The sequence below is a fragment of the Adiantum capillus-veneris genome, chromosome 28 (genome assembly GCF_014529385.1).
Source record: "Adiantum capillus-veneris isolate H3 chromosome 28, ASM1452938v2, whole genome shotgun sequence".
NCBI classification, from domain to species: Eukaryota; Viridiplantae; Streptophyta; class Polypodiopsida; order Polypodiales; family Pteridaceae; genus Adiantum; species Adiantum capillus-veneris.
In genome coordinates, this window is record NC_140958.1 from 8,527,795 (window position 1) to 8,671,973 (window position 144,179).

Sequence of the window (144,179 nt, forward strand, 5' to 3'; positions counted from 1 at the left end):
ACTATCCTAAATTTGACCAAATTTCACCAGTGCATCTAGGATTACTATAGGCACAAGGATATAGTGTAACAGATGACTTCTGGCAAAAAGGGACATGGATCGCGATCCATGTTGGGAGGAATTTTGAAATTCCAACTAGGGGAAGTTGTTCCTGGACATATGGAGATGTTACCGTGCAATTTTCTCTGGATTTAGGGTTGGAGGTACATGGATCACGATCCATGTTGGACAACATTTTGAAGTTCTGATGATACCATCTGGTAGGGTTCATCTAGATGGTGCCTTGGTCCAAACATTTTGGGATTTGGATCAATGGTTTGACACTTGGGCTAAATTTTGAAAATCTTTTGTAGACTTAGAGAATTTTGGAATTTTGAAGTGGATTTTGGAATTCAAATGGCTTGAAACTTCATGGCTTGACTTTGTTGAATATACTCGATCAGATGGCATGAGTTTTTCTTTGATTGGGCAAAAAGGTACATGGATTGCGATCCATGTTAGGATGAATTTGATATAGTTTTTTTTGTGCATATGTTCCTATAGGTCTTCCTAGTACACTGGTGAATTTTTTTCAGATTTGGACATGTTTTTCCTTAGTTTGCCCCATTTTCTAGTTTATGGCCATGTTTTTTCCGTCTTGACCATATCCGTTTCTTGGAACCATTTATGGACACATGCTGACGTTTGTTCAATAGGTGGGGCCATTAAATTATCCTCCAATTGGATCGCATTGGTGATGACTGCTTCCCAAGTGGTGATACCTCTAATGACTAGGCCATTGTAGATATCCTCATGTCGCAATCCCCTGATGAATCTATCAAGCAATTGGTTATTATTGAAGCGCTCATTCGGATTACAACAAGAATTCAAATGCTTCAAGCGACTGATAAAGTCTCTCATGGACTCTCCTTCCTCTCGTTGGGATTTTTGGAGCTGAGATGCTACACCCCAAAGCACTCCCTCTAGTATGTATTCCTTCAAGAACAATCCCCTAAAAGTAGGGTAAATCGTTTTTTCTTCCACCCTTACGGTTCTATACCAATCCCCAGCCTTTCCACTTAAGGTCAGGCTTAAAGTATTACTCTTATGTAGATCATTGTGTTCTCCTAAGGAATCCCATATTTGTTCAAACACTTCGATATGATTTCTTACATCCCCATCTCCACTAAATTTTCGTGTGAGCTTGGCTATTTGTACTGCCTTACTTCTAGGCTCTCTATCAGACGTGTTACGCATATTCTCAGCAATAGATTGACCGATAGCTTGAGAAAATGTTGCCAAGTCACCTAAGTGAGTAGGCACCGTGGGTGAAGGCGCTCCAGAGACTACATGTGGAGTAGGTATTGGCATTGGGCTTGGCGCATAGGAAGCCCTTGGTTTCCAAGTTTGGTACGGTGTTGTGCCATGTGGCTGCCCAAAGTTTATATGTGTGGCCCTAGGCATAGCAAACGCCGGATGTGACATGCTAATGCTAGCCGATATTGAAATAAGAGCTTGGATGTTGTGGTTGTGGAGCATAGGTTGTTGAAACAATGGAAGGGGTAGGAGTTACATGAGTACGAGGACCCATAGGTGTATGTGATTGGTACACAATTGTAGGTGCTGTTGTAGGCATTGAGCTACCATGTAGTGGTGCTTTACTAACAAAAGAGGTCCATGGCATGTTTCTTGGCATGTCCATCATTGGGGTAGGCATGGTAGCCGTGGTTTCATCAAGGGAAAGATGAGCTAGACTTGAAAAGGTAAAGCTATCACTTGTGGGCTCGGATTGCACTGAGACCCCTGTTGAAACAACATATGGAGGATCCATCGGACTTACCAAGGGAGTCTCCATTTGAGATAAGGTTGGTTGTTTAGACTTTCCTATATCCAAGAATCTCATGAGACCCGTTGAAGGCATGTGGATCCCCTTGTTCTGGCTCTCTAGCTCAATAACCCTATGGATGACCTCACAAACTCTTTGTTGTTGATCCTTTACACTAGTGGCACCCGTTGTGGATTGTAGGACATCTAACCAACCCACGTGATAGGTGTGACCTGTGTATAGGTCTGTTAAAGTCTCCATTTGTAGTTCATACTCCCAGTTTTTGTTTAGGAACGCTCCATTCTAGGATTGAGGTGCTAGGGGTGTCCTTTAAACTAGATGCAATGGGGCTCTCTATGGGTTGACCCTTAGTGGTTGCTAATTTAGGAGCACTCAATTGCTTGCCTGACATGGATGTTGACATAGGGGCTTTCGCTTTTAACTCTCTCCTTTGCTCTACCCTACGTAAGCTCTCGATTTCCTTTTCCCTAGCCGCAATGATATATTGCTGAACCTCTTGCAGTTCGGCAAGGCTTCTACCATGAGGTAATATAACCTGGAAGGGGAATAGCTCTGAAGAGTCAGGAGGTGCAGTGAATGGAGTATTCATGTGCACACTCTCCTAGAGCTTTAGGTCTATATTGGTCACGAATGGCAATTTTACTTCCCCACCCCCCTCATTTACATAGTTAGCTCCATGTTTGGAGCGAGTGGCTCTACTAAAGGTTTCCTTTAAGCGGCTAAGCACGCTCGGCCCGGACCGTGGACCCATGGCATGCATGTCTTGGCTTGAGATATCAGGATTAGGCATTGGATAACCTTCCATGACGTTGTAGTCAGAGGAAGAGTCACTAGATGCAATAGGTGGGTCCTGAGTGGTACTGCCTTGGGTTCCTGCTGAGGGCCTAGAGCCTAAGGTAGAGGAATAACGAGTGCCCTCATAAAATGGAGACACTCTGTATGTGCTTGTTTTCTAGAACATGACCAGAGCGTAGGTGCATGTGACCTCAACGCTCTAGAGGTATTGGTGAGTGCCCATGAAGGCCGCTCACATAGTTTTTTAGGTGGTTTTACAACCCAGATTTTTGTTATTTTTGGTCCCTTTTTTTAACCAAGCCACGAAATATGGTGTGTGATAGCTCAAAATGAGCGTCTCGGCTAGAAAGACGTGCTGTGCTTTACAGCCCCTGATTCGGTTATGTACAACCCTCGGAATCTTAAAACTTATCTTTTCCTAGATGGGGAGAAGGCTAGATTTAGTAAGTCCAAAGGGTGAGTGTGAAGGGGATGGTGGAGGACTTGAGGAACTTGTCCCACATGCCCTCCCTTCACTTGAGGTCCTAGTATTTATATATAAAGTGGTGTGTATAGTATATCATAAGATTGAGGACTAAGGCCAGGGCCTGGGCCTGGGGAACGATCCCGATCCCTTCGTTTCAAGATAAGTTTTTTTAAAAATTTTTGTTTTGAGTTTTCTTTTTGGTCCCAAATATCCCGGGCGCTTTTTTATTTTTTTAATGATTTTTTTTCAAAAAAAAACTTTTTGAGGATAATGTGGCCGCGTGGACGTCGAGCTTGTAAAGTGTGAGTCAAGGAGAGAAGAGTGGAATTATCCCACATGCTGTGGAGCAAGGCTGTACAGCTACTTAAAGCTCATTTCATGAATGAATAAACACAACTCTATTTTGCACTACATGCTTGTCTATGGTGAGCCTGTGCTAAGCTAAGTCAATACTCAAGATTGTGTTTATGGGTCCAAGCTAATTCTATCTTGGAACCTAATTCACTTGAGTGATAATCTTGCTTACGCACATGCTTGCACTATGTTTCCCTTTCATCCACCCTAGCTAGCATGATCCAATTCCTAACAATTGGTATCAGAGCTTTAGGTTATGCTAGCTGGATTTGTCATTATGCATTAGTGTGTGTTAATTATTAGCATCTCCATTAGATTGATTAGTATTTCATAATTATTGTTATGACCCATTGACATTTTCATAACTAGTTGCATCTCTCACTAATTAAGCACTAATCTAGCTATGTGTGGGCATGTCCTTGGCACACCCAAGAGGCCACTACCCTTCATGGCTAGGTAGGCTTGATTAGGAGAGTGTAGGTGCATTAATCATTAAAAATCTTGCATATTTTCTTTATCTGTTTGTGCTTCCACTTATACAAGTACCGATTGATCACCCCAATGATCAATTAGTGACTTGATTGATTGGTCACATCATTTAACAATCGTCTCTCTTTAAATTTGTGCGTATATAGTGTCGATTTTTGCTACTTTTTCATTTGCAATTATTCACCGCACTTTCATTATCAACCTACATCATTTTCATTATCTTGAAGTAATCCTCAAGAGCTCTCTATAGAGCCCCTAAGCACTCCAATCCAACATCGAAAGCATCACCGATTAATTTGCTATATTTAGGTGTGTGTGTGTGTGTGTGTGTGTGTGTGTGTGTGTGTGTATGGAGCCTGCTAGCTTGAGTTTAAGACTCTATTTTTAGGAGCTCTCTCTTCACAAGCAAAGCTCGTGGGCTTGTTGGCTAGCTAATGTTGGATATGCTATATTCGGAATGTGAGGCTGAGGGGTCAAATCGTATCCCTGCTTTGGCAACTCGGGCGGACGTGAAGCAGCAAATGCAATAGGCTTTTTTAGGAAGTCGGGTCCGCAAGGGTCTGTTCCTGTCGCATTTTTTTTGCCCGCACCTGCCCGGAAAGCTGCCCTGCTGCCCGCGCCTGCCCCAACTGCCCGGACCTACCCGCCTTCCCCATGTTTCCCAAACTTGACCCCGCTCGTCTAGCCAGCCCGTTGACACAAGCACTGGCTCACACGGCCCGGAGCACCACAAGGGGAGGTTCCTATAAGGCCTTGCAAAAGGTCCTCCTTTGGAGCCCTTTCCCACCTGTAGTAGCAGAAAAGGAGATGCTTGGTAGCATTTTTTAAAGCTAAATCATCAAAGTTCTATTGAACCTACCCTACCTCCCTTCAAGAGAGATTCAAAAGGATTTCCAAAGCATTCAAAGGCGGTTTAAGAAAACTATCAAACTTCATCAAGCTTCAAGACGGGACTTCCAAGCAATCAAAGAATACATTTGTTTTTCCTTGTGAAGAGGAGCTTCACAAAGGGATTTCTCTCTCTCCCTCTCTCTCTTAACTTGCAATGAAATGAACCCAACCGAGCACAACTTCAAATATTTTTTTTCAAATTCTTGTGCACCGTGTAAGAGGTAGACATTGGCTAGGAGAGTCTCCTAAGCTAAGACCCCTCTATTAGCACAAATGGGGCACAAGGGAATAGAAAAATTCAACGGGGAAGGGTTTCGCACCTGGCAAACAAAATTAAGAGGATATCTTATGAAAAAATGTTTATGGTCTGTCCATCAGCACTGCCTTAGAGCAACAAGCCGAACCCGATGGAGTGCACACTAGGGCATCTACACTCATAGCAAGTGCACAGAATTTGGCCAAAGATGAACAAGCGTTAGGAATCATCATGACCTCCTTGCATGACAATTATGTGCATTTCATAGACGAATGGATGCATGCACATGATGCCTGGCATGCTTTAGAAAGCAATTTTGGAGCCAGGGCCAAAAGAAGGAAAGTTAGTCTCAAAAGACAACTTTACAAGATCACCATGATTGAAGGGGAGGACATTGCTAGCCTAGTAAATAGGCTTAAGAGAATTGTCACGTAGCTCACTTACATCCAGGTCGAAGTACCAGAAGACGACAAAATGGCCATACTATTAAGTACACTTCCACCTTCTTATGACCACTTAGTCACAATCTTGAAGAAAAAGAACCGGCTCCACCTTTTCAAGATGTCATCAACTCAGTCCAAGCAGAAGAAAGAGAGCAAAGAGGTTCATTAACTCCATCAGGAGGGGCCTTTGTCACAACATCCTCAAGGGGAAGATATTCGCCATCGACATCATCAACCGGAAGAAAGTGTTATGAATGTGAAAGAATGGGACACGTAGCGAAAGACTACTACACAAACAATCCTTGCAACAAATGTGGTAAGAAGGGACACCCACCTTCTCGATGCTACTCAAATGGAGGTAGTAGTAGTGGAGAAAGCAGTAGTAGTAGAAGCAACGAAGGCAAGAGACCTAAGAAAGGATCAGCTCACATGGTAGAAGACGAAGAAGACAAAGGAGAGACCAAACTTGTCTTTTATGAAGACGTTCTTTGAAGATGCATCCTCTCTACTTGTAGGGGAGGACTTTTATTTTCATGTGTGGATATTATCATCCTTTGTGGATTTTGTCAGCCTGTGTGGATTTTACCATCTTGTGTGGATACCAACTTATCATCCTGTGTGGATCATGCATCTTTAGTATTTTGTCATAGTCCAAACCTCAAGGGGAGGATTGTAAAGTGTGAGCTTTGTCCTAAAGTGTGAGTCAAGGAGAGAAGAGTGGAATTATCCCACATGCTGTGGAGCAAGGCTGTACAGCTACTTAAAGCTCATTTCATGAATGAATAAACACAACTCTATTTTGCACTACATGCTTGTCTATGGTGAGCCTATGCTAAGCTAAGTCAATACTCAAGATTGTGTTTATGAGTCCAAGGTAATTCTATCTTGGAACCTGATTCACTTGAGTGATAATCTTGCTTACACACACGCTTGCACTATGTTTCCCTTTCATCCACCCTAGCTAGCATGATCCAATTCCTCACAAAGCTCCCACGCACACACAACAGCTCTTGCGAGCTCTTTCTAACCTCTTTTCAACTAACATAGCTAATTACACCTAATTAATGCTAACTACCTCTGCTAACACACTGTCAAACACAATACTCTGCACACTCACTAACAGTCAACTCTACTGCTCACTGTCTACGCTACTTCTCCCTGTCTACATTCACTAACAGACCTACTAATACTTGCTCCTGATAGATCTTGCAAAAATAATAAAAATAGTACAATGCAACACTAACATAGCTTAAAGCCTCTTAACAGAAACTGACAAAAACCTGCTAATTTGCCGTTTACAGGTCACTTAACAATAGCTAACAAAACACTGCAAAAAACAAAAAACAGATGGAAGAAAGGCTTCCAGAGGTGGCAAAGAGTGCTCCTCAAGCTTAATGCAAGGCATTCCCTGGCAACGATGCCAAAAATGTACGCTTTTATGTACGTGTCAAAACTAAGAACTTGCTTGTGCACTATGTGCGAGCCTCGGAATTATGCAAACACATAACTGGAAGATCCTAGCAAGCTCAAAGGGGTAGGGGTGTGTCAGTCTCACCGCTCAATGCTTTTGTAGTGAAGGATCCTGTGCTGCAAAGAAGAAGGAGCTGCTGTCGATGCCGCGCTCAACCGCCTCACCGTCGCCGATGCCGTTGTAGTGCTCGATCACACACACACACCCACTCTCTCTCTCTCTCTCTCTCTCTCTCTCTCTCTCTCTCTCTCTCTCTCTCTCAAGCACACGCGCACGCGCGCGCGCACACACACACACACACACACACACACACACACACACACACACACACACACACACACACACACACACACCTATGAGCACACGAAGGAGAAGGAGACAAAGATGGAGCAAGTGCACTTCTTAGCTTACACCTCAGAGAATGAGGATTTTTAGGTCAAATGGACCTTTTATAAGAGTTTATCCCATTCACACATGGGCACCCACAATGGTCGGTCGTTGCAAAACTATTGTAAAAATAAGATAAGTGGTACACGTCTTATCGGCAATCTCCTACACACCTGTTGGACCGACAAGCCCGGTCCATGACTCAATCAATTAGATAATATGAATCCATGGAAGGTGATAGGGTGTCCATGAGGGTTAATACGGACTCTTCTTGATGCTTTGTCAGATTCTTACCAGACTTTTGCTAGTACTTGGAGCCTTATTGACCTAAGGAAATCCAGAAGCTGTCAAGTTTGATGCATTATGCACATTGCTATTGCAAGAGTCACTTTCCAAAAAAAATAGGGTCAACAACATGCAATTGAACATGCCTTTATTGCTGCTCAAAGAAAAGGTGGTAACAACAATGTAGCCACTTCTCCAGGTTCTTTTGCGAGTGGTAAATCACCTGTTCCTTTTTGCTCATAAAAATTTGTTTGGGAATTCTAGTGAAAAGGGAAAAACAAAGATGCATTGCCATTATAGTAAAGCTAATGATCACTTGATCAAGCAATGTCCTAAGTTGAAGGCAAAAGAGGCTAAGAAGAAAGAGGCTCGTTCCACTACAATTGTAGCTATTGTTGAGTCTTATGTGAAAGGTGATTGTGATGCTGATGTTGACGTAGAATGGGCTTTTAGTGCAGAGTGCACTTATAATCCTTTTGTCCATGATGTATGTATGTCAGCTACTACAGATTATCATGTGTGGTACTTTGACAGTGGTGCTACAAAGCACATTACCTCTCATCGTGACTTGTTTGCCTCTCTTGAGGATGTCCCTCATGGGAATTCAGTCACTTGTGCCAACAATGCCTCTTATCTGATCAAGGGAGTTGGAAAGATTGTGCTAACTGCTGCGAATGGCAGTTCTTTCACACTTGTTGATGCATTGTATGTACCTAGGATCAAGAAGAATATATTTTTTTGTATTTGCACTTGCTACAATTGTATTGTTGTGAAATTTGTGGATGCCGGATGTACATCTCATGATCTCAATTTTGGTGATGAGGTTGTTGCATCAGGCCTTTCATGTCGTGGGCTGCATAAGCTCACTTTGTATGACAAGTGTGGGCAGAATTTTGCAGATGCAATTGTGGATTCTAAGGCTATTTCAGATGCAAAACTTTGGCATGCACGTTTTGGGCATCTGAATTTTTCCAGTTTGTTGTGCTTGTTTGCAAAAATCTGATATGGTTGCTTCTTTGCCACCTCTTGAAGCACCTATCAAACATGTTTGTGAAGGATCTATTTTGGGTAAGATGGAGCATTCAAAGTTTCCAAAGGATGGTTCAGTTAGGGCTATATGCAGGTTGTAGCTTGTGCACTTTTGATATTTGTGGGCCCATGAAAACTCCATCGTTGGGCAATTACCTTTACTTCATGACTTTCATTGATGATTACTCTAGGCATGCATGGGTGTATCCGGTTAAGGAGAAGTTCAAAGTGTATATGTGCTTCAAACAATTTCTGGCTATGTACTATGGGCACCCTCCGTTCAGATCAAGGGGGGGAGTATATGTCTCATGAATTTAATGCATTTATGGCTAGTCGTGGGATAAAAAACCAATGTATAGTGCCGTATACGTCTCAACAAAATGGAGTTTTTGAGAGGAAAAATAGGTCAGTTACGGAAATGGCACGATGTATGGTCAACATTCAAGCTTTGCCGCATTTGTTTCGGCTTGAGTCCATCATGTGTGCCACTTACGTACTTAACAGGTGTCCTACACAAGCTTTGCATTCTATGACTCCTTATAAAGCTTGGCATGATAGAAAGACTTCTATTGAGCACATGCGCGTTTTTGGTTGTTTGGCTTATGCTTTGGTTCCACAAACGCAACACAGAAAATTGGGTGAGAAGGTTGTCAAATGCATTTTTGTTGGTTAGAATGCCGAAAGCAAAGGTTACAGAGTGTATCATTTGCAAACAAAGGGTATCTTGGTCTCATGAGATGTTGTGGTTGTGGAAGATTCTGTTCTGTAACGTAATCTCGATGTTCTATCATTAAAGGACAAGAAGATAAAGTGTGCAAATGTAAGAAAGCTTCGTATGGATTGAAACAATCTCCTCGTTCTTGGTATGAGAAGACTGACACTCATTTGTTCAAATGAGGCTTTCATGAAAGCACATTGTATGTAAAGCATGAGGGTGATGTACTTCTCATTGTCATCCTCTATGTGGATGATTTGTTGATCACTGGACCAAATGAGAGACATATTGATGAATTTAAGGCTGATTTGAATGCTCCTTTCAAGTTGAAATATTTGGGGTTGTTGCATCATTACTTGGATATATAGTTTAAGCGGCATGATGGTGGTATTACCTTGCATAAGAAAAGTTACATGAGACATTGCTATGTAAGTTTGGACTTGAGGATTGCAAACCTATCGCCACTCCCATGGAAACAGGTTTGAAATTGAGTTTTCTTGATGTTGGTGATCCTATCATTGTCACTCTTTACCAAACTGGTGTTGGTTGCCTAATTTATGTATGCAATACGAGGCCGGATATTTAGTTTGCAATATCATAGGTCAAAAAATTCATGCATAGCCCAAGGTCTAAGCATTGGTAGGATTTTTTTGCTACTTGATTGGCACTTTATCCCAAGGGGGAATTTTTGCCAGATTTACATGCTTTTTTGGACTCAAATTGGCATGATTGTTTTTACACACGAGTATCCACAAGTGGTTTTTGTTTTATGCTCGAAAGTTCATGCATATTATGGTTGAGCAAGAAGCAATATATTGTGGTGACTTCTGGTTGTGAGGTTGAGTATAGGCAAGTCTTCACAGCTATGATTGAGTGAGTATGGCTCAGATGTCTTATGGCTGATTTGGGTGTTGGACAAAACACTGTCAACACTATCTACACTGACAGTCAGAGTGCATGGGCAGTTTGCGAGAAACACAAATTTTAATGCTCGCACACAGCACATTGAGGTGCGTTACTAACACAGGACAACCTTTTAGATCTTTTCACAAAGGCATTGTCACTTGAGAATTTTGAATCTTTCCGCAAATCTAATGGCTTACTTCCCTTTGTGGAATGATCATGTCCTTAGCGCATGGCACTTCCCTATTGTCATAAATATCCACCTATCCCAATTGATTTTCTTGTATTGATTTGATCATTTAATATGGGGAGATAAATGGGAACAAGAGTTAGGATATAAATATGTGATGCTAGACCCATTCTTAGCAGGAGACCAAGAGGAGAGATAAGCTCATCTCAATAAGGGTCCAAATGGGGAGAGGTCTACCAAAGGAGAAATGTGCACCTAATGGAGCTTTAAAAGACCTTAGGTTAAGCTTCATTAAAGCCTCCAAAGGTGAATGATAAAAAGTCCTTAGGCCTAGAACCTTTAGATAAGACTTTTGCCAACTTTAGGTGCTTGAGCCCAAAAGTCAACAACTAGTGTTGCAAAGGAGGGGGCGAGCCTTACATGTAGGAGTATGAGAGAGAGCACCCTCCCCCCCCCCCCCCCCCCCCCCCCCCCCCCCCAAGAGTCACTCTTCCACATGAGGCATAAAGGACACATGTCAGGCCCCTAGCCAAGTTGCCTCCAATTAAGATTAAATCCTATTAGATGGCTTATGGAAAGGACAAATGAGAATTAAGCTTAAACTTTATGGAAAATCCCATAACAAGGACCAATAAGAATACAAGAAGTCTACCAAGAGGTCCAATGGGAATTGAGCAACCCATGTGCAAGCTTAATTCCTATTGGCTAGTTGACCTAGAGAGCCAATAAGAATTTAGCTTCAATTATCTAATAAATCAAGACCTCTCTCAAAAGGGGAAGGGAGCACACTTGTCTAAATGATAGTCCCCTTGCTTGATATGACCAAGGCCTTTCATTGGCTAACCCTAGACTTGGGCCAATGAACTTGCATCTAGTGCATTCTAGCTAGGTTGACCCATCTCTCTCCCTTTATCTCATTCTTGCAACCCACGATCCCACACACACATACACTCATTGTGTGTTAATCAAGAAGTGATCTCCTTCTCCAAGCTTGAGAGGTGGAGAGACTACACAACACCTCTTGGCTATGGAACACAAATTCAAGCAATAGTCAAGCTTCAAAGAAATGTCATCTTCTACTCAAATCTCCATTACTATGCTAAGCTATGCTCTAAGAGTGATGATATGTGAGGAGAATACTTCTTTCTCGTATGTTACATCTTCTTCCTCTTCACCTTCCTCACTCCCTACCAGCTCTCTTCACCTTGAAGGTGTTTGAGGTCTTGGGATTGAGGCAAGGAACAAGTTTATGCTATTGCAAGTAAGTTTAATTGATGTTTTGGGCATAATAATGGTGCATGAAGCTTTCCATCTTCATGGCACCAACAAGGTCTTAAGGAACACAAAAAATGTAATGTACCAAGTCTCTCTTTATGGGAGAACATATAATACAAAAGCCTTTTGGAGGGGGGACCAACTTCATGTAAATCCAGTCCTCAAGTGTTGTCAATTTCTCTAATTATCTCTCTTTTACAAGTATTGTTCATGCTAAGCTAACTAGGTGTAATGTTTTTATTACTATCTTTAATCAAGAACTTCCTCTCTACCTTCATTTGTAATTATCTGAATGAAATGCTCACTATTGTCATTCTAATTCCATTACAATCAATCTTATTAGCCTATTCTGCTATGTTGGTATCAAGGCTATTGGGTTCTCTCTTTCTTGGTCAAGATGAGAGGTCCTTAAGCTTATTATGAAAGGTTTTTAAGTTACCAAAGAATAAGTTAGCATACACATAAATTTTGTTAGCATGGCTGACAATAATAAAGAGAGTAGAATGAATATTGATAAATTTGATTTTGCACATGAAGGTGCTACTAATGATGCCTTTATGCTTGTGAATTATCTTGTCACCGGGATACAACAAGCCATGAATATTGATGACTTTGATTTTGCACATGAAGGTGCTACTAATGATGCCCCTATGCTTGTGAATTATCTTGTCACCAGGATACAACAAGCCATGGAAAATCCTGCTCTATAAGGTGAGATACAAAGCTTTATTGGTATGTGTACATACTATAGATGCTTCAAAGAGAAATTCTTGCTAATAGCAAGACCATTACATGACTTAACGAAAAGGAATGTTAGGTATACATGGACTGCAAAAGAGAAAGATGCCTTTGACAAGCTCAAAGATAAGATTATCTCTCAACCTGTGCTTACACCTCTTAAAGCCATTTGAGGTCCAACGTGATGCTTGTGGCAATTGCCTTGGAGCAATTTTGCTTCAAGAAGGGAATGCCATAGTATACAAGAGTTGAAGATTTAACTCGGATGAGTGAGTATTGGGCATATATGAAAAGGAGATACTGACTGATCTCTCGATTGTTCTACATGCCCTAGACTCATGAAAGCACTAACTTTTGGGGATTCTATTCATCCTAAGCATGGACCACCAAAGCGTCCAATATTTCATGATGCAAACCAAGCTCTCTGAAAAACAAATGAGGTGGGAAAATTTTCTTTCGCAATTTAATTTTCATATTGCTCACATTGCTGGCAAGCACAATCAAGGGGCCACCGATACACTATCATGATGGCCAAGAGCAAATGTGGCAATCTATAGCAACTCACAATGATCTATCTTTCATGATAGATGAGTATACTAATGATCCCAATTTCAAGGATGTCATTTCAGCCCTTGCCTTAGGGAAGAAAGAGGAACCATTCACCTTGCAGGATGGTTATCTCCTCTATGGCAATGTGCTATTATGTGTAATGTGTTACTATCTCGCTTTGTGAGAAAGTAATGTATGAATCCCATTGTTAACCCTCACGGCTCACAGACACCATATCACCTACGATGGACGTTGTATTATTCACTTGGTAGAGCTAGGTACCGGGCTTGTCGGTCCAATAGGAAAAGGGTAAGAGTGATCGCGCGCCGATGAGAGGTGCACTCTAACTGGAACATTCAAGGGATTAGTTGGCTAAGCATGGGCGCCCAAGTGTGAATGGGGTGAGCTCATATAAAAGTCAACTAAACCTAAAATTCATTCATTCTTTCATTTGTGCAATTGAAGAGTGCTCTTGCTCCATCTCCATCTTCTTCTTCTTCATCTCCTTGTGTGTGTGTGTATGCGAGAGAGAGAGAGAGAGAGAGAGAGAGAGAGAGAGAGAGCATTGCGACAACGGCACGGCGGCGGTGAAGCGGTTGAGCATGGCGTAGTGGCGTCTCCTTCTTCTTCGCGGCGAGGAATCCTCCATGAAGCAAGCGTAGAGCGGTGAGTGACACACCATCGTCATCTTTGAGCTTACTAGTTTAGGCTTGTTGTGTGCTTGGAGCCATTTGTGGCTCGCACGCGGTGTATCGACAAGTTCCTTGCATTACACGTGCAACATAAGCGCACATTTTTGGCGCCGTTTCCGGGGAATGCCATACACTAAGCTTGAATGGCACTCTGTGCTTCTTTTGTGGTGCAATTTCAATTGTAGGAAAGGTAAGGAAGGAGGGTGTGTGTGTTGAGAAGAGGGATTTGGTGTTATACTGTGTGTTTTTTTTGTTAATGGAGTTTTCAAAGAGACTGTGTTTATTCTCTGTGTATTAAGGTTGTTAGTTTTCTTTGTTAATGGAGTTTTCAAAGGTACTGTGTTTATTCTCTGTGGACTAAGGTTGTTAGTTTTCTGTGTACAGTAAGTAGGAAGTAGATCTGTGAGAGTTAATAGAGTGTGTTAGTGTGTAACAGTAGGTGTATTAGCTAGAAGTAGGTAGATAGAGTGTGTGTGTGCTCTCGCGCAGGCCTCAGCGACCTTATCCTTTAAAAAAAAAAAAAAAAAGTTAGGATCGGGATCGGGAATATCTCCCAGACCCAAGCCCAAGCTCACGCTCAGGCCTAGGCCTCAGTCGCCTTTTAAAAAAACGAATTTAGCTTCACACATAGCTAAAAATTGATTTTTTGAGGACCAACGGAACTTCAGATGCCCGAAAATTGTGCTGTAAAGCACACATCAACCCTCTAAGTGATACGCTCGTTTCGAGCTATCACACACTTGAATAAAAGAACCGATCATTAAAAACATTAAAAATATTAAAAAAAAATAAAAGAGTGAAAACGACGCCTAACAAAGGTAAGCGGTTAACCTTCGAGGTTATTCGCCGATGCTTGTAGGTTGTCAAAGGCACATGCATCTGCGCTCTGGTCGTGTGCCAGAGACGGAGTAACTATAGAGAATTTTGACTTACACGAGTTCTCAATATCCACCTACTTTAGGTTTCGGGCCCTCGGCGGGGACCCAAGGTAGTACAAACCAAGACCCGAACATAGCGGCTAGTGACTCTTCCTCTGACTACGACGTCATGGAGGGTTTTCCAATGCCTAATCCCAATAGCTCAAGCCAAGACATGCATGCCATGGGTCCGCGGTCCGGGCCGAGCGTGCTTAGCCGCCTGAAGGAAACCTTTAGTAGAGCCACTCGCTCTGAACATGGAGCTAATGAAGTAAATGAGGGAGGTGGGGAAGTAAATTCTCCATTCGTGACCAACATAAATCCTATGTCCTTAGAAAATGTGCATGTGAATACTTCATTCACTGCACCTCCTGACTCTTCAGAGTTATTTCCCTCCGAGGTCATATTACCCGATGGTAGAAGCCTTGCTGAAGTGCAAGAGGTTGAGCGATATATCCTTGCAGCAAGGAAAAAGGAAATCGAGAGCTTACGCAAGGCGGATCAACGAAGAGAGTTAACAGCGAAAGCCGCTATGTCAATATCCTTGCTAAGAGAGCAATCGAGTGCTCCTGACTTAGCAACCGCTAAGGGCCAACCCCTAGAAAGCAACATTGCACCTAGCAACTCAATCCTAGATGGAGTGTTCTTAAATGAGAACAGGGAGTACGAACTACAAACGGAAACTCTGACCGACCTATACACAGGTCACACCTATCACGTGGGTTGGTTAGATGTCCTACAATCCACAATGGGTGCTACTAGTGTGGAGGATCAACAACAAAGAGTTTGTGACGTCATCCTTAGGGTCATTGAGTTAGAGAGACACAACAAAGGGATCAACATGCCTTCAACGGGTCTCATGAGATTTTTAGATACAAGAAAGGCTAAACAACAGACCTTATCGCAAATGGAGACTCCCTCAGTAAGTCTGATGGATCCTCCATATGTTGTTTCTCCAGGGGTCTCAGTGCAATATGAGCTCACAAGTGATAGCTTCACCTTTCCAAGTCTAGCTCATCTTTCCCTTGATGACACCCGGCTACCATGCCTACCCCAATGATGGGCATGCCGAGAAACACGCCATGGACCTCATTTGTTAGTAAAGCACCGCTACATGGTAGCTCAATGCCTGCAACAGTACCTACAAGTGTGTACCAATTGTATACACCCATGGGTCCTCGTACTCATGTAGTCCCTACCCCTCCCATTGTTTCAACTACTTATGCTCCACAACCACAACACCCAAGTTCTTATTTCCATGGGACTATACCGGCTAGCATTAGCATGTCACATCCGACGTCTGCTATGCCTAGGGCCACTCATATGAACTTTAGGCCACGACATGGCACAACATTGTACCCAATGCGGAACCCAAGGGCTTCCTATGCGCCAAGCCTAATGCCAATACCTACTCCACATGTAGTCTCTGGAGCACCTCCACCCACGGTGCCTGCTCACGTGACTTGGCAACATTTGCTCAAGCTATCGGTCGATCTATTGGTGAGAATATGCGTAATGCACATGATAGAGAGCCTAGAAGTAAGGCAGTACAAATAGCCAAGCTCACACAAAAATTTAGTGGAGATGGGGATGTGAGAAAGCATATCGAAGTGTTTGAACAAATATGCGATTCTCTAGGAGAACACAATGACCTACATAAGAGCAATGCTTTAAGCCTAACCTTAAGTGGAAAGGCTGGGGATTGGTATGGAACCCTAAGGGTGGAAGAAAAAACGATTTACCCTACTCTTAGGAGACTTTTCTTAAAGGAATACATACGAGAGGGAGTGCTTTGGGGTGTAGCCTCTCAGCTCCAGAAAGCCCAACGAGAGGAAGGAGAGTCATTGAGAGACTTTATTAGTCGCTTGAAGCATTTGAATTCTCGATGTAATCCAAATGAGCGCTTCAACAATAAACAATTGCTTGATAGATTCATTAGGGGGTTACGACATGAGGATATCTACAATGGCTTAGTCATTAGAGGTATCACCACTTGGGAAGCAGTCACCACCAATGAGATCCAATCGGAGGATAATTTAATAATTCAAGGAGAAAGAGTGTCTGTTGAGCCTAAATCTATTAGCTCGCAAGCATCAGGGCATCATCCAATGACCCTAAAGCCTATTTCTAAGGAGCCAAAGATATCTGAGATGACTTTAGAAGATCTCACCAAGGCTATTCAAGAGAGTCTTAGAGACAATCGTGCTCCGCAAAACAATCATATGTATCCAAGAAGGGATCAACAATGGTGCTCAGTATGCTATGGACCGCATAGTACCAGTGAATCCTACTTTTAGAGTAAAATTCAATGGGAATTGCAATGCATGTGGAAGGTATGGTCATCAAGCTAAGGATTGCATAGTATTTAAGCGCGCGATGGCCAATAGACGAACGTTAGCATGGATAAACACACCTTGAGGGCCTGCATTGATGCAGGCCCCACCTCTTGAACAAACAGCACAACACATGGTCCCTAGGGCCCAAAATGTTGTTCAAACAACACCTTTACCACCTCCAGTGCTAGGACCGCAACTACCACATCCGAGAATCACTTCTGTGAATCAAGTGGGTTGTGAGTCATCTATTTCTGGTTTGGAAGGCTGCGAGGAAGATATAGATCCTAATATTGCCTATGGGCTGGATGTCCTTAAAGAAAGTCCACAATACTAAATGGAGGACTATTGGGGACAAGTCAAACCTGTATATCAAGTATCTGCTCTTGCGGCAAGAGGCCAAAATATCAATTACACTGCTAAGAGACCACCTCTTCAATGCTATGAGTGTGGAGGTCCACATCTTGTAGCCGAGTGTCCTATTAGGCAACAAAAGAACGCCACACTAATGCAAACCAATCAAGCGAGCACGTCTACAATGCCAATACTCATGTGTAATCGATGTGGCATAGATCATTTGATTGCCCAATGTCCAAATAATCCAAATGCACCGAAGATCACGCCATTAAATTTGATTGAAGTTACCGAGGAGCCATCACAAAGCACACCTGTGGTACCCAGTAAACGTACTCACACGATCGATGCTCCAAAAACAAAATTATATTCTTGAGGAAAGAGACACCGCATCAATTGCCCAATCTCAGAAAAAGAAGAAAACACGAAGAAAGAGATCGCAAAAAGCAGTGAAGTCAAACCCCAGTTCAAAGACAAACATAGGGACTGGTGATGACCCCGTATATGAACGACGCTGAAGAAGATTTTGATTCAGGTGAAACCATGGAGACCAAAACGACCACTCACATAGAAACCAACAGGGAAGATCTTCATGAGCCACAATGGCCAGGATCCAAAAAGAAGATAGGAACTTACCCAAACCCTACAGAGGATATTGAGCGAGTCAAGCAATTAAGGAGTTTGGCAGAAGATACCCAAAGAAATCTAGAACCAACACCTAGAAAGATCCAGATTACAGACACCGTGTTCCCTACGCAGCAACAACCTCACCAAGTCCATAGACCCTTGGACATACCTAGTGTCATCCAAGAGGAAAGTGACTTAAAGTCATGGAAAAGCGGGCGTACTCACTTCTTGATGGAAAGAATGTTTACAGAGGGACTACCGGATCCTATCAAAGAAATGGAGATCCCATCTTCCCCACGTCAAGGGACTCAAGGCCAAAAGGTGCCGTTAAACATTGCGAAATTGATGGATTTCATGTCTTCAGAAGTTAGAACCACCATCATGTCCAAACTATATAAAGACCCCGAGCTAGTCTCAGGTCTTCGAGCCTTCCTCAATGGAGAACTGAAGTTTGGGCTACCACAATTTGCACAGATGGATGGAGCTGGGGAGATGCCAATAGAGGAGGAACACTTAAATCCACAACCCAACCTAGATGAGAACCTTGTTATAGAAATACCTGTTAACAAGTTGGGACAATACTTTGAGGGTGATGAATCTAATGCGACTATACCAATCACTACTAATGGATTAAATGTGAAGGGAATCCTTGATGGTGGCATTGGGGTTAGCATTGTGACTAAAAATTGTTGGGAAAGTATGGGAATACCTCACCTTGTGACCACAACCATAGTAGTGAAGATGGCCAATGGGTCTATTGTTAAACCTATTGGGATGCTAGAAGATCTCAAGATCAAGGTGTTTGGACATAAAATAAGGGTTACCTTCATTGTTATGGATTTCTCCAAACACACTATGGCATCGGAGATGATCTTAGGACGTCCTTTCATGAGGGAAGCAAAAATGGTGCATGACTGGTCTAAAAACCATGTCTACTTGCAGTTCCAAGATTCTGTCATTCGAGTGGATCTTGTAACTGGTCGAGCATAGCCCCTAGGAAACAGGTTTATAATTGATCATAGATGTGACACCACAGTTCACTCGGCCCCATTGAAGTATTGTTACACATGTAACGCGGACACTGATGTTGGGGAAGATTCTCCTTATATGAACGTACTACCTGGAATGACTGAGTCAGACAATGTGGATTGGGTCCACCTAGCAGCAACCATAGACACTTGGGGAAATAGGGGGACAACCTGGGTAACACCTAAGGGGGATGAAATGCCCGTACCCTTAAATATGCTACAAGCAATGCATAAGCTTCTGACAAGACTCATCCTATTATAACGAACAAAACATACAAGTGGGTCCCTAAAGCTTCTTTAGCGACCATAACTAGTGCTAAAAAACAAAAGCTTTGTAAGAAACGTTCCACTCGCTCCAAGAAATGTAAGAAAACGTGGCATTGGATTCCTAAACGACTATTGGAAGCCCAAGGCTACTATCAAGGAAATGATCAAATCTGGGTGCCAAAATGTAGATTGTGTTCTTACCTATCAGCTGACCCATGTGAACTCAATCATGTAGCTCCAAAACAAATCGACAATCACGGAAAGAAAAAAATCGTTGAATGCTACACACCCACTCTAGAGCTAGTTTGGGTACCGAAGAAAGAACGATTTCTCCACCTAGCTCAGGAAGGGGGGAGTCCCATGAAGCTTTTAGCTCCTCATGTAATGCATCCATAGAGGTAAAAGCTTCTCCACATCCTCGACCTACAATAGTGGACCTCCATGAAACTACAAAGGAATCCACGCCTCCCAGTGTTCAAGAATCACCTGATGAACCACTTCAAGTTCGATCCTAGGAGAGTACCTTACCACCCTTGCAACTTGACAAGGCGCCTAAGGTAAGAGAAAACTACTGGCAAAAATCCCTACCTATTACCAACTGGAACAATTGGTTTCAAAAGGTGACAAGCTCATTTCAAACGGTATGATCTACCTAAGGAGGGGGGGGGGGGGGGTGTTTGCTGACAGTCACATTATTCACTTGCTTCCCTCTCAACCTTCCTCCCTGACCTCTCAATCTCCCAATCTTAGGGAGTGTACATATAAAGCCTTATACTCACAAAAAACAAAAAAATAAAGAGCAAGAGCAATTAGCAAACGAGTAAGCACAATAAAGTCAAAACATTGACTTAGATCTACACATTCACATCCAGTACACTGAAACAGAAACCTATGTCATCAAACACCTTTGATCCTCATCACTCGAGTGATGGAGGGTAGGTAAAATTAGTACGATAGGAGTATTTTTGTTTTAGAGTTGAGTGATTAGCAAAGTTCCTTTTTCCCACTGATGTGCCTCCTAGAGGTATTGTTTGTGTTTCCTAGTGTGTATAGGAATGTGTTGCTGTGGTTAGGATTTGGATCTTTCTCTCGTTCACACTTCAAATCAAGCGTGACCATCAACACACACAGGTGTTTCTTGTCCATTAACATTGCCCCTTATCTTTTTGCATCCATGTTTGTCTGCTTTGATTGTGATTGGTAGCATAATATCTAGCACATTTTTTTAGTATCAAACATTTAATTCAATGTCATTTTTTGTCATAATCACTTGTCTAGGTTTAAACATCAAGCAAGTCCGACTAAGCTAGTTTGACCAAGTTAGGTGTTAGAGATCTTCTCTTAATACCATGGGGAATGCCTTCCTAATAATCAATGGTTACTTAGGTTCTTAATCCGATTTAGGCAACATTGTGTGAAATGTACTCGGGCTTTCTAGTGGGCTTGACCCTATTGACCTTTAGCTTAAGTATTATAAAGGGAGTTTACTAGTGTGATGAGCCTGGGGAGGTGTAACTGCGTTATATGACCCCCCAAAGTTACAAAATTAAAATGCTGAAAATGAACAAACAAAAAATTAAAGTGCCACAATGTAAAATCTTAAGCTGAAAGAGAAATCTCAGCTTGATTGGGTACTTCACTCACATGTATCGCCTATGGTACTAGAGCCCTAGAGGTTCCCAGTGTGGGTGCTTTTCCTTGAAAAGAAAAAAACCCAAGGCATACAAAATAAGCACACACATCAAAATTGAATCACGGTGAAAAGACTTTGGGGGGTCAAAGAAAAGGAAATAAGTCAGGCGATGATTTCATGAGCAATTCCTTTTATCGTAGCTTAACTACAAGGTCTTCTAGGTATAGTCTCTAGTCAGCCCTCGAACATGAAATACTTGGCTCTCCCGATTAAACAACTTAATTGACCAGAGAAAATTAAGAAGCTTACCCATGGTATTAATAGTCGATCTCTAGTACCTTTTGACCGTTAAATTAGCGATCCCAGACTTGTTTAATTTTTTACCTTTACATCTGTTTATGCATTTGATTATATTGCAATTTAATGTTTATTGCTGACAAATGGTGTAAAATTCTGTTACCAATCACATTGTCTGCCTACAACTGCATATGCTTTTTAATTCTATATGAGAATGCAATTATTGTGTCAATGTTGTTTGATTTTGCAGTAACTGAAGAAGGCTAAGGACATTCATCTCAAATGCTCTTCCACCTAGATGAACGACCTTCAACTCAATCGCTTCCGAGGACGGAATCTACATCAGGAAGGGGGGAATGTTAACCCTCACGGCTCACGGACACCATATCACCTACGATGGACGTTGTATTATTCACTTGGTAGAGTCAGGTACCGGGCTTGTTGGTCCAATAGGAAAAGGGTAAGAGTGATCGCGCGCCGATGAGAGGCGCACTCTAACTGGAACATTCAAGGGATTAGTTGGCTAAGCATGGGCACCCAAGTGTGAATGGGGTGAGCTCATATAAAAGTCAACTAAACCTAAAATTCATTCATTCTCTCATTTGTGCAATTGAAGAGTGCTCTTGCTCCATCTCCATCTTCTTCTTCTTCATCTCCTTGTGTGTGTGTGTATGCGAGAGAGAGAGAGAGAGAGAGAGAGAGAGAGAGAGAGAGAGAGAGAGAGAGAGAGAGAGAGAGAGAGAGAGAGAGAGAGAGAGAGAGAGAGAGCGATCGAGCATTGCGACAACGGCATGGTGGCGGTGAAGCGGTTGAGTGCGGCGTAGCGGCGTCTCCTTCTTCTTCGCGGTGAGGAATCCTCCACAAAGCAAGCTTAGAGCGGTGAGTGACACACCATCGTCATCTTTGAGCTTACTAGTTTATGCTTGTTGTGTGCTTGGAGCCATTTGTGGCTCGCACGCGGTGTATTGGCAAGTTCCTTGCATTGATACGTGCGACATAAGCGCACACCCATGCTCCTCATGGACGGCATAGAGGGATTCAACCTACTCGTTGAGGAGTCGAGACCTACTTCTATTGGCCCACCATGAAAGTTGATGGATGCTATCAATGGAGGAAAACAGTGTGAAGACATCAAAAAATGTGAATGAGGTTTCTAAGAATGAGCTACAATAGTTGTTCACCGTAGAAACCTCTGCTTATCATGAATGATCAAGCATGCTAGGGGGGGTTGGCAAGCTTTGTCAGACATTTTTTGGATTAGCATAGTCACTAAGTCATGCCAAAAAGCTTGCCCACCAGTCTCGTGTATATATGTGTACATAGCCTTGCAAGTCTTGGAAGTGACCATGTAAAAATCCATGTACAAAGGTGTGATTTTTCCAGGCTTGGGTGCTGATGTTTTGGGTTTTTTGAGTCCCCAAGACATGGTTTTTAATGAATATTTTAGCGGTGCTTTATAGCCCGTGAATCAGACTTGTACATTATGAGTTATGAGCATCCAAAGTGGGCGGTCTCAACTTAGAAAGTGATTGCGGGTGCATGCGACAAAGGCAATTGGGCCAACTTGATGATTGGAATTAAAAATACTGAGGTTTGAGAATTCTAGAAGTAGCCAAGGACTTGGGCTCCAAGCCGTGTGTTACGGTGTGGCATTCGGTGACCGGAGCAGCAAGTTATGCTTGGGGGAAGTTTGTTCGAGAAGCTCTCCTGCTTTGGGGAAAGTCTGGAAATTTGTGGGGCACAAGGGATTTGGGAGGATTGAGGAGGAGGTTGCCATGTGGCGGGAGGATTATCCCACATGGGAAGGGAAACGTGGAAAGTGAGGGGTATATAGCCTAAGGGGGGAGTACCCTTTAGGTGTCTCAATTGGAGAGAAGCTTGGCTCTATGGGCTTCATGGGCTCGTGGACTCTAGGGGAGAGTGGGGTTCCTTTTTCCAGCCTGTTCACACTACCTGCCCAGGTGCTTGCCCTCCTTTTTGGTCCTCTGGACAAAGACCCCCCTCCCATGTGCACAAGGTCACCGACTTGGGCTCCAAACTTTACCAAAAGAGGCAAAAAATGAGCCAATTAAAAGGAGACCCAAAAGGCCATGTCGGTTGAGGAGAGAGAACAAGAAAATTTGATTTAAAAAAGGGATAAAAGAGACCCTTTTTAATGGTTTCAAGACCTGCACAACTTCTAGAGAGCTCATTTTTGATCAAGAAAAAGTACACCCCCGATTTCAAACGGCCATAACTCTTTCATCCTTCATGTGTTTTTTGCCTATGGATACTCTACGGACATCTACACGAGACGAGCTTCATCATGATGGCCTTTGTTTCTCCTGATTTTTAGTGTGTTCAATTCTTGAAGGTTTTTTCATAAATCTCTACAAGTGTTTATCATAGGTGTTTTCGGTGGTGTAATAGTTCTTCCTTCCGACGGTGTGATTTGTGCAAGGCTATAGAGGCACTCATTTTTCTTGCCGTTTTCACGCTAACAATGGATGACCAAAGTGAGATAGCTAACCTTACAATTTTAGATCTACTAAAAACCTACGTCACAAAAGTAGACCAACTCTTACAATGGGAGAAGTACTTACCTCTTATAGAGTATGCGTACAATAACACCGTACATACTTCTACAGGGAAGGCACCTTTTGAGGTCATAGAGGGAAGATCTAAAAGTCCCTTGCTACACTTAAAGTACATGGGGAGATCTTCGCCCACTGATGAGTATAGCCGAGATCTACAAGAATCTTTTTGAAAGATTAAAGAGGCTATATCCGTCCCATAGGAAAGGCAAAAGTCTGTTGCTAACAAGCACAAAAGTGACTTAGCTTTTAAGGAAAATGATTGGGTCTTTCTAAAATTCCCCAAGGATTGTTTAAGGCAAACTACAGGCACGAATCATACGGCCCACCAGAAGTATTATGATAAGTTAGCAAAAATATACTACGATCCTTTGAAATTCTTAAGCCAATCAACAAGACTGATTATCAATAAAGTTGTCCAATCATTGGCTCATACACAATGCTTTTCATGTGAGCATACTAGAGTCTTACAAAGGAAAGCCACCAACAGAACCAATAAATGAAGACCCCCCTTATCAACCCGAATCCATCCTTTGACATGAGGAAAGGTACTTAGAGATGGTAAGATTATCCGATTGTATCTTATTAAATTCAAGAATTATCATTTTGAAGATGCTAGACGGATGCAAGGAACACAGATTAAGGATAATATGAACCTTGTCAATGCTTACAATGCTATAGTAGAGTAAGAAAATAAAAATGCATTTCAAATGAACAATGTTTTTGTCTTATAAGACTCTCTCTTTTTCTTTTATTGTGCACAAATTTAACAAGTATGCATTCTTAGGATAATGTTTGTGGCGACGACATCACCCAAACACCAAGTAGAATTTGTCACTCTACTTTGGAAATGTGATATGGGCTAAATAGCAGACATGCTTTTGGAAGCTAAGTCTCTCAGGCACCAAATGGATTAGTCATCCACTATGGAATGATGTTGTAGGGTAGAAAGGGATCCTTTGCCCGCTAGAAAATCATGGACTAATGACTAGGCTTTGCCTTCTCTACCTCATAGTCGAGGATAACTATGATTTCAAGAGAGAGGTAATGTAATAAAATATCCCAAATGATTTTCTCATATTGAACTGATCATTTAATATGGGGAGATAAATGGAAACAAAAGCTAGGATACACATATGTGCTGCTAGACCCATTCTCAACAGGAGACCAAGAGGAGAGATAAGCTCATCTCAATAAGGGTCCAAATGGAGAGAGTTCTACCAAGGAGAAATGCGCACCTAATGGAGCTTTGAAAGACCTTAGGTTAAGATTCATTAAAGCCTCCAAAGGTAAGCGATAAAAAGTCCTTAGGCCTAGAACCTTTAGGTAAGACTTTTGCCAAGTTTAGGTGCTGGAGGTGCTTGAGCCCAAAAGTCAACAACTAGTCCTACAAAGGGGAGGGGGCGAGCCTTACATGTAGGAGTATGAGAGAGAACACACATAGACACCCCAAGTGTCACCCTTCCACATGAGGCATAAAGGACACATATCAGTCCCTAGCCAAGTTGCCCCCAATTAAGCTTAATTCCTATTGGATGGCTTATGGAAAGGACCAATGAGAATTAAGCTTAAACTTTATGGAAAAGCCCATAAAAAGTACCAATAACAATACAACTCCCTTAAATTCCTATTGGGCAATCTACCAAGAGGTCCAATGAGAATTGAGTAACCCATGTGCAAGTTTAATTTCTAATGGCCAGTTGACCTAGAGAGCCAATAAGAATTTAGCTTCAACTATCTAATAAATCAAGCCCCTCTCAAATGGGGAAAGGAGGACACTTGTCTAAATGCTGCACCCCTTGCTTGATATGACCAAGGCCTTTCATTGGCTAACCCTAGACTTGGGCCAATGAGCTTGCATCTAGTGCATTCTAGCTAGGTCAACCCATCTCTCTCTCTCTCTCTCTCTCTCTCTCTCTCTCTCTCTCTCTCTCTCTCTCTCTCATTCTTGCAACGCACGAGCCCACACACACATACACTTATTGTGTGCTAAGCAAGAAGTAATCTCATTCTCCAAGCTTGAGAGGTGGAGAGCCTACACCAACACCTCTTGGCTATGGAATGAAAATCCAAGCAACAGTCAAGCTTCAAAGCATGCTCATCTTCTACTCAAATCTCCATTACTATGATAAGCTATCCTCTAAGAGTGATGATATGTGAGGAGAATACTTATTTCTCGTATGTTACATCTTCTTCCTCTTCACCTTCCTCACTCCCTGCTAGCTCTCTTCACCTTTGATGGTGTTTGAGGTCTTGAGATTGAATCTGGGAACAAGTTTATGCTATATTGCAAGTAAGTTTAATTGTTGTTTTGGGCATAATATTGGTGCATGAAGCTTTCCATATTCATGGCACCAACAAGGTCTTAAGGAATGCAAAGAATGTATTGTACCAAGTCTCTCTTTATGGGAGAACATATGATACAAAAGCCTTTTGGAGGGGGGACTCCCAAGATAACTAGGTGTATTATTTTTATTGCTATCTTTAATCAAGCACTTTGTCTCTACCTTCATTAGAAATTCTCTTAATGAAATGCTCACTATTGTCATTTTAATTCCGCTGCAATCAACGTTAGTAGCCTAATTTTGTTACATTGGTATCAGAGCTATTGGGTTCTCTCTTTCTTGCTTAAGAGGAGAGGTCCTTAAGCTTATTACGAGAGGTTTTTAAGTTACCAAAGAATAAGTTAGCATCCACCTATATTTTGTTAGCATGTGTGCGCGTAATGCAAGGAACTTGCCGATACACCGTGTGCGAGCCACAAATGGCTCCAAGCACACAACAAGCCTAAACTAGTAAGCTCAAAGAAGGCGATGGTGTGTCACTCACCGCTCTACGCTTGCTTCGTGGTGGATTCCTCGTTGTGATGAAGAAGGAGCCGCCGCTTCGCCGCGCTCAACCGCTTCACCGCCGCCGTGATGCCTTCGTAATGCTCGATCCCCCACACACACACTCTCTCTCTCTCTCTCTCATATACACACACACACACAAGGAGGTGAAGAAGAAGAAGATGGAGATGGAGATGGAGCAAGAGCACTCTTCTATTCCACAAATGAGAGAATGAGTGAATTTTAGGTTTAGTTGACTTTTATATGAGCTTGCCCCATTCACACTTGGGCGCCCATGCTTAGCCAACTAATCCCTTGAATGTTCCAGTTAGAGTGCGCCTCTCATCGACGATCACTCTTACCCTTTTCCTATTGGACCGACAAGCTCGGTACCTGACTCTACAAGTAAATAATACAACGTTCGCCGTAGGTAATAGGATGTCCGTGAGCCGTGAGGGTTAACATGCCCCCCTTCCTGATGTAGATTCCGTCCTCGGAAGCTATTGAGTTGAAGCTCGTTCGTCGAGGTGGAAGAGCATTTGAGATGAATGTCCTTAGCCTTCTTCAGTCACTGCAAAATCAAACAACATTGGCACAGTAATTGCATTCTCATAAGCGATTAAAAAGCATATGCAGTTTTAGGCAGACAAATTGATTAGTAACAGAATTTTAAACAATTTGTCAGCAATAAACATTAAATTGCAATATAATCAAATGCATAAATAGATGTAAAGGTAAAAAATTAAACAAGTCATGGGGCGCTAATTTAACGGTCGAAAGGCACTAGAGATCGACTATTAATACCATGGGTAAGCTTCTTAATTTTCTCTGGTCAATTAAGTTGTTTAATTGCGAGAGCCAATTATTTCATGTTCGAGGGCTGACTAGAGGCTATACCTAGAAGACCTTGTAGTTAAGCTACGATAAAAGGAATTTCTCATGAAATCATCGCCTGACTGATTACCTTTTCTTTGAGCCCCCAAAGTCTTTTCACCGTGATTCAATTTTGATGTGTGTGCTTATTTTGTATGCCTTGGGTTTTTTGCTTTTCAAGGAAAAGCGCCCACACTGGGAACCTCTAGGGCTCTAGTACCATAGGCAATACATGTGAGTGAAGTACCAAATCAAGCTGAGATTTCTCTTCCAGCTTAAGATTTTACATTGTGGCACTTTGATTTTTTGTTTGTTCGTTTTCAACATTTTAATTTTGTAACTTTGGGGGGTCATATAACAATGTTACCCTCCCCAGGCTCATCACATTAGTAAACTCCCTTTATAATACTTAAGCTAAAGGTCAATAGGGACAGCCCACTAGAAAGCCCTAGTACATTTCACACAATGCTGCCTAAATCGGATTAAAAACCTAAGTAACCATTAATTATTAGGAAGGCATTCCCCATGGTATTAAGAGAAGATCTCTAACACCTAACTTGGTTAAACTAGCTTAGTCGGACTGCTTGATTTTTAAATCTAGACAAGTGATTATGACAAAAAATTCATTGAATTTAATGTTTGGTACTAAGAAAATGTGTTGAATATTATGCTACCAATCACAATCAAAGCAGACAATCATAGATGCAAAAAAGATAAGGGGCAATGCTAATGGACAAGAAACACCTGTTTGTGTTGATGGTCGCGCTTGATTTGAAAAGTGGATGAGAGAAAAATTCCATGAAGGTCCAAATCCTAACCACCGCAACACGTTCCTGTACACACGAGGAAACACAAAGAATACCTCTAGGAGGCACATTAGTGGGAAAAAGGAACTTTTCTAATCACTCAACTCTAAAACAGAAACACTCCTATCGTAATAATCCTACCTACCCTCCATCACTCCAGTGATGAGGATCAAAGGTGTTTTATGGCATAGGATTCTGTTTTAGTGTACCGGATGCGAATGTGTAGGTCTGGGTCAATGTTTTGACTTTTATTGTGCATACTCGTTTGCTAATTGCTCTTTCTCTTTATTTTTTTTTGTTTTTTGTGAGTATAAGGCTATATATATACATTCCCTAAGATTGGGAGATTGAGAGGTCAGGGAGGAAGGTTGAGAGGGAAGTGAATGAATGATGACTGTCAGCAAACACTCCCTCCTTCCTTGGGTAGATCATACAGTTTGAAATGTGCTCATCACCCTTTGAAACCAATCGTTCTAGTTGGTAATAGGTGAGGATTTTTTCCAGTAGTTTTCTCTTACCCTAGGTGCCTCATCAAGTTGTAAGGGTGGTAAGGTACTCTCCCAAGATCGAACTTGAAGTCGTTCATCAGGTGATTCTTGAACATTGGGAAGTGTGGATTCCTTTGTAGCTTTATGGAGGTACACTATTGTAGGTGGAGGCTGTGGAGAAGCTTTTACCTCTATGGATGCATTATATGAGGAGCTAGAAGCTTCATGGGACTCCCCCCTTCCTGAGCTAGGTGGAACAAATCGTTCTTTCTTTTGTACCCAAACTAGCTATGGAGCGGGTGTGTAGCATTCTGTAATTTTTTTCTTTCCGTGATTGTCAATTTGTTTTGGAGCTACAGGATTGGGCTTACATGGGTCAGGTGACAGGTAAGAATACAATCTACGTTTTGGCACCCAAATTTGATCATTTCCTTGATAGTAGCCTTGGGCTTCCAATAGTTTTTTAGGAATCCAATGCCACGTTTCCTTACATTTTTTGGAGCGAGTGGGAAGTTTCTTACAAGGCTTATGTTTTTTAGCACTAGCTATGGCCGCTAAAGAAGCTTTAGGGACCCACTTGTATGTTTTCTTCGTTATAATAGGATGAGTCTTGTCAGAAGCTATATGCATTGCTTCTAGCATATTTAAGGGTACGGGCATTTCATCCCCCTCAGGTGTTACCCAGGTCATCCCCCTGTTTCCCCAAGTGTCTATGGTTGTTGCTAGGTGGACCCAATCCACATTGTCGGATTTAGTCATCCTAGGTAGAACATCCATATAAGGAGAATCTTCCCCAACATCAGTGTCCGTTTTACACGTATAACAATACTGCAATGGGGCCGAGTGAACTGTGGTGTCAGATCTATGATCAATTATAAACCTGTTTCCTAGAGGATGTGCTCAACCCGTAACAAGATCCACTCGAATGACAGAATCTTGGAACTGCAAGTAGACATGGGTTTTAGACCAGTCATGCACCATTTTTGCTTCCCTCATGAAAGGACGTCCTAAGATCATCTCCGATGCCATAGTGTGTTTGGAGAAATCCATAACAATGAAGGTAACCCTTATTTTATGTCCAAACACCTTGATCTTGAGATCTTCTAGCATCCCAATAGGTTTAACAATAGACCCATTGGCCATCTTCACTACTATGGTTGTGGTCACAAGGTGAGGTATTCCCATACTTTCCCAACAATTTTTAGTCACAATGCTAACCCCAATGCCACCATCAAGGATTCCCTTCACAGTTAATCCCTTAGTAGTGATTGGTATAGTCGCATTAGATTCATCACCCTCAAAGTATTGTCCCAACTTGTTAACAGGTATTTCTATAACAAGGTTCTCATCTAGGTTGGGTTGTGGATTTAAGTGTTCCTCCTCTATTGGCATCTCCCCAGCTCCATCCATCTGTGCAAATTGTGGTAGCCCAAACTTCAGTTCTCCATTGAGGAAGGCTCGAAGACCTGAGACTAGCTCGGGGTCTTTATATAGTTTGGACATGATGGTGGTTCTAACTTCTGAAGACATGAAATCCATCAATTTGGCAATGTTTAATGGAACCTTTTGGCCTTGAGTCCCTTGACGTGGGGAAGATGGGATCTCCATTTCTTTGATAGGATCAGGTAGTCCCTCTGTAAACATTCTTTCCATCAAGAAGTGAGTACGCCCGCTTTCCCATGACTTTAAGTCACTTTCCTCTTGGATGACACTAGGTATGTCCAAGGGTCTATGGACTTGGTGATGTTGTTGTTGCGTAGGGAATACGGTGTCTGTAATCTGGATCTTCCTAGGTGTTGGTTCTAGATCCCTTTGGGTATCTTCTACGAAACTCCTTAATTGCTTGACTCGCTCAATCTCCTCTGTAGGGTTTGGGTAAGTTCCTATCTTCTTTTTGGATCCTTGCCATTGTGGCTCATGAAGATCTTCCTTGTTGGTTTCTATGTTAGTGGTCGTTTTGGTCTCCATGGTTTCACCTGAATCAGAATCTTCTTCAGCGTCGTTCATATATACGGGGTCGTCACCAGTCCCTATGTTGGTCTTTGAACTGGGGTCTGACTTCGCTGCTTTTTGCGATCTCTTTCTTCATGTTTTCTTCTTTTTCTGAGATTGGGCAATTGATGCCGTGTCTCTTTCCTCAAGAATATAATTTTGTTTTTGGAGCATCGATCATGTGAGTACGTTTACTGGTACCACGGGTGCACTTGGTGATGGCTCCTCGGTAACTTCAATCAAGTTTAATGGCGTGATCTTCGGTGCATTTGGATTATTTGGACATTGGGCAATCAAATGATCTATTCCACATCGATTACACATGAGTATCGGCATTGTAGAAGTGCTCGCTTGATTGGTTTGCATTAGTGTGGCGTTCTTTTGTAGCCTAATAGGACACTCGGCTACCCGATGTGGACCTCCACACTCATAGCATTGAAGAGGTGGTCTCTTAGAAGTGTAATTGATATTTTGGCCTCTTGCCGTAAGAGCAGCTACTTGATATACAAGTTTGACTTGTCCCCAATAGTCCTCCATGTAGTATTGTGGACTTTCTTGAAGCACATCCATCGCATAGGCGATATTAGGATCTATAGATTCCTCATACCCTTCCAAACAAGAAATAGATGACTCACAACCCACTTGATTCACAGAAGTGATTCTCGGATGTGGTGGTTGCGGTCCTAGCACTGGGGGTGGTAAGGGTGTTGTTTGAACAACATTTTGGGCCCTAGGGACCATGTGTTGTGCTGTTTGTTCAAGAGGTGGGGCCGACATCAATGCAGGCACTCGAGGTGTATCTATCCATGCTAAGGTTGGTCTATTGGCCATCGCACGCTTAAATACTATGCAGTCCTTAGCCTGATGACCATACCTCCCACAAGCATTGCAATTCCCATTGAATTTTACTCTAAAAGTAGGACATTCACTGGTACTATGCGGTCCATAGCATACTGAGCACCATTGCTGCTCCCTTCTTGGATACATATGATTGTTTTACGGAGCACGATTATCTCTAAGACTCTCTTGAATAGCCTTGGTGAGATCTTCTAAAGTCATCTCAGATATCTTTGGCTCCTTAGCAATAGGCTTTAGGGTCATTGGCTGATGCCCTGATGCTTGCGAGCTAATAGATTTAGGCTCAACAGACACTCTTTCTCCTTGAATCATTAAATTATCCTCCAATTGGATTGCATTGGTGGTGACTGCTTCCCAAGTGGTGATACCTCTAATGACTAGGCCATTGTAGATATCCTCATGCCGTAATCCCCTAATGAATCTATCAAGCAATTGGTTATTGTTGAAGTGCTCATTTGGATTGCAACGAGAATTCAAATGCTTCAAGCGACTTATAAAGTCTCTCACCGACTCTCCTTCCTCTCGTTGGGCTTTCTGGAGCTGAAAGGCTACACCCCAAAGCACTCCCTCTCGTATGTGTTCCTTAAAGAACAGTCTCCGAAGAGTAGGGTAAATCATTTTTTCAAACCCTTAGGGTTCTATACCAATCCCTAGCCTTTCCACTTAAGGTTAGGCTTAAAGCATTGCTCTTATGTAGGTCATTGTGTTCTCCTAGAGAATCGCATATTTGTTCAAACACTTCGATATGCTTTCTCACATCCTTGTCTCCACTTAATTTTTGTGTGAGCTTGGCTATTTGTACTGCCTTACTTCTAGGCTCTCTATCAGGTGTGTTACGCATATTCTCAGCAATAGATCGACCAATAGCTTGAGCAAATGTTGCCAAGTCACCTAAGTGAGCAGGCACCGTGGGTGAAGGTGCTCCAGAGACTACATGTGGAGTAGGTATTGGCATTGGGATTGGCGCATAGGAAGCCCTTGGGTTCCACGTTGGGTACGATGTTGTGCCATGTGGTGGTCCATAGTTCATATGAGTGGCCCTAGGCATAGCAAACGTCGGATGTGACATGCTAATGCTAGACAATATAGTCCCATGGAAATAAGAACTTGTGTATTGTGGTTGTGGAGCATAGGTAGTTGAAACAATGGGAGGGGTAGGGACTACATGAGTACGAGGACCCATGGGTGCATACGATTGGTTTGCACTTGTAGGTACTATTGCAGGCATTGAGCTACCATGTAGCGGTGCTTTACTAACAAATGAGGTCCATGGCGTGTTTCTCGGCATGCCCATCATTGGGGTAGGCATGGTTGCCATGGTGTCATCAAGGGAAAGATGAGCTAGACTTGGAAAAGTAAAGCTATCACTTGTGGGCTCAGATTGCATTGAGACCCCTGGCGAAACAACATATGGGGGATCGATGGGACTCATTGGGGGAGTCTCCATTTGTGATAGAGTGGATTGTTTCCCTTTGCCCGTGTCTAAAAATCGCATAGGACCCGTCGAAGGTATGTTTATTCCTCGATTTTGCCTCTCGGACTGGATAATCCTATGGATGACATTGCAGATCATGTGTTGTTGTTCCTCTAGACTAGTGGCACTAGATGTGGATTGTACAACTTCTAACCAACCCACATGGTATGTGTAGCCCATGTATAGGTTGATCAAGGTCTCTGTGTGTAGGTCATATTCCCAATTTTCATTGAGAAATACCCCATCCAAACTTGGTGTACTAGAGGGTTTCCGTGAGGTGGATGCAATGTTGCTTCCCGTGTTTTGACTTTTAGTCATCACCGCTACCTTAGAGGCGACTTTGGAAGGTGGTAGCTCGGTAGGGCCCTCATTAAATGAGGTAGGTAGAATGTCCACGTGGACACTCTGAGGGAGTGTGGGGTCTACAGGAGATGTGAATGGTGATTCTACTTCCCCACCCCCTTCGTTTACTTCACTAGCGGTAGGTTCAGAGCGCGTAGCTCTACTAAAAGTTTCCATCAAACGGCTAAAAACACTAGTTCCAGGTTGTTGGGCCCAGCTAGGTACGGTTTCATTTGTTCCCCCGGGGCTTTGTGTAAGATGCTCTTCCATAATATTGTAGTCAGAGGAAGAGTCGCTAGCCGCTATATTTGGGTCTTGGGTTGCACTACCTTGGGTCCCCGCCGAGGGCGTAGACCCTAGCGTGGAAGGATAGTGAGTACCCCCGTAAATCGAAGCACTAGCTAGTTGTTCGGAATCTAGCACACGACCAAAGCGTAGATACATGTGCTCTGGGTGCCCTACAAGTGTCGGCAAGTACCCTTAAAGGTTACTTGCTTTGTTTTGTGGGTGTTTTGTACCCCGTTTTCTACTTGATTTTTTCTTGTTTTTGATGTTTTTTAATGTTTGATTTTTTTTTATTAAAGTGTGTGATAGCTCGAAACAAGCGTATCACTTAGAGGGTCACTGTGTGCTTTACAGCACAATTTTCGGGCATCTGACGTTTCGTTGGTTCTCAAAAAATCGATTTATAGCTACGTGTGAAGCTAAAAATTCGTTTTCTTAAAAGGCGACTGAGGCCTAGGCCTGAGTGTGAGCTTGGGTTTGGGTCTGGGAGATATTCCCGATCCCAATCCTATCTTTAAATTTTTTTATTTTTTTAATAAAATTTTTTTAATTTTTTTAAAAAAAGGATAAGGTCGCCGCGGCCTGCGCGAGAGCACACACACACACTCTATCTACCTACTTCTAACTAATATACCTACTCTTACACACTAACACACTCTATTAACTCTCACTAATCTACTTCCTACTTACTGTACACAGAAAACTAACTACCTTAATACACAAAGAATAAACACAGTACCTTTGAAATCTCTATTAACAAAGAAAACTAACTACCTTAATACACAGAGAATAAACACAGAACCTTTGAAACCTCCATTTAACAAAAAACACACACAGTATAACACCAAATCCCTCTTCTCAACACACACACACTCCTTCGCTACCTTTCCTATAATTGAAATTGCACCACGGAGAAGCACAGAGTGCTACTCGAGCTTGATGTATAGCATTCCCCGGCAGCGGCGCCAAAAATGTGCGCGTATGTCGCACGTGTTAATGCAAGGAACTTGCCGATACACCGTGTGCGAGCCACAAATGGCTCCAAGCACACAACAAGCCTAAACTAGTAAGCTCAAAGAAGGCGATGGTGTGTCACTCACTGCTCTACGCCTGCTTCGTGGTGGATTCCTCACTGCGATGAAGAAGGAGCCGCCGCTTCGCCGCGCTCAACCGCTTCGCTGCCGCCGTCATGCCTTCGTAATGCTCGATCGTCCACACACTCTCTCTCTCTCTCTCTCACACACACACACACACACACACACACACACACACACACACACACACACACACACACACACACACACACACACACACACACAAGGAGGTGAAGAAGAAGAAGATGGAGATGGAGATGGAGCAAGAGCACTCTTCTATTGCACAAATGAGAGAATGAGTGAATTTTAGGTTTAGTTGACTTTTATATGAGCTCGCCCCATTCACACTTGGGCGCCCATGCTTAGCCAACTAATCCCTTGAATGTTCCAGTTAGAGTGCGCCTCTCATCGACGATCACTCTTACCCTTTTCCTATTGGACCGACAAGCCCGGTACTTGACTCTACAAGTAAATAATACAGCGTCCGCCATAGGTAATAGGATGTCCGTGAGCCGTGAGGGTTAACAACATGGTTGACAATAATAAAGAGAGTAGAATGAATATTGATGAGTTTGATTTTGCAAATGAAGGTGCTACTAATGATGCCCCTATGCTTGTGAATTATCTTATCACCAGGCTACAACAAGCCATGGTCAACTCTGCTCTACAAGATGAAGCTGTTCAACAACTTTGCACCCATGGGATTCTCCAAATTCCCCAAGAAGAGAGAGTACTTAGGAAGCCTCTTCGAGAGACTCCCAAAAGAAGACTCTCTCCGGTGAGAGAAGAGGAGGAACCCTACAAAAGGGAAAGAAGCGAGTCGCCAAACCCTTCGAAAGATGTGGCTCCATGACGACAACAGCCATGAAGATCTCCAACTCCTTCGAAGAGGAAAAGATCACCGCATAGTCCCTCTCCTCGTAATCCCAAGAAGGAAGAGAGGAATCAAAGGAAGAAAAAGGAGAGAAAGAGGTCACCCTCTTCTCCATCTTCATCACCTCCTTCCTTAGAGAGAAAGATTCACCCTCTTCTTCATCCTCATCATCTTCATCTTCTTCTAATGAAAGTAGCGGCTTATCCCCTAAAGAGACAAAAAGGAGAGGGCATCGAAAGTCTTATGCTGCTTGCCAGCAAGCTCTAGAATTTCACCAAATAATAAGCCTCCTTATGGAGTTTCACAATCTCAACAAGAGGATATCATGAGGCAAGTTCATGGACTGGTAAAAGGGGATGGCGAGGCCTAGCTATTCACCATTTTGTTCGCCAATCCTCTTAGTCCGAAAGAAAGATGGCACATTTTGTATGTGTGTTGACTATAAAGCACTAAATACAATCACTATTAAAAATAGATTTCCCGTGCCATGTGTAGAATATCTACTTGATAAATTACAAGGGTCTACCTACTTCAGTACAATTGACCTTAGAAGTGACTATCATCAGATAAGGGTAGTCAATGAAAACATCGTAAAGACCGCTTTTCGCATGACATTTGGTCTTTATAAATATCTTGTCATGCCTTTTGGCTTGACAAATGCTCCAACCACATTCAAGTTTACTAGAGCATTCTTTGATGATATCATTATCTACTCCAATTCTCTCAAGGAGCGTAAGCAACATCTCCAGGTAATCTTTCAAGTTTTGATTAAAATTTTCATTAATCAAAAGAAAACTTATTTTTTCCTACAAGAGATTCAATACTTAGGTCACATTATCTCTCAAGATGGCATCTGAATGGATCCAACAAAGTTAGAGGTAATAAAAGAATGGCCTAATCCAAGGAATCTACACGAGCTACAAAGATTTATTGGTATGTGTGCATACTATAGATGCTTCATAGAGAAATTATTGCTAATAAGAGGACCATTACATGACTTAACAGAAAATAATGTTAGATATACATAGTGGACTGCAAAAGAACAAGATGGCTTTGACAAGCTCAAAGAGAATCTTATCTCTCAACCGGTGCTTACACTGTCGGATCTCTCAAAGCCATTTGAGGTCCAATGTGATGCTTGTGGTGATTGCCTTAGAGCAGTTTTTCTTCAAGAAGGGAATGCCATAGCATACAAGAGTCGAAGATTTAACTCCGATGAGCAAGTATTGGGCATATACGAAAAGGAGCTACTAGCTGCTCTACATGCCCTAAACTCATGGAAGCACTATCTTATGGGGACTCCATTCATCCTATGCATGGTTTACCAAAGCCTCAAGTATTTCATGATGCAAACCAATCTCTCCAACAAACAAATGAAGTGGGAAAATTTTCTTTTGTAATTTAATTTTCATATTGCTCACATTGCTGGCAAGCACAATCAAGTGACCGTCGATACACTATCTTGACGACCAAGAGAAAATGCGGTATCTATAGCAACTCACAATGATCTATATTTTATAATAGATAAGTATGATAATGATCTCAATTTCAAGGATGTCATTTCAGCCCTTGCCTTAGGGAAGAAAAAGGAACCATTCACCTTGCAGGATGGTTATCTCCTCTATGACAATAGGCTATGTGTTACTAGCTTGCTTCATGAGAAAGTAATGTATAAATCCCATGCTCCTCCTTATGCAAGGTATAGAGGGATTCAAGTTACTCTTCAAGGAGTAGAAACCTACTTCTATTGGCCCACCATGAAAGTATACATACAAGAGTATGTTTCAAAATGCGTGGTATGCCAAAAGACGAAGTATGATAGAGGGAAGCAACCTAAATTGCTCTAGTCATTGCCAATTCCTAATTCACCATGGGAGAGAATATCCATGGATTTTATCTTTGGATTGCCCAAGTCTATCCATGGGAATAAAGGAATATGGACAATAGTGGATAGGTTTAGCAAACAAGCACATTTTATACCTATTATCTATCAAAAAGACTATTAAGGCACACCAAATGGAAACCCTCTTCATATCTCAGATTTTCAAATACCATGGCTTGCCAACATCCATAGTGCCGGATAGAGATCCTAGAAAGACCAGCAATTTATGAAAGGGTCTCTTTGAGAACCTAGGTACAAGGTTGAATTTCTCTTTGGCCTATCACCCACAAATGGATGGCCAAAGTGAGATAGCTAACCTTACAATTTTTGATCTACTAAAAACCTATGTTACAGAAGTAGACCAACATTCACAATGGGAGAAGTGCTTACCTCTTGTAGAGTATGCGTAAAATAACACCGTACATAATTCTACAGGGAAGGCACCTTTTGAGGTCATAGAGGGAAGATCTAAAAGTCCCTTGCTACTTAAAGTACATGAGAAGATCTTTGCCATTGAGGAGTATAGCTGAGATCTACAAGAATCTTTTTGAAAGATTAAAGAGGCTATATCCATATCACAACAAAGGCAAAAGGGTGCATCTAACAAGCACAAAAGACCCTTAGCTTTTAAGGAAAATGATTGGGTCTTGCTAAAATCCCCCAAGGTTCATTTAAGGCAAATTACTATGTCAAAATACAAGCAGTATGGAGAGAATTATGATAAGTTATAAGTCATAAATTTTAATAAAACTTCAAAATGTTTTGCCCAAAAAAAACATAAAATTATTATATCTTTTTGTAAAGAGGATCTTTTTAATGTTTTTAAAAGCCAAGTGTTAGTACTTAGTGTTAGAAAACAACGGAATATTTTTAAGGACTAGTTTCCAAGTCACTTGCAAGTTATAGACCTAATATCACACTTGAGAATTTCCTAATTAAGAGGATAATTTTATTCTTCCAAAGGCCCTCTCATGGAATTGGGCCTATTCTAGTGTAGTTTGACAACTACAAATGACTTTATATGTTGAAACCAACAAACTATGTTTTTTTTTTAGCTGCCTATCTCAATTAAATCTTACTGCTTGAACTCTTATCTTGACTCCTCCACAATAACATTGAAATAAAAGTCTTAGGTACCCGAATTGTGTCCGTACCATGCACACTGACACATTTAATTGACCTACATGGAAAGCGTGAAGTTATTTGAGGTTTTCAATACTTACGTCTCAAGAATTAAAATATCAAGTTTTCTCATGTCTACTTTTGTATATTTGAAATGATCCAATAATTGTTTCTTACCAAAGCACTTTTACTTGCCACCTTGATTCCTCAATGGAGAAAGTAAGCAATGTATCACTTTCTAAAACTCACAAATACATCAAAAACATATTTTTCTTTGTATACAAGGATATGCTTAAATGACTATATTAAACATGTAGAACTTCCCATTATTTTATATTCCCTCAAGGAAATTTTTTTACACATGAAACTTGCAATCATCTGTAGCACAATTGTGGAAAAATCACGTACAATTTTCTACAAGGTCTCTTCATTTTTTCAAGCTTATTAAGTTGATTTCTTCAAAGCATCAATCGAAGTTTTACGGGGGTCCACTTGATGAGAATAGTTCTTGATCATGATGGCTTCTTAAATGCAAGGTTATATTTACTCTTATCATTTGCACAGGACTAGAGGAAACTCTCTCCTTGAGTCTCTCCAATGAAAGACCCTCTCCAATATGTTTGCCTTGAGAGTAAGAAACTACCTTAGTGCTTTGTAGTATTACATTCGCCATATTTGAAGTACATGCATCATACAATGATTTTTTTTTTTTGAATCCCTCGCCTACAAGCTAGCTCCCATGTTTAGCTTGAGAGTAAAAAACTACCTTTGTGCTTTGTATTATGAAGAAACAATGTAACTTGTTGTGTGCACCACCATGATTTTCTTCCAATGAAAAAGGAAAGATCGCTCTTGATATTGTAGAACATTGTCTTTCCCACCATTGAATACAGTGTAAACTGCATTCCAGTTGGCTTGAGATTTCTCAGCCATGAATCCATGGAAATCCGCTTTCTCACACCATGCCAAAAAAGGATTTGTGCTTCCATGTCCTCCTCTTTCATCTCACAAGTTGCAATAGTGAGGAGGTCTTGCATGCTATAAAGTAAGACATTCATACTAGTATTCATATTAATAGTCATTTCTTAAGATATGTAAAATTTGAAGAATATGTTGTTAACTTTATTGAATCTTGGATCATACACATGACATGCCATGGTCACCCAATTTGCCATTCGGTGAGTGTGACCAAATTACACCCAAGCATGCCAAAGATCTCTAGTTCCACTTTGTTGCATCCGATTGACCATATCTAATCCAAAGGCAGGGTCAATCATGGACATTTTGAACACAAAGCACCGCTCCCCTTCCACTCTCTACCCAAGAAACATTCCTCTATGGAAAAAAATCATATGTGCAATCACTTTTTAGCTGCAACAGGGAATCTACACTAAAGCTCTCTTTTGTTGGATCATTTCTTGTTGTTGCCACGGACTCCAAAACCTGTATTATAGAATTTAGTTACTTTGAAATAATATGCACAAACAAGAGCAACAAGTAATCATCCTCACGATTTGTCCTCCACTAAGGGACCCATTGCTTCATCAACATTTAGAAACTATTGCTCACCAAGTACATAACGAGAGCCCTCTTCTTTCGTTATTTCCTTTGCCACACACATTTGTACCTTTCGTGCACATGTATGTCTGTCTACATTGAGGACTTATGCAACCATTTCTTTGGTTTTATCAGTGAGGTTTTTGGATGTACCATCTCTCATTTCATGTTGGTGATTCCCTTGATGTACAATCAATGTGCTCATGCTTTCCTCCCTTGGCATGACATAATATATGAAGCAATCACATATACACATATAAATGGGTGGCTATCCACAATAGTGACAAGGAAGCTTGCCTCCATATCAATCACAAAACTCGTCTATGCAAGGTAAATTGAGCATGCTACCATTGAAATGCGTCGTGTTTTTCCTCCCAAAATTAGTCAATTTTGGACAACTTTCATTAAGACACTTTAGGGAACCTACATAATGTCTTTTGCAACACACTCTAAGAAATGCAATGTTCAAGTTTTTCAGTTTGGTCTAGTGGTGTGGATCATACTTATGTTCCGTACCATCCATTGGATGAACCTTCCCTAAGGTTGGTGGAAACTTAAACACCATGTTACCATTGTATATCTTTGGAATTTTCGTCACTTGTTTGGTTTCCACCATCTTTGAAAGAAGCTTCGACGATGTGTTGGGCTTTGTCATCGAGCTAAAAAAAATATAAAATACTATTTGTTCCCCGTACCTCGATAGAGTTTTGTAATGCTTGCTCCCATAAGGCTGTTCCTTGCTTGGGCTAGTAAGGTACATCCACAAGAGGAGCAACCATGCCACTCGAATTTGAGACTATGCCATCTTTGACCACCATCACAAACTTTGTAGAGAGTGATTGGTCCACAACATAAACTCCTCTCCTAAATGATTGCTTGTTTTCTCTAGTGGCACTATCAGCTCATCACTCCTAACCATGACAATGGCATGTAGAGCACTACGACGCACCATGTTTGTAGATATCTAACCCCAAAAATAATCCTCCCATTGGTAAAGGATTTTTTTTTTTTGTGTTTAAATTGTGTTTAGTAGAGTTAAGACCATTTTATATTAATTCTAAAAGTTATAAATTCTATTTAATAATTTTTTGAAATCCAAAATAAAATATTTAAAGAAAAAATTATATTCCATTATCTGAGAGGGTTCTTTTGGATGCCTAATGTCATTGTTAACCAACATCACAATAAAAAAATTAGCGTTATTGACGGAAAAGAAATTGTTCAATCCACATTAAAAAAAATATCTTACGCGCTAAAAACCAGGAAGAAACCATTACAAAAATAGATATTTTGGCATTACAAAATAAACTATCTAAAGATAGTATGCTATTGGTAGTTGAAGCTCATTCCCAAACCAAGTATCCTTAGTTCACTTGATTTAACACCCTAACGTTTTGCAAGTTTTGCATCCATGGTGGCCAAGACCAAAAGTATGAAGTGGTATATTGCCATCACCGAGTTTATAATTTTGTTCTGGTAAGGTATCCGTCCTCAAGAAGCTTGCCTGCTGTGTATTTAATCGCATTCAATGTAATCAAAAGGTCACTTACTTGGTGACATTGATCGGCATCAAGTTTGGACTCGAGCTCTCCCAAGTATGTAAGCCCATTATCAGCGTAAGTGATGAGACAGACACTTTTTTTCTTAATCTTCTAAGATGTCCTTGCATTATGTGTAGCCTCCTCATTCTCCAAGGTGGCTTTTGCAAAACTGAATGCATTCTTGATTGACGAAGCGGCGGACCGTGATGATGATGATGATGCCATTGTGTGTGTGTGTGTGGGAGAGAGAGAGAGAGAGAGAGAGAGAGAGAGAGAGTTGAGGGAGGAGAGAATTGGGGAAGGAGAGAGGGACAATGAGAGTGAGGAGGAGAAAGGTTATTGAGAGGAAGATGTAGTGTATGAGAAAAAGGAAGGGAGTGATGCTTGGTTTGAGAGAAAAGAACTGCTGAAAATCTTCTATTTATAACTATTTTGTAAGAATCCACTTTTTATTAAACTAATATTATTTAATAAAGCTACATTAAAATTATATCAAAAATACCATCTCTCTGTCTCTCTGTCTCTCTCTCTCTCTCTCTCTTCTCACACACTTTCCTTGTCTTTCTCTACACACACACACACACACACACACACACACACACACACACACTTCCTAACTCTCTCTATGCGCACTCAATCTACACACGCATTCTCTCTCCCTCTACACTCACACACACCCTCTCTCTCTCTACACACACACACACACACACACACACACACACACACACACACACACACACACACACACACACACACTCATCCACGCACTCTCCCTATCTCTCTCTGTGCTCACACTCTCTCCACATGTATTCCCTTCCTCCCTCTCCGACTCTCTCTCTCTCTCTCTACACACACATCCTCTCTCACACATGCACACTCATACTGTCTCTTCCTACACACATACACACACACCCTATCTCTCACTCACTCACTCACTCTCTCTAGCTCTATCTTTATCTCTCTACTCCTGTCTCTTTGGCGCGTGCGCAAGCACGCGCGCACACACACACACACTCACTCTCATTCTCTCTCTCTCTCTCTCTCTCTCTACACACACATCCTCTCTCACACATGCACTCTCATACTATCTCTTCCTACACACATTTACACACACCCTATCTCTCACTCACTCACTCACTCACTCACTCTCTCTAGCTCTATCTTTATCTCTCTACTCCCGCCTCTTTGGCTCGCGCGCGCGCGCGCACACACACACACACACACACACACACACACACACTCTCTCTCTCTACCCCTCCTTTCTCTCTATCACTCTCTACACACATTTTCTTTCTCACACTCTCTCTCTCTCTCTCTATCTCTTTCTCCTCTTTCTCTCTATCCCTCTCACACACACATGCTCTGCCGCCTCACTTTTTATACCCCCCCCCCCCTCTCTCTCTCTCTCTCTCTCTCTCTCTCTCCTCCCCTTTCTCTCTCCTTTTTGGGTCTTGGCCCTATGGCAGAGGCCATGGGACCACCCTCAGGTCGACCATAGTCCACGTGGCCAGCCACATGGACTGTGATGATTCGCGTGGGGGTCCACATGTGCATTATGTAAGACGTGGCATCCTCATAGCCGCCACACGGATCATTGTGGTTCGTGTGGCAGTCCACATGGATTGCGGGTCACTGGATTGCGGGTGACCCGCAATCCATGTGGCCATGCCATGTGGACAATCCTGCAGATGGAGTGTCTGTGGAACTCTCCTCCGTTCACGGGTCCTTCCCAATGGACCATTGGTCCATTGGTCCACTAGGCTAGCCCGTGTGGACTACGGCTAGCCCCGCAATTCATGAGGGCATCCCTCGAGGGGTTCACCTCTTAGACATGTAAATTACCACATGAGTTCAAATGAATGGGTTTTTTAATAACCAAAATTTTAAAATTTTAAAAGGATTAATTTTTTTGATTAATTCTAAAAAAAAACCCATAAGTTCTTGAAAAAAAGGGGATCATTTTAATACCTTAAGCATGCAAGTAAAGTGTTTTCTTTAATACCCTTTGAACGCACGTTATATAAATATTTTCTTAAAGATGCACCCCCGAGAAGCATCCGGCATGGATGGCAGACGATCGTATTCACTTTCTAGCCTACAAGGTCCATGCCCGGCCTGCCCCCCCCCCCCCTTTTCCTTTTTGCCTATAAAAGGAGAGTTCCTCCTTCAGGTCCGCTTTTTCTCACTCTCATTCTCTACATTTCTCTTCAAAGCTAATAGTGTTATTGATCTCCAGAAAGGTTTCACCCTCCTCTTTTCAACCCACCCACCCCCCCCCCCCCCCCCCCCCCCCCCCCCCCCAACTATAAAAGAAGAGTTATTTCAAACACTCTCTTTTCTCTCTAACTTTTATTCTCTCCTCTCACAAGCATTCACTCTTACACTCTGAAGCTCTTACTCTTTAACTATTACCCTCTACCTTTCCCCTCTATTCTCTTCCCTCTATTCTCTTATATTTATCTCTCTCTCTCTCTCTCTCTCTCTACCTTTCTTCCATCCGTCTCTTTTAACCTCTCCACTCACTATCCTTTTTCATACACCCCCCTTCTATATTTTTCTCTCTCATCATATGAATTTTGGCTCTATTTTTTGCACCCCTTTTATTAAAAAATACCAATTCTAATGAGAAACCAATTTAGAGTAGTGGGTCGCCAAAAAAAAATCCCAATTAACACGATTTAAGAAAGCGGTTCTTCTCTTGCGACAATATCCGTGGTTGAAGCGTCCTTGTTGACGGCTACATACGTACCTCCATCAAACGGTGCAGTCACACCGACGTCCATAGAAGCACAAAACATGCGTAATGACCCTCTTAGTGATCTCTTTGGATGTGTAGTTGAAAGCCACATTTCTTCAAGTTGGATTGATGCACATGTTGTGCCATACAAGCACCTGTTGCCTCAAATCCCACTATGTCGTCTTTTGACCAATCTGTCCATTAGAAAGAGCAATGATTGTGTGGTAGAACTCATGACCTCTATAGCCGAAAGAGGTTACAACCCACGATGGCTTGTCCAAATCTTCTCTCAGGCAAGATCTCATATCATTTGATAGGAATGGCTTTATGGGAGTTAGTGATGTCGGCTACATTTGATGACCAAATTGGAGCCATTCATGAGGTCTCTCACATGGAGAAAACAATGTTCATCGTATGGGACGATAATCATTGAAATTGATGCAAAGTGGTTTGAAATCGAAATAACTAGAGCTTATCAACTTTTCTAGAGATAGAGTTGTTCTAAGCCTCAACTATTAGATGGTTAGATTATATGGAATCACATGAGGCAAAGATTTGACTACAGGTTAGACAAATTTAGATAAGTCAAACATGAGACTACTGAAACTTATGACTAGAAGCATGGACTACCAGAACATAGTAATTGGATGAATTCAAATTATAAAGTCACTAAATTATAATACAACGTAGGAACATGATTCGGATTACAACATGATGATATCTGATGGCATCTGAACACAAGCTGACTCAGACTACAAGTCTCTCTATTAACCAGTAATCAACGATACAACAACTAGGAGACTCCCAATGAGATTGACTAGTAGCCCATGGTCAAGCAATCTCGAATGCAATTAGTGGACCCTATTTATAGTTTTCACCATTGGGACTATGACTCTTCTTGCCCGCACAATATGAACTATCGTGTTGCTTGTTGCCACATGAAACTTGCTTCGTAGGAGACTGTTTCCACCATCTACATTGGATGCAAGATGTGCCAAATCCATCACCCACTATTGGCGAGGGACCTTGCTTGAGATTTATAAAAATCCATGTCAATAGCTTCTCCAAATTCAACCCAAGGCCATTTTTTTCCGGCTGCTGTGCTATCACACCCCACTTCATTGCATTTTAAGAACCCCACGACCAATTATTGATTTCATATGACCTTCATACTCATAAACTTTTCTTTTGTACCAGCCAGAGTGAGCAAGCAAGCTAGAGATAAACCTAAACTTCAACTCACTCATTTGGCAAATATATATATGGTATGCCTCCAATCGATCACAAGCAAGGAACCTATGTGGCACAAAGGCTTCTTATGGTCAACATCTTCTCACTAAAAAGGATGAGTGACCTTGCATTGGCAAAGTGTTGAAGGAAAGTATGTATTATATTTATTTGGGGGAGTCACCTACATGTATGAACAAATGTGTTGTAGACTATGTCCCATATCCTCCTAAAGAAATGTGGACGAGCGAATCACAATGTGCATGTGGCTCCACAAGTTGTAAGGTGTTCCCAATTGTTGGATTGTGGAGGGAACAAATGTTGGCCCAAAAGTTACTCTTGGACAAGATAATGAGGCCATGCATAAGGCATGGGTGCCTCATAACTAGGTTGTGGGCCCGTTAGTCCACGAGACTCAAGAGGGGAAGAGAGAGCAGATACACATTATTGATTTTTGACAGACACCCTTGCGTGGGATTTTTAAATTATCATACGTGTTTTTGCATATTATAATGTATTTTTTGTCAAATAGTGCACATTTTAAACTGTGTAAAACGCCCATACTACCCAAATATATCCGACCCTGCATGTAGGTTCAAAAGTTGGGTATTTTGTACATACATATGAACATTAGGACTTCTATAGCCGACAAATATACCACCCCCATGACCATTTGGATGTTGCTTGTACTAATTCAAAGTTTGAGAGCCACAATGGATGTGTCAGTCTCCTTGTTGCGCAAGGTGTATGAGTCCATGTCGCGTCCGTGGGCAAGAATGGAAAGGAGCTTAATGGAAAGCAAAAAGAGCTCTAAGAGTACAAGCCATAAAAGGCCATAAGGGCAACTTTTACAAGATTTGAGTATGGTGTGGATACGCAAATGCATGTGAGAGACATTTCATGCAGTGTTCATGTTGAACATCTCTTTGGCCCTAAAGAGGGTACATAAAAAATCAATGGGGGAGAGGGAAGGTAGTTGCAGAATCAAAAAGGCTGAAAAGGAAATGCAAGGTGTGGCAAAGGTGTTTGCGGACCCACCGCCAAGTTTAGCGGTGCCGCTAAGCTAGCATGCCAAGTTGGCAGGAGCCTCGTGCCTGGCCATGATCTTGTAGCGCCTCTCCCTCTCTCTCTCTCTCTCTCTCCCTCTCTCTCCCTCCCTACCTACGAGTCTGCGCCTCTCCCTTTCTCTCTCTAGACTTGTGCATGGCCTGCTCAGTGCTTATTATTTGCTTGAATCGCAGCCTTTCTTCATCCATGTCTTGTCAGCAAAGCAGGCAGCAGGTCGAAGAAGTACTGCAGCTTTCCTCCTCCTCTCTCTCTCTCTCTCTCTCTCTCTCTCTCTCTCTCTCTCTCTCCGTGTGTGTCTCGATCAGCAGCGGCAGGTACTACCCACTTCTCATCTCTGTCTCTCTCTTCTTTTTCTCCTTGTGGGCACTCAAATCGAGCTTGTAATTTGCTGCGCAGTCATATCAACCGCTCAACCTTTCTCTAAGAAACCATCAGGAATTGCTCGATTAGCTTGACGCACAATCAGTTGATCATCAACGCCCAATTCTACACTGCAAGATATCATCATGCACGACAAGAGATCGGAGCAAGAAAGGGCTAATGATCCAGCTCTTCAACTTCCTGTTGGGAAGGGTAAACCAGCTGAGGGCAAGATGCCCAACACTAATGGGAACCTTTCGACGCAGTCGAATTTGCCTGCGGTCGGCATGAAAACGTCGGCTTCGCTTCGCCATTGTAAGTCTTTCAATTCAAAAGACAGCAATAAGCTGGCACCGAAGTCTCATGAAATTAACAGCAAGATCTCTAGTACTAAGTTTAGTGGAGCTCTATCTAGCTACAATGGAAGCAAGGTAGATGTGACGGTGGAGCAGAATGGTGGCAAATTAGTCACGAAATCCAACGGAAATGGCAAATCGGAGGTCGGCTTGGCCAAACCGAAGCAAATCAGTAGTTTCAAAGCAGACAATGGTCAGCCAGCTCTAAGTAGATCTGATTCTAAAGTGAAGTCCCCTGGTAATGGCAGTTTTAAACACTCTCCTTATCATGTCAATGCTGAATCACAAAAGAAGAGCAGCAGAGAGACTTCCCCCAAGCCCAATATCACTAGTAGGGAGGCTGATTCTATAAGGAGTGCCCCATCAAAGGTGACCCACAAATCCAAAGAGACATCACCAAAGCCTGCTTTTGCCCATATCAAGAATTTGTCCTTGTCGCTTAATGCCGACCTGCAGAGGAAGCTGCCCCCTATCAAGACGTCACGCACCAGCGCGAAGAGCTCCTCCGCCAAGAACACGGCTAACCTCTGTGCTGAATGCAAAGCAGAAGTGGAAGGTGCTGTGTGCTTTATTGGCAATGACGGGCGTGTGTCGGCTTGCACTTCACGGAATGCTGTCCGGCTTTGCAAGAATCTCAAATGTGCAAATAATAATCCTGAGTTTGTGGCCTCTTTGGCTGCTGCCAGTGCAGCCCCCAAGAAATATCTGGTCTCTCGGCGACATTCGCTTCCCCGGCCTACCGTTGCTAATGGCAAGAGTGGTAAAGCCTTCCCAGACAAAATGGATGCACAAGCTATGAATCAAAATGGTACTGCATCTCCAAATGGAGATTTGGCTGCCACATTGCCACAACAGGAAGGGGATGGTGACTATTGCTGTGATTTTGACATGAAAGGGGAACTTGAAGAGGATGTGGTAAGTTTAGAAGACCATAGTGAAGAAGGAGCTGAGATTGATGGCATCGCAACAGCATCACCACAGGGTGGGAGATTGAATGGACATCAGAGAATGAAGAGACGGTCTTTCAATGTGATCGAGACGCAAGCGCCTGCAGAAGTGGTGACTTTGAGGAAGCAATTGATGCAAGAGAGAAAACAAGCAGAGGAGTGGATGCTTGATTATGCAATTGAAGAAGCTCTGCAGAAGCTTGCTCCGTCCAAGGAGTCCAAGGTGAAAGCTTTGGTTGAGGCATTTGAGAGCGTCATCCCACAGAAGGACGCCGATGTCACAGTGCGGGATCATCAACCCGAGGCCCCGAAAACACCCAATTACAAGATGGCCATCAGGGCTTAAGATGTTGCTGATTCTATCTCCATGTTTGGGGCAATACAGTTGATTTATATGATTGCTTTTTGCTTGTATGCAAACGCAGGTGGTGTGCTTGGATTGACTAAGAAGAGGGGGCAATAATGCCTGGTCGTGAAGGGCTGAATTTGCAGGAATATGAGAAAGCCCTTATATAACGATTAATAATCCTATAATGAGTGACTTCAAGCTGTGGCATATAAATACTACAACTCCAATCCATATATCAAGGTCATAATCAATGTTGTCAGACCATCTTGCGCCCCCGTCCACCCCTCTCTCTCTCTCTCTCTCTCTCTCTCTCTCGTTGTGACTATTAGTCAGTAGACCATGCTTTTATTTGGAGAAGAAAACTTTAGTTTCCATTATTATCTCCTTTGGTCATATTTTATACATTTCTCAAGATAATTGCTTACCCTCCAAAGCATCTACACATCTCTTGGAATGGGAGCTTGTCTCCTCAGAGAACTATTTAGTGTTAGAGTTCACAGCTATTGATTATTTAAGTAGCTAAGTTAGTGAGGATTGAAATATTTAAGCAACTAAGTTAGTGAGGATTGAAATAGAGTGCCGGACTGAAATAGAGAACTGAATTGAAATGATGTACTGAAATGAAAAGACACCACTGAAGGATGAGAAATGGTATTTGTAGATTCAGATTAATAGCTCAAGGATAATCAGTACAGTGTACAACAGCCTTAAGCTCAGATGAAGTCTGAGGATTGATTACAGAATTGATTACAGGGGTGAATCTAAAAGCTAAGAGCTCGTAAGCCAAAAAGCCAAAAGCCAAAAAGCCCGGTTACAGTGTAGCGGGTCTTACTTATAGCTCTCAGAGTTACTGTGTGCAATAATTACTGCCAATGTAGTTGTTTCTGCTTCTTGTTGGTTTGTCTTCTAAGGAGCAGTTCCCGCCTGCTGCGACTATCGTCGCCTTCTATATCCTTCCCTCCTTTCTTGAATTTTGGTATAACTCCAAAATTTCATTTTGAAAAAAAAATCCACCGCTTGATTCTGATTTGTTGCTGAGAAAACCCATCTGGTTTTTTGAGTTGGCCGATGTTCCGCATGATAGTATTCTTTTGATATTGCTAGCTTTATGCCATACTTCATGCTTGTTGAGTGCTTGATATCCATATAGTTGTAATTTCAAGTTAAGGAATTCCAATGCCTAACTGGAAAAATCCATCGTCTCATTCTGAGATGGAACTATCCAGTATCCTTCCACTGAACCCGCTTCCTCTTGCCCTTCTTCTTTGTTGGTGCCTCAAAAGTCCCAGTGCCAGCATTGTCCTTCTGGATAAGTCTGTAAATGGCTTCCTGCTCAAGCTGATCCCGCCTTTCTGTGGTGATCTCAAATTCATAAGACGTGAGGGCGTTGTAAGTTTTGGTGTCGGAATCATAGAGACTGCGTTTGCCCTTAGTGAGACGGCAGTCTATGACAATGCGAGGCTGTGTGAATCCATGCCTACGGAAGTGGCTGATTTGTCTTAAGCCTGGCCTCGAAGAGAATCTCCGCCATTTCTTTGTATTGTGGTCCCAGCCCGGGTTTGACAGCAATATCCTTTTCAGGAATCTTGGAGGACTCTATAGTCAGTTGAAGCAACTGAGTGTGATCTTTGTTAATTCCCGAAGCTGAATCTTCCACTGTCCCATACATAAGTTGAACCTTTGCATTTCCTTCTCTAGGTCCATGACAGTGTCCTTTTTGAGGGCATCATTGACCAATGATTGCCACGCTTTACATTCCATAGATGCTCGCTCATACCAATCCTGCACTTCAGTAGTGATGCTGAAATAAGTGAGCCGATCTTTGTATTTTTGGAACATAAGTCGAGCTTTTTCTTTCATTACTGGGTTCAGATGCTTATTCACTTTGATCAATCGAGGATTTTCTTCAGAACCCAGGTTCCATTCTTCAATTTCTTGATCATCTGGAAGCAACAAATTCGGCCCACCTCCTTTCCTTTTAGTTGACTCCTCAGCATAATCCCAGGACGGACCTATTAGTTCTCGATTCTCATTTAGCTGTCCAGTCAATTGAACTGGTCTTTCTCCAGGATTCAGTTTAGTGAACCGATTTGGAAATTGCCTCCTCTTTTTCTCAGCCTGATCCTTGTCGAATAATACTACATTTGAGTCTATTTCAGCCAATGGAAAAATGTTCATTGCTGCAAGCATCCTTTCAATCTTCTTAACTCCATACTTCTGGCAAAGCTCTTCTGGTCGAAGTGCCTTCTTGCAGCTTCTGGTGTTATTTGTCTGGACCTGGATTCTCCTACTGGTTCCCTATATTGTTAGGGTCTGATTGGCATAATCATGAACAACCTACGTTGTCCGCAGCGATGGTCATCCCAGTAGCATACCATATGCTCCTTGAACATCCATTACCAAAAAGCTGGTTTTGAACTTTTCTTTACCCACCCTAATCTGCATATTCTCGATCATACCAGTTTCCTGAACAACTTTATGATCGGCCATTCAAACCTTAAAGGGTGCCGGTTTCAAATATGTGATACCAAGCCTTTGCTGAAGATGTGCCTACAGGATATTCATACCTGCTCCTCCATCCAGTATAACACCGGATAGCGGCTCCCATTGTTTCCTGACCTTATAGTCCACCTGGATTGCCGACACTTGATCATCTCTGACAGGTGCCAATTTAACTACTCTGGCATTAGCTTCATTCTTTCTCCGCTGTCTGATGAATTTTGCTACTTCAGGAAAAGTCTTCCTGATATCTTCTAATTCAACTGTTAATTTTTCTAAATTCGTTCACAGATTTTGACATGAATTTCTTCTCTTTCCTGGTCAAAATTATTATCAAAACTCAAGGAATCAGGATTATCTTCACAGTGCCAATCCTCTGTTCTGGTGACTGTGTTCCCTAGTTCAGTGTTTCCTATTGAGGTCAGATCTGATTTGACCTGCCTTAAATCATCCACTAGTCCTTGCGCTGCAGCAAGCATGGTCTCAGAGATTCCAGATCCCGACTGATCTGGCTGCCTTTTCTTTGAAGACTAGACTAGTATCTTCTGAATAACTCAAGCATCAGAACTCTCTGGCTCCTCTAGTAGCTTCTTAGCTAGATCCTCTGTGATGTTAGCTACCAGTTCTCGCTGCTCTTGACATTCATCGACTACCTTCTCCTTGCCCTTAGCCTTCCAAACTTCTCTCTGCTGAGTCCATTGACTGGTTTCAGGACTCACTGGTTTCACATACTCGTCTGGAATTTCTTCAATAATCACTCCTTTACTGCGAGTGATTGCTCGTACTGGAACTGGTTTTGGGGCTTTCGCCTCAGTAGCCGCAGTACTGGGTGCTTCTAGACACTGTGCTACAAAGTGCCCATATTTCCCACAGGTATAACAGTTAAGGCTTCGGTTTTGGAAATTACCACGACCTTGACCTCGGCCAGTACCCCCTTGGTATCTGCCGCACCCAATACCATTCCCAATGGTACCTGATTTTTCCTCCCGAGGTACACTGGTCGTTTCAACCTTGGCTGGTTCAACGTTTGTAAATGCAACTAGAGATAGATCCTTACCCTTCTTGAAATGATGGATTCGAGTGCCACAGTTGTTCCATAGATGGCCATATGCTTTGCAGTATATGCACTGTGGGCATTCATTGGAAACATGATCTTTGGATTTGCATTTGGAGCACCAAATTTCCATCTTCCTTATCGGTTGTCTGGTTTGGCTGATTTCAGTAATCTGCCTAGCCATTTCGTCAAGTTTCCTGGACCAAGACCCTTTCTTAGCCTTGTCCTTGCTCTTTTTGTGATAACTGCTATCAGAGTTGCTGGAAGTCTCACTAGAATTGGAATCCTCAGTAGTAGAGATGCTACTGCTAGACCTCTGCTTCTTATGGCTTCTCTCCTTCTTGGCGTGCTGCTCGAGCTTGAGAGCTCACTGCACCAGGTCATTGAACTTCTTCGTGGGTGCAGGGACCTCTTTCTCTCTCAGCTTCTTGCTGCAAAACCCATTTAGAAACCATGCCTGCTGTATTTTTTCTGAAGGTGGTTCTTGCAACTGCCTAGTTAACTCCTTGATCTTTTCCACATAGCTTCATACAGACAACTTCCCTTGTCTGATTTTGTCCAACTCATAGAGAATGTCTTCATCACCTCTGTTATCTGAATACTCAAGTATGAAAGCCTTGATCAATTTATTGTAAGACCTGAGCTGGCAAGCTGGATAGTGACAATATCATTTCCTTGCCGCATCCTTCAGTGTTTGAGGAAAATACCCTCCCCACTCATCTTCATGAATATTCTTTAATTCGGTATATTGCTCAAAGGCTTGAATATGGACATCAGGATCATCTTTTTTCCCACCTTTGAACAATGGAAAAGAGATCTTTAATGAAGCAGAGTAATCATGCTTGTCTGAATCATCTCTGGTTCCTCTAGACGTGGTTGCCCGACTTCATCTAGATGACTTTCTGTAATGATCAGTGTCGGCATCCTAGTGGCCTTCTTCTTCAGTTTCAGTCTCAGTCTCTTCCCTGGCCTTCCTGCTTGTAGTGTGACGACTGCCTTTGCTACCCTTGGCCTTAGCTGCCTTGTGTGTGGACCGAGAACATGAAGTCATGGTTTTACGTTCCTCACGCTCAGCCCTTCTCCTCCTTGAGTGACTGAAATGCAGAGAGTCTTTGGCCTCTGCAGCATTACTCTACTCCTCTTGAGACTCAATCTCACTCTTGGGGTCCTTCTTAGTATAACAGACTCTCTTTCTGACGCTTCTGGAATAGGGTTGACTTGTGTGGAATCAGTGCACAACCGGGTTGACGACTTTCGACCACGACTGACTTTGGGTTGCATGTTTGCAGCTAAAAATTCTAACTGAAGAAAGAGCTCGCTGGCTTAAGAGTAATCAACTCTAGCCACCATAAATGGAATGGAATCTCGATTCTTCAGACAGCTATTCCAGTGTTAGAGTTCAGAGCTACTGATTATCTAGGAAGTTCAGTTAGTGAGGACTGAATTAGAGTACTGGACTGAAATAGAGAATTGAACTGAAATGATGTATTAAAATGAAAGACACCACTAGAAGATGGGAAATAGTATTTGTAGATTTAGATGAATAGCTCAAGGATAATCAGTACAATGTACAACAAGCTTAAGCTCAGATGAAGTCTGAGGATTGATTACAGAACTGATTACAGGGGTAAATCTAGAAGCTAAGAGATCCTAAGCCAACAATCCAAAAACCAAAAATCTCGGTTACAGTGTTGTAGGTCCTATTTATAGCTCTCAGAGTTACCACAGTAACTGTGCAGTAATTAGTGCCAGTGTAGCTGTTTCCGCTTCCTGCTGGTCGGCCTTCTAAGGAGCAGTTCCCGCCCGCTGGGACTGTCCTCGCCTTTTACATCTCCTATAAGTCTAACTTTTATATTAGACTAGGGTAACCATCAAGGGATTAAGGATATATAATTAACCATATTATCTCATCCACTTTTTGTCATTGTATGGATATATGAAGAACATAGTTTTTACCTCATTGGGTTCGTAAAATTTTTCCAAGTTTGGCTCAGAGATGTGTATGAAATGATCAAACATTCTCCCATATTTTGACTTTTAGGTGTTAATCTTGGTGAATAGCTAGAAACAATATTAGCGGTTTCTAGATGTTTAGAGAGATAGGGGTATTGAGAGATCTACAGGTAGAGGTCCATGATCATGTCACAACATAGATCCACAGATTACAGATTGTCCGCTTGGACATAGACTGATTATGGCTCATAAAGAGAACTTTAATAATAAAATATTCATAAATGTGCTATCCTGTCATAAAATATAATATCTAACTTTACCAAATGATTTTATCATATTAAACTGGTCATTTAATGTGGGAGAATAACCGGGAACAAGAGTTAGAATAAAGACATGTGCTTCTAGACCTATCTCAACACGGGACCAAAAGGAGAGATGGTTGCATCTCAATAGGGGTCCAAAAGGAGATGGTCTACCAAAGAGCAATGTGCAATAAGTGCTTCTAGACTTACCTCAGCAAGGGACCAAGAGAAGAGATGGTTACATCTCAATAAGGGTTTAAAAGAAGTTAGTCTATCAAAGAGCAATGTGCATCTAATGGAGCTTAAAATACCTTAGGTTAGCTTCATTAAACACCTACAATGGTTAGTGTTATAGTCCTTTGACCTTAAGCAAGCTAGGGCTGAGCTTGAGGTGGGAACCCGACCTAAACTTAAGCAAGCTAGGGATGCGCTTGAGGTGGGAACCCGACCTAAACTTAAGCAAGCTAGGGATGCGCTTGAGGTGGGAACCCGACCAAACTTAAACAAGCTAGGGCTGTGCTTGAGGTGGAAACCCGACCTAAACTTAAACAAGCTAGGGCTGTGCTTGAGGTGGGAACTCCACCTAAGGTGCTTGTCATGCTTGATGACTAAGGTGCTTGAGGTACTTGTCACATTTAATGAGGAAGTTTCTTGAGAAGCTTTCTATGCATGGGGGGTAAGATGCTTGAGTCAAAAAGAGAACCTACACACTTAATGAGTAAGTTGCTTGAGAAACTTCCTATGCATAAAAATCTCAAAGTTAGGGGAATTCTAAAAGAGCACATGGGACACATGTCAAGACTCTCACTAAAGCTTAACCACATGGTGTGCTTGAATGCTATTGGTTGGGTTAAAGAGGGATCCAATGAGCTTCTATTTCCATCTAACAAATATCTAGATATTTTCAAGCTCTCTCTCTCTCTCTAAGAGGTAAGGAGGACACTTGTCAAAAGACTACCCATGTGCTTGACTGCATGCTGCATGTGATTGGCTAAGGGGAGAGGGGTCCAATGAGGTTGTAGCATGTAGAAATTTCGCCCAAAGCAAGGAAGGGGGGTGCTAGGGGGATATACTCCACACACACACACACTCATTTGGGAGGCCATTCTCACTTAGTGAAAGTTGAGGAGCACCACCTCCTTCTCCAAGCTTGTGAGAAGTGAGAGCCTACATCAACACTCTTGGCTATGGAATGCAAATCCAACCAAGAGCCATGCTTCAATGCTTAAGCTTTCCATCTTGTCCATCTTCATTACTATGCTATTGTGTATGCTAGTAAGAAGAGTAATGATAAGTGAGGAACTATTTCTTTCTCCTATGAAATGTTTCTTCTTCCTCTTCCCTATCCTCATTCCCCGCTAGCTCTCTCCACCTTCGAAGGTGTTTGAGGCCTTGGGACTGAGGCTTGGGATAGTTAATGCTTTCTTCAAGTTTATGTTATGCTTGTGATGCATGAAGCTTTCCATCTTCATTGCATCACCTAAGTTACAAGGAACACAAAGATTGTATTGTACCAATCCTCTCTTGATGTGAGGAACTATAATACAAATGCCTATTGGCGGGGGAACCGGCTCCATATGAATCCGGTCCTCAACTATTGTCATGTTCTCTAAGCTCTCTCTCTTGCAAAAGTATTGTTCATGCCAAGTTAACTAGGTACCATGTTTATGTTGCTACCATCAATTAAGTTCACCTGCTATGCTCACAAAGTAATCTCTCAAAAGTGCTTCACCTAATTTCCTAATTCCGCTACTCTCAAAGTTCATAGGCTATTTCCATTACATTGGTATCAGAGCATTAGGTTTCTCGTTTTTTGCTTAAGAAGAGAGGTTCTTAAGTAGCGTATTAATAGTTGATTTTGTTAATTATATTAGGGTAAGTGGGACTGGGATCTATTATTGGTTTTGTTGAGCCCACTATGTGGGATATGGTGCACACCTTGGGAGCTTTGGTCTTAATAATGGAGTCTTTTTAGACTTGCCTACGGCTTTGCCATTATTGAGGTAGGTAAATTTTCTTTTTCAATTTAATTTTCATATTGCTTACATTGTGACAAGCACAATCAAGTGGTTGATGCACTTTCAGGACGACCAAAAGTTAAGGCTGTGTCAATAGCAACTCACAATGATCTATCTTCTATGATAGATGAGTATGCTATTGACCTTGCTTTAAAGACATAATGTCAATAGCAACTCACAATGATCTATCTTCTATGATAAATGAGTATGCTATTGACCCTGATTTAAAGACATAATGTCAGCCCTTGCTTTGGGGAAGAAAGAGGAACCATTCACCTTGCAAGATGGTTATCTTCCAAACGGCAATAGGCTATGTGTTAATCACCCATACAATACGAAAGTCATGTATGAATCCCATATTTCTCCTTATGCGGGGCAAAAGACGGATTCCATAGTCTATTTTTCAAGGAGTAGAAATTTATTTCTATTGGTCTACCATGAAAAGTAAACATATAAGAGTATGTTTCAAAATGTGTGGTATACCAAAAGCTGAAAATTGATCAAGGGAAGCAACTTGGATTGTTTCAGTCGATAGGCTTAACAAGAAAACACACTCTATGCCTGTCAAAAAGACTATTAAGGCACATCAAATGGCAACCCTCTTCAGATCTCAAATTTTCAAGCATCATGTCTTTCCAACATCCATAGTGTCGGACAAAGATCCTAGAATGACTAGTAATTTCTAGAAGGGTCTCTTTTGCAATCTAAGAAGTAGATTAAATTTCTCTTTCGGCCTATCATCCACAAACGGATGACCAAAGTGAAATTACTAATCTAATGATTCTTGAATCTACTAAAAGCCTATGTCATAGAAGTAGATCAATTTTCTCGACGATAGAAGTACCTACCTCTTATAGAGTATGCGTACAATGACATTGTACATACTTCTATGGGGAAAGCACCTTTTGAGGTTAAAGAGGGAAGATCCAAAAGTCCCTTACTACTTCAAGTACATGGGAAGATCTTCTTTTTGCTGATGAATGTAGCTGAGACCTACAAGAATCTTTTCCAAAGATTAAAGGGGTTATATCCATCTCACAGGAAAGGCAAAAAGGGCTGCTGCTAATAAGCACAAAAGAGCCTTCGCCTTTAAGGAAAATGATTGGGTCTTGCTAAAGTTCCTCAAGGCTCATCTGAGGCATACTACGGGCAAGAGTCCTATGGACCACCAAGAATATGATGCTAAACTAGCAAAAAGATATTATGGTCCTTTTTAAATTCTTAAGCTAATCAATGAGATGGCTTATCAATTAAAGTTGCCCAACCATTGGCTCATGCACCATGTTTTCCATGAGAGCCTACGTAAGCCTTACAAAGGAGCTCCATCAAAAGAAGCAATAGTTGTTGCAGACCTCCAAAAATCGAAGATCAAGAAGAAGTACTTCAACCTGAGTCCATCCTATGACATGAAGACAAGGTTATTAAGAAACGGTAAGATTATCTGACGGTATCTTATTAAGTTTAAGAATTATTCTTTTAAAGATGCTAAATGGAAGCAAAGAACCTAGCTTAAGGATAATATGAACCTTGTCAATGCTTACAATGTTGCACTAGAGTAAGCATATGAAAATGCATTTTAAATGAACAATGTTTTTGTCTTATAAGACTAGTTCTCTTTTTATTGTGCACAAATTAAAATAGTATGCATGCTTAGAATCATGTTTGTGGTGACGACGTCTCCCAAACACCAAGTAGAATTTGTCACTCTACTTTGGAAGTATGATATGGACTAAAGAGCAGACATGCTTGCAGCAGCTACGTCTCCCAAGCACCAAATGGATTAGTCATCCATCTTGGAATGATGTCAAATGGTAAAAAGGGATCCTCTACCCGCTAAGTAACATGGACTAATGACTAGGCTTTATCTTCTCTACCTCATAGTCGAGGACGACTATGATTTCAAGAGAGAGATAATGTCATAAAATATAATATCTAACTTTACCAAATGATTTTCTCATATTAAACTGATCATTTAATGTGGGAGAATAACCGGGAACAAGAGTTAGAATAGAGACATAAGCTTCTAGACCTATCTCAACACGGGACCAAAAGGAGAGATGGTTGCATCTCAATAGGGGTCCAAAAGGAGATGGTCTATCAAAGAGCAATTTGCAATAAGTGCTTCTAGACTTACCTCAGCAAGGGACCAAGAGGAGAGATGGTTACATGTCAATAAGGGTTTAAAAGGAGGTAGTCTATCAAAGAGCAATGTGCTTCTAATGGAGCTTAAAATACCTTAGCGTTAGCTTCATTAAACACCTACAATGGTTAGTGTTAAAAGTCCTTTGACCTTAAGCAAGCTAGGGCTGAGCTTGAGGTGGGAACCCGACCTAAACTTAAGCAAGCTAGGGCTGTGCTTGAGGTGGGAACCTTAAGCAAGCTAGAGATGTGCTTGAGATGGGAACCCGGCCTAAACTTAAGCAAGCTAGGGCTGTGCTTAAGGTGGGAAGCCGACCTAAACTTAAAGAAGCTAGGACTATGCTTGAGGTGGGAACCCGACATAAACTTAAACAAGCTAGGGCTATGCTTGAGGTGGGAACTCCACCTAAGGTGCTTGTCATGCTTGATGACTAAGGTACTTGTCACATTTAATGAGGAAGTTGCTTGAGAAGCTTCCTATGCATGGGGGGTAAGATGCTTGAGTCAAAAAGAGAACCTACACACTTAATGAGTAAGTTTCTTGAGAAACTTCCTATGCATAAAAATCTCAAAGTTAGGGGAATTCTAAAAGAGCACATGGGACACATGTCAAGACTCTCACTAAGCTTAAACACATGGTGTGCTTGAATGCTATTGGTTGGGTTAAAGAGGGGTCCAATGAGCTTCTACTTCCATCTAACAAATATCTAGATATTCTCAAGCTCTCTCTCTCTAAGAGGTAAGGAGGACACTTGTCAAAAGACTACCCATGTGCTTGACTGCATGCTGCATGTGATTGGCTAAGGGGAGAGGGGTCCAATGAGGTGATAGCATGTAGAAATTTCGCCCAAAGCAAGGAAGGGGGGTGCTAGGGGAATATACTCCACACACACACACACACTCATTTGGGAGGCCATTCTCACTTGGTGAAAGTTAAGGAACACCACCTCCTTCTCCAAGCTTTTGAGAAGTGAGAGCCTACATCAACACTCTTGGCTATGGAATGCAAATCCAACCAAGAGCCATGCTTCAATGCTTAAGCTTTCCATCTTCTCCATCTTCATTACTATGCTATTATGTATGCTAGCAAGAAGAGTAATGATAAGTGAAGAACTATTTCTTTCTCTTATGGAATGTTTCTTCTTCCTCTTCCCTATCCTCATTCCCCGCTAGCTCTTTCCACCTTCGAAGGTGTTTGAGGCCTTGGGACTGAGGCTTGGGATAGTTAATGCTTTCTTCAAGTTTATGTTATGCTTGTGATGCATGAAGCTTTCCATCTTCATTGCATCACCTAGGTTTCAAGGAACACAAAGATTGTATTGTACCAAGTCTCTCTTGATGGGAGAAACTGTAATACAAATGCCTATTGGAGGGGGGACCGGCTCCATATGAATCCGGTCCTCAACTATTGTCATGTTCTCTAAACTCTCTCTCGTGCAAAAGTATTGTTCATGCCAAGTTAACTAGGTACCATGTTTATGTTGCTACCATCAATTAAGTTCACCTGCTATGCTCACAAAGTAATCTCTCAAAAGTGCTTTACCTAATTTCCTATTTCCGCTACTCTCAAAGTTCATAGGCCATTTTCCATTACATATCCTCTCGCACAGTCCATAGATTTTGCCACTTGTCAGCTGCGTTAAATAAAAATGTATCCATTTTTATTACATACCTCTTTGTTAGAAGGAAATTGTCCTCAATTGCTAAGATAAGAATGTGCAAACCATACTTATTTTTAAAGAAACGGTTAACATCCTATGTAAAAAATATATTATATCAAAAGAAAAATTTATAAACTTAAAAAATTGAATCTATTTATGCATGTCCTTGTCATCCACATACTATATTTTCTAGTATCCCATAAGTAGTATGTGTCAAATACTCATGTATCAGGATATCATTGGTTGGTGAATAATCAATTCTCATGAATTTCAAGTCCAATTCCATACATAGAGTCAACAACCAATCATCATAAGCCATTTCCAAATCCAACTCAAATTCCAAATCCAAAATTATTTTCATTACATACTTGGGTAACAAAATCACACTAAGCGTAGTGGTGGCCAACCACTACAACATGATTTTGTAATTGGTGTTGCCTAAATTGGCAAATCGACACCAATGAGACATGTTGTCTAAATTTTTGAATCTGCACTTGTGCTGTCTAAATTGGCGAATCTGTACTTAGTATTGTTTAAACTAGTTAATCTGATGTTTATTGGTGTGCTGCCTAAATCGATTAATCTACACTCATGATGCCTAAATCGACAGATTTGTATAGTTAACTGGTGCTGCCTAAATCGGTGATCTACACCAATATGAGCATATACACACTACCTAAATCGGTGAATTTGTGTGCCGTGACCAATGGACTAGGTAAGGCATAAAGAGAAAACATCTACTACTTGTTTGAAACCAAATTGGAGTATAGTTGAGTGGCAAAGTACTTACAAAGTATTGCTCAGTAATCCAAAGCACATGAGATTATGTGAGCAGTTGTAGCTTAATATCAAATGATCTCAATAGAATTTTATGTAGTGTAAGTACAAGCCACGAAGTTAGGGATTTTTGATTTCGCAGCTCAACAAGACAATGCAAATAAAAGAGCCCTTTCTTCAAAAGTGTCCAATGGTATTCTTGGTTGTTGCAAAACTGCTTGGGTGTGTCCTATTAAGTACATCTGCAAGGAGAGTAACTTATAAGAAAGTAAATAAAATAAGAATTTATCAAATGGGAATACTAAATTTGGAGATTTTCAGATAGAAAAAGATGTTGTAATAGGTGGTTCATAATGTGGAGATATTAAGATAAAAAAGGAAGTAAAATAGACACTATAATGGTGCATTATATATATTGCATTTGAGCCTATAACTTATGTGTTAATGAGAAACTGCGTTTACTATATCTATATTTAATGCATGAAGCAATGGTATACCTGAAGGTTCTCTGAAGAAAGAGATAATAATCAAACTGATAATCAAGCCATCTAAGTTGAGTCTGTGTATCTGTATTTTTCTCTTTGAATCAAATTAGTAGATATATTTAAGAGCATTTAAAGTGTGTGGCACGGTCTTGTACAAGAGATTACAAGTTAGTCTTGATGTTTGGTTTCTGTAAGATCCCCAATTTTTGGGTCTCTTCTAAAAATAAGAAAAATAGCTTTCAATATCTATTTTATCAAATTTTGACTTAAGCTGCTTGATTGAGAGTATTGGAAGGTTCTAAGTAAAGAGCAAGGTCGTTTCCATATTCTAGTAGGTTAGACAGACGTTTGATGCAGTTTTGAAAAAATCCGCTATTTTTAGTTTTTTCATGCTTTTAGGTGCTTTTTTGCAAAAAGCAAGGTCGGATCCTTAATCTACATGTTCCTGGAAAGCTATGATCCAATTTTGTAAAAATCTGCTTTTTGAGTGCTTTTCACGCTGTTTAAGCTTTTCATGATTTTTAGTGAAAGGCGAGTCCGGTTTCTTATTCCAGTGGATGAGGGGAACCCGTGGTTCAATTTTAGATTTTTTTAAATTTTTTACGCTTTTTTAAGCTTTTCGTGCTTTTTGGCGTTTTTGAAAAGCAATGTGCTTTTTATGATGACCTAAATATAAAAATATTAATTTTAGTCTCCGTCGGATTTAAAAATGATCACCTGGAGCAAAAACGGGACCAGACGGGATTTTTTCGGGAATTATTTTTATAAAACGTGGTACCGTAAGTACGTCGGGGCATTACGAGAAAGTCATAATTGTGTCAGGACTTTAAGGTGCGGCTGAGAGATACCCCTCCCCAGGGGTCTATGCACAAAATATACAATTTACACCTTTATACAATTTCAATATACATCAGAGTTGCGGAAGCATTTGCATAGGGGAGGAGTTCTCAGCACTTGACCAAGCATGGAGTTTAGGCCATGAGCCGGACTGCATCCAGAGGTACCTAGCGACTAGTGCTACCCCTGAATGGGTGTTATGAATGAAAGCGTACTCAAGAAAAAATATAACATCGTGGAGGGTGAATATATGTGTACACCGTGTTGCGGGAAGAGAGAGAGAGAGAGAATATAGTGGAGGGTGAAATAGAGTGCACAGAGATATGAGAATTTGACAACAAAGAATCTTTAAATGCCCATCTAAATGGAACATGCAACCATGTATTAATGCAATGACAAAATCTGGGTATACCATAACATCAAAAAGTTTATGACAAAATAACTAGCAGAGCACCGGACCCTGTGTAGGGATCGACCGGTCCACCCATCCATTTTCGCTCTACTACGGACATAGAGAATTTCACTTCGTCGGAAACGAGCTAGAACACCTCCATCCTACCTGAGCCAGACATAGGTGAGGCCGCTTCACCTCCCTCTATGAACCCGAGCTCTTAAAGGATCCCAAATACCAGCAGGTGGTAGGGTATCAACACCAACCAAACCAGTTTAGGCGCCACGCCTCTTCGATGCCCAGAATCGGGTGTTTAGGCCAAGCCAAGACAAGATCCCCAACGCGTTAGCCGTGTAGGTCATTCAACCCTCGACGCACTAACCGTGTAGATGAGCCTAACAAAAAGAAGAAGAGCTAGGCAACACCCCCGATCCAGAAAAGCCCCAGGTCAGCAACCCTTTAGTCTAAGGCTAAGCCATGTAGGTGATCCTAGTCTTGTAGCGACGTTGCCATGAGAAACATAACACATGAGTTCAATAACAGTAGCACTTCCTAGATGCACAAACAATCCTTTTCCAAACAGTTAGACTGTACAGGGTCTCTACTCTTACACGTCTACCATAAACCATCTTGATAGCTTCAAGATCCAATCAAAAAACCATAAACCATAAACCATAATTCAATCGCATCACACGGTTGAGCTCTCACCCTACTTGGGTGGGGCACGACCAATCCTGCATAACCACTTTAGAACATAACATGGCTGCAAAAATTTTGGCAGCATTTCGGCTACATAACTCAATCCAAAAAAATACCATAAGACACACCAGCTTCCACCATAAAATATCAACGATAATCCATGAGGGAATCTCAACCCCTAACCATAAATCATAATCACACTGAACCAACTCCCACACTTGGAGTTTGATATATCCCCTGCAATTAATTGGAGTCTACACACATGTGACCCTTAAGATGTGATTCTTTTATGCATAAAAAGAGTCCGACCAGCGACTAATCATGATATAAAAAATACAATTTTGACAACATCCAACCATGCAAGTTGATGCATCACATCCGCACTTCACCACTCTAACATGTAGAGCTAGTTTTAACCTAGAAAGGTGGAAAGCAATCATAACCATGCATATGAGGCATCCACATCAATCCATGAGTTCCCATACATCATATGATAACATTCCAACACCATAAACATGATGTGAAACAACTCCGACCTTTAGGTCAACCATAAACCATAACTTCACACATATGCAAAAACAACTTTCTGATATTTTCGGGAGCATGTAAAACATGCAAATGAAAGTGCTTGACCTCAACCCAATGCATCAAGTTCAGTTCCATGATATAGACTATCACTCCATCACATCACTTTGACCATATGGTACTCACACAACAAACGATAACCCCCAAAGAAAGTCACTTTATTCATGTCTGCCTATGCGGTTCAAAATGTTTAAGCGTATACTCTCATGTAAGTTTAAGGCCATCCAATAATTGAAATCAACTCACCAAAACAAACCATAAAACATATCAAAACGGCTCGGTTAACTCACGATGTCATATGGTATCCCCCTTTGATAGCACTCCTACACGTGTAGGTAAAACTCATACTAGAGTGATTAATAACTCGCATTTATCATCAAGTTTTATCAAGCTTTTCAATTGGTTAAGTGGGTCTGCCCATCCGGTGAATCTATATAGTAGTTCTCCAAGGAGCCTGGAGTCAAAATTTTTGGTTGTGTACTGAGCAGCAATCTGTTTTTTGACCATATCCCTTAACTCGTGCATGTTTTTCACATGACACATAAGAGAGAAAATGTTCCAAATGACGTGTTTTATCTATGGTATAAAGGGTTCGGGCTGATTCATAACAGTTTGTGATTTATGACCAAAACAATATTCCTACCGCTTCTATGACGTGAAACGAAAAGCGCTTCTTTATGCACGTGCATGACTATAACGCATCATGTGCATAAATCAGTGTGTAAAACATGATAAAACAATCGTGAGGCAACTTTGTATGTACTTGGTTAATCCATACATACACTCATATACGAAAGAACAATCACCGAGAGAGTGACTACGCAGAAAAAACGAGATAGAGAGAGAGAGATGATGACTATGGAGTTTATGGTTTCTCACCGTAATTTCGAATTGATTTGGGGTTATCGAAAGGCTTCTTGATTTTCCGCAAGAGAGCGGTGATGAGAGCTACGTAGAGGTATCCACCATGAAAACTTCCGGAGAGCGTGTACACCGTGAAACGAGAGAGAAGATAATAAGCAAATAGAGAGAGAGTATCCTTCTTCTTCTTCTTCACGAGAGAGAAATGTTTATGAAGATGGTGATGCAGAGATTGCACCACTTCGTATAATAGATAAGTAATTCTGACATCAAGGCAAGAGAGCTTCCGCTTCTGAGAGTGTATCCATCCTCTCAAAGTGAAAGAAGAGAGGTCTTTATATAGGCTCTCAAAGCCAAAAGCACTAGCTAAGAATAGAGAGGCAAGGAAAGACAAGTTCGCGCTCGTTTGTAGCTTTTCATTTTTTTATTTTTTTATTTTCGTGAGGACACGGATTTCGATGTACGATTTAGAGACTCTAAGAAGAAGCTTGGCTTCCAAGAAAAGAGTTCTAAACTAAGCTCCTCCTCTCTTTTCTAAAAAGACTCTTTCTTTCCTAAAAACAAGCCTTTGCTTTTTGGTGGTCAACTCTCCCACTTACCATTCAATTTTTACATTAAATTTGACCATCCAAACAGTATCTAACCAACTAATAAAAACCGTAGCTAGACTATGCCATACTATAATATCCAACATAATTATGACTTTCCAATACTGTCAACCAAAATTCGACGAAATAGATATTGAAAGTTATTTTTATTATTTTTAAAAGAGACCCAAAAATTGGGGATCTTACAGTGGCATAGTCTAGCTACGGTTTCCATTAGTAAGCCAGATACTGCTCGGATGGTCAATTTTGTTGTAAAAATTGAATGGTAAGTGGGAGAGTTGACCACCAAAATCAAAGGCTTGTTTTTAGCAAAGTTCCTAAAAGCTTGCAGCTATTCTTGACTCAAAAACTAGTGCTAGTTTTCTGCTTGGAGCACACTCCAGCCAGTTGCAGAGCCTATAAATTCACTTGCAAGTCTCAGTTTTCAGTGCCGTCTGTTGTATCTACTACCGCAAGGCTGTACATATCTAATATACGGAGTGGTGTATGCTCTTCATCACCATCTCCATAAGATCTTCTCTCTTGGGAAGAAGAAGAAGAAGAATACTCTCTCTCTACTTGCTTATTATCTTCTCTCTCGTTTCACGGTATACGCGCTCTCAGGAAACTTTCGTGGTAGATACCTCTACGTAGCTCTCATCACCGCTCTCTTGCAGCAAAGCAAGAAGACTTTCAACAGCCCCTAATCGATTCTAAAGTACGGTGAGAAGCTCTAAACTCCATAGCCATCATCTCTCTCTCTCTCTCTCTGTCGTTTTTATGAGTAGTCACCCTCTTGGTGATTGTTTTTTGGCATACAAGTGCATGTATGGATCAACCGAGTACATACGAAGTTGCCCCATGATTATTTCATCATGTTTAACATACCGATTTATGTACATGATGCGTTTATGATCACATGCGTGCATAAAAAGTGCTTTTTGTTTCACGTCATAGAGGCGGTAGGGACACTGTTTTGGTCATAAATTACAAACCGTTATGAATCAATCTGAACCCTATATACCAAAGATAAAACACATAATTTAGAATTCACATGTGTGTGGACTCTGGTTGATTGAAGGGGATGTGTCAAACTCCAAGTGTAGGAGTTGGTTCAATGTAATTATGATTTATGGTTAGGACTGAGATTCCTTCATGGATTATGGTTGAAATTTTGTGATGCAAGCCAGTGTGGCCTATGGTTTTGTTTTTTGCATTTGGTTATGCTGCCAAAATTTTTGCAGCCATGTTACGTTCTAAAGTGGTTATGCAGGATTGGTCGTGCCTCACCCAAGTAGGGTGGAGTGCTCACCCGTGTGATGTGATTGGATTATGGTTTATGGTTTTGGATTTGGATCATGAAGTGATCGAGATGGTTTATGGCAGACGTGTAAGGGTAGAGACCCTGTACAGTCTAACTGTTTGGAAAAGGATTGTTTATGCATATGGAAAGAGCTATTGTGATTGGGCTCATGTGTTATGTTTCTCATGGCAGCGTCGCTACAAGACTAGGATCACCTACATCGCTTAGTCTTAGACTAAAAGGTCGTTGACCTGGGCTTTTCCTGGGACTTTTCTGGATCGGGGGTGTTGCCTAGGTCTTCTTCTTTTTGTTAGGCTCATCCACACGATTAGTGCATCGGGGGTTGAATGACCTACACGGCTAACACGTCAGGGATTTTGCCTTGGATTTGCCTAAACTCCCGGTGCTGAGAATCGAAGAGGCGTGGCACCTAAACTGGTATGGTTAGTATTGATACCCTACCACCTGCTAGTACTTGGGATCCTTTCAGAGCTCAAGTTCATGAAGAGAGGCAAAGCGGCCTCAGCTTATGTCTGGCTCAGGTAGGTTGGAGGTGTTCTGGCTTGCTCCCGGGGCGAAGTGAAATTCTCTCTATCCATAGTAGAGCGGAAGTGGATGGGTGGACTGGTCGATCCCTACATAGGGTCCGGTGCTCTGCTAGTTATTTTGTCATAAACTTTTTGATGTTATGGTATACTCAGATTTTGTCATTGCATTGATACATGGTTGCCTCTTCCATTTAGATGGGCATTTAAATATTCTCTGTTGTCATCTTCTCATGTCTCTATGCACTCTATTTCACCCTCCATTATATTCTCTCTCTCTCTCTCTCTCTCTCTCTCTCTCTCTCTCTCTCTCTCTCTCTCTCTCTCTTCCCGCAACGCGGTGTAGACATATATTCACCCTCCACAATGTTATATTTTTTCTTGACTACACTTTCATTCATAACTCCCATTCAGGGGTAGCACTAGTCGCTAGGTACCTCTGGATGCACTCTGGCTCATGGCCTGAACTCCATGCTTGATCAGGGGCTGAGAACTCCTCCCCTATGTAAATGCTTCGGCAAATCTGATGTATATTGAAAATTGTATAAAAGTGTAAATTGTATATTTTGTGCATAGACCCCTGGGGAGGGGTATCTCTCAATTTTGTAAACAAGCAAAGATACTATCTTAAAATATGACTGCTCTTTGTAAATCACTCGACTATAAATGAGTTAGAAGGAAAATGATGGTCATCATAAAAATCATTGGGTTAAGTTTGGTCAACTATATAGCCTTAAATTTGAGTAAACAGAATGAAGATAATGATTTGTAGCTCTTTAAACGAAAAATAGGAGAAATATAATTAAGAACTAAAAGAAATATAACTAAGTATGAGTTAAATAGGAGAAAAGTAAGAAAATATCCACAAATTTGAAAACACTACAAGACTTAATCCCTATAGGTGTGTTCATACCAATTTATAGTTCATCAATTTTCTAAACAAGTCGTGCAAAATTTATGTAAGGTAGCTTTGTATTAATTAGGAATCACAAAAGTGGTCACAAAAAGTAAGCTTATAGCAGGAGGGTTTGAAAATAGCATTGTCTACTTTTTAAAAGCAAATCAACCAGTCGTGAAATCTTGCTCAAGGGCTCCATGTCTCTGATGGGTGTGGATGCAACAAACTCTGTTCTATTCTCTTTCCTTCTATATCTCTCTCAGTGCTATGGTCCCTCTATATTCATTAGCATTTTCATAGACTCTATGTGTTTTGTTACTTCTTTCATGTTGACTGTCGACTATACTTCCAAGGGGAGGCTCTTTAGGTGGACAAAGTTTTTTTTATAAAAATGATACTATAACATGATTTCCTCCGATTGAATGCAGCAGAATAGGAATAGAAAGAGTACTGACAAGGGAGGTGAAATCTAATGTTGTTCCATTGGTGTTGCCTTGCATGATAAGGTCAGATGAACTTGGGATGTCTGAAGAAAATAATGTTTTTACAATCATTTATGAATTTGATCAAAGCTATCAAAAGGCTGATCCTCGCAAATCAATAACTCCACTAATGAGATTAGCTGACGGCTGAAGCTTTCAAATCCCGCACCAACTACAACATTAGATGGTCTCATTTGTTGATGATGTTGTTGTTATTGTAGGTCAATTTTTTGTGTTGCTAGCGCCTAATGCAAAGCCGCAAAGCATACCGTGTTGGCTTGTTGTCATCTGGTGGTGATGAGTGAAGAGGACTAGTGTCATGCTGAATGTGCCAAGGCTTGTGATGGCAGTTATGAGTGCTGATGACGAGGGTAGTGAGGTGCCTACTACATGGGCTCACAATTGTTTACAAAGAGTTTTAGTTTGCGATGCTAGAAGTTTCCTCCATGTGAGAGGAAGGACATCTTACTAGTTAAAAAAATACCTTGATAGAGATGACTATAATACAAAATGTAATTACAAAACTGTTACATGTTGTTCCATACCCTAAAGAGGGAGGGCAATGTGTGATATGATTGAGAAAGGGGAATTGGTCTAAAGCAGGAACTTTGACCACCCACTCTTGAAGAGATTAGAGACCTTCATGCATTCATATGACATAGAATGACTCATCGCAGGATATGGGTTGACAACTGAGACAGTGCAAAAACAACAACATCACAAGCAGAGTTGAAACGCCCTCCAAAAACTTTCATTGTCCATGAGCACAAAATCTAGTAAATACTCTTCTTTGGGGGACTCTCTTCAGTGTGCCCTAGACGTAAAAAATGCAACGTGCCTTTTCAAAAAGGACACAAAACACCAAAATCAAAAGTAGGACTACAAGTAAACAACCTTATGATGTTTTTGCAGATTCTCTCATTTGTCTCCACGATCGAGTTGTAGCCTTGGAACAACGCCATGAAAGCCTCCATACCTTGATAGTTACTGAAGCAACAATAATACTGATCGATCAAGCCCTACATAGACATGGTAGCATCCATATGCAATGTTAGCTCCCTCTGCTCTGCCTTGGAGGAGTAGTAGTAGGTGTAGACGGTGTAGTACTCACTAATGGTTGTGCGGTCGGAGAGACAGTTGTCCTTGTAAGCCTCCACAAAATTGTACAACTAGAAGTTGTCAATGGACGCTGCAATGCCCTGATGGAGATGCACATGTGTCATCGCCTCTTTCGCCTAAGTGTGGCAGGCAAAGATGAAAATGGATGTGGAGAAGGTTGTGAGCTTGAGGCTTTGCAGCAACAATTGCATCTTTTGCGACACGCTAGCAAGGCCACAAAAGCCTAAGTGTGGCAGGCAAATATGAAAATGGATGTGGAGAAGGTTGTGAGCTTGAGGCTTTGCAGCAACTGCATCTTTTGCGACACGCTAGCAAGGCCACAAAAGCCCATAGCAAGGGATTGTGTGTGCAGGGCTAGAACCCGGGTAGGTCACCTAATAAAAATGTAACCTATCACGTGAGTTCAACAGAAGGGTATTTAAAGTTCTTGAAACTTACAGAAATATATATACAAAAGGGTATTATTTTTTCGAATTTGAAAAAAACTTATAGATTTTAAAAGAAAAGGGTACATTATATTCTTAACAAAATTCACAGATAAGGGGTTTTACAAACATGTCTTGAACGCACGTGATATGGTAGTTTTACACATAGTGAACCCCCCGAGGGCTAGAAGAATACATTTTTCCCAACCGAAGAAAATAAGGGAAAACTTGAAATTCTACCGGTTTTTAGGTCAAAATTTGAAGCTTTTGCCGGTATTTACACTAAAACTCGTGTAAATTTGTCGATTTTCTTCAAGGCAAGCTCAAAATCTAACCGGGTTTTTATGATTTTAGCCGGTTAAAATACACTGTACCCCGATTTTTCCTAACACTGTGGGTGTGTGTGTGACCGCTAGTTGGCAAGAGGGAGAGGTTGGGTGTGGTATGGGCATCATGAGAAAATGAGGGAGAGGGAGATGTTGGTCTTTTTGTTGCATGGACGCCCAAAAGTGAGAGGAAAAGTGCGGCTGTGATTGCATGGGCACCATCGGAGAGAGAGAGAGAGAGAGAGAGAGAGAGAGAGAGAGAGAGAGAGAGAGAGAGAGAGAGAGAGAGAGAGAGAGAGAGAGAGAGAGAGAGAAACGCATGCAAGTGAGAGATAGAAAGATATGGATGGTGCCGGTTGACAAGCGAGAGCCGAGAGAGAGATAACATGAGACAATTGGTGAATTCAGCTGAGTTAGAGAGAAAAAAAAGACTTCCAGCACCACATGGTACTTTGGGAGGGGGAGGTTACATGGCAAGGCGCATAGTGGGCACTGTCAGGAGGTGGGCAAGTAACACACGATGTACTGCTTGCAAAAGCAAAGGTGGGAGTGGGCATTTATGAGTGAGAGTGAAGAGAGAGAGAGAGAGAGAGAGAGAGAGAGAGAGAGAGAGAGAGAGAGAGAGAGAGAGAGAGAGAGAGAGAGAGAGAGAGAGAGAGAGAGAGATTGTGTTGTGCTTCTAGGTTTTTTGGGTACAATTGGTCATCACCTCTACATAACACACATGAGGTCTTGGATTTGGGAAAAAATGAGACCCTCAACAATGCTATTGAGTGGACTAGGTAATGAATAAAGTCCATGGATTAGCTACAGGCACCTGCCTATGATGGACAATGATGTTTTTATTAAAGTTCCACTAATAATTTACTATTATAACACTCTTTTAGATGAAATGGAAAAATCCCACAACTTTTGGACTAATTTCTATGCCTATGGATTCCTATATCCCATTTGATTTGGGAAAATTTCATTTAATTTGGGAATGTTATAGATAAATTTTTTTGTTGAGTACTTGTGTTACATTAGACAAAGAGATAGATTCTCAAGAAAATGGTGGTGTTGAGAAACACCTTTTTTTGTCCTATCCAAAATTTTATTTTCATGTTGGTGTTAATTAATACTTTATAAAATCATACATAGACAAGGATAGCAAGAAAAACAATATATGAAAATGAAATGCTATTCAATTTCTCCTATTAAGCTAGCTTATGCTTTCTCCACAACATTGGATGGGATTTTAATTGCTTCTGCAAGTCTTCCACCCCTTGGAGTCCATGACCGCACAACTACATCAACACACTCCCAATGCTTTGGGTCAGGAAGATTGCAACACCAATTCTTTTTCCAACAATCCTCATATTGTTCTTGGATTGTGAGATTTTGTTTTGAGGTTTTGGTGCCCAATATTGAATGAAAACTTTCTTGTAGTTAGGAGATGTGCTGTCTACATCAACGTCTAACTCTGCAACTCCTAGCCATATTGGATATTCTAGATTTTCCGGCCTCACAAAAACAAAATCCCCTTTCCTTAGATTAATTTGAGGCCTAAAAGCTTCTTGTGGCCTTGCACTTTGAGGACCAACATAGTGATCATTCAATTCTTCATATCCTTGAAACTCGTATGTGTCTTCCTCTATCTATTGCATTTGATGACTCCTTGTAGTCTTTGGCCAAAATGATGTATATTCACGAGTTTCTTTATTGGTTGGTTTTTCAAGCTCACAAACTATGTTTTCCCAATAAATAATAATTGGCTCCATTTTTTTTTTGTAGAATCATGGTCCTTTCCGTTTAGTAGAGTCCATCTTTTGTAGAATTCAAGATATGTCTTAATACCTTGAATCATACAAGCGGACTATCCCTTACAAGTCTGGTATATGTACCACACCTGGACAACCTACTTGCAATTTTGGTTTCCCTTGATCATTGTTTTTCCATAACTCAATTCTTGACTCCCTTGGTATCTAATCATCTGATTTGGGGTAGATTTTGTATTGCATTACATGGATTTTAACTTGCATAAAGAAAGGAAATTGAAGTAACTTAGAGTGTCCAACAAGAGCATCTTGTCCATCACAGATGTATCCTTTAACAAAGGATTTGAAGTCAGGAACTTGCATCATCAAAAATGGAGTTGAAGCTGAGCTTTCACATTTTAAAAAATGTTCCATCAAATGTGGAAAAGTGAATGTCATTCCTGCTTGCAATCTCTCTAAGAACCTGCTAAACATTCTATGTCCTCATGTGTATGACCCACCATTAAGAATCCCAATTGCACGGTTTTGGAAACACCTTTTGCTACTAGGAATGATAAGTATGCAAATAAATATCGATTCTTATTCTCTCCTGCACAATTATCTAGCTGTAGCAAACGATTCTCATGCAATTTTTTGAAACACGGGAGTGGACACGGTATCCACAACACATTGAGAGGAGGATGATTGCAAGTTAGCAATCTCTCATTACATTCTTCAATGGAAAACGGTGGTGTTATTGTTGATGCATTCCTCTCACGCTCTTGCCTGATCCTGATTTGGTGGTCTAGAGCCATCCTTGAGTTCAATGCATTAAATAATGTTACATTGTCGTGGCATACTATCATGGCATAAATCTCCTAGTCCATGGTTATATGTTCTTTCCAAATTTTGTAAGCATAAAGCAAGGGAACCAATTGTAGAATTGGGATTTGAAGACGATAGACCATTAAACAAGAAATGACCATACATCCCATGACCATGTCCATGTGTTATCATACCTGTTAATGATACATATAGTTAATATGCATTCGCATAGTCATTTAAGTTCACACAATTTAGGTATAACTGTCTTTTTTTGGTCCCTTTTATCATGTATAATGCGTAAATACTTACCCTTTTACTCCATGTGTAATACACATTCCTACAACTTTGTTGTTGCATCATGTGAATTCTACGTTCATCCTTCAAATGTGCAATCAGCTCATCATCCTTTGTTGACTCTAGTTGAGACTTTATCCGACTATACACCACATTTAGAGAACTCACTTGTTTTTGAAAAGGTCACATTACAAACTCTACATTCCAAACCCTATTGAATGTAGTGCTAGACATTGGCTTGATCAGACTCATACTCTCGAGTGTTTCTTTGAAATCATGTAAAATGTCTATTTGCGTGTACGTGTTTGGTACTGCAAGCAAGGTTTTCCTAGTACCATCTTCCATAGTTCTACTCTTATGTGGCATTCTCTTTGAGTTTTCCTCAACAAAAGATCATATCCCCAAAATTCATTGTGTATAGACATGATCTTATCTCGGTTGGCATATTGAAAACACCTTCTGGAGCAACAATCTATGGTTGAAACGAGTTGAACAGATGGTAAGGATGCTTGGTTGGATTTCATAGAATGTTTCACATATATTTTTGGCTTCTTGTTTATAAAGAAATACTTTCAATTTTTTGAAATAGGATCTACCAAACGAGCTGATTCAATGCATGTATCTTGCAACTCATCCATAGCATGTATATCCTTATATTGTAACAATTCTTTCCGTCCATAGTTGTCACTCTGTTGATAGGCCAACAAACTAGATTGATGCTACATACATCAGATTCAACAAAAATAGTAGCCTCACTAGCATAGGATGTTTCAATACCAATACTGATGTTATCTTCACCTAGCTCGCCAAAGTTTATAGAGTCAAATGGACAGACATACATGACAACCCCTTAGGCTAATACATGTGTTTTTCTTTCATCCTAAAATGGAACCTCTTATCCTTCCAAACCTCCCTGTAGCTCATTCCATCATATTGTGCCTCCAATGCTCTGTCAGCATCATGCAAAGGAACCCCTTGGTACTGCATCTCATTCATGTGCTGTAACAACCCTAAACTCCATTTCAGGATAGTGTGAAAAGAATCTCCCATTGTCAATGCATCCAATGTTGGAAATGGAATGAATGCTTTCTTTTCAAAACATAAATCAATTGAAATTGATACATTGCCTTCCCCAATCAGCAAGCCAGAACAATATACATTTGGGCTTGCTTCACATCACTCCTAATGGAAACCTTTTGTGTGGCTACAAACATGCACACTCTATCACCATTTTTATAAACCATACCTGCAAGAAGGTTCACATAAATATTTTTTAAACAAACCAGCACAAGTATATGGAAACTTACATGTAATTTTACATTAACCATATTATTTATGGCCATAGGTTTCTTTGTTGTTTATGCCACTAAAGAAGAAACTCAAAGAAACTTGTGTGCATTCTATGGCCCTAGGTGAAAAGGGTTCTATATATAAGTGTGAGAACAACCCCACATAGCCAAATAGGTCTATGTAAATGAGTGGAAGGATACCTTTAAGACCAAGAAGCATCACAAAGGAGCAACTTATGGCCTAAGGGTCATAGGTTGATTTTTGTAGGTGTTTCATGAAGAGTACATATAGCCTCCTCAAGGTCACCTCACGGTGAGTACACATGTATGGTTTTCATGACGAGTATGTATACATCCTATGGCCTTGGTTTTGTAGGGTACTATATGTAGGTGTTTCATGACACATCCTATGGCCTTAGGGACATAGGTTACTATATGTAGGTGTTTCATGACACATTTTATGGCCTTAGTGCCATAGGGTACTATATGTAGGTGTTTCATGATACATCCTATGATCTTAGGGACACAAGATGCTATGCAGATATTTTGTGATGAATATGTATACATCCTATGGCCTTAGGGCCATAGGGTACTATATGTAGGTGTTTCATGATACATTCTATGGCCTTAGGGCCATAGGGTACTGCATGTAGGTATTTGATGATACACCCTATGGCCTTAGGGCCATAGGATGCTATGTAGGTATTTTGTGATGAATATGTATGTATTTTATGGCCCCAGGGCCATAGGATGCTATATGTTGGTGTTTCATAATGATGAGAATGTATATATCCTATGGACATATGGCCTTAGGGTATTAGATGTGGATGTTTTGTGATAAATATGCATACAATCTATTACCATAGGATGCCATATGTACATATTTGTAATGAGTGTAAGTACATTCTATGGCCTTGGGGCTATAGGGTGCTATCAATAGGTGTTTTATGGAAGGTATATGTACATGCTATGGACTTTGGGTCATAGGGTGCTAGCTATAGGTGTTTCATGGTAGGGATATGTACATCCTATGGCCTTGGGGACATAGGCTGATAGCTATAGGTGTTTCATGGCATGTATATGTACATCCTATGGCCTTGTGGCCTTAGGGCGCTAGCTGTAGGTGTTTCATGGAGGGTATATGTACATCCTATGGCCTTAGGGCCATAGGGTGCTAGGTATAGGTGTTTCATGGAGGATATATATACATCCTATGGCCTTGGGGCCATAGGGGGCTAGCTATAGGTGTTTCATGGTGGGGATATGTACATCCTATGGCATTGGGGTCACAGGGTTCTAGCTATTGGTGTTTGATGGTGGGTATATGCTAAAAACCAAAGCGTGGAAAGCCCTACAAAACACCCAAAATAGCACATTGCAAACCATAAACGAACAAAGCTTCATACTTGGCGACTCACACAAAATCCATAATCGAGCTAAACATGAACAGAGAGAGATAGAGCACATGAGAGAGCACGTGCAGACGCACCCCCTAGAGAGGAGAGCTACGCGGACACAGCGAGAGAGAAGATGGGGGAGGAAAGAAGAAGACACAAGCACTGGGTGCAATCTCCCCCCATGCAAGAGTGACCATTTTCCTCTTACATGTATTTCATTTATAGATTTCTTGAACGGTCAAATTGAGTAGAAACTGGCTGCCAAAGCTCATAAAAGAGCATTTAAATAATGAAATGTCCATAAAGATGATATCCTTTTTCATAACCCTTAGCCTTTTCCACCTGTCACCTGAACTAAATAATAAAATATCAATTCCATAACATACCACTCCGTTAGAAAGCAATTGTCCTTAGTTGCAAAGTATGAATCTGCAAAGGATACTTGTCAAAAACAATTATTAGTATATTGTGTCGAAATATCACATAGTAAAAGAAAAATTTATTAAACTAAACAACATTGCTTATGCTTGTCGTCATCCACATACTACCTATTCTAGTGTCCCACAATACTAGAATAAGCAGTATATGTCAGACCTTGATGAATCGGGATATCATTGGTCACAGTCATCATCAGTCTCATAAATGTCAAGTCCCATCACATAAACACTGCCGTGACAAAATAATCATCAAATTCCAAATCCCTATCCAATTCCAATTTCACAATATAAGTCTAAATCCAAATCACTTTCATTATGTACTCGGGGAACAAAATCATACCAGTTATAGTGGTGGCAGCCACTGCAGCATGATTTTGTGATTGGTGTTGCCTTAATCGGCGAATCTGCACTAATGTGGCCTAAATCGGTGAATCTGCATTTGATATTGTGTAAAAATCATGACTCTTAAAATTATTAATGTGCTGCCTAAATCGGCAGATCTGCACCAAGATGAGTATCTACACACTGCCTAAATCGGCGAATCTATGTGTCCGTGACCAATGGACTAGGCTAGGAAAAAAAATATAATATTTATCACATGTGTGAGACCAATTTGGAGCATGTTTTAGTAGGAGGATACTTACAAACTATTGTTCACTATCTCATAGCACCTTAGATCACATGAGTAGCTATATAGCTTAATGACAAATGATGTTAAAAAATCCTTTAAATCAATGAGAAACTATGGTCGTAGTAGTGTGTGCGTATTGTAGACAAATGAAATATAAAAAGGACACTAATGTATTTGTTGTAGATACTAGCACGATATTGAATGGGTATCTATTTATGCGTGTCAAGAGAGATGTGTTGTGTCTTTGAATGGTATAAGCAAACACATTTAGGAGTGTGGCACAATCGTGTATGATAGTGTTAGTATAGTCAACCAGTAAGTAGTAAGATATGGATTAATTAAGATATTTGACTGATTAGCCAAGAAGGTAAGTATTGGAAAATGTGAGAGAATATGGTTAGTATATTATCACTGAATCTTTTAAAATGAGTTTGCAAAATAAAGTAAGGAGATGACTTATCTGACTGCCTTGCATTATGGTCTGCATAGGTTTTTGTGAATCCTTACACGGGGAGAGAAATGTAGCAAAAATAAATGAGGACCACGATAAAAATCATTTGATTTAGCTCAATCAAGACAGAGACTTCTATTGTCAAAATAAAATAGAATAAAAAAACTTGTGCTAAAACTAAGAAAGGTAATGGTGTTGACCAATGATATGTAATTAGCAACTAATAAGCCATTTGAAGAGGACAAAACCAAGAAAATATTGACTGCAATAAAGTTTAAGCCCTATAGATGAGGGTATGACTTTTTATAACGTCAATTGATGAAATAAATCACAGAAAGACCATGTAGTGTCATGATCATACAAGTTGCAAAAAGTGGTCATAGCTATTTTACATTTTATAGTCGTGAAAGAAATCCTCATCAACATTCTTTCCTAATTCAGCCTAGGAGTATCTATTCAAATGTTAGCCTTTGCACCAATCATCAGGGAGGCACTATCAAAATAATTGACAATATAGGTACTAGTGGCGTACACTATCTATCTATCTGTCTCAGTTTAGGAATAGTGGGCTTTGTGCTGACTTGTATTAGTCCAACAATTACGGACCTTGATGTTTTAAAGCATTATGATTAATTTTTTAAATAAATATCGTTTCACCTTTGAGATATGTCCTATTAGCAAGCGATTGTATAAAATTTAACTCATTAGCTCAGAGAAACATAAAATGCTTCTTATTAACGCATACATTTTAGCATTACATTTATTCACTTCTATTGCCCGCAAATTAATCTCTCCCAAGAAGCTAGAGGAGGGGGCCAAACTTACCAACAATCAAATAACGGTATCACCTTGATTACTATCATTAAATTATTCAACCAGTTAAGTAGTTTCATTATCAATATTCTATCTTTAATACCGAACAAGGTGAAAATCATCAAAGGGATTGCTACTAATGCAATGAAAAGTACACTAAAGGGGATCAATATAAACAATAAAGCCTAGATACTCATTGCCTAGATATGTTAGCAACAACAATTTTTTTATTTTTTTATTTTACAAAAATTGTTTTTCCCAAAATAAACAAACATGATGTATCTTCTATACAATAACTCTCTAACTGGGAGGTCGTCATCTCATCGAACTCAAAATATCGATGCCACATTCCTTCTGTCAAGCTCGCACAGAATTATCTAGCTTTTGACGTAAATGATCACAAGTCAATGAACAATCATGCACATGGAGCACATGCCCGACTTCAATATATCACTCTTTCCATAAGGCGCTATTGAATAAGGATTGTGAACCCTGCACCAAAAGACTCCTTTTGGCTATCTTGGCATAATCTGCATTACATGGTAGTGCAGACATGAGCCTTCGGAATCCTGGCCAAAATGTATTCCAATTCACATAATGCATTGGTCAACTTGGTACAAAGAGAGCCTAGTCATTCGGCTCATTCTCGTGAACATGTCGAAGGACTATACGCTAGGGCAAGGGCATGGAAACAACTATAGAGTGGGTGCATGATCAAATAGCACTAAGGACTTCTAGCATGAAGTTGGAACTTTTTGTGTGCAGCCAGAGTAGCCAATCACATCAACTCAGATTTGTAGTGGACACAAAACCTCAGGCGATATGCCTTCTTCTCTTAAGGCATATTATTATGTACGGAACACCAATAAAACACATATAAGAAGCTTCAAAAACGCAAAAACAATCTCCATTGGATTCAAAACGTTCCAGTACAACACCAAGCCCTTTCATGAAATAATTTTGTAGTGAGAGACCATAGCCTGTAGCTAATGCACCCTTCTCTCTCTGAACATAGGCATTGTGCAACTATCTTGATAGTGGATATCGAGAGGCTCGTGTCTGTTGTGTGGGCGCCGGTTGCACACGAAGGGGAGAGAAAGTGATTGCTGGATGGGGGGGGGGGGGGGGGGGGGGGGGGAATTAATGGCGGCTAGAGTTTAGAGAGGGAGTGACAACGAGAGAGAGAAACTTACCGCCGGTACTGTGTGCACCTATACTTGGTGGCAACTGATTGAGAGGGTGGGAAAGAGGGAGAGAAAGCTTCCAGTAGCTACACGGTAAAAGGGACCATGTGGAGGGTGGGTTGCACATGCAAGAGGAAAGTGAGGAGTGGTAGTTGGTTTGGCGGCCCTAGAGAGAGAGAGAGAGAGAGAGAGAGAGAGAGAGAGAGAGAGAGAGAGAGAGAGAGAGAGAGAGAGAGAGAGAGAGAGAGAGAGAGAGAGAGAGAGAGAGAGAGAGAGAGAGAGAGAGAGAGAGAGAGAGAGAGAGAGAGAGAGAGAGAGAGCTACTGTGGTTGGGGATAGATAATCTCTGGCTTGCTCATGTTGCATGGTCGTGCAAAAAATAAAGAGGCATTTTGGTGGGTGCATGGGCGCCGTCAGTCATCACTGACGACGAAGAGAGAGAGAGAGAGAGAGAGAGAGAGAGAGAGGAGAGAGAGAGAGAGAGAGAGAGAGAGAGAGAGAGAGAGAGAGAGAGAGAGAGAGAGAGAGAGAGAGAGAGAGAGAGAGAGAGAGAGAGAGAGAGAGAGAGAGAGAGAGAGAGAGAGAGAGAGAGAGAGAGAGAGAGAGAGAGAGCTACTGTGGTTGGGGATAGATAATCTCTGGCTTGCTCATGTTGCATGGTCGTGCAAAAAATAAAGAGGCATTTTGGTGGGTGCATGGGCACCGTCAGTCATCACTGACGACGAAGAGAGAGAGAGAGAGAGAGAGAGAGAGAGAGAGAGAGAGAGAGAGAGAGAGAGAGAGAGAGAGAGAGAGAGAGAGAGAGAGAGAGAGAGAGAGAGAGAGAGAGAGAGAGAGAGAGAGAGAGAGAGAGAGAGAGAGAGAGAGAGAGAGAGAGAGAGAGAGAGAGAGAGTGCATGTGTGGTCGCCATAAGAAAACCAGGCAGAGAGATTGAGGGCAGGTGGTTGCATGAGGGTGAGCAAGAGAAGCTTGCGGTTAGCCAACGATAGATAGAGAGAGACGTGATTGATACTGATAGACGTTTTGATGTGAGCCGCTAAAACGGGTGGCTGGGATAGGTTGGTGGCACCTCTGCATGGGTAAAGTGGCGGGTCATGCTGCTATTTAATTTTTTTTTTAGTGTGAACCACTACGGTGTTGATGACGATAGGCTGCATTGTTGTGGGTGTGCTATCGTAAAAAGGCCTGCACTATGGTGCTAGCGCCCAATTGTGGGCGCCAATGACGAGACCACGGGGCGGGGGGGGGGGGGGGGGGGGGGGGGGGGTTGAAGACGAGAGAAGAGGCAACTGAATTGTAGATTATGATGGTTGTGTGTGTGTGGGGTGGGTGTGAGAAAGAGATAGAGAGAGAATTTTTTTTTTGATTGTACTCAGTGTGGCCTTGAGCTGAGAAATAGAGAGTGATTGGGTGGGATGTGAATGTCACAAGCGAACGAGGAGAGGAAGATGGTCTCTATGAATGTCGGATTCGGATTACTTCTACAACATGAAAATTTCTCAGTCACTTCTCTTCTATTTCATCTATCTCGCCCAATATCCCATTCCTTACTATGTATACATATTCTATGAGTTCAATATGCAAGACACATCTCCTATCCTTCATAGTGTATGCCATTAGTCGATATATAATAAGATCATGACAGGGTTTTGACAAGGCTATCAAGGTCAACAACTAGCAAAGTGTTATGCATTAGCAAGAAGTGCAATGATATGTGTCTTAATGATATCATAAAGGAGATTAAACTTTCATGATGAATAGATATTGAAAAAAAAAACAAAGTTTCCACATGCAATTGACATGCGTAGTATAATAATAATCACCGGTATAAAAAATTAAAACAACCTGATAAATGAAGTACATGTAAGAATTGCTTATCTTTGTTCGTATTGATGTCCGTAATCATGATTATTGAAAATTAGAATAAAATTGGAGAACGTAGCCCAAACTCTGATACAATTGCTACAAATAGGAGTGTGGAAAGCCCTGCAAAACACCCAAAATGGCACACTGCAAAACATAAACGAACAAATTTTCATACCTGGTGACTCACAAAATCCATAATCGAGCTAAACATGAACATAGAGAGATAGAGCACGTGAGAGAGCACGTGCAAGAGCACCCCTAGAGTGGAGTGCTATGCCGACACGACGAGATAGAAGAGGGGGGAGGAAAGAAGAAGACACAAGCACTGGGTGCAATCTCCCCCCGTGCAAGAGTGACCATTTTCCTCTTGCACGTATTTCATTTATATATTTCTTGAATGGTCAAATTGAGTACAAACTGGCCGGCCGGTCATAAATGGCCGAAGCTCATAAAAGAGCATTTAAATAATGAAATGTCCATAAAGATGATTTTTTTCTGCATAACCCTTAACCTTTTCCACCTGTCACCTGCACTAGATAATAAAATATCAATTCCATAACAATATATTTACATTCTATGGTCTTGGGCCATAGGGTGCTAGCTATAGGTGTTTCATGGAGGGGATGTATACATCCTATGGCCTTTGGGCCAAAGGGTGCTAGTTTCATGGCGGGTAGATATAGCTATAGGTGTTTCATGGAAGATAGATGTACATCCTAGGTGCCGGGGGAGGTCACCTAATAAAAATGTAACCTATCATATGAGTTCAACAGAGGGGTATTTAAAGTTCTTGAAAGTTACAGAAATATATATACAGAAGGACATTATTTTTTCAAATTTGAACAAAACTTATAGATTTTAAGAGAAAAGGGTATATTATATTCCTTAAAAAATTCTCAAATAAGGGGTTTCACAAACATGTCTTGAACGCATGTGATATGGTAGTTTTACACATAGTGAACCCCCCAATCCTAGGTTTTTCAAAGTGAATATATGTACATCCTATGGCCTTGGGGCCATAGGGTGCTAGCTATAGGTGTTTCACGGCAAGTATATGTACATCCTATGGCCTTGGGGCCATAGGGTGATAGCTATAGGTGTTTCATGGCGGGTATATTTACATCCTATGTCCTTGGGGCCATAGGTGCTAGCTATTGGTGTTTCATGGCAAGTATATGTACATCCTATGGCCTTGGGTGTTTCATGGCGGGGATATGTGCACCCTATGACCTTCGGGCCATAGGGTGCTAGCTATTGGTGTTTCATGGTGGATATATGTACATCCTATGGCCCCAACATCATATGAACTTGGGGCCATAGGGTGCTAGCTATAGGTGTTTCATGGTGGGGATATGTACATCCTATGGACTTTGTGCAAAAGGGTGCTAGTTTCATGGTGGATAGATGTAGCTATAGGTGTTTCATGGAAGATAGATGTACAACCTAGGTGTTTCACAATGGGTGTATGCACATCCTATGGCTTTGGGGCCATAGGGTGCTAGCTATAGGTGTTTCATGGTGGGTATATGTACATCCTATGGCCTTGGGACCATAGGGTGCTAGCTATAGGTGTTTCATGCTGGGTATATGTACATTTTTTGGCCTTGGGGCCATAGGGTGCTAGCTGTAGGTGTTTCACAGAGGGACGGTATGTATATGTACATCCTATGGCCCCAAGGCCATAGGGTGCTAGCAATAGGTGTTTCGTGGTGGCTATATGTACATCCTATGGCCTTGGGGCCATAGGGTGCTAGCAATAGGTGTTTTGTGGTTGGTAGATGTACATCCTATGGCCTTAGGTAGGGCCATAGGGTGCTAGTAGCAATAGGTGTTTCATGGCGGGTACATGTACATGCTATGGCCTTTGGGCCATAGGGTGCTAGCTATATGTGTTTCGTGGTGGGTACATGTACACCCTATGGACGGGGGGGCCATAGGGTTCTAGCAATAGGTGTTTCATGGCGGATAGATGTACATTCTATAGAGTTTGGGCCATAGGGTGCTATATAGGTATTTCACGATGAGTATATTTACACTCTGTGGCCCATAAGATGTTATATATAGGTGAAATATAGCGTCATATAACCATGACCCTAGGTTTACAGGAGGCCAAGAAGGACTGAGACGAAATGCTCTTTGTCAGGCTCTTAGGTTAATGTGTTTGTGTTGCATGCACATTTTTTATTTATTTTTATGTGTGATTCAAATCTAAATGAAATCCCAATAGATCAATATTGCAAAAAGAAATTTAATTTATTAAAAAAAATAGAAATTATTTATTTTATTTTGTAAAATTTGAAAATTTTTAGGGCCCCCCAAACTTTGCTATCATGGGTTTGAAGCCCATTTATTGATATCGAGCAAAAAAAATAGCACACGTTTTTTGAGCCAAAAATTTATAAATTTTGACTGTTTTCAATGTATTTTTTACTATGCAAATTTTCATCTCGGGGTCCAAATTTACTTCATGGGTGTTGTTCCACTCGTATCAGGAAATAAGGACACTAAAAAACTTCAGTCAACATTTTTGAAAATGTTAACACTTTTTTTCCCTTTTTCTCTAAAAAGCTATTGGGGTTTCGGAGCCAATGAGCTATGTCCCACTTTGAGCAAGTGCCTAGATCTCTAGTAATTTTAATTATAGTAGACCAAGGCTGGCCTAAGCGTGTGAACACCCACTACTTTGAAAATTTGAAATTTGAAACTTGACCTAACCTAACCTTATCTCTCTCACTTTCTCTCTACCACAACTTTTCGACGTTTTTCCTCTCTTTCTCTCTCCCGTTTTCTTGCACAGAACCTGCTGCACACACAGAGGTCTGTCGCCCTCTCTCTCTCTCTCTCTCTCTCTCTCTCTCTCTCTCTCTCTCTCTCTCTCTCTCTCTCTCTCTCTCTCTCTCTCTGTGTGTGTGTCTCTCTTCCTACACCCACAATGCCATCGTCGCCGCCTCCTCCCTCTCTCTTTCTACAACATCGTCATCGATCTGTGCGCATATTTGCCGGTTTTAGCACCATGACCGTTGTTGTCGTTGCACAAATTTTTGCACACAGATCTGCCGTGAACATCATTTGTGGCTGCCGTCATTGTTGTTATCATTGCTATTGCCATAGCCATCATTGTTGCTGCAAACAGTCCGTCGTTGTTTGTGGCTGCCGTCATCGTTGTTATCATTGCTATTGCCATAGTCATCATTGTTGCTGCAAACAGTCCGTCGTTGTCACTGGTGCTGTCAATGTCTCCCTACACCACTTATCTCTTCTACTTTCACAAACCCCTCTCTCGTGCTTCGCCAAGCCTCCTCTCCATCGCTCGTCCATTCCCAATCTGGCACTCAAGGTCACACGTAATTAAATTCCTAATTACATTCTAGTTACTTTCTAGTTACATTTTGATCACATTTTAAATACTTTCTACTTAAGTTCTAATTAGATCTATATCCTCCTCACTCTAAACACAAAAAAGAGAAAAAACAAAAAACTATGATTGTTACCATATACATGTGGTAGTGATGTGTGTGAACACACTAGGACCGGCGGGGAATTTTTTCCCTCTTTAGGAGGTTTTTTCCCCTATGCATTGTATATACACCCATCACCCTAGGGCTATCTATCTTTTCATTGCACACTAAGTAATACACTCTCTATTGTGTGCCTTGAGCTTCCTTCATCTTCTCTAAACTATGTGTGTTTTCTTGCAACCCTAATTCCAACAATCGATATCAGAGAAGGTTGCATCCTCTCGGGCTTAGTCACTAGTAGCTCTAGCTCATGCCTGCTCACATTCTCCAATTTTAGTGAGCTTTGGCGAGCGTTCGCAAGTCGACAAAAATTTCGGGTGACCTCATAGAGCTCAGTCTGCTCAGATTTTTGATTCGGGCTCATTTCGGCCTCTATTTCCATAGGCAATACTGCACATGCTATTTTGTCATTTTGTGTAGAATTTCTATCAGCGCCATTTTCTGCATAACAGGTGCCTAACAACCTTCTATGGTTTGTGCTATATAGCACGTGTTGTTTCTGCTTCGTTTCTCCTCTTTGCAGGAAGTTTTCACATCAGGTGCAACATTTACCATGGCTGACAACAGTGACAAATGTGTTCAAGATGTTTGCTGTTGGGGACAGATTGGATGGGGACAATTACCCTATGTGGTCTTACATGATGCAACATGTTCTTGTGTCAAAGGGTGTTTGGAATATTGTGCAGGGCATTGATGTACGCCCTGCTTCTGAGGATGTAGGGGATGTTGAGGATGTTGCAGGTCTTGTTGCAAGGATTGCTGCTATTAGAGTTGTTTTGCCTACGGCAGAACAAGTTTGTTGGGATGTAAATGATGCGCAAGCTCATGCATTGATTGCGTTGTCTGTGAAGCGTACCATTACTCCTCACATTCCTTCAACGAAATCTACGAAACAAGCTTGGGATATTCTGGCTGGTCTTTATGCAGATCGCAATGAGGCTAAAATTGCGTTGCTGCGTAAAGAGCTGGAGTAGAAGATTATGCATGAGGAAGAGATATGGAAACTTTCCTTGCTGGTGTCAAGGATATCAATGAGCAACTTATTTCTGCAGGTGAAGTCATTTTAGACAGTTCCTTTCTGCAGACTGTTCTTGATGCCTTACCAGATTCTTACCAGACTTTTGCTAGTACTTGGAGACTTATGACCCAAGGAAATCCTAAAGTTGTCAAGTTTGATGCATTATGCACATTGCTGTTGCAAGAGTCACTTTCTAGACTAGACAACGTGAAATTGAACATGCTTTTATTTCTTCTCAAAGAAAGGGTGGTAACATCAATGCAGCCACTTCTTATGATTCTTCTGCGAGTGGAAAATCACTTGTTCCTAATGCTTTTGATGGCAGCAATTTGTCAGGAAATTCTAGTGATTAGGGCAAAAAGAAGATGCATTGCCATTATTGTAAAGCTAATGATCACTTGATCAAGCAGTGTCCTAAGTTGAAGGCCAAAGAGGCTAAGAAGAAAGAGGGTGGTTCCATTGCAAATGCTGGTTCCACTACAAATGCAGCCATTGTTGAAAGGAGACTGTGATGCTAATGTTGATGAAGAGTGGGATTTTAGTGCAGAGTGCACTTACAATCTTGTTGTCCATGATGTAGGTATGTCAGTTACTAGAGATTCACATGTGTGGCACCTCACATCGTGAATTGTTCACCTCTATCGAGTCTCTCCCTCATGGGAATTCAGTCACTTGTGCCAACAATGCTTCTTATCCAATTCAGGGGGTTTGAAAGATTGTGCTTACTGCTGCAAATGGTAGTTCTTTCCCACTTGTTGATGCAATTTATGTAACTGGCATCAAGAAGAATCTCTTGTCTGTATCCGCACTTGCTAGACTTGGACTTGTAGTCAAATTTGTGGATGACAGATGTACAATTCATGATCTCAGTTTTGGTGATGAAATTGTTGCATCTGGCCTTTTGTGCCGTGGGTTGTATAAGATCACTTTGTATGAAAATTGTGGACAAAATTTTGCAAATGTAGTTTCAGATTCAAGGGCCATTTCAGATGCAAAACTGTGGCATGCACATTTTGGGCATGTGAATTTTTCCAGTTTGCTGCGCTTGCAGAAATCTAATATGGTTGCTTCTTTGCCGCCTCTTGAAGCACCTAGAAAATGACACATGGACTTTATGTGATTTGCCTCTTGGAAAAAAGGCCATTGGTACAAAGTGGGTTTACAAGTTGAAACGCAAGCCGGATGGTGAGATCAATCGCCATAAGGATTGACTTGTTGCAAAGGGTTATGCACAGAAAAAAGGCATAGATTATGAAGAGACTTCTTGTCTTATGACTGCTGTGCGTTTTCTATGTGCATTGACAGCTCATTTTGGTTGGGATGTACATCAATCAGACATTGTTACTGCTTTCTTGAATGGTGACATATTTGAGGAAGTTTATGTGATGCAGCCTTGCGGTTTTGTCAAGAAAGGAGAAGAGGACAAAGTGTGCACATGTAAGAAGGCTTTGTATGGGTTGAAGCAATCTCCTTGTGTTTTGGTATGAGAAAGCTGAAACTCAATTGTTCACGCTTTAACAGTCCAATAGAAAGCACATTGTATGTAAAGTGTGAGGGTGATGTACTTCTCATTGTGGTTCTTTATGTAAATGATTTGCTGATCACTCGACAAAATGAGAGACATATTGCTTAATTTAAGGCTGATTTGAATGCTACTTTCAAGATGAAAGATTTGGGGTTGTTGCATCATTACTTGGGCATACAGTTTAAGCAGTGTGACGGTGGTATTGCCTTGTGTCAGAAAAGTTACATAGATACATTGCTATGTAAGTTTGGACTTGAGGATTGCAAAACTATTGCCACTCCCATGGAAACAAGTTTAAAATTGAGTCTTCATGATGCTGGCGATCTCGCAGATATCACTCTTTACCAAATTGCTATTGGTTGCATCATTATGTATGCAACATGAGGCCGAATATTCAGTTTGCAGTCTAACATGTCAACAGATTTATGCATAGCCCAGGGTCTAAGCAAAGCATTGGCAGGCTGTCAAGAGGATCTTTTGCTACCTTAGTGGCACTTTACATCTTGGCTTGTTTTATCTTAAGGGGGGATCAGTGCCGCCAGAATTATATGCTTTTTCGGACTCAAATTGGGTTGGTTGTTTTGACACGTGAGTGTCCACAAGTGGTTTTTGTTTCATGCTTGGTAGTTCATGTATATCATGGTTGAGCAGGAAGCAACCTACTATGGCCACTTCTAGTTGTGAGGCTGAGTACAAGGCAGTCTTCACAACTATGGTGCCTTGTACTCCTAGGGCCATAGGGTGCCAAAAAAGGAGCTCCACAAGGGCACCTAAGCCCCCAAGGGACATATAGACCATGAGAGACACATTGGATGCGCTATGGCACTAAGACACCTACATATGCACCACTACCATGGCCCTACATCCATAGGAACATCATACTAGAGAGGGAGCTATGGTCCTAGGGCTAGAAGGTGGTCTTGGGGTCAATACAGAGGCTCTCAAAGAGAATTTGGGCCATTGGAGAGCACCAAAATATATACTATGGCAGTCCTATGTCCCTAAGGCCACGAACGTCTACAACATAGCTTTTTGGTACTAGCATAATGTCAATACTCAGAGAAGTGACTCGGATGGGGCACGAAGACTCTTTGAGATTGTCAGTCTCAAGAAGTGAACTTTAACAAGAAAACACACTAACTCCACAAGCAAACCAACACTCAACGATCAGAGAAATCTGCCTATGTCCTTTCTCACAGCTCTAGGTCATCACGCCATTTTGGCACTCGAATGGACTGGAAATGCAATGAAACTTTAGGAGGAGGTCTAGGACACCTAGGGGCACTATCCTACCACGTCTGGTTGCAATCCAACAAGGTACCAAAATCACAATCCATCATGAAAAAGTCTTGAAATTGCAATAGAACTATCCAATACGGTTGCCCTATGGTCTAGGAACACTCTCCTATGGTCAAAATGACTAAAAACAATGATTTAGCCACTCGTATATGATGATTAGGCTCACTAATGCGTAGTCACAAACCTCAACAAAACTGAAAATGCTTACACTTGAATGAAAGAGCAAAGAAAGAGGAACACAATGCACATTTCAGAATTGAAAGCTGATTACCCAATTGTTAGAAAAGTTTATTACAAGTTGGAGCAGCTTTGTAGCTTGAGCGTACGTTTTTAGAGCTCCCTTCTTCTCTTTCAATGAGCTTGCTCTTCACATTAAAGTTATTGACCTTTATACATAGGTCTTTCTAAATAACCAGTGACTAGCTCACATGGACCTTTACAAATATCATGACAGCATTACAACTTAGGGAATTGACCTGCTACTCTTGAATTAGGATTTACATAGAGTATCACTACACTAGCTCGAAAAACTAATAGAGTACAAATGTGATGTTCGGCTACGTGTCCGACCAAGTGGGTTCCCGTTTGATCTGTCTCTTAACATTCCCCCCTTCCTAATTTGTGTTGTCCCTTGACACGGCCTTGTGTAGTCTTGTCATAGGGTTGTCATCAGCTTGTCTTCAAGGTTGGACTTCAGCTTGGAAAGTGCTTTGTCATTGATGACGCTCCCCCCTTCCTTGAGTGATTCATAGCTACCATGTTGTTGATACGTGATTTGAGCTTTGATTGTTGAGATAACTTTTCTTCTTGTTTTGCATTCTCCTCTTTGTTGCCAGTCTTCGTTGTCCATGAAGATGTATTTTGATGTGTTTGAGTTTGTAGAACTGACCCTCTTTGTGGTGTGGGGTTTATGATGTATTTTCTTTCAAGGTCCACTACAATTTGAGTTTTCCACAATAGGTAGCCAATGTTGAAGCATTGTGTGAGCTACCTTTGATTGTTGTTAATGACTCTCTTGCAAAATTTGTCATTGCTTGTCGTTAGGCCATTCTTTGACTTGCCATTGTTTGATGAAACTTTGTTGTCGACCTTTGAGGAGATAAAAGATTCTCTTGATAAGCATATGGAGACCTGCAGTTTTTGCTCCAAGTCATTGTCGTGATTGATTTGGGTAGCCATTTCCTTATTGTTGATGCAGAAGGAATATATACAAGAAGTCGATGATGAGGGCTTCTAGATTAGGGTCTTAAAACCTGGATGACCAAAGGGAAAAAAACCCAGTGGGAAAAAAGTGCCTTTGGTATACGCTCTTATTGGAATTGAGCATTTGGACTTGAAGTACCTATCATGCAAGGTGAGTGCTTGGGAGAAACAAAGGAAGAGTGCCTAATGCAAGTGCAAATTATGAGACACTCTATATGTTTATGAGAAATTTTCAAACAAACGTATGCAGTGTGGAAGAGGGATTTGATGGGTGCTTCAAGGAACAAATGTAGCACTTGTGACATCAAAGGACGTCTCAATAGCTTCCATGTTTCCAAGAAGGGTTTTCAATGTAGAAGCTTGTCCACTCATACCTCACTGTGCTGAGTGTCTTTTGGACTTCCTCCTTCACTTCACCACTATACTACAATGACTGTGACTCTTATGCTCACATATACCGCCATGAGTGACACAACATAATTATGCTCAACTCTTCTAGCTTGAGAAATACTTAGAATAGCTAAGATGCTTAGATCACAGAGAATATTACATGAAGGTATGGGACTAACGCCATGCTCATTTAGTGGCTTAGCTGCCCGACTCTGACTTTTATGCCATGTATGTTTAATGGCAACTTGGACTGACCTGTTCAAGGCCAAAAATCCAATTCCATAAGTTCTGGAAATTTAGGCCTTTTCCATTGTATTGGTCTCTGGATGCCACCATTTTGTCGATTAGGTTGGCATATTTTGGCTCCTCTTGGCTTGCTTGTTGTATGTTCACACTGATTTTTGAAACAAGTCCTTTAGCTCTTGTAGGGGTTGATGTAGCCTTTGCTTTATCTTGCATGAGAAGCTATTGTCAAGATGTGTGGGTTCTCTGTGATTGAGTTTCCACGAGCAATTTTGGAACTTATCTTGTTTTTGGTCCTTGTGTGATTATCTTTGGAATTTTCTCTTCTGCTTTGGCTTGATGAACACTAGGCTTCGGTATCCATATATGATGATTTCCTTTGTAGAAGCCTTGATTTTGTAATTGATGACAAGGTATCCATCTAGAGATTGCAGCAGCCTTGGTTGTAATTGGCTTTTGTTGGCTGTTGGTTATCATTGTTTGCATTTGGGTAGAAGCTTGTGCTGCATGATTTCTCTTGGTTGTTCCAGATTGAGCTATAATTTTTGGTAACCATATTTGAGTGTTACCTTCATAAAATCCTTGTGCTTCAAGTAGCTTGAGTGGAATCATCCGTTGCTTCACCTATTTGTGTTTGGTAGCTTCACTGAGGTCTGACTTTGGTACCCAAACTTGTCGCATTGTTTGCTGCTTTGATGTTTGTTTTTGCCTTTTGTGGTAGTTTTTTCTACTGATTGAGTTGTTTGTCTTGTGTTCATAGCTTGTCTTGCTCTTTCTAGAACTTCTTTCTTGAGGTGAGTAGACCCAAGTTGTTACATTAGGCTTTTTGGCCCAAACATTAGTGTTTCCCTGGAAATAGCCCTGAGTAGTGATTGACTCATTTGATGCGACCCACCCGATGACCTCTTGGTTGTTGAAATTGAACCCTTGCTTGATGAACTGGGTCTTTGACTTTGATGTGCTCTTTGGATACTAGCACATGGTTGATTTTCTTTGGCTTCTTTTGGATGCTTTTTTGTGATGGAAACTTTGGTCGATAGAATTTTTTCTTTGGTTTCAATTGGATTGTTGATGGTGTGGCTCTTGATGTAGAGGCTTCACGGGAATCTTTATGGAGGCTTGTTAAGGGTAAATATGTCTTGCGAGGTTGATATAATTCAAAGTTTACCTTTTCTTTAACTTTTTCCACGATGGTTTGGTTTCTTCTTTGCATGGATTTGAGAAGCTTCATGGAGTCTTACCGTTGTCTTTATTGAAGATTTTGATTGTTGTCAAAAGAAGATGTTCCTCCAGCATTCTGTCAAAACCAGGCTCTCTTTGATGTGATGGGAGTCGATTATGTGGAAAGTATCTTTATATTCCCTAGTACTCAATTTGAGTCCACAGATTCTGCCATGCCAAAGCTAGGAATTGTCATTTTAGAAGTTGGATACACCATGTCCTCTAGCTCGTTGATTGGTGGCTTTCCCATCATTATCCATGTTCCATAAGTCATTAGATTTTTTGTCTCTTTTGGATCTATCATAACTGAACATGTGATTTTGATTGCTGTTTCTCTGCATATGCTGAATTTGATCATAGTAGGAGACAATCGATCTTCTTCCTTATCCCTGTTCTTGTCTTGATCTTGCACTTGTTGAACATTTGACGTTGAGCTTGGAGTCATTTCTCCCTCATCTATTTTCATTTGCGCTTTTTTTGGAGTTGACTTCTTTGAAACAGATTTTGTCAATTCTTCAGGTCTGTCAATGATGACATATTCTCATTGTTTCTCTTCTTCCTTCATGTGCACTTTGGCTTCATGCTCCAAGACGTAGCAATCTGTCTGACATTTTATGCTTTCACACTCACAAACTTCATTAGCTTCAACACCTTTATCATAAATAATGGAATGATATCATATCCTTCCTCATCAAAATTTTTTTGTCAAGGTCACCTCATTCGCACACACATCAAGAGTGGCCAGTATTTGATCCCATCCAAAGGGTTCAAATAACTCCTCTGGAAATGATTATGGAATATAGTGTGTGTCCTCCATAGGTCGATTGAGAATACAATCCTCCTTCCTCATACTTACAATCTCAGGAGCTCCGTACATCCAAAAATGCACTTTTCTTTCAAAATCAGTTGTGGAGTTTAATTCTTCCCCCAAAATTTGTTCTACATCTCTATAACTATGATCTTTGACATTGATTTTTGTAGTGATCTCTTTGTGTCTCAAGTAGATATAGTCATATCCCCAATCTTGTACCATTTTGAGTTGACGCATGAATGGTCTACCCAGTATGATATCAAAATTGATGCTCATGTCAAAATTCATTATGGTAAAGGTGGGCTCATACTCTATGCCATATGAGGATACAACGATTTTTTCTAATATTCCTATTGGTCTCTCCACATATCCATCCGCTAATTTCAGTTTCATTCAAGTTTTTGTAAGAGCAGGCTTTTCCCATTTTTTTCCATATTTCTTTGGTTGCAATGGCAATTCCTGCCCCACTATCTAATATAGCAACCGTATTTACTCCTTTGTACTCAAGTGGTAAGGTGGTGTTTCCTTCTTCTCCTTCACAGTAGTCACCCACCTTATTTACTAGTACTGGCTTTGTCTGTGGTTTCTTAGGCGAGGCGTCATCCATGTTTTTGTCTGCAAGTTGGTGGTCATGTGAAGGGATTTTCAACCCCATGTTTTCCAGGCTTCTGCCCATTTGCCCCATAGATGCGGTCTAATTTCTAGTAGCTCTGAGAGATAAAGTGTGAATTGTATAAGAGAAGACATCAATTCATGCAATCTCTTGGTATCCATCATTTTTGGTGTGGCTTTCCACTTAGGAGGTACCATTTTAACCTCCGATTCTGTTTCAAGTTCTCCTATGAAAGATGGCAAAGTCTGTAGAGAGCGTGGTTTAATCTCTTTAGATGTGACATACCCAACATCCCCATATAAAGATCTTATATCCCTCGAAAAAATTTGTGATCCATGTTTATCTTAGGGATAGGTGTTGACTGTAAAGTAGCACTACCATCTTTTTGGTTTTTGATCGATTCCCATAAGGATTGTGGCCAGGGTTCTTCTACCTTTGGAATAGGCATCATTGATTGTGAGCCCAACCCATCTATGATATTGGCTACTTCCCTTGTATCTAAAGGTGCCTCAACTTCCGGCTCTTCCTCTTTGTTACAATACCATGACTTTCCATTTCCTGGATTTTTTTGCGGATTAGCACTTCCGTTTTTGGAGCATCTAGAACATGTGGTTCCATAAGAGCTTGGGCCGTCCGGATGAGCTCCTTGCGCATTTGCAACCTCTCTTTTTCATACCCTAGATGAGGGTACGTTAGCCACCTATCTTCCAAGGTTTGGTTGGGATTTAGCCTAGCTTCATAGGCCTTCAAAATTGCATCTAAAGGTTCAAAGACTTTGTCGACCAAGACTGAACCTCCTGAGTTAGTCTTTGACTCTTTAGGTCCCTTTGCATTTTTGTTACTCTCTTGCTCTCGTCTAAGCTCCACTTTTGTTTGGTTCAGTTCAATTTCCAAAGCAACTTTCTTTTGCAACCTCCTTGCTTTCATTTTGTCTCTTTTGGCTTTCCACAATTTTCTTCCTGTTCTCACCGATATGTTCTCGATTTTTGTTTGAACAGACAATGTGGATTCCTCCTCAATGATTGCATATTTGGTAGCTTCTTGAGCTTGAGCTCAAGGAATCACCTTTACAAGAATGGCGGATTCTACCTCCGATCCGCTTGAAGAAGGCATCACGCCTACAATGTTCATTGTTGCTTTCCGCATGTAGTTTGGATTTTTAGCATAGTGTTAAGGCGGTTACGCCACTAGTGGAAGCTAAATAGCGAGAACTCAACCAACAACAGAATTTGTCAGACGAGGATGGAGCTTGACCCGCAGTCACATGGAAACAACTAGGTGGGTGTCAAATCACCTACTCGACCTTCTAATGACAATCACTAATAAGGAAATCAAATCTAAGTTCTAAAATACGCAAGTGACTGAAATCCGTACTACGAACGAATGCTATACGAAACAGGATCTAGAATTATTGAATCGATCTCAAACTCAAGGGGAAGTCTATACACTAGGTAAGAACAACACCCTAAAGACTTGAACTGCAAAATCAACCTATAACCACTCCGTGCGGTAAACGCGTATGAAGACAGACCGAAATATACAGGTGACCGAAACTTGACTCCGATGGTACTAATGTGTAGCTCTACTCGTTGTGGTTCTATAGATATGCTGCACGCTCAATTCCGACACACGAGTTGGAAGAAAACTCACACCGAAGCTCGTAGGAACTTACCACACATAGAAACCCATAGCGCGCACTCTTGGTATCTGTGCGTAGCTCTCGCCGTTGCTAACACAATGGCGGTGTCGCTTCTCCAATGGCGGCTCCGTAGCTCGCGTAGCAAGTAGATAAGACTCTCTCTCTCTCTCTCTCTCAGACACAGTCACGGCGCTCAAAAACTCACTTTGATTAATAATCTCCTAGGTTACAAAAACTTTGGCTTATATACCTCAGCCTTGGAGGTGAGAACATCTCTAACTAATTACATCAGCAAGTGAAATTACTTCGGGATTACAAGGTGGAAACTCAATTGAGTCCCGTTACTTAATGAATGGCTCAAATCAAAATTAATGTCGAAAAGACATTGATTACAATCAATGGTTACAAAATGATGAGTGTGAGCAAAAATGTGGGTGTGATCCTCTGCTGGCTCAACACTCCCCCCCCCCCCCCCCCCCCCGCGTTCATGTCGTCCCTGACATGACTTTTATGCTTGGTCAATAAAGTCCTATCGTCTTGAGCATCTGCAAATGTGATTTGTATCGTAGGTTGCCGATGGTCAAGGTTGGGCCGAATATTTTGCTTTCGTGGGTGAAAAAGCCGGTGTAGAAAGCTTCTTCGAATGTTTGCATGTGGAAGCTAGGCAAAAACATAATCCTTTTGTATAGGAGGTGTAACACTTTTGGAGAAGGCTGCAATGAAAGATCGTACATCATATCAGACACCGTGTCGGCCGTCGATAGTAGACTCGAGGTCGTGGCTTTATCTGGCGCGAACACTTCAATGCAAGCTAAGAGAGTCCTGCAGATTTTCTTGAGCATCTGACATGAAAGGTCAGAAGAGCCAGTAAAGAGCTTGATGGTGCCCTTTAGGGTTTTCACCATGTAGGCTTTACCTATTCTCTCTCCTGCCTTTGGTCCTGGCATCCTGGGATAATTAAGCCAATTTGGCTTCTTTTTTGCAATTTTTCCATGCTCTTTCCAGTTTCTGACTCTTGGCACCGGGCAGAAGGTTGCATCCTCCCGGATCTCCTTTGGTGCCTCCACCAAGTAGATGAGGTAGGCTGGGTATTTGTTCAGCCAACCCTTCCTCCATCTAGGTTGTGAATCTACTATCTTCTTAGATTGTTCCTCCTTTGTGATGTTGCCTTCGTAAAGAGCGACATACTGCTCCCCTTCTAGTCTCTTTTTCATCTTTAGCACTTCAAATTTCATCAAAGGGAAAGGCAGGCTGGGTTGCATCCACTGTTCATGGAGCACTTTTGTGTCTAGTCCCTGAAGTCTAATGGAGATTAGGAGTCTCCTCTCCCATTCCATTTCCGCCTTGGCACTCTCCTCTGTTGACTTTTCTATTTGGTCATGGAGCCTTTGTTCTTCTTCTTCAGAGATTCTTGAAGTCGAGGCCACCTCTTGAGCTGGGGCTGGATCTTCAATTGTGGTTGCCTCTCCAGTTTCTGGTAGCTCTATGGCTGCTCCACCTGATTCTTGTTGTGGTGTCTCTGTCTCTCTCCTTTGTTGCTCTTGTAGATCTTGGAGCTGTTTGCGGAGGGCCTCATTCTCTGTCCGTAGTGTTTGATTTTCTAATGTGAGCCTCTCCTCTGCGGCCAATGATCCCTCAGCAATGTGCAACCTTTGCACTTGCTCTAATCTTAGCTCTCTTTGTAAGCTTCAGACCTGGTCTTCCAAAACTGGTACGATAGCTCCCTCTTGTTCGGTTCTTGGTCTGCTAGCTCTAGGGGTAGACCTGAGTCTAGTGATTGTTCTTTCTTGGAGCTCGACTCTTTCCCTTAGCCCAATGAGCTCATCCTTAGCCGCCTCCAACTCATCCTCTATCCGCTCCCTTGCTTCCTGTGCACTTGTTACTTCTCTTGAAGCCTCGGCTAGTTGGAGTATCAAGCCGTCTCTCTCGTTTTCCGCATCATAGAGTGATGCTTTATGAATTTCAGATTCAGTCATAGCATTCTCTAAATTTCTCTGCAACTCCGCTTCCCTTTGTTTGGCTGTCTCAATCTCTACTTCCTTTGCCTTGGACCTTTCTTTTATCTTGCTGAGCAGTTCATGCACCATGTGCATATCTTTTTCATCATCATCTGTCAACTCTAAAGCTCTTTTTGCCACCACCTCCACTGGCTTTGGCTCTTCTAGTATTTTCGGTTCGTCCAGTTTCTCTTCACTTTCTTTTTTACTCTTTGTCTTTTTCTCCGTCCCTCTCCGTTCATCTTGTTTTTGTAGGGTGATCCCATAAACTGCCTCAAGGGCCTCTTCTTCGGTGTATCCTATCTCTACCAGATCCTCATAATCATTTCTCTTTTGCTGAACTGGATCTATCTTCTTTTCTTTGGTCTCGGCTTCTGGATTTTCCAAAACATCCGTGTCCACCTCTACTGTGGTCTCTTCCACAATTTTTTCCGTCTTCTTCGGGCTTGGTACATTAGTCATAGAGGGATGTTTGTCCTCAGTTTCCTTGGCTTTCCCTTTGTCGGCTTGCCCATCTTTCTCTTGAGGCTTAGTAGACCCATCTACTTTCCTTTTCCCCTTGTCGTCTTTTTTCAGCTCAGCTTTTAATTGCTGTACCTCCTCTTCAGTGTATGGCTCGACAGGTTGCTGCTCCAAAATAGCCTCTGACTCCTCATAAGCTTTAATATATTGATCGTATTGATCAATGTGTGGCCTGGCCGAGCTAGTTCCGACTTTAGTGGGGTCTGGCACCCACTTTTCTTCAAAGTCACCCTTTAGAGCTCTTTCCGCTCTAAACTGCTCCACTAATCTTTCCATTCTTGCCGCTTTCTGACTTTTGGTTTGCTTGGAAGCAACCTTCTTCTTTACTTTCTTCTTAAGTGGCTCGTCCACATCCTCTTCAGGTTTTGAAACTACTTCTAGTTTCCGGCGTGCTCTTGTGGATGCCCTCTTGGATACTTCGGGCTGTTCTTCCTCCTCATCGGCTTCTCTAAGCCACTCATTCTGGGAGGGAGCCTTTGGCCACTGATCTCTAGCTCCAATAGCTTCATAAGCTATTCTTGTCAGAATTTTCTCTCCTCCTATGTATTTTGGCTTCTCGTTGTGCATGGCAATTACTTGCTCGTGGATGTGTTGAGCGTAATTCACCTCTTTTGGCATATTGCTCTTTAATGTCCATGTGATGGTGGTCGCAATGGCATGGGGTGGTGTCGTATACTTTTGCGGTCTTTTACTGCAAACATGAAGAAATTGGTTGTACAGTCGGCAAAGGGTTTCCGCTCTTGGGTCCTTCATATCTCCCTAGGTTGCATTCTGTTTCTTGGGCCCATAGACCTCTATGGCCTCCCTTATTTCCCTGACCGAGCTCCCTTTGTTGTGCATCTTCAATGCTTCTGCAATTAGTTGTGGAGTGATCTGTACTTCTACCTTCTCTCCATCCATGGCTGTCAATGTGGCTTTTCCATCCTTCTGAATGGATGTTGCCAACTCATACACTCTTCTTGTATCCACACCTGATGGTCTCGAGGTGAAGAAACTGTGCAAGTCTGCCCTTTCCAGGTACCTGCTGATGTCTTCTGACCTGCTATAATCTACCAATTCCTGTGGGATCATCGGTACATCCACCGTTTGCCCTTGAGGATCTCTAAAAGTCCCCTGGTAGATCTTTATTCCCTCTTTCTCCAATACTGCTTCCTCCACCCAAGTTTTGGTTGGCTTGAGGGTTTCTGCTGGAATGTCAAATGGTTCCGCTTCTGCAATAGCATCTTTGATTGTCGGTCTTTTTCTCTTCGTTGCCGATGACTTGGTGGAATCCATGGATCCTGTAACACCAATTTCAGAAGTTAGCATCCTCTTAGTACTGAAAGCCGAAATGAAGCTTTTAACTATCCAAATGACTTGAGAATTGAAACATGAGCTATTCAGGGCCTAAGGATGCAAGGTAGGTGAAAAAATATGCAAAATGGGCTCAAAATCATGCTGGAGACATCATACGCGTATGATGTCTTTTGTGTCAAAATGACTTCATATTGGTTGTGCTTGTAGCTGATAGTGTATACATGATTATCATATGCTTGGATTTGAGTTTGGATCCCATTTGGTCAAGTTTTGGCCAATTTAGTCCAGTTCCGGCTCTTGGAAAAATTTTGAAAGGGAATTGGATTTTATGATCCAAATTGGATAAAACTTGGTGGTTCACTTTCAAATGGCATGTAGATCACTTTTGTTTGGTGGTTGAAGCCCTGAGGTGCCAAAATCACATAGTGAGACATCATACGCGTATGATGTCTTTTAGTGTATTTTTGGACCAAATTTCTCTATAAGCTTGGATTTGGCTTTAGATAGGCTTATTCAGTGGATTTATGAAGTTTGGATAGATTTTGGGCTAAAAATGGCTCTGGAGACATCATACGCGTATGATGTCTTTTTCATCAATTTTGCATGGGATTGGTTCTGTGGACTCCCCATGTACTAGTGAAGGACTGTTCCTACTCAAATCTTGGTTTGGACTTGAGTATGTTGGATTTGGGCCAAAAATAGGCTTTAGGTGAAGGATTTTTCCCTCAATTGGGCTAATGGGGTGATCCTCTTGACCAAATGGTTCCAAATTTCATATGTAGCATGTATTAGATATATATAATGGATGTATGGTGACAAATGAGCAGTTTTGGCTCTGTAAGTGCAAATAGACATCATACGCGTATAATGTCTTTCGTGTCAAAATGGTGCTTTTTGATTCCAGATAGCTTGTAGATGTGTTTAACAACAATCCTACAAAGTTTCAATGAGTTTGGAGTTATTTTGACAAAATTAGGACCAAAAATCAATTTTATGGCCTACTTTGCGTCTTTTTGGTTTTCCTTGGATTTTCTAACTCCAATTCTCATGATACTTGGTTCATAGGATGTGATTAACATGTGGAATGAGGCTATGCACTCAAATGTTGAAATGGATGTGAAATTGATGCTGTGAGACATCATACGCGTATGATGTCTTTTCTTGAAATGTTGGTCTTTTTGTGCAAAGAATGCTTTGTGCTAGTGCCCTAAGCCCTGCTAACTAGTTTTCAACTTAAAAAGTCATCAGTTTAGCTAAAAAGCCCCCTTATAGGCATTTCAGTCTCCAAAGTCGTCTTTTTGCCTTGGAGTTGAATTTCTTCAACTTTTCTTCTTGAGAGTTGCATTTCTAGCTCATTGGATATGTTGTGAAGCCATCTATTTGGTTGAACTTGACTTTGGCTTCCCGTTCTCCATCTTTCTCCTTTTGGTTTCCCGAAAGCGTCTTTTTCACCATCGGTAAGTGAATCAGCTTTCTTTTGGGTTTTGCTTGCAAACATAAGTCATCCATGTATACTTGAAGCTGCTTGTGAAGTTTCATTTCATTCGGTCGTCAATTTCAGCCGTTATGCCAAAATGACGCTTTGTGTGTCCGCAGCCAAATCGGTTGTTCCAACCTACTTTTTGTGATTCAAACTTGGAGATATTCTATGGTTGCATTGTCCTTGATGTGGTTGAACTTCCTGTGAAGTTTCGTGTTGTTTCGACAACTTTTTCCTGTTTGTCTCTTGCAGGCTCTGTTGACCTAGGGTTTTTCCAGTCGTTCTTTCTCGAGCTTTGAGTGTTAGAAACCCATCTTCTATACTAGGGTAACCCACCTATAAGTTCTTGCAAGGTTTGGTTAGGCGGTTGTGCCACTACCTAGCATTCTACCTCATTCCCCGTCTGCTCTTGTTTCTTGGTTTTGGTCAGTTTTCGCGACAAAAGTTAATGATAAGCATCAAAAGCTTATGGCAACGAGTCTACCTCTCATGTTTGGTGTCCTCTGAGTTCTCGTGGAAGTCGTAGAAGGTCATAGAAGATCTGTGCTCCTGTGGCTCTCTGCTCTTCTCCAAGAAGGTAATAGTGTGAATGAGCTTGAAAGTGATGTGAAAAATACTTAACTTCGGACTTCCCGGTTCACTTGCCACCAAATTTGTCATGTGCTCCTATCTCATTGTGAGATGCGCTTTAGGATCTGAAATTTCCCAAATCGGACTCCGTTTGACCTGTTTTCTTAGAATTCCGTCCACTTGCCCAAATTCTGTCGTTTCGGACTTTCCGCAACTTTTTCAGAATTGTACCCAATTTTTACCATGGGTTGCTCTTGTCATTAGGACCATCACCGTCTATTATTTTCTTTTTTCCGATCTCATTTCACCTGTTTTTTTTAATTTTTCTTTTACTTTTATTAAGAAAATCATAAAAAATAAAGGAAAATAGCAAATTGAAGCCAAAAAATTCCAAACATACACAATAAATAGCTGGTAACCCTGTGTATATGAATATACACTTGTTTGTGATTTTTGGACTTGGATTACCACTTTTTTCCACTTTTTAGCTCCAAAAACACTCTTATTTAGTGATATTTACACGTCTAGAGACCCAAATTCATCATTTGATCTCTTCTTGTTGCAAAACAAGGTATATAAGGGCATAAATATTATCAATATCCGCAATCAAACATAAAAATTGCAAAATCATGTAAGACACTGCCCTTGTAATATAATTTTTTGTTTTTCTTTGTTTTTGTCGCTTGTAGCTGCTTTGTAGCTCCTATATACCTGTATACCTCCCCCCCTCCTAGTCTGAGTCCTCCCGGACGACTATGAAGTGTCTGTGGACGAAGCATTGTAGTTGTTTTGTTCATAAGTTCCCAATGCAATTGTAGAGCGATGATACAACAGTCTTTCCAATAAAGCTGCTCTTTGTTTGATTGAAGGATTGGTGGTCGGGTTTTGGGTTGGTTTTGGCACTTCGGTAGTAGAATCAGTAGATGGATTCTTCTTTACCTTGTTGTTCTTTTTCACAATCCAAATCTGCTTCCGCTTCGCTTGTGCTTGCCACAAACTCTTTGCGACCCAAACTTGCTTTGTTCTTTGTGTTGATTTCCTCACCTTGAAATACCTAGGAGTTTCCGTGGATTGTACTGAAGGGAGTTTCTGTTTACAAATCCTTGGGATCCAAATTTGCTTGCTATAGCTTTGTGCCCTCATGAACTTCTTTGGAATCCAGATCTGTTTCACTGTCCTTGATTGTCTGGAATCACTTTGTTGTCTGGTATTGAAGACTCTGTTTTCCACCTTTGTGTTCTCTAGCGCAACCTTTTTTGGTCTCCATACCAACTTTGACTCTGTTTTTTCCCAAGGTTGAGTTGTTATATTATTTCTTGTCTTCCTTATCCAATGTTGAGAATTCCTCATCAAAGAGTAATCCGGTTGTATAGAAACTTTTGGTTGCCATTGCTTCTTCTTTTTCTCTGGTTGTTGTTTACCTTTGTTCTTGGATTCTTCCTTTGGAGTTGGCTCTGCTCCTTTGGTGAACTTAACTGATTGACTTTCACCTTCGTATTTGACAAGCACTGACCTAGAACTCCAGTCAATCATTGCATTGTATTGCTTCTGCCATGGTTGTCCTAGCAATAATGGATGTTGTGTAGCTTGGTCTTCAACCACGTAAAACATATGAGGATACACATACTGGTTAATCTGTATATGTAAAACTGTGCATCCGACAGTTTTGATTGAATTCTCAGAGTAACTCTTTAACTCTTGCTTGGCAATTTGTAATTTAGTGTCATTTGTCAATTGTCTATACAAACTGAGTGAAAGTAGGTTAGTTTGAGCTTCTGAATCCAATAGTGCTCTGGCTTTGATTTGGTTGGTTCCTACTTTGCATTCAATGATGGGTTCTTCTTTGTCATTATCCATTTCTGTTATACTGACTGCGTTTATTCGTATTGCTCCTTCATTGCGCTGTTTCTGACGTAGTAGTCTTCTTTTCTCCATTCTTTCCTTCGCCTCGGCTTGCGCTTCCTCCACAATATTTTCTTTTTTTGGACACGCAGCTTTTCTTGATGTATTTTGAGAAGCATGTCTTGGGTTAGCGGCAAAAGATACTTTTTCACTCTGCATCCACTAATCCAATTGGGCATTTCTTCTCCGTCTAATGTAGCAAGCTTGACGGCTCCACTTGGTGATAGATCTTTAATCACTAGAGGTCCCATCCCTCGCTTTTTAAGCTTCTTAGCATGCTGTTTCAGAGTGTAAATTAGGACATAGTCCCCAACCTTAAACTCTTTAGTCCGCACATGCTTATCAAAAAATTCCTTTTGTCGCCTTTTTTGAGCGTAGATAGAAGCTACTGCTTTTAGGCGAAGCTCGTCTAGCTTTTCCAGGTCATCTATTCTATCAGAAAGCTCGTGCCCTGTCCACTCTAGATCCTTAGCCACCCTTAAGGTTGAAATCAAGAATTCCTTTGGTAAGATAGCATTTAGCCCAAAAACCATGTTATATGGGGTCGTTCCTATTGATGTTTTATATGCTACCCTATATGCCCATAATGTTGAATGCAACTTCTGGTCCCAGTCAGTTCTCGACTCAGATACAATCTTCGTAAGGACTGTGCATATGGTTTTTTTTGTTGCTTCAGCTTGTCCGTTTGCTTGTGGATGATACGGGGCTGATTTCCTATGGATTACCATGAATTCATCTAGAAGGATCTCTATCACTTCATTTATAAAATGTGTGCCTCGATCACTCACAATTTCTATTGGCAATCCATATCGTACAAAGACGTATTCATATAGAAATTGTGCCGTGGTCCTGCCATCTGCTTTTTGAGTTGCCTTTGCTTCGACCCACTTTGTTAGATAGTCTGTAGCCACAACGATGCATTGTGCATGAGTCTTATATGCAGGAGGTGAAATGGGTCCGACATAATCAATCCCCCATTTTGCAAAAGCTCTTGCCCCCATCATTGGTCTAAGTGGCATATCATCTCTTTTAAGTGGTACTTTGGTCCACTGACAGTCATCACACCGTTTAACGTATTCCTCAGCGTCCATATGTAATGTTGGCCACCATATTCCTGCGGCTAAGACAAGTTTTGCTGTCTTATCACCTGAGAAATGGCCTCCACCTACTCCTCCATGAGCTTGCTCCAGGATTATCACATACTCAGACTCTGATGCACAAATCCTAAGCTGGTTGTCTTTACCTCTCTTATAGAGTTGATCTCCTATTAAAGCGTAATCTCTAGCTTCTGTCTCTACAGATTTCTGACGAGATTTTGACGTTCCTTCTGGGAAAGTTATATTTGTGAGATATTCAACAATATACTGACTCCATTCCGGAGCGATCATTATCTGATATAATGTCTAATACTCTGCTGGCAGTTTTGATGAACATACAATACATACAGTGACATATTCATGTACGCTTTCTTTCATTCCTGGCCAATAGACTCCCAATTGTAACAAATTCCTATATGTGTTCCTTCTTGAACAATGAAATGCACATTCCTGAACATGTGCTTCGCGCAGATATATATTATATTCCTCAGGATTGATGCATAGTCGTAAAACATGATCATTTTCCAATTGATACAACCTTCCTGCAACCAATTGAAGATTCTTGGATTGCTGAATAGCAATATGTTTCTGGTTGTATTCTCTTCTATCAAACTCTTCTCCATAGGTTAATAGGCTAACGACATTTTGAGACCACTTCGGTATCATTTCTATGTTGAACAAGTACGCGTCTGGCATGTCGTCATCCACTCCTATAGGGTCTTCTCCATTCGTCAATCGCGAAAGATGATCAGCTCTAAGATGTGTTTTTCCTTTCTTTACTACTATCGTGAAGTCGAATTCCAGTAAGATAATGAACCATCTCACTATTCTCCCGGTATTGCATGGTTTATTCACTAGGTAGAGCAAGGCTTGGTGATCCGTAAAAAACACAAACTTGTTGGCTAGAAGATAATGCCGAAATTTCTTCACAGCATATATCATTCCTAATCCCTCTCGCTCTGTTGTGGTGTAATTCTTCTCTGCATTGTTGAGCTGTCGACTGGCGTAACAGATAGGAAAATCCATGTTTCCTTCTTCTGGCTGAGCCAGAATGCATCCTATTGCATATGCCGAAGCATCTATATGCACATGGAATATCTTCTCCCAATCTGGTGATTTCAAGACTGGAGCAGTAATGAGTGCCTCTTTCAATTTCTTGAATGATTCGTCACACTCCTCTGTCCATTCAAAGTTCACTATTAGCCTGTAAAGTGGCTGGCCTATTATAGCGTACATGTAAATGAATCGTCTATAATATCCGCAATGTCCCATAAAGCTCTGTACTTGTTTCGCATTGGTTGGTCTAGGCATATCCACTATAACGTTTATCTTCTCTAGATCCGTGGATATTCCGTTTTGTGAGACAGTATGTCCCAGAATTTTGCCTTGTCGGACCATAAACACACATTTCTCAGGATTGAGACAAATGCGATATGTCCTACATTTCTTAAATACTTTTCTTAGGTGTTCTAGATGCTCATCTCTTAGAAGAGAATGTACACATAAGTCATCCATAAGTCATCCATGTATATTTCTAGAAACAACCTTAAGTATTCTTTGAAAGCATGCGTCATCAGCCTCTGGAAGGTTGCGGGAGCATTGGTTAGACCAACAGGCATAACCCGATAAGAATAAATTCCCCACTCCGTTGCAAAAGCTGTTTTATGTTGATCTTCCGGTGCTATGGCTAGCTGGTTATATCCTGAAAAACCATCAAGAAAGGAGTATGCTGTTTTCCCTGATACACGCTCTAGAACATGATCAATTATCGGCAGGGGATAATTATCCCTGATTGTTGCAGCATTCACTTTCTTTAAGTTGACACACACTCGGAGTTTTCCGTTCTTCTTGGGTACCACCACAATCGGAGATACCCAATCGATGTGTTCAATCTCGTATATGAATTCAGCTTCCATTAGCTTATCTATCTCTTCTTTGATTCGCTTAGCAAACGTATCATTATATATGTATGGTCTCTGTCTGCTAGGCTTTGCGTCTTGTTTTAGTGGGATTGTGTGTTGGCATATTGATGGGTCAACTCCCTTTAAGTCCTTATAAGACCATGCATACACATCCCTGTACTCTCTGAGAAGACTCAAAAGTCTCTCTTCCTCGCCTGGAGACAAATCTGTGGCTATGTACACCGGTCTAGGTGTCTCACCTGGAGCTCCTATTTCAACATTTTTTGCATCCTCCGGTCCGTCATAAGATTCGTTCTCCCTTCTCTCTCGAATAGGTTGGGTTAATACCACCTTCCTATCCTCTATTGTGAATTTCCTGTAGTGAGAGGGAACATCCATGTTTTCCTTGATTTTAGCGTTTTCGTCCTCTCCACTCTCAATTTCTATCGTCCAAACTTCTTTCAGAGTTTTCTTGAGCTCTCTGTACTTGTTTCTACGTTCTAACTTGGACTCCATGTGTTCTCTGTTGTGCTTGCTCTTTTCTGATTTTTCTGTTTAAGTTTTCGTTTCATTCCTTTGAACTTGATTTCTTGAGCGTCTTTTGTATTTTCGTAAGCTCTTTTACTCATTACCTCTCATTCTTCCAGAAATCTTGTCCTTAACACAATCTTCCGCCTTTACTAGCATTAGGAATTGATTTTTTCCTCTTATTCTAGGCATCGGATTGGTTCTAACCCCCTTTGTTTTTCTCTTTGCTCTATAGCGTTTCTGGCGTTGTTTAGTTTGGTTCGGAAAATCATAAAATCGGACATCCGTTATAGTTTCTTCGTTTCCGCTTGAATTGTCCGTTGACTCGTTGTCTGCTTCATTTCCCCACTCTAGATGATCGGGAATGTCGTGAAACACCTCTTCTTCATCTTCCTTTTCTAGTGTATCGTTCTTTTCAGTTTCTTTTTCGAGTATAGTTCTCAGCATGAAGTACGGAACCACGTCGTACCCGTCCTTGTCGCAAAATTTCGTTGTGGGACCATCTGGAATTGCACAAACATCTAGGGTTGCTAGAATGTGTGTCCATTCTAATGGTTCAAGCGTGTCCTCTGGAAAGGGTTCTCCTATATAAGTTTCGTCTTCAATAGCCCTTTCTAAAACATATTCTTCTCGCCTCAGACTTCCACATTTCGCGGCTCCACACATCCATAACTCCTTGGGCTTACCTAACCAAGCTGGAAATTCGGATCCTGCCAAAGTAGCTGAATCAAACTCCTCTACCGGTGTTCGGTTCACATCTTTGTAGCTATGGTCTCTCAAGTTCACACGTGTAGTGGTTTCCATATTTCTCAGGTATATGTGATCGTAGCCCCAATCCTGGACCATTTTCAACTGTTTCATGAATGGTCTTCCCAGTATGATATCATAGTTATTCTCCTTGCCAAAATCAACAATAGCAAAAGTATGTTCGTATTCAATGCCACAAGAAGTTACTACGACTTTCTCTAATAACCCCATAGGTTTCTCCATGTGTCCATCTGCTAATTGGAGTTTCAACCTAGTCTTCCTTATTGTTGGTTTCCCCCATTTTTTCCATATTTCTTTTGTAGCAATGGCTACCCCAGCTCCGCTGTCTAGTATTGCCATCGTGTTCACTCCTTGGAATTCAACTGGTAAGGTTGTATTCCCCTCTTCACCTTCGTAATACTCTCCGACCTTGTTTAAGGGTACAAGCTTAGCGTTCTTTTGTGGTTTGCTCAGCTCTTGTATACCCTCTTGCAGTCTCGATGTTGGGTCTTTTATCCCAAATTTCTCCAAGCATTTTCCTACAGTGGTCCACATATGTGGTCTTAGCCTCAAAAGCTCAGCTAGAGTGATAGTGCATGTCACTGGTGTTAACAAGATCTCTATCAATCCTTGCGAGTCCATGATTTTTTTTGATGAGATTCTTCGTGAGGGAAGTGCTCTAATCTCGGATTTTGCTTCATACTCTCCTAAGTATGAAGGTAAGGTATTCAGTGAATGAGGTTTGCTCTCCATTGTTCTAACAAAGCCCCCATCTCCCCAGTAAGATTGCAGATCCAAGTCCACTTGAGATCCTGCCTCAAATTCCACTATGGGAGGATTCCTGATGTCCTTTTCCCAATTTGTCTGATTAGCTTGGCAACTTAGCTCGTTTGCAAAGTTTGCCTCTCTCACTTGTTTCCAAAATTCATTGTAATCCTCATCTCTTCCGTAAATCCTCTGTATGAATGGATGAAAACTCTCTATCTCCTGATCGGTTGTGTTCAATACTATGCGGTCATCCTTGTGTGTATTTTCAGGCTTTTGTGCATTGGGAGTCTTTTCAGCTACCCGTGAAATGATAGTCTCTTGCTGAATTGGGTTTTCCGTTCCACAATTCATTGTTTCTCTTGGTGGTTCTAATAAGGCTTGTGCAGTCTCGATCATTCTCTGGCACATTTCAAGTCTCTGCTTTTCCAATTCTGCGTTTGGGTATGTCATCCACCTCTGTTCTTGTGTTTGGTTGTTCTTTAACTTAGCTTCGTAAGCTCTCATCAGTGCGTCCAATGGTTCGTGTACTTTGTCGACTAGCACTGATCCCCCTGAGCTTAAGCTCGTTGTTTCTTTGATACTCTTTTGTTTCGTTCTTTCCGGGCTCATCTCTCATTTCCCGTTTCGACTCTCAAGTTTTTCTAATCTATCTTTAGTTCGCTTTAGTTCCTCAGCTAGAATAGCGTCTTCACGTTCTTTTCTCAACTTCATGCGTGCTTTTCTAGCTTTCCATGTGTTTCTCTGACTCTGCGGTCCTTGACTAACCACTTCAGTCGCTAACTTTCCATTCTCAGGTTCTCTAGTGGTTTTCTTAGCTTGAGCTCTAGTAACAAGTTGCGTTGGTATCAGAGTTTCATTTTCGGACCCACTGCTGGTAGGAATAGTTTCTAGCATATTCAATGTCGTCTTTTGCACTTTGTTTGGATTCTTTGAACAATCTTCAATGAAGTGAGTAACCCCGCACTCAGTGCAATAAGAGTTAATTCTAATGATTTCCGTATGTGGACAAACATTCATCAGATGGTCACCTCCACACTTGTAACAGGGTCCTAGTGCTGGTCTTGGTCCCACTTGATTCGTCCTTTGTGGATAGGATGGTCTTTGTCCTGTTAACCCTCCATGAGCTGTGAACATCAATGTTCTTGCGTCCAAATTGTATCTCTCTTCATCAGAAGCACTTGTCACTGTTGGTGTTCCAACATTCCCAATCATGCCCCATGGTTCTGGTTATTTGGGTTCTTCTGGTGGGTAATACACAGTTGGAGACATGTGTGCACCGGATTCTTCATAATAGGCTTGAACAGGCACTAAGGCTTGTTCTTCCTGATTCTCTAAGGTTGGTGCATATCTAATGCCCACTGGTCTTGCTCCTGGTAAAGGTGGTTGTTGTCCCAATACCGGTTGCGGTCTTTCTATCCCCATAGGTCCTGGTACATTTCCCGTTGGGTATCGAGGTACTGGATGTACCTGAGGTGGTGCTAATTGAGCAGGAGGTGCATACTGACGCTCCCTTACATACCCTTTGTTGTAATAGCACTCCTCTGTTGGATGGTTTGTCCATTTTTGTTCAATAGCACACCATTTCAGTGGTTTTGGCAATGGTTTTTGGTATGGTGCCATCGTTTTTAGAGCATCTTCTATCATTTGCTCTACATTTGGCATGGTTGTTGTTTGAACAATTTTTTTAGTGGTAGTCTCGCTCGCTACGGAGGAAGAGCTACTGGATGCAAAATCTGTATCCGCTGATACCTCTCCATAAACCGTACAGTTATCCACTAAGTACAATGCTTCTCTCGTTACTTGCTCGAAACTTGTACAAGCTTTCAAGTGCAAGTCCTTCTTGAGAGTGTCGTTTCTCAATCCTTCAATAAAGAGAACAGATAGTCTGTCATCTTGTGGTCGTTCACGTACTGGACATCTCTCAAATAATTGTTTGAAGCGAAGTGAAGCTTCCTTCACTTTTTCGTGTTCTCTCTGTTTAAAAGCATATATTTGTGAGACCGTATTGTGCTTAATCCCTCGTTTTGAGAATTCCTCAGCAAACTCTCTTAGCAAATGGTCAATGTCATGGAATCCCCCTCTGTTCAGTGGTTGAAACCATGTCAATGCCGTACCTTCTAGAGTAGGACCAAATCCCTCGTATTGTGTATGGAAATCTGTTATCTGCTCAGCTCTTAAGACTTGCTTAAAGAGTGACACATGTGCATACGGATCTCCTGAACCACCATACTTCTTTGGCATACACTTGGCTACTTGAGATGGTCTCATACGTCTATGGTCTGCTACCAATCTCATTGCTCCTGTGTCCCGGCTAAAGCTTTCTCTAGCATCATGGACTTCATGGGTTACCCTTGTCGGTTCCCCTGCCCTGAGTCTACTACTAGGAGGTAAATGTGATGGTTCCGCTTCGAACCTTGGACCTGGAGTGGTATATGTGGGGATTGGAACTGCACTACCTCGATTCGTATCCATTGACTCTCTGGAATGTAATGATCCCATAGGTCCGGGCTTCGAGTACTAAGGTTGACTGAAAGAGTCAGCAGCCTGAATTCTTTGTCCTCCTGTTGTCATTGGGTTTTGCACTCCATTTGTTGGTGCTGGTCTTTGTGAGCTAGAAGCAACATAATACTGATGTAGTGGTCCCCCAAAGTATGTATATCCTTCTAATTCTTTCTTGCCCATTGTTGAGTTTTGCCTCTCATACTTGTCGTAAGCGGCAATTTTCACTTCCGATCCCTCTATGTAGGTAAATACATAAAGTCTTTTTTGGTCTGTCAACTCTCCAGTGTAGGGTTCTTCACATCTATAATAGAGATATTGCTCCCCATTATTATATTTGTATAGCCCCACATAGATGTTATCAGTGCCGATCCTTGTAGTTTCATTCTCTCTTCTTAACCTCGCATCAGGGAAGTTCATTATTGGTGCTTTCTCCTCAAGTTCTTCATCTACTTTGGCTTTGGTGCCCATCAATCCCCACTTGTCCACAATGTTAGGGTTTAGGACTACCAAATACATGGTACCCTCGTCATCTAGATATCTATCTCCGCTATAGCTCACATGCACTAAGTCCTTGAACTCACTAGGTCTATCTTCTATCTTTACACAATAGAGGTCCATTCCATCTTTGTAGATCTTGGCACCTTGCTCATTGTCGTACTGGTATTTTATTAACAATAGCTTCATTGTGGCGGAAGGGTTTGATGGTCCTGCTGTCATATTTTCTCTGTTGTTCAGGTTCAAGTGTTCCAAGTGTTCGGTGAAAATCTCGTAAGATCTCTCTGAAGAAGTATCAGAAACACTTCCTTCAAAGATCGGCTCTAATGGTTGCACCCAACTTTGGTTTACACTTCCCTCGGTTGATATGACACTTGCTTGTTCCCCTTGTTTTGGTTGGTTATTCTAGAGATTCCTGTCCGATCTCAAATTCATCAATTCCCCTAAAGGACTTTAACTTTTCCGTCTCGGCAATTTGTTTTCCCAAGTTTTTGTGGTCAGAATTGATCCAAACTGATTGATACTTGGTCAATTGTTTAATCTTGTCAGTTGGACAACTTCTGTTTCATCAAGTGAGAATTTTGTTGCAGTTATGCTGAAAAAGACATTATACGCGTATGATGTCTTTTTTCACAGATTTGGACTATTTTGGTTATGCTCACTCTCAGTAGCCCCCTTATGCTCTGTCCACTCATAAAATTCAGTTTGAAATCTGTTTGAGCAAGTTATGGCTAATTTAGGCTTTTCTTGGCAATTTTCCGCTTTTGACTTGTTTTGGGTCAATTGTGATCCAAATGGGATGAAACTTGAAATATAACCTCTAGACAGCTATTACAATGGATCTGTGTTGGCAAAGTATCAAAATATGTCCAAAATTAGGTAAATTAAAGACATCATACGCGTATGATGTCTTTTTCATCAATTTGGGTCAAGACTTGATATTTATGCTTTCTATAGTGTTTGTAACAATCTTGTCAGGTCAGATATAAAAAATAAGCAGTGGATGTGCTAAAAGACATTATACGCGTATGATGTCTTTTGTCCCAGATTTTGACTATTCTTGGTTTTAAGCCTTCTCCAATGTTTATAATTGAGTTTCAAGTGTTTTTGTCAGGTTTGAATGTAAAAACAAGATCTGAATCCAAAATTTCCTATTCTTTGCGTTTTTTGGACTCCGACTTGTCTTTTTGGGTTTCTTTGAGTGTTAATGCTCTTGTTTTAAGTTGAAATTAGGGTATAACCCCCCTTTTGAACACTTTGGTAAAGTCAAAATTTCTGTTTTGGTCTCTGTTTGGTCATTTAGACATCATACGCGTATGATGTCTAAAGTTGCAGATTTCCAGTTTTTTGGCACATAATCCTTCCTAAAGCTTTCTCAAGTGCTCAGCAACTCCCAGATACACAGAAAATTTCTCTGACTTTTGTTTATTGCAAGTTGCACTACTAACTCGACGGTTTAGTGATCTAACATGCAATCAACCATATCAAGCAAATAATCCAATGATTACTAGCTCTAGATCATGATCAAATGAAGTCCTACCTAAGCTATTCCTAATCATAAAATGGGTTTGGTAATTGTGATTTTAAAGAGATCCACTGCCACTCACGGACTAGCAAATTCTTCTTCTATCAACAACTACTTAACACCAACAAAACAACAAACAAATCTAAGCTAAACTAAAAATACTGTCAACACGGAAGACCCAGGAATACCCCGCTTCCTAGTATCTCTCGAGATCTTCGGAGTCCACCACTCCTAGATCTTTTCTAACTAAAGTATACAAAGTAGTTTATACGACTCACCTCGTAGGATTAGTCTAAGGTCACCTACTTAGGGCTCTCGTCCCCGATAGCGGCGCCAAATGTTAAGGCGGTTACGCCGCTAGCGGAAGCTAAATAGCGAGAACTCAACCAACAATAGAATTTTTCAGACGAGGACGGAGCTTGACCTGCAGGCGCATGGAAACAACTAGGTGGGTTTCAAATCACCTACTTGACCCTCTAATGACAATCACTACTAAGGAAATCAAATCTAAGTTCTAAAATACGCAAGTGACTGAAATCCGTCCTACGAACAAATGCTATACGAAACAGGATCTAGAATCATTGAATCGATCTCAAACTCAAGGGGAAGTCTATACACTAGGTAAGAACAACACCCTAAAGACTTGAACTGCAAAATCAACCTATAACCACTCCGTGCGGTAAACGCGTATGAAGACAGGCCGAAATATACAGGTGACCAAAACTTGACCCCGATGGTACTATTGTGTAGCTCTACTCGTTGTGGTTCTATAGATATACTACACGCTCAATTCCGACACACGAGTTGGAAGAAAACTCACACCGAAGCTCGTAGGAACTTACCACACATAGAAGCCGATAGCGCGCACTCTTGGTATCTGTGCGTAGCTCTCACCGTTGCTAACACAATGGCGGTGTCGCTTCTCCAATGGCAGCTCTGTAGCTCGCGTAGCAAGTAGATAAGACTCTCTCTCTCTCTCTCAGACACAGTCACGGCACTCAAAAACTCACTTTGATTAATAATCTCCTAGGTTACAAAAACTTGGGCTTATATACCTCAGCCTTGGAGGTGAGAACATCTCGAACTAATTACATCAGCAAGTGAAATTACTTTGGCATTACAAGCTGGAAACTCAATTGAGTCCCGTTACTTAATGAATGGCTCAAATCAAAATTAATGTCGGAAAGACATTTATTACAATCAATGGTTACAAAATGATGAGTGTGAGCAAAAATGTGGGTGTGATCCTTTGCTGGCTCAACACATAGTGTTGGTGTAGACGGTCTATCCCACAACATGCACAAAATATAAATAATTATATTTGTGGATCCTTGTTTGGACAACTTCATGCCCAAAGATCACCTCCACACTCATAGCATGGACCTTGTTGTTTCATAGCTGGTGATCCAACCAATGGTTGTTCTTGCCTTGTGAGGATGTTCTTTGAACCATACTCTTGCTTATTGGCTATGAACATGAGCGTATTTGCATCCATGGAGTACTGATTTCATATGGGTTGTGGCACATATGTTGGTTGAGCGTAATTGATTATCACTCTACCATCATTCATAAGACGTGGTTGTTGCCCTAGCATTTGAAATGCATCTTTGGTTGAGTGCTACACCATAGAGTGGAGTGATCCCCTCCACAAGTATTACATCTCCTCAATTGAGGTTGTCACACATTTAGGTTTTGTTGGTAGCCTTGGTTTATTCTTCTAATCACCCCCTCGATCACTTGATCAATGATTGGTTCCCAAGGAGTTTGAACATCTCTCTTTGTTGTTGATTCGCTCTTCGGAGATGAGGAACTACTAGTCGCATTGTCTGTATCTTCAGTCACCTCTCCATAGGCCTTACAATTGTCAACTAGATATAGAGCTTCTCTAGTGACTTGCTCAAACGTTGTGCATCCTTTTAGATGTAGGTCCTTTTTTAATGTTTCATTTCTCAAGCCCGCTATGAAGTGAACTGATAGCCTCTCATCTTGTGGTAACTCTCTCACAGGATATCTCTCTATATATTTTTTGAAGCGAAGCAAAGCTTCCTTCACTATTTCATCCTTTTTCTGCTTAAAAGTGTAGATTTGTGACACCTGTTGTATTTGATTCCCCTTTTCGAGAACTCCTCTACAAACTCTTGTAAAAGTCATGCTATGTTTGGAAAATCATATTTTTTTAATGGTTGGAACCAAGCCAAGGATGTTCCTTCCAATGCTAACCCAAATCCCTCATACTGAGTATGAAAATTTGCAATTTGTTCAGCTCTCAACACTTGTTTGAAGAGTGAGACGTGAGCATATGGATCCCCTGATCCACTGTACTTTGTCTTGACACATTGAGCCACTTGATATGGTCTTAATTTTTGTGGTTCAGTCACCAATCTAACCAATTTGTGCTCTCGTGGAAAGACGTCTCTCGTCCTCTCCTCTAGTCTTGGAGATAATCCTGGTGGAATCCTCTTAGATATGTGCTTTGGCAACGTAATTGGTTGAAAGTAAGTAGAGACCGGAGTACCCTTGTATGTGTATTGTTCTAAGTCAATCGGATCAACAAGTATATACTCACGTCGATACTTATCTACCATCAAACTTGCACTTTGTGGACATCTATATATGTGAATGCATAGAGGTTCTTATGGGTGGTTAACTCCCTGAAATTGGGCTCTACACACTTGTAGAAGATATATGGATCCCCATTTGTGAATCTATATAGACCCTCATGAGTGTAATCCGTAAGCACTTTCATGGACTCATTGGCTTTGATGAATCTCACATTGAGTTTATCGATTAGAGGATGTCTCTCCTCTAGGTATTCTCCCAATCCCCCTGTTGTCGGCATTGCAACGTTTTTCATGTCTTTGAGTGGAGTAGAGAACCCTGGTGGTGGATGATTTGTCATGTTTGAGGCTCACTCAAAACTCTCAAGATAGTCTCTTACAAGCCCACTTTGGCTCAGGGAAACTTATCCCTTTTTGCCCCTAGTAAGGTCCCTCAAAAGTCAAGAATTTGTGACTTTTTGGTCTCTGGACACTAGTCTTGGGATACCCTAAATGTCCTATTGCCCGCAAGCTATCTTCTTGGCTTTACCTGACTCTATTTGGAGTTGTTTATCAAAAGTTAGAGCACTTTTAGTGAACTGCACTTGAAACAACACTCAAAAAAGTTTCAGGGCCAGAATGCAAGAACTTTGGCTTGTATCTTGGTCTCCGAAAGGTATTTTTACCTCAAACTTGAGATTTGGGATGTTCTCAAGTATGTCTACAAGATCATCAAGTCAGATACCCCCACTATGCTGAGGTACATGGATTGCGATCCATGTTTCTCTGTCAAAAATCCTTTTCTCCAAAATGTTTCAAATCTTGACACTGTGTAGACAAGGTCATATACAGGCTTTATACCAATTTTCATGAAATTTTGAGGTTGAGGTACATGGATTGCGATCCATGTTCAACCACATTTGGACTTGATCTCTTGGCAGCTTGTTGCACTCTATGTCCACAAGCTAAATCTCAAATCTTTTTGGATTTGGACTTGATTTGATAGGTTAAGTAGCCAACACAAGGTCTGCACAATGGTTTTCTATCTGTCACCTATTTGCTCCCTTTTGACCCAAAGTTTCTCAAATTTTTCAAGACTGGACTTGAGGATATGTTTCCTTGAGTATGTACTACTAATCTGGAAAGTTTTAGGTCAAGCTGTTACTATGGGTACATGGATTGGATCCATGTTTGGAGCCCAAATTAACTTTTTTTGGTACCATCAGAATCAGCATGATTAGGAGGTCTTATGGTATCAAAATTTTTAAAAATGGACCTCTTGATTGAAAGTTAGATCAATTCAGGCACTTTGTTAGAGTACTTGGCAGTTTTGGGCTTTTGGTATCCAAATTCAGTTTTGAAAAGACCAATAGACTCCTTGTGATTTCCTCTAGTTATGGTGCAAATATGATATCAGTCTGTGACAAAGGAACATGGATCACGATCCATGTACTTATGTGTGAGATTGCACTCAAACTTGGCACACAGGTTGTCCTTGGTCTCTTGATCCCTGCTATATGGTTTTTATGTTATTTGGATACCTTTAGGCCTAGCAAAAGTCAATCCCTAGGTCTATTTTAGGGTTTTTATCTCAAGTTATTTTTTGGCTCTTTTCACCCATTTTTTGAACTTTTTTGACAACAATTTTTTGGGGACTTTTGTTCACAATGGTCTCAGCTACATGCTAGAAAAGTTTTTATCCAAAAATTCCTCAGGGGTACATGGATTGCGATCCATGTTCCACCACTTTTGAATCTAAATTTTTGGTGTGCTGATAGCTTATGATCTTTGTAGCTTGCTCCAAAATGTTTTTTGGATTTGGATCAGTTTTACCCTACCAAAACTGACTTCTACAGTCTGCTGTGACAATTTGGACAATGAATTGTTTCTGGCTCTTTTGACCACTTTTTATTACTTTTTTGCAAATGGTTCTTTTGGGAAAAGTGTTTGTCTATGTCTCAACTACCTACTGCTCAAATGCCAACCAAAAAAGTTTTAATTTTTTTTCATGAGGTACATGGATCGCGATCCATGTTCCATCACATCTGAACTCCAAATTTGGCTAATGAATACTTGTAGTGTCAGTAGTCTATTCCACCACTTCTTTTTGGATTTGGATAACTTTTTCCTAGTCAAAAGTGAGTTTTTATGTTTTCCCTACGGTTTTTGGCTATTTGACAGAATTTTGGAGTTTTGATCAATGTTTTTCAAATTTTTGCTATGGCCCCTTTTGGCAAAGTTGTTCCACTAGTTATCAAGGATGTACTTGTCAAATATCATCCCCAAATGTCAAAAAGTGCATGGATGGCGATCCATGTTTGGCAACATTTTTTGATGAATTTTGTTTTGTTGGTTCTGTATGCCCTGTAAAAGCCAAATATTTTTGAATTTGGATCCCAAAATCTCACGATTTACCCAATTTTGTGTCTGAATCCCTGTTTTGCTGATTTTTCCCTAACAACCAATTCTGATGTGATTTTTGAGTTTTTCTTTCAAGCAAACTTGATCGGAGAAATTTCCCACTAATGCTCAATGTCAGTGATCACTTTTCCCCAAAAATGCTCTCTAGGGTACATGGATCACGATCCATGTTCCTCCACATAATCTGGCCAAACTTTCCGGATTGGTTCTAGAGAGTTTGCTAATGCTCTTGAGCCACAAATTTTTGAATTTGGATCACTTTTGAGCTCTCTACCATCAAATTTTCATAATTTCAGTGTTATGGTAATTTTTGCCAAAATATGGTTTTCACCCTTTTTCCTCAATCTTTTAGCCCAAATTTGATGGTGATAGTTGTTATTTAATCTACTCCCAAGTACTGAAATGAAACATGAAATAAAAACAAACAAAATGGTACAAAATAAAGTCGAAACGAAAAACGTAGAAGCACTCTGAAAGCATAGAGAAAATTGAAGAATGAAATGCTTTTGGCTATCTCACTCACAACCCTCTTTACTTCTCAAAAATAGATTTAGCAAGTCCTCGACTTCTAGACTTTATCAAGCACTAAACCCCGTGTCTAGCTACTTCACTATTAAAGTGTAAACAAAATGGAGAGACAAATCTTTAAAAAAGAATGCTCTAAATACACACTAGGTCACTCACCATCTAAGGATCATGTCCCCGATAGCGACACCATTGTTAGCGGGTCGCCGCGATAGACGTCTGCAACATAGCTTTTTGGTACTAACATAATGTCAATACTTAGGGAAGTGAGTCGGATGGGGCACGAAGACTCTTTGAGATTGTCAATCTCAAGAAGTGAACCTTAACAAGAAAACAGACTAACTCAACAAGCAAGCCAACACTCAATGATCAGAGAAATCTACCTAAGTCCTTTCTCACAGCTCTAGGTCATCATGCCATTTTGACACTAGAACGGACTCAAACGCAACAAAACTTTAGGAGGAGGTCTAGAACACCTAGGGGAACTATCCTACCAAGTCTGGTTGCAATCTAACAAGGTACAAAAATCAAGATCCATCATGAAAAAGGTCCTAAAAACTGCAATAGAATGGTCCAGAAAGGTCGCCCTATGGTCTAGGAGCACTCTCCTATGGTCAAAATGACTAAAAACAATGATTTAAGCACTCAAATTTGATGATTAGGCTCACTAACACGTAGTCGTGAAGCTCAACAAAACTGACAATGCTTACACTTGAATGAAAGAGCAAAGAGAGAGGAACACAATGCACATTTTGGAATTGAAAACTGATTACCCAATCGTTAAAAAAGTTGATTACAAAGCGTACGTTTTTAGAGCTCCCTTCTTCTCTTTCGATAAGCCTCCTCTTCACATTAAAGTTATTGACCTTTATACCTAGGGCTTTCTAAATGGCTAGTGGCCAGTTTCACATGGAACTTCACAAATATCATGACAGGATTACAACTCAGGCAATTGATCTGCTACTTTGGAATCAGGATTTACACAGAGTATCACTACACTAGCTTGGAAAACTAATAGAGTACAAATGTGGTGTCCGGCTACGTGTCCGACCAAGTAGGCATCTGTTGGCGGATACGCCGCAATGGACGTCAGCACAGTGAGAACTCACCTTACAAGATTTGTCAGCTAAGGACGAAGCTCGACCCGCAGGCGCGTGGAAGAAAGCATAGGGTGTCAATCTACACTCGACCGACTCTCGACTACTTCCTACAGAGGTCTCTACCCAATGTCTAAGCTACAGCCTTCAAGAGTATATAAGAGGAGATTTCCTACAACGCTTTCAAGAGCTAAATACCCATCAAACGTTCTCGAAAGGCTACGGAACTTGAAGGAAACCCTATTAACACCAATAGGTCGCTCTCCCTAAGCTCCATGAAACAAAACTCCAACCCAAAACACTCGGTGAAAAATCATGTAGGATATCTGGTCGAAATTTGTAGGTCGTCGTTTCCAAAAACTAAAGTGCCTAATGTGTAGCTTTACTCAATGCGAAAGCGTGGATATGGTGAAATGTGAAAACAGACAATGTATGCTCACCAAATCACCAGATATAGCTCGTGGGTCGAGCTCGCAAAGCCAGATCGTACACACGCAATGTAGGTACTAGCACGTAGCTCTCTTCGGAGGCAACACGCTGCACTTCTTCGCACTCGATTCCGACCACTGGTGCACGCGTAACATCAAGATAAAGCTCTCACTCTCTCTCGTACACAGAGTACCCTCACTCACACAGACAAAACTTATAAAATGACAAAGGTTCTTTTCATTAAGGTCAAAAGTGGTATAAATACCTTACAATCTCAAACCCTAATGTTCCAATTTAACCATTCACTCAGTCTAAATGTCAAAAATGGAATACAATCTGGAAGCTTCTACAAGCCCCACTATTTACAAAGGTGAAATGACGATTTTTCTCAATTAAAGAATAATTACAAAAAATAATATCCTGCCGTGCAATCATCCTCCGTTGGGTGTGTCCAGCCGCTAACACTCCCCCCCTTCTAGTTCATGTCATCCCCAACATGGCAGTAGAGCTACTTCTTTAGTGTAGGCTCTGCGCATCTTCAAAAGAGACTCATACCGCGTATGCTGAGCCAGTAATGTCGGGCCGAATATTTCTGTATTGATGGTGAAGAAATCGGTGTAGAAGGCTTCTTCAAAGGCCTGGAGGTGATACGAGGGCAAAAACATGATTCTCTGATAAAGGGCATGTATCACCTCATGAGAAGGCTGAGCAGACAGATCATATGCACATCTATATGTGTCCTGGAAGAAGAAGATGTTGTCTATTGCCTGTCCAGGTTTAAAGGTTTCAAAAACTGCCTGAAGGGTTTTACAGATTTTCCTGAGCATGATGCAAGAAAGGTCAGGCGAGCCAGTGAACAATTTAATGGCACCTGTTAGGGTTTTCACCATGTATTGCTCACTCATTCTCTCGCCTGCCTTCAAGCCTGGCAGCTTTGGGTAGTTGAGCCATGTGGGTTGGCTTTTCTGTAGCAGCTCTTGGGCTTTCCAAGTCCGCATCCTTGGTAGAGGGCAAAAGCTAAGGTTGTCTCTGACTCTTTTAGGCGCCTCTACCAGATGAACTAAATACTGCGGGTATTTGGTTAGCCATGCCTTTCTCCACTTTGGCTGAGAGTCCACAATCAGCCTAACTCCTTCTGGTTTGGAGATATCTGCTTTGTATAGTGGCACTATTGGCTCCTCTTTAATCCGTTTGTTTATTGTAGCATCTTCATACTTTAGAAGAGGATATGGGAGAGAAGGTTGTAGCCATTCATGCCGAATGATATTGGCAGCTAGCTTCTGAATGGTCATAGACTTAAATACTCTCTGCTCCCATTCCATTGCTTCTTTGGCCGTGTCTTTTATTGCCGCTTCTATTGCCTTCTATAGATTTTCTCCTTCTTCTTGTGTCAGATCCTGGGGTTCTTGTGATGGTCCCACAAGGATGTCCTCTTGCATAGTAGTGTCCATTGGATCTGACACATCTTCTATGTCAATGCCTTCCATTGCTGTTGGCCCTGTGCTCAAGTGTTGCTCTTCAGTCTACTATTGGCCTTTCAGCTCATCTATTTGCTTCTGATATGCCTTCTTTTCTTGTTCTTCTTGATCTCCCATGTTCACTAAGAGGTCATTTAGATCTGCATTGGTTTTTTCATCCTCTTCTAGCTTCCTCTTGGTGTCTTCATTTTCTGTTTGCAATCTTTTAATTCCTCATCCATCTTCTTTTCCAAGGATTCTAGCTCATCTTTCATGGCCTTGTTCTCATCTTCTAGACGGTTTTGCATTACTAGGGAGCCCTCGGCCAACATCAATCTTTGTCTCTTCTTTAGTGTCAACTCCTTTTGGAGTTCCTTCATCTGTTCTTTATATAGATCATTCTCTGAAGTAGTGCCAGTCAAGGTAGTAGCTCTGAATCTGGCCGGAGATGCCCTTAGCCTTTGGATGGTATGATCTTTCACTTTCATTGATCTTTTAGCTCTATCACTTCATCCTGGCTTGCCTCATGTTCTAGCTCAACCTTTTCCTTAGCATTCCTCAAGGTTTCAACCTTTGTGGACTCATCAGTAAGCTGCATTGTCAAATTTTCCCTCTCTTTCTCCGCATCTGTCAGTGATTTTCTGATTTTTTTGTACTCCTCCTCTTCTCTTTGAAGCTTTTGTTCCGTTGCCTGACTCTGTCTTTCCATCTCTTGGCATCTTTGTAGTGCCGCTTCTAGATCGGCTTGTAGCTTGGTTTGTTTCTCTATGTTCTCTTGGTCCTGTTTTTGCAGTGAGTCCACTTCAGCTTTGATATGAACTTCATTTGTTTTGAGATTATCAATTTCAATCTCAATGGCTATCGACCTTGCTTTGAGCCTGGTGAGGTTTTGCATTACTACATCCCAATCATTGGTTGGTGGCTGTAGATCCACTGTATCTGTGGCCATTTCCTTCAACTCCACTAACCGAGCGCTCTGCATATATTCCTTGGGTCTTGTGCTCGACAACTCAAAAGATGCATTAGCTGTCTCTTCTCGAGAGTACCAGCAGCTAGGAGATCAAGAAATATTCTATAGTTTCTTTCTTCTGGATCTGGCTTCTCATCTTTTGGCTCAGCTTCTGCCTTCTGCTCTTCCTCTTTGTTCTTCTCTTGCTTGGAGTCTTGTTGCTCATCAGGTTTGTTCAGCTCCTCTTTTTGTTGGGTTTGTGGAGGACTAAGATGAGGTGGTGATGGTGGGGGGCTGGATTCTCGGCTTGATGGTGGAGTTGGTTGCTTCTTCTTGAAATCCCGATCTGCCTTTGTTTTCCTCTCTCTTTCTTGGCCTTCCTGCTCTTCTAGCAACTGCCATCTCACTTCATCCACCTCTTCTTCTGTAAACGGTATATTCGGGATATTCTCCGATGTAGCATCTAAGATCTCAAAATTCTTGATATAATCTTCAAACCGATCCCTTTGAATCCTTTGGGATGATCCAGACATAGCCTCAAGAGATGGCTTCCATAACTCGCTCAGATCCCCTTTTAGCGCTCTTTCGGCTCTAAAAATTTCCATTAGTCTTTCTAGCCTTGCCGCTTTTTGTGACTTTCTTTCCTTGATTGGTACCTGTAGAGTTTCCTTCTTTCCCTTCTTTGGCTCTGGCGGTTCTTCTAGCACTGTCTCTAAACGGCGCTTCAACCTTGTGGCTACTCTGGGCGCCTTAGCAGGTTCTTCTTCTTTGTCTTCCTTTAGCTTTAGCCAATCATTTTGTGAGGGAGGTAGAGGCCAGTTTCCCTTGGCATGCAATGCTCCATAGACAACTTTTTTTATGAGCTCACCAGGTACAATATAGGTGGGATTTTTGATCCCCATCTTTACAAGATAGTCGTGGATGTAAGCAGCACAATTTATCTCTTTTGGTTTGCTCTTCTACATTGCCCAGGTGAAAGTGGTAGCAATAGCTCCAGGTGGCATCCTGTATTTCTATGGCCGCTTGGTACACATGTGGAAGTATTGATTGTATAGTTGGCTCATGATAGCCACCTTTGGGTTTGAAATATCTTCAAATGTATAGTTATTCTTCTTTTCCGAGTAGACCTTAATGTCATCTCGCCTCTTTGTCACACTGTCTCCTTTGTTAGAGATGTCAAGTGCTGCTGCTACCACCTTCTTTGTGATGACAATCATTGTATCAGGCTTGCCTTGTAGATCTGTAACTCGGGCTATGCCGTCCTCTTTGATTGTGGTGACAAATTCCCACACTCTTTTAACATGCATCAATCCCTGCTAGCAAGGCCTCAAAGTAATTGTGGAGATCTAGTTTCTCCAAGTAGTCCCCCATCTTGCTCCTGGCAAATTCATTGAGCTCTCGAGGTATCATGGGTAGCTCCACTGCATTTCCCTCTGGATCTTTAAATACTCCTTGGTAGATTCTCAGATCATTGGTCTCTAGCAGGTCATCTTGAATCCAGGTGCTTGTGGTCTTCAGGGTTCCCTCTGGGATAAGAAAAGGCTCCACTTCTTCTAAGTAGTCCTTGATAGTCATCCTCTTCTTCTTTGCAGGTGATTTTGTGGTTGCCATGGATCCTGTTGCACTCAGTAGTCCGAAGTTAGCATTTTTTACATATTAGCTAATAAACTGAGTTCTGACTATCCAAATGACTTGAAAATTGAAATAAGAACTCAAAAGGAACTAGGGAAACCCTGCATGTGCCCACAATAGATTTTTGGCTTAAAAATAATCATGTAGATATCCTACGCTTAGCATGTCTACCTTCTCTGTTTTTGGTGAAAATTGACAGGCTTATGGCCCTTGACATGTGCAACATGGCTATGTACTTGGAATTTGGTTTGGGCATCAAAAAGTGAAATTTTGAGTAGATTTAGGCTTTTGGATCACAAATTGGGTAGGATGTCTTAAACAGGTGGCAAATGATATTCAAATGGGTTGAAATTTGATAAATAGGCTTCTTATACCATGTAAGATGCTCCCATGAAGTCAATTCCTGCACAGAAGGTCAATATGACACTGGAGACATCCTACGCGTAGGATGTCTATTTACTCAAAATGACTTGAAGTTGGTTTTGTGGGTAGCCCTTAGAATGTAGAACATGGCCTTGCTCTTAGATTTTGATTTGGATAAGCATTGGTGTTGTTAAGAGCACGTGTAGTGTTTTCAAGCTCAAAAAGTGCATCTTGGAGGTTTTTGAAGGAGTACGAGGGGAAGTGTGACGCGAGAGAGAGTGCGAGAAGAAGAGCACGACGATATGGTGAACTCGCTCTACTATAATGTGTAGAGCATAGTGAGTTCTTATTAGGTTTTAACAAAAGAATATGTGTACATACCTGGCGGCCCGCCCACTTACCTAGGCGACCACATTGGGCTTTATACCCCAACAACCTCCCACTTAAAGTCCAATGTGGTACTTTAAGTGTGAGAGAAGCTACTATACAAGCTAATATACAAGAGATGTAGAGAATTGATGTACTACCCTACACATAACTGCTTGCGAAAATGCGCAAAGATCTCTGAGGGAAGTCCTTTCATAAGTAGATCAGCAGGATTTTCTTTGGTGTGAACTTTGACAAGCTGAAGTTGCTTATCCTCGAGCATTTCCCTGATGAAATGATACTTCACATCCACATGCTTTGTCTTTGAGTGATAAACTGGATTGCGAGCCAATTGTATAGCACTTTGAATATCACAATACAACAAAGGCATCTCTTCTTTGATTCCCAAATCTGTTACTAGTCGATTAAGCCAAATTGATTCTTTGCATGCCTCTGATGCTGCAACATATTCAGCCTCTGTAGTAGATTTAGTTACACAATCTTGTAATCTAGAATGCCATGATACTGCTCCACCAGGCAATGTAAAGACATACCCTGACATAGACCTTCGGTTGTCTAAGTCACCTGCATAATCTGAGTCTGTAAAACCCTTTACACTTAGCTCCTGACTCCCATAGCATATGCGCATACTCTTTGTAGCTTTCAGGTATCTCAATATTCCTTTCACTACCTCCCAATGTTTCTTGCCTGGGTTTGACATGTATCGACTTACTACTCCCACTGCAAATGCAATGTATGGGCAAGTAGCAATCATTGCATACATCAAACTACCCACTGCAGACGCATATGGAATCTTATCCATTTCAACCCGTTCTTCCTCAGACACAGGACAATCTTGTTTGCTAAGTTTCACATATGGTGGCAATGGAACACTCAATGCCTTTCCCTTCTCCATATTGAAACGTTGCAAAACCTTGTCAATATACTCTGTTTGAGATAACCAAATCAACTTCTTTGATCTATCTCTCTCAATGCGCATACCAAGTATATGACTTGCCTCACCCATGTCTTTCATGTCAAATGATTTTGCCATCTTTGACTTCAAAGCTGAAATTTCTTCCAAGTGCTTTCCAGCAATCAACATGTCATCCACATACAAAATAAGGATCAGCCAACTGCCATCCTTAGCCTTCTTTGTATATAAACAGTGATCGAACTCACTACGTTTGTAGCCTTGAGAAAGCATAAACTTATGGAACTTATGGTACCATGCCCTCGGTGATTGTTTTAAGCCATAAAGACTCTTTAACAACTGGCATACCAAATCTTCCTTGCCTTTCTCAACAAACCCTTCTGGCGGCTGCATGTAAATTTCCACATCTAAATCACCATGCAAGAACGCTGTCTTGACATCCATTTGGTGCAACACCAAATCTAATATGGCAACCAATGCAAGAAAGCATCTCAATGTAGTCATCTTGACCACCGGAGAGAAGACTTCATCAAAGTCAATGCCTTGTTCTTGCTTAAAGCCCTTGGCAACAAGCCTTGCTTTGTACTTTGGCTGACTATCATGAGCGGTGATCTTATACATGTAAACCCATTTACAAGGTAGAGCCTTTTTGCCCTGTGGTAATTTAACTAGCTTCCATGTCTGGCTTTTATGCAGAGCTGTCATCTCTGACTGCATGGCTAATTGCCAATTCCCAGAGTCCTTCATTTGCATTGCTTCCTTGTAACATGAAGGCTCATTGCAAACAGTCAACATGACATAGTTCATAGATGGAACAAACCTATCAGGAGGTCGTGTGATACGTCCAGATCTACGCACAATAGGTGGATCAGGCTCAGCCACAACCTGTGGTTTCACTCTATCCTGTCCTTGCTCCTCTTGAGCTCTGACATTTTGTCTTGCACGTGTAGGTCCATCTTCTTGGAATACAACTCTTCTAATCTCCTCAACCCTCTCTGGTTTAGAATGATATTTGGCTTCATTAAAGTGAACATCATTGCCGCGGATAACCTTTCTGGATTCGGGATCCCAAAGTCTGTACCCCATCTCACCAGAATTACCATAGCCTAGAAAGATGCACTTTCTACTCTTTGGCTCAAGTTTGTTCCTAAATTCCTTTGGAACATGAGTATATGCCTCACAGCCAAAGACTCTGAGATTCTTGTATGAGGGAATTTTGCCTGACCATACCATCTCTGCCACTGAATCCTTCTGCAAAACCTTGCTAGGAGATCTATTTATAAGATGAATACCTGTTGATACAGCTTCAACCCAAAATCCATTTGGCAGTTGTGCATTAGACAACATACTTCTAACCTTCTCTTGTATGGTCCTATTTATCCTCTCAGCAACACCATTTTGAGGAGGATTGTAAGGAGCAGTAAGTTCACGTTTTATACCTTTTGACTCACAAAAGTCCTGAAAGGCCTTTGAAACATACTCTCCACCATTGTCAGTGCATAAGCATTTAAGCTTCTTGCCACTCTGATTCTCCACAAGTGTCACAAACGTTTTGAGAACACTAAACGCTTCATCCTTGTGCTTGAGAAAGTAAACCCATACTTTTCTCGAGTAATTATCTATAAATGTCATAAAGTAAGAAGCTCCCTATCATAATAATCAATATCTAATTCTCCTAAATGATTTTCTCACATTAAACTGATCATTTATTGTGGGGAAGTGCTAGGGGAGAAAAGGCTAGAATATTGGTTCAACTAGTAGACCGGCCACAGTAGGGATCCAAAGGAGGAAAAATAGGGATCCAAAGGGGGGGCCATCTGCAAAAGATCGATGTGCAACAATGGGCCAAAAAGACCCAAAGGTTCAGCCCATTAAGACTTCCAAAATGCTAAGGTTCCAAAATTCAAAGGTTGTGTCCAAAGGGTTAAAGCTTAGGGGGAATTGGATGCTTTGTGTGCTCTCCAAAGTCAACACATATCCCTACATGGGAGGGGGCGAGCCCTTCTTCTAGGGGATGAGAGAGAAAGCCACACACACACACACACACACACACACACACACACACAGAGGCTCCCTTTACACAAAGGGAATGAGGGACACATGTTAGCTCCCTAGGCCGGATGCCCACAAGGTGTGCCCAGTTTCTATTGGATGACCCTTGAAGTGGACCAATGAGAATTAAGCTAGAGTAAATCTAGTTTAATTAATTGAAAAACATTTAATAAAAGAAACCAATGAGAATTAAGTCTCCTAGAAGACTATTGGGCAATCTCACAAGGGGTCCAATGAGCATTCAGGAGCCCAATGGCTTGCCTGATTCCTATTGGCCAGGAGGCAAAGGGGTCCAATGAGAGTTTAGTTTAATTATTTAATTACCTAAAGCTCTCACAAAAGGGGAAAGGGGGACACATGTCAGAAGGCTATCACTTATGCTGCTTAATAGTCATTGGATTGACTTGGGGAGAGCCAATGAGGGCTCAGTAAGAGCAAATAGCAAGAGGGCTCGCCCAAGAGAGAGAGGGGGCTGATTTTTGCAAGGCATTATCACACACACACTCACACAATCTCATGTGTGAAGAAAGAGAAGACTATCTTTTCCCAGGCTTTAATGGAGAGCTCATCACCTACTCCAAGCTTGTGAGATAGAAGACTACATCAACACACTCTTGGCATGTGGATGAAAATCCAACCAAGAGCCAGGCTTCAATGCATGCTCATCTCCTCTACCAAGCTAATTACTAAGCTAAGCTATGCTAATATGAGTGATTATGTGAGGAGATGTACATCTTTCTCGTAAGATACTCCTTCTTCCTCTCAATCTACTCTCATACCCTGCTAGCTCTCACCATCTTCGAAGGTGTGTGAGGTCTTGGGTCTGAGAACGGGTATAATTCAAGTTGTGTTTGCTAAGTGTTTTGCTTAGTGCATGAAGCTTTCATCTTCATTGCACTAGCTAGTCTTGAAGGAACACAAAGAATTTTATTGTACAATGTCTCTCTTGATGGGAGAAACCATAATACAAAGCCATTTGGAGGGGGGACCGGCTCCATGAAAATCCGGTCCTGAACTGTTGTCATTAGCTTAATTTCTCTCTCTTTTGAATGTATTGTCGATGCTATCTAACTAGGTGTTATGATTTTTGTTGCTCTCTCCACCGAAGCACTCTTGTAATCCTCATTAGGAATCTATTCTAATGAAATGCCCACTATGTTCATGCTAATTTCCGCTACACATAAGTTTTTAAACCATTAAATTTTACATTGGTATCAGAGCACAAGGTTTTTGAGGCTTCATATCCAAGGCTATGTGGACAAAGAGGACTTCTTTATCTGTCCTCTCAAGCATGAGGATGTAATCCTAGGGGCACCATGGTTTGATCGCCTGGCTGCCGATGTTAAATTTCCTGAAAGGAGAATCTCCTTTAAGTTCAGGGAAAAAGACATGTATATAGATGCTAAGGAAATGGGTAACACTATCCCCATTGTACATACACCAGCTTTCAACAAGTCAATAAAGAGCTCTATTTCAGTGTACATGATTTTTGTTAAAGACTCTCAAAATGAACCGAATGCTTTAGCAAAAGAAAATAAAAGCAACCTGATAGCGGGAAAAAGAGCAGTGCAATCGGGTGGCCTCTGTACTCGTGCACACTCCACAAACCACGCCTCATGCAAACAAGCAAAGAACAAAACAAAGGGGGCACCACCCTAAATTAAGAGGTTTAGGGACCTCACACATAGTGCACATAGGCAAGTGAGACTTCTGGCATTATGATGGCATCAAAAAATATGGCAAAGCACATAGAAACGAAGCTTAGGGACCTTATGTAGCATATATATACACAAGACATCAGCTTAACAATACAACGGCATCTGATCATACATAACAAGGATATAGAGAAGCAAGCCAAGGATGGCATAATCCCTTGTCAAAAACAATCAACCCAGCAAGTAGGTATGATCCTACTAGCAACACATCAATACCTTAGAGAATGATGGCGAGGATGGTGGCCATGGAGCATGAGAGAAGACTCCTTATTTAGGTTTTAGGGCTAGTAATGTAGCATACTAGAGGGAGAGAGAGAGAGAGAGGGAGAGAGAGTAGAGATCCATCCATAGCTCCTCGTTGTGAGCAATGTCGTCATAGCTTCATTGCTTGGTGAAGTGGGTGAAGTGTTGTTTTTGAGTGAGAGAAGGCCTCCTTATATAGGTTTCTGAGAGGGTTTAGGATTAGGGATAAACATGCTTAAATTCGCTGATTGGGGTTACTTTTTGCTTAGGGTGGTCAACAGATTGAGGTCACCTGATATGTCACCATCAAGATATTCTCTAGAGTGATGTGAGAGGGGAGGGTAAATGCTGATTTTTCTGATTGTGACACATGGGGATAAGGCCTTGACCAGCATTTAAGAGCAGGTAAGGTGGCTGTTGAAACTAGAGGTTCTGCACATGTCAGGGGGGGACCTGCTGGGTCCTCCTGAATATCAAATTCTCAAAAAATCCTCAACCATGGCTTCTTTTGACATGTGTTCTTTGAAAAAATCAGCATGTCTCTTTTCAACTCGAAAGTCTTTATCCCTGTTGACTCACCTTTACGTTAAGATTTTCCCTTTTTCTCCTCCTGTAACTGCATTGTTGATGCCCAATCACTGCTTCTAGTAACAGTGAACTATTACCTACCAAATACTTATGGTGCAGTAAAAAATATTTACCATGGGTATAAAAAGTTACTGTAGATAAAAAGTGATTTGTATTTACCATGTAGGTGAAAAATATTTACTGTAGGTAAAAAATATTTACTGTCGGTAAAAAAATATTTACTGTCGGTAAAAAAGTGAAAACGGAGTATGCTGTGCTGTGAGTCCACACGAACATCCTTGTGTAAATTTCACTAGAAATTCACACCTAGAATGGGCTATTTTGTAAGATATAGGTTGTAGGCATGCATAAGAGCTCGTTCCCACGTATCTTCTGTCCATGGCACGTTTTACTCTTTGGTGCTTGTGAAGTAGATTTTTCTTCTCTTTCGAGATCCCTTGGACTAGAGTATCCTCATCTCCCCAACAACTGACTGTGCCTTTATTGCATCTTCAGAAGGGGTCCTAAAAACCATGCATCACAACCAAAAGGAATCAGAGTTATCCAATTTTCTCAAGGGGTTTCAAGATGTTTTTATTGACGACATACCTTGTGAGCTACCTCCTAAACGAGGTAATGATGACCATGCAATTGAACTTCTTCCAGGAAGTTCACCGCCTAACAAACCTCCTTATAGAGTTTCTCAAGATCAATAAGAGGAGATTATGCGGCAAGTGCATGAGTTAGTTGAGAAGGGCATGGTTAGGCCTACCTCATCTCCATTTTTCTCATCGGTGCTATTAGTGCAATAGAAAGACGGCACATATCGTATGTGTTTCGACTATAGAGCACTAAATAGGATCACTATCAAGAATAGGTTTCCCGTTCCACGGGTAGAAGACCTATTTGATAAGCTACAAGGATCGACCGACTTCAGTAGGATTGACCTAAAAAGTGGCTATCATCAAATAAGGATAGTTTAACAAGACATTTTAAAGACCGCATTTCGCACCACATTTGGTCTTTATGAATACATTGTCATGCCTTTTGGCTTGACCAATGCACCAGCTACATTCAATCGCTTGATGGAGAAGCTGTTCAGGCCTCATCGAACCTTCACTGGAGTGTTCTTTGATGATATTATCATCTACTCTAATTCATTAGATGAACACAAGCAACACCTCCAGGTAATATTTCAAGTTTTGAGAGAGAATAAACTTTATGTTAATCAAAAGAAAACTGAATTTTTCTTGCAAGAGATTTAGTATTTAGGTCACATTATCTCTCAAGATGGCATCCAAATGGATCCATCAAAGTTAGAGGTAATAAAAGGATGGCCTAAACCAAGGAATCTTCATGAACTAAGAAGCTTTATAGGTATGTGTGCATACTATAGACGCTTCATAGAAAAGTTCTCACAAATTGTGGGTGTTACGGCATTAGCCGCACATGCGGTCTTGCGGAGGTCTGGACACTGTGGATCAGGAGGCATACGGTATGCGGTGGCTGTAGCGGCAGTTCTTCACGGGATATCATGGGACAGGAGTGTGTGCACCGTTCCCAATCTGCGCTGGAGCAGCGGTTGTATATGGAGGGGCATACTTGTCTTTTGATGTAACTTAACCAATCTTTATGATATTCATGGAATCTACTGTTGTAACTCTGAGTCTGGGATATACATGAATGAAGCAAGAGGTGTTCTGTGCCTGTGTACTGTGTACTTCCTTCTCTTGTCATTCTATATGTTGATGTTCATATAATGTAGTTGCGGGTAATCATTCCCGTAATGCCTATTGCTCCAGTGCGGGCAATAGTCATTACATCTGGCGACCATGATGTGTGATGGACAGCTTGCGATGAATATGCATGCGCACTAGGTCGCAGGGTTCGCCTGACCCTGTGGTTCCAATTCTAGGAAGACGACGGAGGAGAGGCGGTTCAGATGAATTTGTTTTTTCTTCACTGCAGATTGAGGAATCTGTATCTCCATCACCAAGCCCGGTGCGTGGCCGGCAGCTGCGGCGAGCGAGACGCACTCCACGCAGTCATTCATGTCCTCCTAAGGTACGTTCACCCTCACCCTCACCCTCACAGGTTGGTCCACCACCGTCTCCGGTAAGCAGTCCGGGGGTATCTCCGCCACTGTCTCCATCTCCTAGTGCTCATCAGCTTTTCCCGGGAGGAGGAGGAACAGTTGGGCAAGGGGTGATGGCTCATCCTCAGATTAAGTATAGTCGGTTTCGAGGTCTTTCGAGTGAAGACCCTGATGCACATTTGCGCCAATTCAATAAAGCTTATGGATTGAATCATCCTGGGGTGGTGATTCCTCTCCATCAACAATCAGTGTTTGAATCTACACTCTCAGGGAAAGCTACGAAATGGTTGTCCGAATACCCTGATGACCATTTCCAAACGTATGCCGATGGATCCATAGCGTTTCTACGAAGGTTTCAAATGGAAAAGACAGTCCCTCAACATTTGGAGAAGCTTCGAACGCTCCGACAGAAGTAATTGCCAGTGGAGGATTACGTTGCAAAATTTCGGATGCTTTTGCAGAGGGTAGCTCAGGCACAAAGGCCGGAAGCCGAAGTGTTGAATGATTATTTTTTGCGGGGGCTCAATAAGGATCTTAGAACGGCTATGGCAACAGTGGATAAGGTAACTACTCCACTGGATACTGTAATGGCTAGGGCTGTAGTAGCAGGAGAGGCTTTAGCGGATACAGAATATCCAAAGAATTCAAAGAAGAAAGACAGGAAGAAATCTCATCGGAAGTCACAGGACAGTGGCAGTGATAGTTCGGAGTCAGAATCCACAGTATCTGATTCCTCGGACTCAGGAAACAACGATTTGGGGAAAGAATCGGAGGAGACACAGCGGAAAAAATCCCAGCGTCATGGGAAAGGTGTATCATCCGGATCGACGAAATCGACTGCAGTGGCTAAAAGTCTGAAGGAAATATGGTGTACCCAATGTCGGAATCCGGTCCATGCTGCTCAGGAATGTGCAATGAATCAGAAGTGGTGTGCGATTTGCACGACCAATACTCATAATACAGTGGAATGTTATTTCAATGGCCGGGGTCATCAGAGCCGAGGGGACTCTTCTACCTGGAAACAACCACAGATAGGGTAGGAACAAGAGCCTACTGTGGAGATGGCTCATGCTCATACATCAGAGACGCCTGTGCAAGGTCAAGCAGGAGGACGGGGTCAAGGGGGAGGATGAGGTCGCGGAAGAGGTGGCCGAGATCCTAATCGCCCCAAGACATGCCTTTTCTATTTGGGGGATGGACATTGGCGATCTGAGTGTACTGAATCTATGGAATACGATCGGAAAAAGCAGGAACGCGCTGCAGGGAAACAGCTTAGTGTGGCTATGGTTCAGATTGAAGGACTGGAGGAGTCTGACCCAGTGGTTTCATTAATCACGCAATCGGGTAAAAGTGTGGTTCCAACTTCCGATGTGAAAATTCCGGATTGGACGATTCAGGAAGAAGTGCGGAAAAAGACTGTGTCTTGGTTGCCACAATCCGCACCATCAGTGAAGACAGCAGGACCATCGACATCGACTATGCCATCGACTATGGGTCTGGAAATAAAGGAAGGGAAAGCTGGAAATAAGGATGATATTAAAGAACAGGAGGAGTGGAATTCAGTTTGGAAAGAGGTTCTTATGTCACCAATTCAAGTACCTCTAGGTTCATTGCTGAAATTAGTCCCGAATTTCCATAATGCATTGCTGCGACAATCGGCCACTGAGCTGCAGGAAATCGCCATTGGGAAGGTTGAAAGCGAGGATGATGATTCAGTCCCGTTGCTGGCAAATAGGATCACAGATACCCGAACTCCAAAGCTTTCAGTTCGATACCATGGCACATACATTGACAAGGTACTCTTGGATGGAGGAGCGGGGGTAAACATTATCACCCAAGCAGCGTGTGAGCGTTTTGGTCTCAGTGATTGGGAGCCTGCACCCTTTGTAGTCCGCACGGCAGATCAAAGAAGAGTGAAACCAGTGGGTTTACTTCGGGGCATTGTTTTAGATGTGGCGGGCTTATCCTTTGCTGTTTCCTTAGTAGTCTTGAATATTGAAGATCATAATCAGGATTATCACATTATCTTGGGAAGACCCTGGTTACGACAAGCGAGGGTAAAGCATAATTGGGAAGCAAATATGCTTACAGTAAAGAAGGGTAAAAGAAAAGTACGGGTGATGCTGGGAACATGCCAACAACCAGTTCAGGCAGCATGAGACAGTTAATATGGTGGAAGGATTAAAAGAGGATGAAGAGGAACAATTTCTCAAAGCTAACCCGGATTTGGTTTCTCTATACCTTGTGGATATTTCTCTGATTGCGAAAGGGAATTCGGTGGGGGTTTCAGGAACTCTAGGAGGAATAGGGGAGCAACAACAGGTGCTTCCGAGTCTTGAATCATTAGAGAAGGTGATTCAGCAAGAACGAACGTTTGAGGCGCAAATGGGAAAAATTACAAGGGTTAAGGAAGATGAATTAGAGAAGGTTTTTCTTGGGGAGCAAGCGGAGTCGCAGCCCATATACATTAATAAGCAGATGGAGGCAAGTTTTAGAGATGATTTGATCAAGTTATTGACAGAGTTTAAGGATGTTTTCTCATGGGAATATGCGGATATGCAGGGATTGGATCCTAAGTTTTATCAACACACTATCAATCTGAAACCAGATGCGGTGCCAGTGAAGCAGCACTCATACAGGATGAATCCGAATGTGGCAAAGCAAGTTAAGATGAAAATTGATCGCATGTTGGAAGTGGGTTTTATTACCCCTATTGATAATCCGAAGTGGATTTCTTCAATTGTGGTCGTACCAAAGAAAAATAAGCAAATTCGAATTTATGTGGATTACTGGAAATTGAATGCAGCTACTGTTCCAGATCGTTTTTCTCTTCCGTTTTTGGATTCCATTTTGGATGATGTAGCAGGACATGAGATGTATACTTTTTTGGATGGATTTAGTGGATATAATCAAATCCGAATGGCATTGCGGGATCAGCCAAAAACAACTTTTATTACCGCATGGGGAGTATTTGCTTGTAGAGTAATGTGGTTTGGATTGCGGAATGCCCCTTCCACTTTTCAAAGGGATATGTTTCAAATATTTGGGCCTTATTTGACGGATTTTATGAGGATTTTTCTGGATGATCTCAGTGTTTTTGGAGCACAATTGGAGCATTTGAAACAATTACGGTTATGCTTTATGAAATGCAGAGAGGTGAAATTCAGTTTGAATCCTTTAAAGTGTGCATTTGCTGTCCGTAGTGGCAGGTTACTGGGGCATATCATTTCTGAAAATGGTATTTTTGTGGATCCGGATAAAATTGCCGCAATTATGGAAGTGCCTGCACTACGGAACCAGAAGCAATGTCAGATTTTCCTGGGTCAAGCCCGATGGTATGGGAGGCATTTGCGGTTTGTTGCGCATTTGGCAATCCCGATTACTCAGGCAGCTCATGCTATAGATTTTGAATGGACACAGGAATGTGATTTGGCTTTTCGGATATTAAAACTGCAGCTATCCAAAGCTCCGATTATGCTGGCACCAAATTGGGGTGAGGATTTTCATGTGTTCGTGGATGCGTCGGATCAAGCTATTGGCAGTGTGCTAATGCAGGAACAAAGTCAAGGATGGTTCCGACCTGTTTATTATGCCAGTAGACAATGATCATCTGCAGAAAGAAATTATTCCGTAACTGAAAGGGAATGTTTAGGGATGATTTATTCAGTGAAGAAATTCCGGCACTATCTGTTGGGCCGACGTTTTTTCTTCCATGTGGACCATTCGGCTCTTTTATACCTGGTAAGGCAACAGAATTTGACGGAAAGATTGGCCAGATGGGTGCTTTTGCTGCAGGAATTTGACTTTGAGGTCATCCATCGGCCAAGGGCCCAGCATGCGGTGGCTGACTACCTATCTAGGTTAGATTCCGGAGAGCCGCCGATGGGTGTAGCTGATGAATTTCCGGATGCGTCTCTGTTTCTAACAGGAGTAGCTGGAGAGGATAGCACAATCCCGCAACAGGCGAGGGTTATTCCTAGCATTCCATGGATGTGGTATGAGGAGATGTTTCACTTTCTCGACAGCGGCGAAATTCCTTCTTTCTTGTCTAGCCATCAGAGGAAACGTATGGCTATCAGAAGCCGGAACTTATTATGGGGAAGCTCTATTATCGTACAATGGCAAAAGTGTTACTCCGATGTGTGCTACCACAGGAGCAGGAAGCAGTATTAGAGGAAGTCCATACTGATATTGAAGGAGGTCACTTTGCAGCATTAATCACAGCTCGAAAGGTTCTCCAATCTGGATTATGGTGGCCCACATTGTTTCAGGATGCAAGAAATTACATGAAACAGTGTGATGTGTGTCAGTGGTTGGGAAAACCTACCGAACGGTCCAGAATGCCTTTTCAGCCAGTTCTGCCTTTGGAGCCTTTTCAAAAGTGGGGTCTGGATTTTGTTGGTCCTTTTAAACCAGTGGCAGCTTACACAGGAAATAAGTATATCTTGATAGCCACGGTTTACGCTACCAAATGGGTGGAGGCATGGACTTTGAAAGACAACACTGCAGTTTCTGTGGCGAGATGCTTATATAAGGATACCTTTTCTAGATATGGCTGCCCTATTGAGTTGGTTAGTGAAAAGGGAAGTCATTTTTTGAATAAGGTGATGGAGAGAATGCTGCGGTTTTTTTTTGTATTACACAGGAAATCTTCTCCATATTATCCTTAGGCGAATGGGCAAGCAGAATCAACTAATAAGCAATTGATTCGGATTTTAACAAAGTTGGTGAATATGCATCGGACGGACTGGGAAACTTCCTTCCGCCTTATGGGCCTATCAGACAGCTTATAAAGTAGCAACATGATTGACTCCTTTTAAGTTGGCATTTGGCATGGAGGCAATCACTCCGGTGGAGCATGTGATTCTGAGTATGCGGATGTTGATTGTGTATCGGCTTCTTCCAGAGGATTCTGTGATTTATCGATTGGATGTTTTGCAGGAATTGGATGAAGAGCGGCTGAATAGTTTTGCGGTGCTGCAGGATCTACAGTCTCGGAGGAAAAAATGATTGGATCGCCCGAAAGCACGGCAATTTGTTCGGGGACAGCTGGTCCTTGTTTTCAATTCCCGTCTCGGGAAGATGCCGGGGAAGCTTAAATTATGGTGGTCAGGACCATTTTGGATTTTTCAAGCGTGCGGACCTATCTCTTTTTATTTGGCGGATTTAAGGGGGGAGGTTATTTCTGTGCCGGTCAATGGTTTTAGACTGCGCCATTATATTTCACCTACCACGATTCAGTGCCCCTTTGCTGTGGTACAAGAGCCGGAAGCCGCCCTAATCATGATTGGGGATTCTTTTGCATGCAATCTTGGACAACGGGGAAGGATCTATGATGGTTGTGACAACGTGGATCGCCCTATTTTGGGAACTCATTGTGGAAAGGTTACTACTGCATGCAGACGATTTTTCTTGTGGTTCTCTTGTTTTGTGTGTCGTGCGGTCTTAGTGCTCTACTCTCTGCTCCTTCATCTCATCGCCACCATGACAGTTGTCCTTCTGCAATGTGTCCCTTTCACTCCCGTGCAGCAGCTCGCGCTTCGACGAGTGGACGCATGGCTGCAAGACTTGCGGCTATGTGTGTTCGCCAACCTGGATTGGCAAGGGATCCCAATTCACCCGCAGGCAACAGGTTTGATTGAGCAACTCGCTGCTGGCAATATGGTGGTGCTGAATAATCAGCAGATTCAGTTGACAGCAGAAAGGATTTCAAGGTGTTGTTGTTTGCCCAACGATGACGTGGTGCGCGCCTCTCATGTGATCCCTGCGGCAGATGTAGAACAAGAATTTGGTTTGAAGGTCAAAGGGGAGTATAAACTGTCAGGATTGTCAGATGTAGCAACCAGGGATGCATATAGGTGGTTTCTCGAGGCTATTTGTCTACAGGCCAAAACTTATACCATTTCGACCCGAGCAAGAAATGTGTTGCATTCGGCCAACTTTGGGTGAGTAGCTTGGGCAGCGGTGGTTAGAGAACGACTGCTGGCAGAATGCCAACGAGTCATGGCACAATTGGGGAGGAATACCCCAACCAATACAAAGGTGGGCCAACTGCTCACATTGATTTTTCTGTTGAGAGAAGTTTTTTCTCTCGCCCTGCGTCCTCTCTGCCACTTTGAAGATGATTGCTTGATGGTCCAAGGCACTAATGCTCCGCTCTCGCAAACACAAAGCTTGACAGTGCCGGCTGAGAGGGAAACACAGCAGCACCACGTGGGCATTGGGGATTTTCTTAGTCCATCGACAACAGTGGTATCTTCTGGAGCCCAAGAGATGGCCACTGCAGGTGCAGGATCAGCAAGCCGCAAGCGCGGCAGGGAGGAACACCAATTTTCGACACCACCTCCGGCAACTGCATCTCTTGTTTCGGAAGATTCTGTGGTGGCTCGCTGGCGTCGCCAAATGTAGGAGAGAGTGAGCAATGCTACGCCTTTGCGGATGATCTCTTCTCCGGTTGCGGATGTCTCTGCTCAACCAGAAACTTCAGGCACTACTAATGCGACTGCCTCGACGGGAGGTACTCTCCCCGTAGCGCTACCTTGGGAGGCTACGACAGCAGCGACCTCTGCTGACCAATTACAGGCATGCAACACATTTTTGAGTAGACTTGCAGAGTCTATTCGTGCGGCCTGGCCAACCCCAGCCACAGAGGGACGAGTCAATGAATTGGAAGCGCAGGTAGCGGCTTCGCAGACTCGCATTGCCGAGTTAACCATTCAGAATGAAGAACTGACTGTCACAACTCGCTAGCAAGGGGCAGAAATACAAATGTTAAGAGAGGCTAATGCTGAGTTTGTGGCCTCTATCCAACAGGAACTTCTTCAGTTGAGAACATAGCATAGCCTAGCCTCTTACTTAACCTCGCACCCTGGCGATGTAATGATCAACGTGGCTGATTTGGATGCATTGGCAGTGGAGATGCAAGAAGATCTCCGATTTTTTTTAGATAATCAATTACAAAGCTGGTGCACACGCTTGGCTGCTGAGGTGAGAGCACAGCCACCCACTCAGTAGGTTGTGGTGCACCAACCCGAGTCATCCAACACTGACAGAGGTAAGAGTGTTGTTCCCGAGGGTTTTGATGTTGCTGATTGGGTACAAGCTACAGAGGATTGTGCTGAAGCCCAGGCTCATGTATCTTGTTTGCAGAAAATGATTCGTCGATTTCGTAAGGAGCGGCGCAGGGTCTGTTTTTGGGTGGAGACCTTAGCTCATTCTTTTTCTCTCAGTCTACCACCTTGCCCTCCATTTTGGTCTTCTCTTAATAGATACCTTTATCGCTATTATCCGTTACATACACCTGTTGCTCCTCTGCCATAGCCGCCTCAATCTATCTCTTTGCCAATGAAGTTTATTCCTCGGGCTGCCTGGCCGGAACAAATTGAGATAGATCCACATCTTCTGGATGAGGTCTATCGGGCACATACTGCAGATTTTAGAGGCTTTGGCTATATTGATATTTCCTCTTCACCAGAGCAGGGTGCAGAGCAACCATCGGAACCTTCCAACCGGAGGCGCTGAGTGTGGGTTCGGGCAATCCACTGTGCGTGCCAGATGTTACGGCATTAGCCGCACATGCGGTCCTGCAGAGGTCAGGACACTGCGGATTAGGAGTCATGCGGTATGCAGTGGACGTAGCAGCAGTTCTTCACGGGATATCATGGGACAGGAGTGTGTGCACCGTTCTTGATCTGTGCTGGAGTAGCGGTTGTATATGGAGGGGCATACCTGTGTTTTGATGTAACTTAACAAATCTCTATGATATTCATGGAATCTACTGTTGTAACTCTGAGTCTGGGATATACATGAATGAAGCAATAGGTGTTCTGTGCCTGTGTACTGTGTACTTCCTTCTCTTGTCATTCTATATGTTGATGTTCATATAATGTAGTTGCGGGTAATCATTCCCGTAATGCCTATTGCTCCAGTGCGGGCAATAGTCATTACAGCGGGACCATTACATGACCTAACAAAGAAAAACGTTAGGTATACATGGTCTGCTAAAGAGAACAATGCTTTCGAAAAGCTTAAAGAAAAGCTTATCTCTCAACCTGTGCTTACACTACCGGATCTCTAAAAACCATTTGAGGTCCAATGTGATGCTTGTGGTGATTGCCTTGGAGCTGTTTTACTCCAAGAAGGGCACGCCATAGGCTATGAGAGTCAAAGTCTTGACCCTGTTGAGCAAGCTCTAGGAATATATGAAAAGGAACTCCTTGCAGTTCTACATGCCTTAGACTCATGGAAGCACTATTTATTGGGGACTCCTTTCATTCTGCGAACGGATCACCAAAGTCTTAAGTACTTCATGACGCAGACCAAGCTCTCCGACAAACAAATGAGGTGGGCAAATTTCCTTTCGCAATTTCATTTTCATATTGCTCACATTGCTGGCAAGCATAATCAAGTAGCTGATGCACTCTCAAGACGACCGAGAGTGAATGTGGTTTCCATAGCAACTCACAATGATCTATCTTCAATGATAGATGAGTACGCTATTGATCCTGATTTTAGAGATGTGATTTCAGCCCTTGCATTAGGGAAGAAAGAAGAACCATTTACCTTACAAGATGGTTATCTGCTCTATGGCAATAGACTATGGGTTACTAACTCACTACGTGAGAAAGTAATGTATGAATCTCATGCTCCACCTTATGCGGGGCATAAGGTGGAGCATGCGGGGCATAAGGTGGAGCATCCCTGTATGCGGGGCATACAGGGATTCAATCTACCTTAAAGGGAATTGAAGCATATTTCTATTGGCCTACTATGAAAGTGAACATACAAGAGTATGTTTCTAAATGTGTGGTATGGCAAAAGACAAAATTTGATAGAGGGAAGAAACTTGGATTACTTCAACCCTTACCAATCCCTAATTCACCATGGGAGAGCATATCCATGAATTTTATCTTTGGATTGCCTAAGTCTATCCATGGGAATACAGGAATATGTACGATAGTCGACAGGTTCAGTAAACAAGCTCATTTTATACCTGTCAAAAAGACTATCAAAGCCCATCAAATGGGAACCCTCTTCATTTCACAAATTTTCAAGTACCATGGCTTGCCAATATCCATAGTGTCGGATAGAGATCCTAGAATGACCAGTAAGTTCTGGAAGGGTCTCTTTGAGAATTTAGGGACAAGGCTAAACTTCTCTTCGGCCTATCATCCACAAACGGATGGTCAAAGTGAAATAGCTAACCTAACCATTCTCGATCTACTAAAAGCCTATGTAACGGAAGTAGATCAAAGATCCCAATGGGAGAAGTACTTTCCCTTAGTGGAGTATGCTTACAATAACACTGTACATACTTCCACGGGAAAAGCACCTTTCGAGGTAATTGACGGAAGATCAAAAAGTCCCTTTCTACTTAAGGTACATGGGAAGATCTTCGCTGCAGATGAGTATAGCCGAGACCTACAAGAATCTTTCCAAAAGATTAAGGATGCTATCTCTATCTCACAGCAAAGGCAAAAGGCTACTGCTGACAAGCACAGAAGAGCCCAAGCCTTTAAAGAAAACGATTGGGTCTTGTTAAAGTTTCCCAAGGCTCGATTAAGGCACACGACGGGCAAGAATCCTACGGGCCACCAAAAGTACTATGCTAAACTAGCAAAAAGGTACTATGGTCCCTTTCAGATTCTTAGGCCAATCAATGAGATGGCCTATCAACTCAAGTTGCCCGATCATTGGCTCATACACAATGCTTTCCATGTGAGCCTATTAAAGCCTTACAAAGGAGAGCCACCTCAAGAACCAACTATTGAAGACCCGCCGAAGATCGAGGACCAAGAGGAGGTGTTGTAGCCCGAGTCCATTCTCCGACATGAAGACAAGGTACTAAGAGGCGGTAAGACTATCCGATGATATCTTATCAAGTTTAAGAATTATCCTTTTGAAGATGCTAGATGGATGCAAGGCATACAATTAAAGGATAACCTAAACCTTGTCAATGCTTTCAATGCTTCCCATGAGTAAGCAAATGTACAAAATGTTAAAAATGAACAAAGTTTTTGTCTTATAAGACTCTCTTTTTCTTTATTGTGCACAAAAATGAAGTAGTATGCATGCTTAGATCAAGTTTGCGGAGACGACGTCTCCCAAACACCAAGTAGAGCTTGTCACTCTATTATGGAAGACTGATAGGACTAATCTGCAGACATGCTTGCGGCAGCCTAAGGCTCTCAAGAGCCAAATGGACTAGTCATCCATTGTGGAATGATGTTGTAGGGTAACATAGGGATCCTCTACCCGCTAAGAAAAGGACTCATGAATATGCTTTATCTTCTCTACACCATAGTCGAGGACGACTATGATTTCAAGAGAGAGGTAATGTCATAATAATCAATATCTAATTCTCCTAAATGATTTTCTCATATTAAACTGATCATTTAATGTGGGGAAGTGCCAGGGGAGAAAAGGCTAGAATATTGGTTCAGCTAGTAGACCGGCCACAGTAGGGATCCAAAGGAGGGAAAATAGGGATCCAAAGGGGGGGCCATCTGCAAAAGAGCCACGTGAAACAATGGGCTAAAAAGACCCTAAGGTTCAGCCCATTAAGACTTCCAAAATGCTAAGGTTCCAAAATTCAAAGGTTGTGTCAAAAGGGTTAAAGCTTAGGGGGAATTGGATGCTTTGTGTGCTCTCCAAAGTCAACACATATCCCTACATGGGAGGGGGCGAGCCCTTCTTCTAGGGGATGAGAGAGAAATCCACACACACACACACAGGCTCCCTTTACACAAAGGGAATGAGGGACACATGTCAGCTCCCTAGGCCAGATGCCCACAAGGTGTGCCCAGTTTCTATTGGATGACCCTTGAAGTGGACCAATGAGAATTAAGCTAGAGTAAATCTAGTTTAATTAATTTAAAAACATTTAATAAAAGAAACCAATGAGAATTAAGTCTCCTAGAAGACTATTGGGCAGTCTCACAAGGGGTCCAATGAGCATTCAGGAGCCCAATGGCTTGCCTGATTCCTATTGGCCAGGAGGAAAAGGGGTCCAATGAGAGTTTAGTTTAATTATTTAATTACCTAAAGGTCTCACAAAAGGGGAAAGGGGGACACATGTAAGAAGGCTATCACTTATGCTGCTTAATAGTCATTGGTTTGACTTGGGGAGAGCCAATGAGGGCTCAGCAAGAGCAAATAGCAAGAGGGCTCGCCCAAGAGAGAGAGGGGGCTGATTTTTGCAAGGCATTATCACACACACACTCACACAATCTCATGTGTGAAGAAAGAGAAGACTATCTCTTCCCAAGCTTTAATGGAGAGCTCATCACCTACTCTAAGCTTGTTAGATAGAAGCCTACATCAACACACTCTTGGCATGTGGATGAAAATCCAACCAAGATCCAAGCTTCAATGCATGCTCATCTCCTCTACCAAGCTAATTACTAAGCTAAGCTATGCTAATATGAGTGATTATGTGAGGAGATGTACATCTTTCTCGTAAGATACTCCTTCTTCCTCTCAATCTACTCTCATACCCTGCTAGCTCTCACCATCTTCGAAGGTGTGTGAGGTATTGGGTCTGAGAACGGGGATAATTCAAGTTGTGTTTGCTAAGTGTTTTGCTTAGTGCATGAAGCTTTCATCTTCATTGCACTAGCTAGTCTTGAAGGAACACAAAGAATTGTATTGTACAATGTCTCTCTTGATGGGAGAAACCATAATACAAAGCCTTTTGGAGGGGGGACCGGATCCATGAAAATCCGGTCCTGAACTGTTGTCATTAGCTTAATTTCTCTCTCTTTTGAATGTATTGTCTATGCTATCTAACTAGGTGTTATGATTTTTGTTACTCTCTCCACCCAAGCACTCTTGTAATCCTCACTAGGAATCTATTCTAATGAAATGCCCACTATGTTCATGCTAATTGCCGCTACACATAAGTTTTTAAACCATTAAATGTTACACTCCCCCTAGAGATAGGTTAGGCATAGGTCCACACAAATCACTATGAACAAGTGCCAACTGTGTATCTCTTCTACTGCTTCTATGCTTATGTGGCTGCTGTGTTTGCTTACCATACAGACAATGTTCGCTGAATTCAAAATCATTAAATGAAAAGCCATGCAAATAACCAGAACGAGACAAGATTTCCATTCCCATCTTGGACATATGTCCTAACCGGCTATGCCACAAAGAAACGTTGGGCTACTCGGTTACATTGATTACATTTTTAGAGATATTTGATACATAAATCATGTAAAGTCCTCCAGACTTTACTCCATGTGCTACTATCATAGAACCCTTGGATATCTTCC

General features: G+C 41.6%; 1 protein-coding gene across 1 annotated transcript; it reads left to right on the forward strand.

Moving 5' to 3' along the window:
• The first annotated feature begins 46,907 nt into the window (after window positions 1-46,907).
• LOC147420032 (uncharacterized) lies at window positions 46,908-49,117 on the forward strand. Its single transcript, XM_086504973.1, has 2 exons — window positions 46,908-47,144; window positions 47,227-49,117. The coding sequence occupies exon 2, from the start codon at window positions 47,337-47,339 to the stop codon at window positions 48,837-48,839; it is 1,503 nt and encodes a 500-aa protein (XP_086361099.1). The 5' UTR covers window positions 46,908-47,144; window positions 47,227-47,336; the 3' UTR covers window positions 48,840-49,117.
• Window positions 49,118-144,179: the final 95,062 nt, after the last annotated feature.

Excerpts from the sequence above, each read along its gene's own strand:
- LOC147420032 (XM_086504973.1), top strand. The coding sequence starts at position 47,337 with ATGCACGACAAGAGATCGGAGCAAGAAAGGGCTAATGATCCAGCTCTT.